The 144179-nt window shown below is 43.9% G+C and overlaps 2 protein-coding genes and 2 long non-coding RNA genes across 8 annotated transcripts; all 4 read right to left on the bottom strand.

Moving 5' to 3' along the window:
• Positions 1–2227: 2227 nt before the first annotated feature.
• Positions 2228–31951, bottom strand: ZNF326 (zinc finger protein 326). 2 transcript variants are annotated; one of them, XM_072867370.1, is made up of 13 exons: positions 31749–31951; positions 31177–31251; positions 24761–24887; positions 22288–22693; positions 19345–19543; positions 17507–17541; positions 16463–16550; positions 13999–14113; positions 12797–12944; positions 12358–12457; positions 10863–10993; positions 9769–9864; positions 2228–2953 (listed from the first exon to the last, which is right to left on the bottom strand). In XM_072867370.1, exons 1-13 carry the CDS (start codon positions 31762–31764, stop codon positions 2789–2791), a joined length of 1701 nt encoding a protein of 566 aa, XP_072723471.1. In that variant the 5' UTR covers positions 31765–31951; the 3' UTR covers positions 2228–2788. The 2 variants fall into 2 exon arrangements, with proteins under 2 accessions (XP_072723471.1, XP_072723472.1); XM_072867371.1 differs by lacking the exon at positions 31177–31251 and having other exon boundaries at positions 31749–31949.
• Positions 31952–52580: 20629 nt separating this feature from the next.
• LRRC8D (leucine rich repeat containing 8 VRAC subunit D) lies at positions 52581–106676 on the bottom strand. 4 transcript variants are annotated; one of them, XM_072867306.1, is made up of 3 exons: positions 106382–106675; positions 94416–94570; positions 52581–57046 (listed from the first exon to the last, which is right to left on the bottom strand). In XM_072867306.1, the coding sequence occupies exon 3, from the start codon at positions 57042–57044 to the stop codon at positions 54474–54476; it is 2571 nt and encodes an 856-aa protein (XP_072723407.1). In that variant the 5' UTR covers positions 57045–57046; positions 94416–94570; positions 106382–106675; the 3' UTR covers positions 52581–54473. The 4 variants fall into 4 exon arrangements, with proteins under 4 accessions (XP_072723407.1, XP_072723406.1, XP_072723408.1 ...); XM_072867305.1 differs by having other exon boundaries at positions 94416–94555; XM_072867307.1 differs by lacking the exon at positions 94416–94570 and having other exon boundaries at positions 106382–106676.
• Positions 72368–75771, bottom strand: LOC140654699 (uncharacterized). Its single transcript, XR_012043497.1, has 3 exons — positions 75748–75771; positions 73933–74008; positions 72368–72430 (listed from the first exon to the last, which is right to left on the bottom strand). It is a non-coding gene; the product is annotated as an uncharacterized lncRNA (long non-coding RNA).
• Positions 106677–110636: 3960 nt separating the features above from the next.
• On the bottom strand, positions 110637–117437 carry LOC140653984 (uncharacterized). The gene is made up of 3 exons (XR_012043310.1): positions 117345–117437; positions 112133–112192; positions 110637–110714 (listed from the first exon to the last, which is right to left on the bottom strand). It is a non-coding gene; the product is annotated as an uncharacterized lncRNA (long non-coding RNA).
• Between the last annotated feature and the right edge of the window lie 26742 nt (positions 117438–144179).

The following is a 144179-nucleotide window of genomic DNA, read 5'->3' as shown; positions in this document are numbered from 1 at the left end:
AACACCATTAGTAACCAGTCATCATCTGGAGTGTGAACCATCAACAACTACATTTCAAGTCCAGTTTTCCCCTGACTTCATTTAGTTAACCTGGTCTTTAGGGATGGGGGCTACAACTATGCTCCCAAATTGTTTGTGGTTTTATAAACTGTATCACCTGGGGTAGCCAACATTCCAAGAAGGTTCTTTAGAAAAAGATCTAGGGAAAGGCATATGTTACTGCAACCAACACTTACAAACAGTTGGGAAGTTGGCAGCAAATAGCTGGTCTTTGGTGAATGCAAAGGAAACTGGAAAGGTCTCTTAGCAGGGATGTGTAAATAAATATACCTGTATATTCCAGGAGGCACCTTCAGCCAGAACTGCCTAAAACTGTGGACTTTATTTCTGAGATTCTGAAACAAACAAATGCAATCTCCACTCAGTTTGGAATAACTAGGGAGGGTGGGGGGCACAGCTTACCAGGAATCTGTGTCATCTGGAATAGGCAGTCATCACTCCCTCTAAAATTATTTCCCTACTTTGTTACTGATGTAAGGAATAAATAAATTTGATGAAACATTAGCTACAAAAGGGACCCAGGGACTCCATTAAAAGTTCCTTGTAAGCCTACAGAAAAGGGTAATTTTGCCCATTATAATCAGCAGTTGCCACCCCCCCAAAAGATCTGTCATCTAAGTTTAAGCTATCGCTTAACACACTTTATAGGTGAGAACTGTCAGTATACAGAAGTCGTCAATTATGTATTTTAGATTACCAGTGAAGTCAAGACTGCTTAGAGTTCAAAGATCCTGAGGTCATACTGGATAAAATGACTACATCAATAGAAATAAAGTACTGAGATCTCAGGTAGAAGGGCTTATCTTAGCTGCTTAGAAGCAACTTAATTCTCTCCAACTAGTAAAGGAGCCATAGACAAAGACAAAAAACCCACCACTTGCAGAAATTTGGGCAGCATCTCAGTTCTCTTAACTAGTGCAAACAAGTTCTCATGCTAAAGCTCTCGCCAGTTTCTAGAACGCTGATACAGTTCCTGTTAAGTTGTCTGGGAAGAGATCTACAAATAGAACACATAAATAGTCGAGTGACCAACTTGTAAGGCACAAGGGGAGCTTACACCTTAAAAGTAATGTGAATATGAATCTTAATCCTCGCCTTAAGATGGAGAACAGGAGAACGAGCATTTAGAGCTCTAGGGAGTACTTTGTTATTTTAAGTTTAGCTATCCAAAAGAGATACTGTTCAACCAGCTGCAGGCTTAACACATCTTTCAACCAACCCATGCTAACTTTTAGTTCCAAGCTAACCCACTTACAGGTACAACAATCAAGTCTACATCATGCTGACTTTTTTTAAAAATATAAAAATATAAGCCATGTAGAAAACAAGAGGTCAAGGCACCAAACTCAAGTTTCTTCTCTCTTTCCTCACAACGGTGTACTTTCTACCCTCCAAGATACACTAAAAGGCAACAGCAAAATGACTACAATACACAGTGCTCTTTGGAGTTGACTGCTACTAGACTTTCTGGTGGCCTAGTATCCAAATCAAGTATTCCCCCATAACACTTGCACACTTTCCCCAATTCTACAATAGATTACTGAAAAAGCAAATTGGTTCACATTTGAGGTTAGAAGTATTTTAATTCTACCTAAGCTCTGTCCGCTCTCTGCTTATACCACCCGTATACAGTGATGGCTACAAATTAACACAAAGGTTCTCCAACAGAAACGTGCACAAATTACATATATGATGAGATTTTGAAAAAAATTCCCCATAATGACCACAAGAGATTGTACAGTTACTTCCGTTAAGTTACCACATTTGGGGAAAAATGATCCAAATTACTTAGCTGTACTTAGAAATAGTTAAATCAGATACTTCCAGTTCTCATTAGTCAAAAGCTAGATTAGAAGGAACTGTGGAAAAAAAAAACAAACAAGGGTACTTATATATAATTTCTAAGATAGACAACAGTGCACAGCGTGTAAATATACTGAAAGCATGCTTCTCCTAGGCACAGTATGAAGGTGAAAGTGCTTATCTGTCCTGGTAGGTGGAGTCTGAATACATCAAAAATCAGCAATAAATAACATGAGTTACTAAGATGCAACTACAAATTTTAAATCATTTCAATCCTAATATCAATCAAGATTTGATTTGAAACCAATTTGGTAGTCAGTATGGGGAAGTACTTGAAATACTTAACTATAGACACTTTAAACAGTAACATTTCTTAAGTGTTTTATTGCTAGAAACTGGTACATCTTATCACAAAAAGCTACAAGGCATATTATAACACATACTCTATTATACAGAGTGCAATGCAATCCCCAAAAAGCCACACTCAACAGCACAATTTTTGAAGTTACTCATTCTGTACTAAGAGGTAAATATGATAAGCTTATGCCATACAGCATTTAATACATTTACCCCACAGACCCGCCTTTCTTTTCAGCTGATTAGACCAAAAATTATTATTATATCCAACTTTCAATACACACATCAAAAAAATAGGATGCTTAAAAAAATATACAACACAATGTTTTAATCAGCTTTAACAGTCAGTTTGCTATAAAAAGCTCAACTAAAATAGTCTTAATTTCATTTTAAACAAAATCAGAAACACAGAGGAATTATATAAACAAGTTCTCCATGGAATGGAATGCATGCATACGGTGGGGAATCTTCAACAACTTCATTTGAGACTATTAAAAAGTCTTAGCCACTTTAGAGCAGAAATAAAAAGCTGTTTTGCCCCCCCTAATATATTTTCATTTTCTTGCACTTAGTTATCTTCAGTGTGGTCTAAAGTGAAGTCAGTTTGTTCTTCAGTTTCTTCTTCCTCTTCTTCCTCCTCTTCTTCCTCACCCTCAACTGGCTCATCAGCTTTGTCCTCTTCTTCCGTCTGCTGCTCCTGAGCTTGATCATTAATTTCAAAAGGATTTTCACCCTGAAGCAGAAGATTGAAAACAAACACTTTGACATTTACTTCAAACATAAAATGAAATAATACTCGTCATTTCAGTGAATAAAAAGGGCAGCCACTAAGAAATGCTATGGTATTTTATACAGCTTTTTAACAGGGTTTTTTTTTATTTGCAAGAAAAATCAAAACGGATTTGATTTAAAATTAGCAACACCTCATTTATACGCACAGTGGAAACTGGGATCCCAATAAGCTGTTTTAATGGAAGTAGAAATGGCATTGAGAAAAAGCCAAAAGTATTCTACACACAAACTTCAGTTTAACTTCAACATTCAGTAAATTAAAATTACATGGTTAATTTTCAACATATTTTTATTAAGAACTACAGCTGCTTCCTTTTTCTCCCCAACTAAAACCAAATCTGAACAGAAGAGTTTCATTCTGCTTATCCTTATTTACAGTTTTTATTCACTCTGAATAATTCTATCAAAAAGGCAAACTCTTCAATAAATGAAAAAGAAATCTAGAATTAATTACATTGACTAGCCTGAAATTCATTCCATTGCTGATCTAGAAAAATTATCAAGCAGATTTCTCAGACAGTATTTTAAATAAGCTGGCATTCTGGTTTCACTTTTTCTCTATTTCATAAAATAATTCAGTACAAGACATACCTCAGCTTTCACTTGTTTCAGATATTTAAGAACCATAAATAATCAATAAACAATAAAGAATAACAACATGAAGTATTAGGAGTTTCTTCGCTAAAGCCCCTTTCGTGTTCAAACATCTGACAGAACAAGTCTGATCTGAACATACGACACCAATCACTAACTACACTATGATTGGGATTTCAAGAATATTATTTAAAAGATGATCCAAAAGAAAAATTGAGTACTAGGCCCCTTGTCCTTTTTTGCTTACTTATAAAAAGAAACATAAATATTTTTACTTCTGTTACATTTTTCAGGTAGGGTCTTCCAGGTGGCCTATAAATCACTGAAAAATTAGAAGTGTATAAAAACATTTAGCAAATGCCACTGAACAAAAACTTGGCTTGTTATTCTAAAATCAAGAAAAGTCATAAAATCAGATTTAAAGAGTAACCCAAAGAAAGCAGAATTCTTTGAGACCATGTTATTCCAAGTCCCAGGATAATTTTATGCACGCACTTTGTAATGGCCAGCCTACAGCACTTAGATGGTAGTGTCTGTTGAGCCCAATCAACTCATAGCCTAATCAAAGACATAGCTGCCACATATAAACCCCATGAATAAGGTAGTATTTAAACTTCTTTAAGATACTAAGTTTAGGTTTTTTAGAAGTAGATTCTCATAGGTAAGGGTCAAGTACATAGAAAGCTGGTATCAAAACTTATCTGAGCCCTATGAAAACAAGAAAACCCCACATCTCAGTTAAAACTCATGCTACTTTTAGATGATCCACTATTACTGTCAAAGTACCATGGGGCTACAGAACACTAAGGAGTATTTCACTGAACAGGTAACAGTGTCCAACATTGAAATACCAAAAATATTTATTAGCTTAGTAAACCATTTCATGAAAAAAAAAAAAAACCCACACAGAAAAGCAAGTGCCCAAACCAATTCAATTCCAACATCAATGGAAAGCATTGTGAAATAAGAAGACTGAGCATCCAAACCTTAATTCAATAAGGATTAGTGCAACTCCCCAGAATTGTGCTTATCTACTTTCCTTTTCAGATAGAAGCGTGAAAGACCTCCTGACTGCAAAGCCTCTAGTGCCATCTTCCTTGGGTTCAGCCAAATATTTTGAATCACATTTGGGTACAGGAACAAGGATTTCCAAAGACAGACAGAAATAAGCTAATTACTGAGTTAAGAATACTCTACCTGGTTAGCTTCAAATAGATGCTCATCAGTATACATTACAGAGGGAAGACAGGTATATTAAAAGTTTTGAATAGCCTAATGGAGGGCATTGTTTCCTAGCAAAAGAAAACAAAAGGTGGCCTTTCTCTGTAAATTATTCACAAGGATATCAGAAGCCCTTTTATAGGTCTGATACAACAGGAAAGATGAAAATCCTCTCATGTCTAGGGTAGGCATAATGATGAACTGTAGCTAAAGAATGGACTTCTAAGAGGACTACTTCCACTCTCCTGCAGACAACTTCTGACTGTCCCTGACTCTTGGGGACAGGCTACAGAAAATTGTTACGCTTCATTCCTGTGGAGACAGGATGTCGCTTCTGGGTAACCTAGCAGAACTGGATTCAGCACACTACTTCTGGCCGAACAGATCTCTGTACAATAATAACAACAAAAAAAATTAAGTTGCTTTCCCCAACTGTTTTTTCAGAGAAAAATGCACTTTTCAAGTTCTCAAACTAAGGAAAAAGTTACTGCCCTCAAGGGGAAGATCCTAACGACTGCACTCTTTGCCAGTGTTGTAGCATCAGAGGCATCCAGCACAGCATGCAGAGCCAATTTTGATGCTAGTTGATTTTGACAGCCACACATCTTCCCAGATGGCTTGGAAAAACAAAACAAAAAAACCACAGAAAACAAGAACATAGGCACACCACTGAACTGCTGCAGAAAGACTTTATGATGCCTACAGAGCATAAAAACACAAGCAGATAAGTAGTTTATTCCCAAGAGATGCATTCTTTGGGTTCCTGGTCTCTAGAATATTTAAATTGCAGAGAAAGCTTAAGACTGTGAACTGGTATTTACAACCAAAGCTTTGGGATTCAAATGTCCCCAGAAACCACTCTCTATATCTATTTATAACAGGCCTCACAAACCTGACCCAAAAAGATACCAAAGTCTGCCTGCCTACCTAGTAAGCTTTACAATGCCTTCACTAATGCACATAATCAAACAGTCCTGGGATATAATGACAGAAAATGTCAACCTCTATGATGCTTCTCTTGAGCAACATCCAAGCAGCTTTTAATCATAGACATCATTCTATCAGGGAAGTTCTAAATGGTCCAAAATTAGAGGCAGTCAAGACTTCATCAAGGGATAACTTTTTGCCTGAGAAACAAGATGGTCTTCTTTTCCTCCTTAGTAGCAAGTCCCTTTCTAAAAGTTCATAAAACTTCTAAGATGATTGTTTCAGATTTGCCTGCAGGTGGGTTGTGGTCGATTTCTCCCCTTCCCCCCCACACCCACCTTTACAATATGGCTATAGGAGAATAAGGAAAAATTAAGAAACTTTTAAAAAAAGCATACAAAGAGTACACTGGAAGCATAAAAGGGTACTGCACAAGACCAACACTGGGGAAACAAGTTAAAAGAACGGCCAAGGTAAGAAAGAATCCTTTCAAGGTTCTTGGATTAAAATACCCATGATGAAGATATGAAACAAGATTAAGAGGAAAGGCTCCTTGCATGCAAAGGACAGAATGCAAACAATATGCTGTTAACTTAAGGACTGAATTGGATTTTCAAATATAGGAATTGAAAAAAATTATGTAAAAGATGGTCACCAGCACCATTAGGATCATAAAGATCACATGCAAGTTTTGACAACTGGAAACCTCAGTTCTGGTACAGCAGTTTTCTGGAAACTGAATTGAGAAATTTCCAACAATGCAGACACCAGCTCCAACGCAGCAGCAGTACAGGAAACAGATGCAACACTTTGTGACAGAAGACATGATATAGAAAATGATAGTCCTAACAGCGAGGTCCAGCAGAAGACTGGAAGAATGGTACACGACAGAGTTATTCCAATACTAATAGATCCAAGGAAGCTGCACTAGTAAATTAAGAAGCCCACCTTTAAGAAATGCTATTCTCCACCATTATGATTCTTGTTGCTCTCATCATCGGCTGTGGCACTACCAACCGCTGTCAAGCCCTATCTGGACCTTTGTTTTTCCTTTTCCGTTTATAACCCTAGTCACTGACCAGAAGCGTAACAAAGATCAGAGCCTTTATACAACACCAGGAGCTCTTCTAAAGCCTCATAATTTAATTTACTGAAGCTGTCTTCCATGGAGCTGGGATATTCACTGCAAATGGCTTGAAACAAAAACCCCACACACAACACATGTTGGAATTATCTTAGGCTAATTCCATATAGATCCTTCCATTTTCAGCGAACAGCACAGGCACCTTTACCATGTTAAAAAAAATTAAAAATTAAAAAAATAGCTTAACTCAGTGAAAATTACCAGAGGCAATTTAACCTTTACATCTTTGCTACAGCTGATGTATCCAAGCTTACAGAACTAGCTGAAAGATTCAAGTTCAAGTACGCATACTTATTTAGCACATACAGGTAAACACTACAAAGTTTGCATTTATTTCTTAAAAAGAAGATTTTGCTGTGAAATTTGAAAATCTAAAACTGACTTCATAATTATATGGTTAAATATTAAAATATTTGAAAATGTTTACAGAAAAAATTATTTCTGCTTTCCTTTTCACAGTGCAAACTAGAAACACTTAGTTAAAGAAAAAATGGAAGTCGAGTATTTGTAGAACAACACATTTGAAGCTGTAAGTTTGTTTAAAATGGATGCATCTATTTGCTTTCTTTCCTTTTGCACATACAGCAAACAACCTATGGAGACAAGATTAAATCAAAGGGCAAAACAGATTTTCCATTAAGCATTGGGTAGAGGAATAAGTTACAGATAGAATGGCATTTTACTCAAAAGAAGTGGCCAAGGTGTCCCAAAGTAAAACAGCAGTTCTTATTGCTTGTCAATTAGCTTACTCCAGACCAGAAGTCATGTTCCACTCCCTCATTTTCAGTCAAACATTAGCCAGAGCCTTCAACCTTGAAAAGTTTTATACAATGCAACACACAGCAAATATCCTCAAAACTGATCACCTGCTGCCAGGTGTCAGCCAGCCAATCAACCCAAATTACATTAAATTGTCATCCTCCAAGCAGTTACTCAGTAGCTCCATGGGGCAATCGAAATGGCTTAAGCAGAATTTTTCACACAAAAAGGAGGAATGGAGGAAGGTGGGTCCCAAATACCGGTTGTGGTAAAGAGGTGGATGACTTCCAGCAGGGTGTGGTTCTAGAAGGCAGTACTGGCCTCAACAGATAAAGAACTTTCCCTAATTCAACTCTATTTGGGATATGCACGTCTTCTAGGCCACCCATTAAAAGAACAAACTTCCCAATATGCACAGAGAAATCCAGCAGTGTAATAGAAAAGAAAATCTTTTATCTTTTTTGCTCATGTCAAACTGTATCAATAGGGATGCACAAAAATCAGGATTTGCTGACCTGCAATTTTATTCTCCTTTTGTCAAAGGCATTTGTGATGTACCTGCCTTTGCAACTTGGTACAAATCTACGCAACAGCCTCGCAGGTCTTCCCTGCTCTGAATTTCCTCTTTCCACGCTGCATATGCAGCATAGACAACACCTTCCAAAACAATGGGAGGGAGGGGGCAGTGTTTGCTTGTTTGAGGGTTTGGGTTTTTTTGGTTGGAGGGTGGGGAGGGGTTTTTCCGCAAGCCAGTCTGCCCTTCATCTCAAAGCAAGCTATTTTTGGCTGTAACAAGGATTTCCCACTCTTCTGGAAGACTGCAGGCACCAAATGCATGCATCCCATGCTCTAATTCATGCACATCCATAAAACTGGACTCTTTCAGTCTGCCTTTGATTGTACCTTTTGATAAGGATGAGAGGGATTTGCATAACCAGAAGCCAGATATATCTCACTCAGCAGGTGCTGCTGAAAGTGTGTTAAGTTCAATCCACTCCAGGAAATACCAGTGCTAGGTATTCTGAAAATGTCAGTGGTCTCCTTGCAAAGACGATCTTGCAAATTTTATCTTCCTCAGTTTTCCAACTAAGGAATGGCAAATTTCCATTCTTTTTACCAGTCCCTCACTAAGGGGCTGTACAGGACAATGCACATGCATACCAGGCCATAAGGAACACCAGAAGAGATGGCTGGAAATATATGCAGATATTCCAGGCTGTGGTATCTGGCCATTTGCTACCTTTTCTTAACAGATACAGAACAGTTGGCTGAAACTGATTCACGCACCCAACCATACATAATTTTGCAGGACATGACTAATTTGACATTTTAAATCACAATTAACTTCTGCATTGGCTCCTACCTTGACATATTTGTGCAACAGAATATTGCTTTTTCTGAAAGAGTCTATTGTTTAGGCACAGGCAAAATTATAAACCAATTAAAAGTTAACTACCAGAAACAGCCAACAATGGTACTACAGAAAAAGTCACTTCACTGGCCCATAAGAAGAAAACCCCACATTTTGCTAAAATGAATTCACCTGTGTTTCTCAGGCCATGTATCTGCAACATAGGCTACCATGCCTTTTAAATTCTCTGATCACAACAACTGCTGTTGTAAGCTTTTATTTTTTGTATGCTGCCATGATCCTAGAAATTCTATGGAATAAAAGTAGCTGAGTAGTACATGCACTGTACTTTAGTACAAAGCCACACGCTGGATCCTTTGCTTCTAAAAACGTAAAGATTAACTCATTTGTGAAGTGTTTTGTGCTCTACAATTAGTATTACGTACAAAGACACTGCTGATGCTTTCCTAAAGCTGGGTTTTTTTTATAAGAGCATAGAATTAAAAATTGACTAAATACACATAAAAATGGTAAACAAAACCCAAAAGATCGTAAATTTGAAGGTGGTGATTTTTTCTGCAAATGAAGTCATCAGAGACAACGATCTGAGACTGGCAAAATACATTAAAAGTATATTCAATCTGTGAGCTACCTAGAAGGCAGAAATAGAAGACAGAGCACTGAGGTTAAACTCCATCAGCATGGAGGAAACAGCGGTATAGCAAACGTTACAGATGACATTTTTCCATTTGCATCTTACCTTCACATACAGCTCGTATCGTGCCTTGACTATAGGATTATTCAAGATACTGGTGGCAGTAAGAACACTCTCCCTTTTTATTTGTTCTCTGTAGGCCTAGGAAACAAATTTTACAGTGAATAATTATCATACACCCAATTGCAATTTGAATTCACAGTCACCTTCTGTAAGGAAAATAATGAATGTATTGCAGCATGAAATGCTCATTATTAGCATTTAAGTCCAAACCACATAATAAGCTCAATTAAGTTTGGTGGTGTTTATAGTTTGTTGCTTTAGCTTGATCAAAAGATATATTCACATCTTGCTTACATAATGAACTACAACAACGGACCTGTCTACAAACACAGTTACCTGTTCTCATCTACAGACAACATGCACGCTTCTCCATCACAGCCTAACATATTGTTGAAGATATCCCTGCTCATTGCAGGGGGTTGAACTAGATGACCTTTAAAGGTCCCTTCCAACCCAAACCATTGTATGATTCTATGATATTCCATAATCACAGAAGCTCATATATAAACAAAACATTACTTTGGCAATCTTGCTTACTATGACAACTGTGATTTTTTCCATTCACACTACTCTTTCAATCCTTCTACCAATCTCAAAAGTGTATCATGATAAATTGTAACAGGGACCAATTCCATACTACTGCAAATTCTAAACTGCTCTCATTTTAATTTGAAGAAAAAAGATAATAGCCAAGCAAAAAAACTCAAAAAAGACACCAGGTTTGTTATCTTGCTGGAAACTTATGTATTATGTTTTGCAATTTGAATAACAAAATCTTTCCAACACTTAATGGCAGTAAAAAAATTCTGATAAAATAAAAAAGTCATTCCTAGTAACCTTCTCAAGACTTACTACTGTCAGCTATTAAGCACACCAACATTTCATTAACTGGGGGTGCTTAAACACTGGCTACTTCATGGGACATTATGTTTACAAAGTGTAACAAGGACATTCTAGCTTTCTAGAGAACATGTAATACCAACAAGAACTTAGAAATTACTTGCACCAAGTACCGTAACACTTCTCACCTACTATTAGATTATGCTTGCTTGCTTTTTTAATATGTCATATCTTACTTGTTTTCCTTTTGTGTGATCAGGAGATTTTAAGTGCTGCTGAACAGAACTGTGTAATGCAGGAACATACACACTGCAAGCACTGCAGTGAACAGTCTCAACTTTCATCATATGGTCATCAGCAGTGACCCCTGCCAAAGAAGATGCAACAAACCTTTAACATAAAATATGTTATTCTAGGGAAGTGGGAGAGGGCATTGGTTGTTTTATACCAGAGAATTAGAGCTGCCAGTTGTTAAACATGTCAAACTGAACCATATGGGAATATTCACCCAAATTCAGGTATCAAAATTAGGCTGTGAAGGTAATGTTGAAGGAGGATGTTTTTAACTTGGATATTCCAACTCCTTCTCTCCACAGACTATGTATGAGACCCAGGCAATTATGTTTGCTGCCTGAGGTTATGATATAAGAACACCTACCTGCTTAAATAGAGAGAAATAAAAATGATACAACAATCAAATTGAACTATTTAATGTACAAAAATGCCATCTATTTATAATCAACAATAACTAATATCCTTAATAATACACGTTTTGATACAAGAAACAAACAAAGCTTCACCAAAGCAGCTGGATTACCTTACCCCTCATAAGAACAACTAATTTATTTCCTTGCTTCCCCTCACCACCAGGAAGAAGCACGTTAATCCAATTCCTCTTGCAAATTTAAGTATTAGACTGCCAACAGAACATTCTGATCATAAAGGCAAACAGGTCCTCCAGTACTTAAGGAAAGTACACACGAAGAATTTGGGAGATTGTTAAGATGTTGGCTATATCTGTTTTTAAGTAGCTTTTAGCATTTAAATTCCAATTAAGGTAATATTCAAATACAATTATTGCCTAAAGTAAAGGTACTCAAGAGATGTCCCTTCTGGCTCTACCACATCTTTTGAAAGTCCTCAAGCAAAAGATAAAGTCAAAGGATATGGCACAGCAAGGCAGGGACGCACAAAATGCTCTAGAAAACTGCCTGTAGGGCAGCCAAAGGGAAAAAAATTCAGGCCAAGATGCATTTTGGGTAGCCAAGAAAGTGCTCAAACTCCTCCTTTTGTCAGCATCCCTCAAAACCACAGCAACTATCCCTTACATTATCCAGATCCTTGCCATCATATTTGACCATTATCACCTTACTGCTTTATTACACGCTCTCTTTCAATCTATCTGCATCCATCTGTTGCCACTCCTCATGCATTATACTGAATAAGACTGTGGCAAAGCCCACATAATTCTGTTTGTCAGGTACCTAGCACAATGTTATCTTACTTTCTGACAAGGCTATCTGGATAGCAAACATAAATAAGATATCTCCCACTTTGCTTACATTCTACATCATATCAGAAATGAAGCAAGGAATCCCAACCAGGTACAGAAAAAGCGTGAAAACTAATAATTTTAATCCAAACATTTTATTAAATTCAAAGAAGTATGAAAGGACAAAAGGACAAGCAGAGCTCCACAGTACACACTTTCACATAAAAAGCATTACTAACCTTCCATTATATCTTTTTCAGCAGCTTGGGCATTTTCTGTTTGGTTACTTGTCTGTTGCTTACGCATAGCTGTCTTCTTGAATTTATTCACCATACACTCCTACAGAGAATGAGAAAAAAAATACCAAACCTGTAAGATGTTTGATGTACGACTGTTTATATTCCAACAGGCACCTATACTTAAAATGTTACTCAGAATAGCTCTATAATAAATAGCAATTAATTGCCGTTACTTCTTAAGGCACTACTTTTAACTGTAAAAGTAACACTATTTTACAGACTCTGAATTTGCTTCAACTTTTAGTAATACATGCTGTGTCAAAAGTCATCTGCAAAAGGAATAATGATGATAAATTAAGCATATTTTGAAGATAAATGGTAAATCGTAACTACATTCTAATGTACAAGTATTATATAAATCAACAACCAGTTGTCTTACATGAAGAAATTCCATCACTACTTTGTCAAATTTGGTTTGCTTCTGGATATGATCCAATGTTTCCTGGTGAGCTGCACTCTCCAGATGTGACTCAATTTCTTTTTCTTCAAATGTTCGAAATTTGCAAAATGAGCAAGTAAATGCCATTCTATCAAGAGAAATACATTAAATAGTATTACCATTAAAGAAACATTCTTCCCTCTGTCCTCAAATCTATGAGGACTTGACAAACCTAATCAAAAAACAAATGGGAAAAGCGTTCTTTAAAGAAGGCTAAGTGAAAAAGAAAAAAACGAAAAAAAATTCCAGTATTTTACCACTATGAAGGGTAACTGCTACAAGAACCAAATATAAATCCGGCCAGTCTCAGAGTAATGAATTATCTATGCAGAAGATGAAAACTGCTGAAATCAGAAGCTAGCCATTTAAAAGCCACATTATCCTGTGATTATATCTATCACAGCTCTCTAGTTTGTGTCACCTTTTGTAGTACTCTTCATAGTCAAGCCAGTCCACGATTTCATAGTTAGAAATAGTCAAAATAATTCATTTAAAGCTCTTTTTCCATACAAAAACTATATAATATTTATAAGGAAATATGACCTCCTCAATACAATGAGGAAAAAGCGCTAATGCTATGATCATATACTGCGCTGACACAGAACAATTTTGAACAGTGCTGGCCATTAACCTGCTTCGCTGTGGCAAGACTAAGAAAAGTTACAGAACTATCTACTTATTTTTGCTATAAAATAGCTCACCATACATATAAAACCAGAATAGTGTCAATTTCTAACAGCTTATTAAGTCAGCATGAATATATATTTAACTGGAATATATACTTCAAAAGCAGTACCATTCTAAGCTGCTTCTCAAGTGTGCATTGATGCACTTGTGGGGGAGAAGGGGTTAGGAAACTGTGTATTTTCTGATACAGCAGAGGTCCAGCGAAACACCCAGTCTTCTAAGCCACAGGATTTGGGTGCTGGGTTTTGGTTTGGTTTGTTTGGGTTAGGGTTTTTTTTGTTTTGGGGTGGGAGGTTTGGGGGTGGCAGGCAGGGGTATGTTTTTAGTTGTTTCTTTGCTGCATTTTATTTTCCTAAAATCAGTCCAAAGGGTCTTTCAGGAAAGAAGACATATTCTTACAAAAGGATAAAGGGGAAGAAAAACACTGCACACAAGACAAAAGTTATAGCACAAACCTGTATCCATCACCATATTTTTCACTGTTTTTTTCCCTTCTACGCCTTTGCTTCTCTCTCCTGGCCTCAATTCGCCGCTTTTCTTCTTCCTCACTTTTAACTTCTCCTTTGCCATCTTAACATACAGTAGAAGGAATTTTAAATGTTATGTTCCATGGGGGAAAAAAAAAAAAAAAACAACAAAACAAACCCAGTAAAAGTATGTCTTCCCTGTCTCCTACACAAACACCTCAAAATGCAAAGAAAGACCCTATACCAAAGCGGTTCAATGGTTTATTTAAATGCCAAAGAAGTTTTGTTTTGTTTTCCTCCTCTAAAGACAACCAATTTAAACATTTGCTTCCAACAATGCAAACTTAGTAGTTTAGGGGTTACACTCTAGATTACACTCATAAAAGTAAGGAAATTCAGAGTTAAAGCAAACCCTACCCTGTTATGCCTAGTTATTAAAGGCCTCTTCAAGTAAGTGACCAGGAAAGGGTACTGGGGGTGCATGGGGAGAAACACGTTATTTAAAATTCTCCATGGTTTTACAACACCATTGCTATAATCCCTTTACATAAAAATAAACTATCTAAAGCCATCCTCTTCCACTGAGAAGGCAGTTTCCAAAACCAAAAGTTCTCATAAAGGAGACAAGGCAGTGTTACATTAAGGTATGGTTCCCAACCTGAACTTCAACAACTTTATTTTTCCCCACTAGACTTCGCTTGATTTCACAGGAAAACATTCCAAAGATTTTCAGCTGAAGAAAAAACCAGTGAAGGAAGAACCAGCTGCGGGGGGGGGGGGTGGGGGGGGGGTGCGGAAACACACACCACAAAAACCCCACCACCAACCACACAACAAAACACCCAACCAAACCTTCAAAGAACTTAATTAAATTATCACCTGGCATGTAAGTAAGAGTGCAAACAAATAAATGACTAGAAATTAGTTTTGCAACATTAAAGACTTCTAAGGACAATGACTTTTTGCATAAGTGTACTTATGCTTGCCTTTCCTATGTCTGCTTTAAAAGCCTATGGACAAAGGGAAACAATTAGAATATTATTCAGAGAGTAGTTTTAGAGCAGGAAAAAGAGGATCACTTAGTTTTCTTTTGCACTTCAACCTTAGAAGAGAGGTCAGCCTCCATGAAATTTGCCTCCATCCAAACAGCATCAGAAAGGAACATACAGCAGCACAATGAGAAAAAAAAAAGAGGACTTGCAAAAAGCTCTGTGGGTCTAGAAGTGTCACTGAGTACTGAAAACATTTCCACCGACTAACAGCTTACACCTCATTCCTGATTACCCCAAGGTTTTTCATTTTGTAGCAGAGTTTCAGAAATTACTCTGATCTGTAGAGGAGAAAAACTCCTATCCAAAAGCTGTTTGTTGTTTTTTTTTTTTTTTTAATTCAATCTGAAAACAAAAAACCAACCACCCACCCACAGAGGCAATTCCCATTATTGATCTCAGGATTTAAATTTCACTTACTGCCTTACCACCAACCCTGGAAACATGAAAAGGATCACTTGTTTTACTGTTGTAAAAATAATCTAGTATGACATTCTGTGGAGTGAAATGGCCTATATCTTACCCCTCAAGCTCACAAATTCAAGTGCCCATCCTGTTACAGGCTGGGAAATGGAAGCCTGAATCTACTTATAAACTGGGACTCCACAGTGGGGCTCCTACTTTCCTTCAGTGCACTTATGCAAACTTTTAAAAATGAAAAAATGACACAATTAAAAAATAAAAAAATTTAAAAGTTTACTACTATTTCAAGAAAAGAAACTCTAATCAGTTGGCTGCAAAGTTCCAGCACTCCTTACCATCAGATTAGACTACATACGCAATAGGGTGGCACACAAGGGAAAGGGGACTAAAAAAAGTTTCAGCCTTAAAACTGGATTTCTTTGTGTATGTGTTTGAAATCACTACAGTTAATATACACTTTAAGTGATTTTATGTAAACTAATAATTAACCTGTTTCATTAAGACTGCACATGAAATAGACCCCATGTTCTTGAGAGCACCTCTCCGAGTTAACTAAATCCACTTTATAAAAGTGACTCACCTAGGATTTAAGGGTGAGGTTGATCAGCTAGTGGGATAAATAATAGGATATGGGTGAGGAACTGGTGGGATAAACAACATTTAAGCAATGGAATGGCAGTAAGTATACAAGACCATTTACATTAATTTCACAAAAATTAAAACAAGTCAAACAACAACAACATACAGAGATGATCAGAAAGCAGAGAGACAATAAGCATGTAAAGAACAAAACAAGTGATGGATGGATGTTACAAACAATCACCTTCTCCATGGCCTAAATTTATAAACTCTTAAAAAAAAAAGTCATGCTACTCAATAACTATTAGAGGTCATACATACAGGCTTACTAAATCTATTCACTCAAAGTCACACAAATACAATACCTACAATACCTTACCTGACCAAGCAAACTGACTTACCTCCAAAAGTCTGATATCCAAGATCATAAGCATCTCTTGTAAAGTCTTCATATATAACTACTGCACCACTTGTGTCCACTTCAATTTCCTAAAGTCAAATCCATACATTTTGTAAGAAAAAAAACTCCAACTAAATAATGCCACTCTAAATCCAGAAAAAGACAGTGCAAATTACTTTATTTCCAATAATCTGTTACTTGCTATTTTTATCAAATATGACAATGGAAGAAAGTGAATTGAGTATCTAGTTAGACTCAGTGTACAAACACTTCAAGCTATGCATTTCTCCTTAATGCCTTGAAGTCTTTGTGAATTAGTTTCACAATCAAAATTCTCACTGTCTTCTACATAAATATTCTGACTTCCAATTCAGACTTTTAAATACTTAGTTGAGAATATGTTAATACCTCCACTCAAAAAGAAGGAAAATATCATTCCAGTCTTTCAACACGGAACCAGGATATATATACACGCTTAGCTTACTAATCACATCCTTACATATTGTTGCAAGTGATCTTTCTGTAGGTGGGAACTAATCTTTGTACCCTATCAGAGAACACCCATTAACACCGGTTTGTTTTTTTATTTACTCTCTTCTCCTTGATGAGTCTTATGTCTCATCCATTCTTCCTCACTGCTGTTTAGTAATCTCCCTGTCATTTTGTACTTAATTTCTAAATCCACCCAAGCAGGTCCCAGGTGTATGAATTCAAGCTGACTACCTATGACAACACGAGAAGTGTTCACATGACAGCTCTCCATGCATTACAACAATACGTAGGGTCTACAAATACACTTTAAAATTCATTTTCCAGGCTATCTACAAAGGCTATATCTTTCATTCAAAATCATTAAGAATTTCAAGACTGCCACCAAAATAAGACAGTTTTAGACAAAGTGAAGAAAAAAAAATAAGTTTAGAAAAACTTATATAGTTAAGTGCTTAATTTTTATAAAACTCTAGCTTAATAATTATTCATCTTGAGGTATACTGTAAAACTTCAGAAAAAATCACAAACATTTTCCAATTCTGCGAATCTTTACCTCTATAGTAGAATCCTGGAAAGACGTCTTCATGTCTATGAACATAAAATGAGGAAGAAATAAATAGTGCAAAAGTGCTGTCACTGTCAATTCATTTTAAGGCAATAAGATATTTAGGAAAAAAATTCAGCTTGATATGCATCTAGGACAGTCTACATATACAATTTATCATAGTTTAGTAATAATACTAAATGTAAAATCAGTTATCCTTAGGAATATAAACAGTCTTTTAGAAGCAATCACCTATATCTAACTCCACAAAACAAGAAAGTCAAGACAGAAAGGACAATATAATTGAGATATATTTTCATACATACATTGCATACACCGATTGCATCCGATTTTCTGTTAGTTGTTACCCACTTTTTAGTTTTCAACTACATGATATTGCTTAGACCATCTTTCAGTTCAAGTCTCAGAAAATTGTATTAAGCCACGCAACAGTTTCTTCCCCCCAGTCTCAGAGCCACAGGACAGGTTGATTAAAAGTGCATTCTAGTAGGCACTATCTACTCCACTTCTCAAACTAACTTCAATACTATGAAGTACATTGGTCCTTGGATGGTGGAAATCAGTGAGGGGGAACAGATATTAAACTAGAAGTGCTCTGTCTGAAGGTAGTTTAGAAAAGGAGAACCTACAAAAGTACTGAAAGAAGAAGAGCTAAGAGGGAGACCTTTGAGATGCAAGTCTTTGACACACATGGATGTGTATTTTACAGATCCATTTCATCACAGCAAGGCTGGCGAGTCCAGCAATAACGTTCCCTATACAAAAGGCAGAGGAAAGTGTTCCAGTGCCTGAAATTTTTACAGTATTCTTGATTTTAAAGTTAAGGGAACAGTTTTGTAATACGCAGTAGTGTAACTGGAATTACAAAATCAAAAATAAAATTTTCATGTGGAAGTTTGTCAAGTCTGTGCATTTACCTTGCAAGCTTTGAGCTAAAGTAATTTTAAATGTTTTTCAGGTGTGATTTGAAGCCAAACTATATAAAACACTGCAGATCCAAATTTCTGAGGAAGTTACAAGCACGAAAAACTAAAGTTTGACTGCTGTACATGCCATTCATAATATTTAATACCCAAGTTTACATTCCCTCAAAGCAAGTAATTTATTCAAACCTTATTACTGGGGTTTTTTTCCTCCAGCTTTGCCTGCAGTATCAAAATTATGAGAGTTGTAGCACATCTTTAGGGAATCTAAACAAACCAAGCACCACTAAAACTGGAAATACAAATTGCAAAGTATATCTATCATATTTCCAGTTCTTCTCTTCATTACGGCATTTCATTTACAAGAAGGAGCAATTTCTCTCTGCCTTTCACAAATTATTCTGTAACAATTTTTGCTGTTTTCTCAGTTTGTCTCCCTTTCCCTCTCCTCCTCACCCACACCTTATGCCTTTATTTTAGCTGCATTGCAGTTGATGCACTACTTTTTATATCCATTTGGACAGCAGTGCGCAGGCTCATGTAAGAGCACATGTTAATATTTGTCAGGCATTGTCACTTAAGGCAACCTGAAATCTGAAATTATTTTCAGTGGTGAAAGTTTGCCTCCAGAAAGTATCATTATAAAGTCTGAATGAAATAGTCTTCAGCAGTATATATTTAAACACATCAAAATACTCAATTTCATTCAGCAAATTATCTTTGCAGTAGAAGAGTTCGAAAGTAAATTCACAAAATCTGTCGTGGAGTACTTCAAAAGGTAGAAAATGAAGAATTACAAAACAGCACATACAGCCCTCTTTCTGAATATTAAAACTAAATAATTCTCAATGAATAAAAAGAATCAGTAATTTTAACTTAAGAATTTTGGCACTTGTTACTTACTAGGTGATTTTTTCTGGCTCAGCTTCAAAATAGGTTTTGTCATTTTGGGTTTCTTGATAAATGTCCCACCAGGTTTGTTATATGGCTGTGGTATCATTTTTCTTTTTATTCCTCTTGCAGCAACTGCTGCAGGACTGGGTTTGTTATGATAGTCAACAACGATTCCAGGTCTGTGCATTCCTCCAAAGTCTCCCATATGCTGAAAATTTGTGAAATTAAGAGAAAGGTATTAGTATATGAAATCAATAGAAATAAAACAATTACTTGGTACAATAAAACTGTGAACTAAGTAAAATCTGCATTCTAGAGCAAAATGCAGGGGAAATTTAAGCTCCCAGTTTGATGTTGTGTTGTGCAATGGCTTTGTGGGCGTTTGTCCAGTAGAATGAATAGGTAGGTATAAACTGTGTTTCTGCTTATTCAGAACCATTGTCCAGACAATGAACATGTCTATCAGAGTTCATATCTCAGCCTAACATCTTGGCTCCTCTCTTCAGATTCTCTAGATGATGAATGACTTCTCCCTCTGGGAAAAAAACAGAGCTAACCAATCCAGTTTTCGACACTGTAGTCAGCAGTCATTAAAAAAAAAAAAAAAAACAAACAAAAAACCCCACCAAACCAACCACCCAAAACTCAAACTTCTTCATGCCAAATGATTAACAGTGATTTGAAAACTGAGTAAAGAAGGTTGTCCAGTATGGAACAGCAATTAATTGAAGGAAGCTCATTCTTTCTTTTACTTATCTTTCCACTGAATTCAATAAATTCAGAATTTAAAAGTTGGGCCTGGAGGGAGTGATACAAAAACATGGCAGCAATAGGAATGAAAATTCAGTTGAAAGACTAAACCTTTTATTATTTCTAAAATGATGTACAGTCATGTGTGGACACTTGTTTATGAAAGCTACCTCTCTGAAGGCATGGAATAAATGAGTAATCTGAAGAGGGAGAATTTAGGTAGCTGCAATATTTTCAAAAGCGCTAACATACTTCTTAATATTAACTCAATTATTTGATTAATAAAGGGCAGAAGAGAGCCCACTGACTGGATGGGTGACTTGGATAAGCAGAAATATTTGTATCGCCATGAGAAGAGAATTAGTATTACACTATCAAGGTTAAAAGAACATAAAAATAACTTTAACATACGTCGTGAAAAGTATGAATTTTTTTTAAGCAAATTTTAAATGACAGACAGAATGTTGCAAAACAGGCACTTTTCTTAATCAGAAGTCCATGCACAAGATCTCCATGTTAATTTATTTAGTTGAGATAGTTATAGAACTACCTAGCATGTACATTTATACTGTACACATATAAAATTGACATGAAGTATGCACTTGGATAATTTCAAGTTGTTTTTTTTTTTAAACAGACAGTCTATCTATTAAAGGTGCAATGCATTTTACATATGGTAAGTAGTTTAGCCTTTACATTCTCCTTTATTACATAAAAGACTAAAAAGATAAATTTCAAAGGCAAAACAAAAAAGAAATAAGGCTACTTGGTTGTAACTCTGCAGAAAACTTTCAGATCTAAATGAATTCTGAAAGGATGGCATCCAAGCTTAAGAACCTACCACTTTCAGCTTCACAAGCAGAGAAACAAAGAATAGAATCTATTTCTCATACCATGCTACATGCCAGCTAGCAGCCATGTGCAAATCTGAGCTAAAATTTGAATATGACAACTATACTACTCAAGAATGCTGCAAAGTAGACTTTCTGGAACAAGACCACCACACAATTAGGCATGTAAAAGACCCAGTAAAAAATAATCTTCCTCTACACTTCAAGCTACAAACAAGTTGTATGGTTTATATTAAATAATTGCTTCCCAAAGAAATATGGCACACTTAAGAATTTTAAAAGATAAGTTACACCTAGATGTGTAGGCAGAAAAGTGTTCACTGAACTCTTCATGCTTAAAAAAAACATAATCAGAATTGGGATATAAAACCAAGATAAAGGGACACCATCAACTTAAAGTTAGTACTTCTGTCAGGATTTTTTTTTATTCTCTTCTGTTGTATTTTTTTCCCCTACTTCATTTAACATCAAGCATTACTTCTCCAAACTGTGATACACTATTTTGCGTACAGTTAATCTTGCTGTTTCTTGGACATACAGTTTTTAGATCCTACACTAGAAAGTAATCCACTGAAAAGGAGTTAGAATATAAGTCTTCAAAACAAAATGAATACAAGTAACAGGACCAGGCACACTATCTGGAAATTAATCTCAATTCTGTGAAAGGACCTGATTTCAAGTTGATGATGCCCCTTTAACCATGCTTTAATTTTGAAAAAGAATCACTGTAACTGCTAACCACCCACTTTTGCCACTTCCTCCCCATCACCCTTCCAATACACAAGTCAGAGTAAGAATTAAGTTTAAAAGAAGACTTGATGTTTGATAAAGCATGTGTTCAACATATTAAAGAATTAGCTAAACTTTTACCTTTACAGGAAACAAAAACTACTCTAGCATTCACAGCCTGGGTTTTATTTTTTGCTTATACATTGCACCTTTAACCTACTCAAAACTTCAAAAGACTTTGAATTAAACTTTTACAATATTCAGGAATTTCCCCACCAGCAGCAAAGATGCTAGTGTTTACAAGGAAAAATGCAAGTCCTTTTAATCCCTTTTAGACCAAACCTATTACTTTTATCTTCACCTTTCAAACAAAAGGAGAGATTTAACAAACCTTATCAACTAGATCAACTAGTCTTCTATTACTCATTACTTTCAACAGAAAGAGGGACTGGGTTCTACTTGAAGACAGCTTCAAGGGGGTAAACAACATTGTCAACCATGATAGTTTGCTTGGACAAAAACCCCACACTGTACTGAACAGTGCATTCATTTTAAAGCAGTGGTCTTGAAAGGGTTTAAAAGAGTGTCTAGTGAAAAGAATCTGAAAAGATTCTGTACTTACTCCTCGGCCTCGGCCTCTGCCTGTTGATGGTCCTCCAAAAGCATCATAGTTTCTGCTTCCAAATCCACTTTCAGGATAAGCAGGCGTTCCTCTCCCCCGAGAGCCTACAGGTGCAGGCTTCATATGGGGTGAAGAAAAACTGCTGTAGGAAGAGTAACTCTCTCTTCCTCTGTCCTCCATAAACCCAGGCCTCAATTTTGAACGGGAGTAAGGTGCTTCCCAGCTAGACCCGCCCTGGTTTCTACCTCCGAAAGAGTCAAGGCTATTCCGGTAGGAGTTGTCAAATCGACCACCATAACTACCTCCGAAGCGGCTTTGTTCGGGTTCATTATAACCATAGCCAGATCTGTACAGATCTCGCCCACCCAGAGAAGACCCGGAGTCGTAAGACTCATAAGGTCCAAACCTGGAAAAGTTGCACAGTGAGGAGAAAAAAAAGTAAGCTTACTAATGTTATACATTTCAAAAGACAAGTTATCAGTTGACATTTATCAACTAAAATCAATTTATTACTATACTGGTCCGTACAGTTGTGTTATTGTTTAATCTTGATTAGGGCTGGGCAAATCACACTATGACCAGATAGAAAGCTATCTGAGCCATTTTTGCTACAAACAATTCTAAAGTTCAGTATACCTGAACTTTGTTTACTTAAAATTTTCAGCAACATTTATTTACTAAAATGTTATTAGAGCCCAGCCCTAGTCTCATGAAAATAATCACCTGCAGACATTCATAAGCTAGTCAAACTCTCCTTTCTTCAAAATCATGCCCTTGTATTCTAACAGTTAAATAACAGTTAAAAGGCGGCTTAGTTCTGAACTGAGGGGAAAAAAAAAAATAAATCTTTTTTTTAGTGGTACAGTTGTGAGTCTTAAGCACCCCACAGTTCTAATTTTAAAGGAAAAATACACGTGCTCTTCCACTCATATTTGTACTTTTTGGAATTTTCATCCCTGTAAAATTCAGTCTTCCAATCAAAGAGTTCATGATCTTCAGTGTATCCATCTTTCACTTGCAGACCATTAAGTCTAGCAACTCAGGATTTTGAAAGTCTACCCAGTGCATGCACAGTGGACACGAAAACAGTCCTTGGAATTTCAGAGTAGAGTAACAAGGAGCTGAAATCTTTAGTTATTTACCAAGAGTTTGCTTTGCCTGGGGGGGAGCAGGGGGAGGGTCAGGCTAGAAATCATCAATATTTGTAACCACTTGGAAGGGAAACACATTAGTGTCCCTGCAGGGTTATAATAGGGTGATTCAACAGGAGTTGGGAAAGACAACCCCTTGGACTGACAAAATACAGACTAGAACAGACTCAAATTACTAGCTGTATCAATAGTAAATTGAATGCCTTCATTTTAAAATATGTTAGTCTCAGAAGACCCAAAGCTCCACAGAAAATGACACTATCTACAGAAAGAGCCCATGCACAGTATTAACGTTACATGGCAAGAGACATTTCGGTGTTCAAGTAGTCATTCAACCTCAATCATATGCAGATTACTATATGGTAGGTACAGCTCATTCCTGAATCTCTGCTCAGACTTTTAAGTCAATCTTAGTGTTCATCATTAAACATATTATACTTAACTAAAATGTTTAACAGAACCGTGCAGCAAAACACAACACTTCTCCAGCCTCCCTACTTAGAACTGTCCTTGCCCAGTGGCACCACAGTGACTACAGACAAGAATCATAGTCTGGCTACAGCCAGACAAGAATTCAAGGGCGCACATAAGAAAACCATCAGATTATCTAAGTTTTCTTCGCATTTTATTTCCTCCAAGATAGAATCACTACTCTGAAAAGCATGCTTCTTTGAATATGATATTAAGACCTAAGTCAAATCAGCTGCTCCCTACTGTTTTTATCTGAAAGAGCAACAGTAATAGTATCCTAGCATTAAATACACAACTTTAAGACCACTGCATCAGAATTTTTATTTTTAGACCAATCCATCTTACAAAGCAGCCCAGAACATGCACACAGTTTTGAGTGTAATCAGTACCTGCCAATGAAATAATCTGGACATGACTTTCAGATTCAATACCAAGATCATTTGAGCACTGCACATTCAAACCAAAGTACACATACCCTAAATGTTCCTTGAAAACGGAATGTTGATAGATTCAGTCTAAGGCACTAAACCAGTTAGGTCTAGTCTGCTATGTCAGAAATGATATGTCAGGCCAATCAGCTACAAATTGCCAGCCATTACTGAAAAATAAAACTTTCTCCATTTTCATTCAAAGACGCATTGTTTCACTGTCAAACTTTTCCACAAAAATGCTGATTATTACAAGAATCTAGCTCTTACAGTTTAGTATTTATTGAACATGAAGACTCAGAACAAAAATGTTCATACAAAATCGTAACAACATGCCTCAGGAACACTTAAGTTAGAAGACAGAATGATTTAAACTTAAATTGGATTTGATCAATTCTTGGGACAACTGAAGGATTATTTTACCTGTTACCACCACCACCACCTCCTCCGCCTCCACCTCCATGACTCTCCATCCCATAGGATTGGTTAAGGTAAGAGTCCATGGATCGTGGGCCACCATAGCCTCCATGCCCATAATCACGGTCCATGTCTAAAAAAAGAGCAGAAAAATGTTTATAAAGAAAGCAAGCAAGAAGTCCTATAAGTCATCTAGTTTAAATTCTTAAGTAAAAAGTTTACTCTTTGCCACAGTGCTTACAAACAAAATACAAAACTGCCAGTTGCAAACCCATTTTGACACTGTGCTTAGGGAAGCCACATGTCATTATCTGAGTACCTCTTAACTGAAATCCAGTTCATATTTTTTTCCCGGTAGTGGATAACTCGGGATTAGTGTTCCATCAGTTGGAATTCAGACGCAAGTTAAATTAAGAGAATTAAATGGAGAAGCCCGATGTAGAATGTCAGAAGTTAGTGGAGAATTAAGACCACTTCCCTCCCTTTAATAAGACACACAGCCCACAGGCATCTGCTTTCTCTACCCAATGCCACAAGAAACCTTCACTCACGTTGACAGAGACCTTGGGTCAAGGTTACGAGCTGTCATGCTGCAGTGCAAACTCTATAGACAGGTTACAGTCAAACACAAGAATTTTCTCCAATCTAGTACAAACAAAAATCCACCCAAAACAGCACTGAGTTGCAGTTCACTAACTGTTGGTATTTCATAGCTGAACTGATGTCACTTCATGATATCTTTGCATCTTGTAATGAAGTCTGGCAAAAGAACCAACTTCTTCCTCAACACTGGAAGTCCTATGTAAAAGTTCTGGTTAAATAACCACTCATAAATTCAAAGCACTAAAACAGTGTGACAGATCTGCATAACGAGTATGATCCACCGTCTTCCTGTAGCATACACAATTTGCACTTCACTGGCATTCTAGTGACCAGAACTGCTTCCAGGTAGCAACCAACACTAACTTTTGGATAATACAAAGAAAGCCTGACAAGTCAAGTCTCATAGAAAAGGTAACACAGAGAAGGAAAACACAGTGAACACAGGAAGGATAAAAATATAACCACACAAAGACTTGTCCACTCTAACAAGAGAGAGTATTTTATACATTTCAAAATCTTCAAGTTTAAGCCACCGACTTTTCCAGATGGTAACAGGACAGTAAGCTTACTTGAAGTCATAAGAAATTCTCCTGTTTAAAGAAACATAGTAATTCTCTGTGCATATAATTTAATGAAAATAACTGTAGTGATGAAAATAAGTATATCTACTATTTCCTGTTTGTACCTGCTTCTTGTTAGCACCAGGCAGCCAGTGTAATTTACTTTCTTACATCTGCCAACAAGAATTCTGTAAAAGGTACTCAGCTGACTGTATCACTTTTACACAGATGTTCTTAGCATGCCTGAATAGACATTCCAACAAATGAAGATCTCCTGCTGATTTTTTTTCTTCTAATGATCATAGGTACTTTCTAAACAATTAAAGATGATATTTCTGAAACAAAAACTTTGAACATGGAAGTCACATGGCACCTTTCCATATTCCAAACATACAATAAAGATTCTGCAGCAAAGCACAAAAAAAGCCATTCAAAATACTAATCATGTAGTACCACACAGCATAAACTTAAACTGCAAAAAGTTACTCTTTAAAGAAATGGCTGAGCCTTCTAATAGAAGCATCTAATATTCCTCTCTGTTGTGACCGAATGATCTATCACCTAATCCAGTGGAATACCCTCAAGACTGCCTACATAAAGATGCAGGCCAGTAAAAAGAGTAAGGTAATCAATAAAATAAACCCAGTTTCACAGAAATTAAGGTTAGATGGTCCCATGGTCAATCTTGGATCCAAGGTTTTTGGTTTTTTTGTTTGTTTGTTGGTTTGTTGTTTTTTTTTAAATACAGTGTATCTAATCAAAAGACACTGACATACTGAAAACTGAAATATCTAACCTGAAAGCACCCAATAATTTACCTTAGTTTCACTTGCTCCCTATTACCTACAGACCCTGAGATGGCACAAAAGTAATTAGGTTAAGAGTTGAAGACGTGAATCAAATCATTCAACAAGGAAGAACACAACATACTGTCAAGATCCCTGCTACTGCAATCCAATTCTATTACAGCATAGTAAGTAGCGACCACTGTTGTCCATATGCCAGAAGTTCGCTAGTGGAAAAAACACAAACACATTCACGCGCAAAAGATCTCTTCCAAAAAATGGTTTGAGGCATAGTTTTGAAATAAATTTTTAGTCTAAAATTTTTAACATGAAAGCAAATACTAAAATACGTTTTACAATCACAGGATAACTTCTGACATCCACTTTTGCTCAACACTCTCCTTACTCGTCCACGAGTTATCTAGTATCAGCAGTCTTGCTGTAGAGCTATGCCAGTCCCTAAATCCTCAAATCACTGGCTTTAGGACATCACCATCTCCTCCTTAACAGTGAACAACTTACTCATCCTTTCCAGACTCATTGCACTGCATTTACCTACATTATAATACACTCACGTTTAAAAAGGTTTAACAAGGGATACAAAAGGTACAAAGAAGTGAACAGGGATGATCACTTCCATGATTTTCTGCTACAAGAAACTGGAGGTAGCAAATGAAACTTAAAAATAACCAGCTAAAAAATTAATTGGATCCTTTTTCACAAAACAGATACTTAAGTCCTAGAACTGCTCTGTGACAAGAAGTTACTAATAATTTACATGGATTTAAGAAAGAAGTTGGATAAATCCACTGACAAGAAATTCAAAGGATGCTGAACACAAAGACTATGTCTCTGGTTCAGAAAGTCCCCAAACTGCAAACCAGTGAAGGCATATAAATATACCAAAGGAGTACTTGTACTACTCCTTCCAGGTCTCCAAACAGACAGTGACATACAGGATATTGGTGAGGTGGGACACCCATCTTTGACCTGACCTAATGAAGGTGATCTTATGATCTCCTTCTGACTATTTCATTAACTGTTCCACATCGCTGAGCAGTTAACCTATCATTCCAACCACTGGCCTCCTGGTTCAGTCATTTTGTCAGCTGCAAACTTTACCGAAGATTTCTAGACTTTACACTTCATGCCCAGAGCTTGCCAAAGATACTGCATTCAAATTACGAAGTGCACTATTTCTTCAGGCATTAAGCTTTTCTTTATTCTGAAAGTCTGTTCTCCAGATAGGCTTTATCCTAAAAAGGGGGAAAACGTACAAGAAGACAGTAAATATTCATTTAGGTGAACCAAAATAAAAAGATTTCCATTTTTGAATGTAGTAGCTGAATAATAATCACTTGTACAGCTTTAATCATTACAGTCTCAAGGCAAATAGCTTATTAGTTGGCAAGCCTCACAACCACGGACATCAATATCCATTTGCGCTGGCCTCTTTCACACTTTTGATTCTTCTTCTACTAACTAAAGCAAGACAGATGGACATGGAGCATTAAAAAAGCTGTAGCTGCACAGAACAATTTTCTCTGCCTGTAGCCTGCTCCCCGTTCACTGTTACATTAGCTCTGGCTGTCACCACTGGTGGAGGTATGCAGAAGTTGCCTGTCTGTGCAAACTATTCAGACCAAATGTGAAATTGTTTCACACGCTAAGAGAACATGTGCTTAAGCACTAGAGAAAAAACACCACGAATTGTATTGCAGTGTCTCAAACTGAAAATTCAAGAGTGTCGTACTTCACTTAAGTTTAAATAGTAACTGTTTATCAAATAAACCTCTGAAGAAATATTATATCTGTGTATCTATGAATACTACAGGGTGAAAAAGAGAAGAAAAAAAAAGTGGTTTATATTTGCTCCTAAAGGTTAAAAATGAAAGAGTAAATCTCTGAACTGATGAAGTCACTGACGAAATATCTGAAACAAAGAGTTTGTTGAAGGAATAAATCAGGTTTTAGTATCTGCAGCCTCTTGCATAAATACGGTGTGGATGAATGAGCTGTTGAACTAAAGTACAGACACAGAATTGCAAAGAACAACCTCACTTTTCATTTCTAGATCATACTTTAAGTCTACTGGGGTAGAGGAGAGGGGAGAAGAGTTACATCAAAGGGGAAAAATAAATGTTACCTCTAAAATAAAAAGGAATGTGACACTAAAAGACAAGTTCAATTTATAAATTAAAATGTTCATGTATATGTATTCCTTCAGATTAAAAAAAAAAAAAAGCCCTATCTGGTGGAGAGATCATCTAATATAGCTGCAAAATAAATCTCAATAGCCAGCAAAGAAAAATCAAATTTTCCTTAGGAAAAGAACTATGAAGTTAAATATGTAGTAGATAAGACTCAGAATCCCTTGGTACAAAGGACTCCATTTAAAAGAAAAAGCTTAAGATCAGATAACATTGAAATCATATTCACAGCACAAAGAAACAAAATAATTTTCAATAGTGTTCTCCATGTGGAGCATATGAAAAGACTAGGAAGATGAGAAAGGAGAAAGATCTTGCAGTAATAAATGATAAATGAAAAAAATAAACTGCAGTAAAATAAAAATAACCTTTAAACAACAAAAAAACAGAAGTACTAGCTTCAAACAAGCTGAATTTCCCTATATTTTAAATTCATAATCCACAATGACTACAACAAGCTCAAGGCTCCATTGTGCAATAGTAAGCAACATTTTTTCCAGACACATTAGATTTTTCATAACACCATGCCTGCTTTAAGATCACAACCTTGTGATTAGATACAGAAGTTTTGTACAGAAGTCTAGATACATTGAGTCCCATGCAAAACAAGGAACCGATCCAACAACATAGATGAATTTTAGGAATAGCAGCAAAAGCCATTTCCCCTTTCAGATTAAAAGGACAATAGCTACAGTAATCAAAATAGTAACATGAACAGTTAGTAATATTTCTGTTAATAATATTAACAGAATTTATTCTACAGGCCATGTCATCTCTGTCTCAAACCAACTCATCAGCAAGGTACAATGGTGGAATTACAGCCGTCATCAGCCATCCAATGAAAAGTGCTTCACACTGGCTAAAAGTTTCCAACAGGAAGAACCTTGCCAAGTACTCAAATGAAAACTGGGCAAAGATGAAAACTCTCAACATCCATCCTCTATTGCCATCTACTGGACCCCTACAAAATAGCCTTTAGCCCTCTGTACAGAATCAGGGTAAGACAAAGCTGTATGCATGCCTTACTAATGTACGTACAATGCATAAACATTCAAGTTAAATGTTTCAAGCTGCATACATCATAATTAAACTTGTTTAATAATTATGAATAATAGAAAGCTTAATTATCACAATGAAAACTATTATTATAGAGGTACCTGAAAGGAACAATCTAATTGTACAACATACATTTGATTGGTTACTTCCCATAGGATGAGCCTGGATTCACTTTCATACTACTGTCATCAGATCTCAGAAAAGCAGGTTCTGGTTAATGGCTACAGTGAATATTCCAATAAGATACTTAAACTGCCACTTAAGAAGAAGCTTTTCTACTAAAAATCTAAAGGACATTTAATTAGGAATCAATACAGAAGATTAAAAAACAGGGCCATATCTTTAATTTATTTATTTTACTATGAAGAAAGATAAATGCAAAATAATATCATTCGCAAAAAAAAGTAAGACTCAAGGAATGTATCATAAAAATGGTCATACTGCAATCAAAGATGCATCTGTAATCCAACGTGTTATTTCCATATAACAGCCAGCAAGAATATCAAGAGATCCAACAGCAAACACTTATTTGATGACATCTGTAAATGAAGCTTGGGTACAGTTTACGGTAAAGTTTTTATATTAACATCCTTTTAGTATTTGCTTGCAAGAGTTGTCAAATCATTTCTTGAGTCTTACTAAACTCATTACCTTAATCATCTTACAAAAACATGTGCATTCCTTTTTGTTGCATCTATGTGGTATTTTTGATAGTGTAAAAACAAGACTTAGCTTTTGCTGTATCACATTTACTTTATATGCTTTCTATATTCCTTCCCAAACTCTTAAAGCAAACTTAAAAAAAAAAATAAAGCAGTTCCAGGTTCTTTTTTTTCCATGTCTGTATAAAAGGGGGAAACATTCTCTTTCTTTTCAATAGAAGTAGTAAGAATCAAATACAGTAGTCCATAAGAAAACAAAATACTGATTTATGCAAAAAGCAGCATTATTAAGAAAAGTCTGTATTCCCCCCCCATCCCCACTCCTTGATCTCACAATTTTGATGTGGAACGTGCAGGAGTTCATGTTGACATGCCCAAGATGAAAATCAAGTCTCACTCCCAGCCAGTTATAACTCCTCCAGAAAACAACATGTGCAGTCAAACCATGTTACGTACTTTTAATAACCCGTTTGTTTTTTGTTTTTGTCAACACTGACTGTTCAGCCCCAACGCTTTTTACAGGTTAGACGTATTTATAGCTCATACCTGAGACTGACCCACTGGGCATGTTCACACCACAATGCATGGGGGTATCTGGGAATCTCCAATCTCTGTCTTCAGCTGGAGAGGATGGGTCAGTGAGAATGACTTAGTGCTTAGCAAGAGCTGGAGGGGAGAGACAGGGAGCCGCAACAAGAGGCGGCTCTCTTTCCTGTCGGATCTCCAGTCTCCTGACACGACCCCCTCACGGAGCTCGCCCCGAGCTCCCCCCGTCTCTGCCCGCGCCGCCCCCGCCCGCCGCCTCCCCCTCGCCCCCCGCTCGCCCCGCGCCCCAGGGCGCCTCGCCCCGCGGAGGGCCGCCCCCGCCCGCGCCGCCCGCCCGCCCGCGCCGCCCCCCGGGAGGGCCCTCCTCCCGCGCAGCCCTCCCGCCGCCGGCCGCCGCCGCAGCTCCCCCGACCCGGGAGGAGCGGCGAGGAGGAGGACGAGGAGGTGGATGAGGGGGACTCCGTCCTGCGCGGAACAAAGCAGCCGCTGCCATTTTGAGACGCGGCCGGGCACCGCGGCGGCAACGGTTGCGGCGGCCGGGCCCTACCCTTGCTCTGGGGGTGCGCCCTCACCTTCCCCGTAGTCCATGGCGGCGGCGGCGGCGGGCCCTGCTCCCCAGACGGCTGGCGGCCGCAGCAACGCGGCGACGGCTCCGGCTTCTCTCAATGGCGCCTTCCACCACAACGACGCGAGGCGGGCCCTGTGCGCGGCAGCGCGCCCACGGCGCGCGGCGATTGGCCCGGGCGCCGCGTCACGTGAGCGGGCCGGCCTGCAAGGAGAAGGGGCCCGGGACCGGCGGCGACGCCGCGTGAAGCGCTGGCGCGGGGCGCCCGGATCGGTGTCACGAGGGAGGCTGCGCGGCGGCCATGTTGGGCCCTGGCAGCCGCCATTTTGCGTTCTGGCGTCGGGCCCTCTAATGCTTGAAGCCGCTCCAGGCTTAGCAGTGGCGAAGCCTCCACACCTTTACCCTCTCCTTCACGCACACCCTTGGGCCCCGGTGAAGTGGCCGCTGCGGAAAACACTCCCCTCGGTGCACGAGTACGCAGAGATGGAAGTCGGGCAGTGCCTGGCGGGAGGGAGCCCTGGGTGGCTTCCCTGCAGCTCCACAGCCCCGGGTGTGGGAGCCCTGTCCCATGGCCCTGCCAGCTCCCGGGGGGGCTGCTGCTGTGTTGTGCAAACCAAACAGTTTTGCAAAATAAACCGCTTATTTAAGCAATGGCACCCCTGTAATGCCCCCCTTCGATGAACCTAACGTATTAACGCCGGTTCATCTGTCAATCCCAAGGCAAAAGTATTTTAGCATCTATAACAGGCTGCATTGACAGTGAAACACCCTAATGGTAAACACAGACGTCCGTTGTAAGATGACACTGTGCTCCTCTATGCAGCCAAAAATTTGAGGAAGAAACAGACTTCGTCCCAGACACATCATCGTGCAAAAAAAATCCCCGAGTGCTGTGTGAAGATCACATGCGGGGAAGTATTTCATTCCTTACAGTTTCTTAATGTGTTATACAACCCTGAAAGAAAGAAAGAAACAAAAAGAGAAAAAAAAGCCGTGAGGGAGATGGCGATGAGAAATGGGAATATGTCTCCGAGGACAAGCTGTGGGTGAACTTTCAGGTGGTAAGGGCGGGCAAAGCCACTATGTCCTGGTGTTTGATTTTGTCGGGGAAACAGGGCTTCTTTCGGGCTTGGGTGGCTGACAGGATGGCATCAAAAGCTTCCAATTTCTCCCCAGCTGGAAAGTAATAAAAGCCCCACTGCAGGAAAGGAAGATTTGACCCACCCAGGTCCGGAGTCCCAGCTTCGCACTGACCTAAAGCCCCCGCCTGCAGCGCGGCCAGACCGGCTCCCTCCCGGCCTCTGGATGGCAGCAGAGGCGGATGCAGGCGAACCGCAGCCCGGCTGCGGCGCGGCCTGGCGAGCTCTCCTCCGGTGGCTCTGAGCTCCCCTCTCTCCCCGGCATCGCAGGACAGATACCTGCAGAGAAAATGGTTCTTCCCCGCCAAAGGGAATCTTTCCTTCGGCTTCACACTGACGTCTCAGCCAAAGATACCTTACGCGTGGGCAGAGCGGTGATTTCCAGGTCCGAACAGCCCTCATACAGACCCGTTTGTGCATCCATCCCTTTGCACATGCACCCTCGCGCAGACCAGGCAAGGTTCTTGCATTGAACGTGAGATTCATACAACAGGCATTTTTCTGTCCGTTCAGGGCCGCATGCCTCATGTTGCAACGCAGCGGCCTCCTCTCGGCAGCCTTTTTTGCAGCGCTGGGTGCGGCGCTGCTCAGCCCGATCCGTAGCCCCGCGCTTGTGAACGGGACCACGGAGCAGCATCACGCTGCCCTGCAGGTGGGAGCAGAGCAGCGTGTGGGCTGTGCAGTCGGAGGGGCTCCTGCTGGACGGCACCCACCGCGAGTGCCGCTGGGCGTCTGCCTCAGCAAGCCAGCCCAGGGCCTGCCCGCCACCTCACCATAGCCTGGCACAGATGTTGTCTCTGCTCAAGAAAAAAACGTATTTGAAGATTTTTCCCGTGCAAGAAAATGCACGGGCACAGCTCTACACGTTTTGCTGTATGCAAAATAAAAAACGTGAGGAATTTAAAAAATAGCATATACATGCACAGGTAACATCCAAAGGCGATCCTAGGTAACAATTCAGTACAAATGTGGTGGGAATAAACTGATTTTCCCAGGTGGTGTGAAACACGCAGCAGTCAAAATTGTGAAGCATCATCTCTGCTTGAGGACTCAATGCGTGCTGCAGGATGAGTTGCTGAGGAATGCACTAAGTGGATTCTCACCCCTTTCCAATGCATCTGGCTGGGCCAAATGAGATGACTAATGAAAATGCTATTGAATAAGCAGCTCTGAAGGGAGGAAATCATGCAGAATAGATAGATTTGTGATCACTGTAACAATATTTGGCTAATGGTTATTCAAAATAAACACAAAGATCCGGAAAACCTGATTCATCTGAATCAGCTGCCCTAAGACTTATCAAAGGTGAGTGTTTTAGCTGTTGCCCTGGTGCAAAACCTACTGAGGGATTCAACAAATGAAACTGTCTGGTAGGCTATGCAACCTGAGGGGACTATTGCATAAAGGAGAACAGGATTTATAATGAGGTGCCTGAGAGGGAAACAGTGGGATTGAACAGGAGACTGTTAAAATTATACAGGATTATTATGAGGAATTTAGGGGAAAGGCCAAAAACAAGGAAGGGAGGAACAAAGGCAGATCAGGGAAGAGCAAAAAAGATTTAAGTGGATTGGAGAAGGGGAATAAAAAGGACCGTTTGCATGTAAGCAGGCTGCTGGTCAGTATGTTTGTGTGGCTGAGCCCTGTGACTGATTGCCACTGTCTATCCTATGTTCTTTTTAAATCCTGGTTTTAACTATTTTACATGTGATTGTGTTCTCTGTTCTGTGTCTGTGCATGTGATCTGCCCATGAACTCCAAGCCAGACTAGTTGGTGAGTTGAATGAGCAGTCTGGGAGACAGGTACTGGGAGACCCTTGAAGGGGGTTTTCCCTGAGCACGCATCCTTAGAACCAGGATCGGGCTATGCACACTGCCTGCGTGTGTGGTGTGGGTCTCTGTGAAGACCCAGACTGAGAATGGGCAGAAGCGGGACTGAGGCACCTAACGCTTCCCATTTGTAGGATAAAGGACTTGATGCCAAAAAAGCATCTTTTTTGTGAATCTCTCCACTATTCTCCTTAAAGCACATTTGTTCTGTGACTAATCCATCAGCATATTTACTCATTAGAGCATGCTAGACTACCAAGAGTCACAGGGTTAAGCCTCTATATTTTGTCATATTAAAAATCTGACTTCAAAAGGTTAGAAGCAGCCTTTGAAGAAACCAATGATCATTGAAATCAGCAGAGAGATTCATACAGACTTCAGGAAGCTCTGAATTGGGCCCATGCACATCATGGCAAGGTTACTTATAATTTGTACGCAACCCCCCAGCATTATTATGAGAATTATTGCTATCCTCTGTGTCATTTCACGATCTGAGGAAGTTACTGACAACAGAGGCGGTTGTTATGGGGACAGCAGTCTGTCAAAAAAAGAGGGTACATGACAAAGAGAACATCTGATTATGAAAAATTTGTTCTCGTACCAACAAGAACTTCAGGCACCAGACAGAAGAGGAGGTGCTTTCACATGCAGCCCTGCAAACACACAGGTATATTTGGACTTTTAAAGTTATTGTCCCAGAACCAGAAGCTCAGGGAGAAGAAACTGGATCTGGGGGCACACCAAGGCTACAGCAGGTATAGCATACAATTTTTTGGATTCAATACAAACAGGTCAGCAAAAGCGTATTATTTTAGACTTAATTATGATCAATGGGCCACTGTTAGTTTCAGGCTTTTTAAAACAAAGGGTCCTTCTTTCCTCCCTGCAGGACTCCAAAAAGGAAAAAATCTAAGCTAAGCAAAGCAAAACAAAATGGAGACATAAGAACAGAAAGGGAACAGACCAGTATTGTACTTCATTTGTTCTCGCTGATCCAAAACATGAATGTTTCAGTTCACTGTAGAATCTCCCTGTGCAATCCCGTTCTGCTCTTGAATTCATGTTCTGCTGCTTCCTTGGGTTTGTTTTCTTGAGTTTTTTGTAAATTCTTCAGAGCAGTACAGGGATAAGAGAACAATCAGTGATTTCTCCAAGCACACACTGTAGCATGGGTATTGTGAAATACAGCTCTTCTGTAGTTCGGTACTGTAACTACCCACACCCTCTCCTCCTCTTTCCAAGTGCTGTGTTTTCTTCTACCCTTTCATTTAAAGCATTGTCAAAAAGATGAAGGAATTCTGTAAAATGACTATCAATTGCTGCTAACAGTGGTTAGCAACCAGGTATTAGCAATTGTGGAGGCCTAACGCTAACAAATTCTCTGTATTTCATTGCAGTGAAGTTGATCTAAATCTCATCAACAATAAGGGGGGGGGAGTGCCTTCTGGCCTTTGATGAAAGCTTTCTGTCTCTTAACTCTGTTTAGAGCAGGTGTGATTGACATGATGTTTAAATCTACAGGAGCACACCTCTTCAACAGCGCCTGTCTCCAGTGCCGTTAAAGCAGCATTCACAGCAGTGGAATATATATAATTTTTTAAATTTTTAACATACATCCCCACTGACACTTGACATTTTCAGGAGGTGGCTTTCTTTGCATTTTAGGACAATGGGTAGTGGAGCAGGGACATGAAAATTGCATTGATTCTTTGTAGAACATGAAATCTAATTCCCTTTGTTTCTTCTTAGATATTAACATAGAAGCAGATCCTTCCATCTGAGCCTCAGAGAAGAACCATGGTAACCATCCAGAGCCACACTGATTTCATTGGGCTCTTATGTTTGTCATCACAGCATAAATCAGAGCCATAATATGGTATTTCCAAAGATGAAATATTATGGCCTCTGTATGTATATATTGTACAACACAAGCATAAAAAATGCCCTAAAATTCAGCAGGAGGGAGTGGAAACATCCCAATACAGAAACATACTAATCATGTTATCCTTTCCTACAGGGAAAAAAACCACTTGGAATATAGATTAGAAGTCAACCAAAGTTAACAAACTTCTTCATATAGCTCCTTTACAGGAAAGACTGGAAGCTTTCAAATGTGCCATAGCACAGACCTGCTGGAGCTCGCATGCTGCCACGGCCCCACTGGAGCCCCATCAGCATCCCACAAGCAGCAGTGGGCGCTCACTGGAGAGAGTAATTGCTATAACTTTTGGATCACAGTGGAACACAAAACTGAGGGTAGCAAAACCCATTTCAGGCTTTGGTTTTGGTTTTGGCATGATTTCCAACTGCTGGTTGGTTGGGAATAGAGAGAGGCTATCAGCTTCATTATTGCACAGCCCTAGAGGAAAAAGGATCTTTGCAGAGCAACTTATTAGTAATTGGCAAATTATCAGTGAAGTGCCTTACTTTTCTTGCATGCAAATACTTATGAGCAATTATGCTTATTGCTTTTTAGATTTGCAACTTACTTTTACTTTACACTCCTTGGAGGCCAGCTCTATTTATTACCTAATCTTGCAGGAAAGTGCCGCTGGAGGTGTGTAGGGCTCTGGCTGGGCTGTTTGCCCTATAGCCTCCACACTGGGCAAGTCAAACCTGCATAGGTGCCCTAAACAAAGACAGAACTGGACTTGTCATTGCTCATTGCCCTTCCACTGTCAGTCAGCCCACTGATGTCCTGGAGCACTTCTTTCAGTTGCCTATTACGTGCCCATTTGCTCCCATGTTAGAGATGTCTGTGCCATACCCCCTGCCTAACCTTCCCTGTCCTTAAAAAAAAAAAGCCAAACAAGACATATAACTAACATAAACACACACATTCATTGCCAATATTTTTCAACCCTTCTGTATAGGTACTTATGTATCAGAAAGGGCACAAATGCAGTTCCCTCACAAGAAACTTTGCATTTAAGTAGATCTTATGCATATGCCCTCTCTCTCACACACAGAGTAGCTGAAATAGTGAATGTGCCATTCACAGCAAGGGTTTATTCACACTGTTTTCCTAGAAAGTTTGGCCAGTGCATATACATTTGAAACACTTTTTAGATAGAAGCAGCATGTATGAGAAACTGTGAGGTGCCAAGATAAGAAACGTGAAGATAAATAACACTTGCAGCACGCAGCAGCAGTCAGACAACTTATCTCAGAGTATAAAGGCATGTTTATATACATGCCCCTTCAAAATAAAAGTCACCATTAACTAGGATGCTGTTACTGTGACTGAAGACAAGAATGCCAAACAGGAGAGATGTGAAAAAGAATGTAATCTTCTAGGGAAAAAATAAATGAGTTATTTTTTTCATACAGCTCAAGTGGCAGGGGACTTCTAAGGCCAAAGATCTTGGTCTCTAGTCCTCCTTGTGACTCTGGTTTGTATAGACAAATCCATGGGCTTGCTACAAAAAGAAAAAGAGAAGCCTGAAGAGGAGATCCCCAGGTGGGAAGGGACCTACTCCAGGCAATCCCCCATGAAGGGGGCTCTTCAGAAACAGAAAACTCACCCCTGCCATAGGAGCAGAAGAGAACACACAGCTGGCTGCCGTGTCCACTCTGACATCTGGCCTTCTCTCTCTGTACAGTTAGTGGGACGTGGTAGCATATATGTCACTGCTTTCATAGGAAAACAGGTAGAAGAGGGAATCTCTCCTTTTCTTCCATTCTGCAGTAAGCTTAGAAGAGTTTAGGATGTGGGCTTCCTACAGGAACTGTTCACAGAGGTAGGAGGCTGCCTGTGCTCCTGTGCCTCTCTCCCCAAAACTGCTGTGAACTCACACAGAGTTTAAAAGTAAGTAAAAACAGAGGGAGGGAAAAAAGGTTGAGGGTATATTTATTTGCACTTGCAGACCACTTTCTAAGCCTTTGCTCTTGGGCTTTATTCTTGAACTTTTCAGTGTGACTCCGAGCAACATTTTTTCTCATTTTTAATTTATTGTTTTTATGGTTATTTAAAACTCAGGTTTCCATGCTCTCTTGAGTCAGACTGCAGAGGTGTACAGCAAACACTAACTGTTACAAGATTTGTGATAGAATCACCAGAATGTTAACATACGGTTCGACATAACATTTCAGATATTTTTTCCTGTGTTTCCAAAGTAGTTCATTCCAGGAACAATTTCCACGTGGCCCAATAACATCCTGCCATGACAGTGCTCAGCATTTTTTTCCTTAAAGTGTGTTACGTTGGTGAGTATTACCAAAGGAGCTGGTCTGCAGAAGGTATTTTCCCATAGTGCAGGAAGGGAAAATTGCCGTCTGATTTTGCTGGATTTATGATATAGTCTGTACACTGTGGCAGACAGTCATACTTTCACGTAACAGTTTATTTCCAGGTTACTGACATTTTATAGGGGAATCGCTGCATAGTTTCGTGAAAACAAGGAACATATGCAGAATCCTTTAAAATGTATAAGAGAAGAAAATAGTTACAGCCTCTTTCTCACACTGCGCGCATGCTACTTCCCATGCACTTCAAGGGTGACAGAAATTTCAGCAAACACTTTACCATTCAAGGCTCATAAAACCTGCATATGCTGCACATGTTTCTGGATCAGGTTTGTGCATGTGCTGTGTGTTTAGTACAATCTGAAAATTTAATGCTGAAAATAATGCTTCTCTGTGCTTTCCATTTGTTGTGTTTTGAATTAATCTGCACTGAGGAGCCTCACATCCAAACATTCTGGTTTCTGTGAAACATCTGATGATTGCACACTCTGTTAGCTCAATAATTGTACTGTTAAACCCACTTTGGAGCCTTAGTCTGGAGATGGGGTAAGTTTATTCACTGCAAAAGGTGGGTGCTGTGCTACCCCCCACCACCCTCCCACACGAGTCAGCAGCCAGGGCAGCAGCTCCCAGGGTGTCAGGGAGATGAGCAGCTTGGCTGAGGTCTGACAGAGGTCTCGCATCCCCCCAGCTCGGGCCTGGGAAGCTTCACTCCAAGGTCTGAAAAATGACTTCTGCCCTGGTAACTCTGCCTGCTCCGCTCTGTAGCACGGCTCTGCCTCGCCAGGAGACAGCTGCTTCTGCTGAGCCCAGAGCAGCTTGTCCAGAAAATGATAGAAAGCATCTGCTCAGTATCAGCTTTTGCTTCCTCCTCCTCCTCCTTCTCTTCCATTGCACTTGTTACTCTGGGTCTCAAGTCCTGGCATGAATGTAGAGATGCTCTCTGCAGCCTGAGCACATTCATCAGTGTGAGGATTGCAGTGTCCGTCAATATTTCCTGCACGATACTTGAGAGCATTTTGAAACCAGCGCTGGCTGCCTCTCAAAAATCCCAGTGAAAAGTGGATTTCACTCAGCTCCGTGCTCCAGGGTCATATACCTCCTGGGCACGCAGTTCCAGCCAGCCTCATTGTCTGTGGTCCCAATCCAGGAGCACTTTAAGTGCAGATAACCTCATCTACCCACAATTATAGATCTCAATACAGATTCACAACATGGGTTTTCAGCACAGGCGCACAACCCCCCCTTTTTGAGGGCTTTTTAAAATCTCGTCCTTTCATCCAGTTTATGTGCAGCCACACAAATAGCTGACTCAGCTCTCCTGAAAGGACATTCTGAGGAAGGGCAGAAGTGAGCATCGGGGGGTGACAGGGGCTTCAAAGGCAGTTTTTTCTCACCTATTTTTGCTACCAAGGGACAAGTAATCTCCCTGCTCAAAGCCCAGAAGTATCTTAGGTAGCTATGGGAGTGAGCTGTGAAGATTTGTATTTTTCCCTTCTAAGTGGTGTATGTTAAGTATTCTGGGACAGAAAGGTCAAATCAGGATTCAAACAAAACAGAAATGCACACATTTCCCCTTCCTGTTGACATTTACCACCCAGCCCAGTCACCTCCAGCCATGGGCACTGGTGAACTGGCTTTGTTACGGGCTCCGACCCAGATCTTCCCTGTGGCTGAGATACGTCTCTCTTCCTTTTTCTCTCTCCTTTCCCAGTTATGGCTCCAGCAACTACAGGCAAGCCAGCAGAGAGCTACTCAGAGTGTGAGGGATATGTGCTTATGTATTTTTACATGAGAGGCTAAAATCCCACGCAAACTTACACGTCTAGCATAACGTTAGGCCCAGATACCCAGGGCCAGCTTCAGAGTGCCAGGATTAGCACCCCACGGAGCAATTGGGTCTGCCTTGCCTCCTGCCGCATTCCTGCATGCAAAATAACGGGGCTTGGAAATGGATACACTGTGGGTAAAGCCTGAAACTGGCCCCAAGCACTCTGGTTGCCCAGCTCACACCCACATACAAAGGCCAGCTCCAGCTCTGGCTAGACCGGCTCTAGCTTTCTCCTCGTATTATGTATAAGGAATTTTTCCTGCGCTGTGCTTGTTCAGTGGAATTTGGATGCGGAGCCAAAGATTGCTCCACAACTGCCTCAGAAAAGCGTGATTCATCAGATGGCATTTGCAAGGGGCCATCCCGGTGCCTGTCCCCTGGAAAACCCCCGGCTACGCCAGCGAAACTCTGGTGGCAGTGCTTGTACAGGTGGGGCTCCCACTCGGGTGGGCGTTCCGAGCAGACACTCATACACTTACATTGTCTTTTCAGTGTATGACTGCAAACAATTTTAATTTACTCATCTAGAACAGGCTTTCAGTACTATAGAAAAAAAAATGGTTTCCATGTTATTTCTGGAAGCTTGTATCATTTTTTTCCACTTTCTCCTTTCCTCTGGGCAACGCCTCCCCCTTGCATAATTTCATTAAGATGTATAAACTCTCCAAGATATATACCAGGGGAAGGAGAGCGAAAGCAGCAATCACAGAACAAAATACCACTTTCCATCCAAGATACACCAAAAAAAGGCAAAAAAAAAGCAAAATTCCTTGGCACCAGAAGCATGGGGAATCAGAGCCACCTACTAGCAAGTGAAGGTGGGGTTCCTGTGTGCGCAGTCAGGGCCGTGCCAGCAACATTAGGAAAGGTATTTTTACAGACACTTGAAGTAGAGAGTCTCAACACCTCTTGCTGACATCCGTGCCACTGCTAGTCAGACCAGCCAAATTAAAGGCAGCACTGGAACATCACCCTGCGCTGTGATCATACCCTCCCTTGGCATACATGTTTACCTCAAGTGAAAAGGTCAGAGATCCCCAGGTATTTATTTAAAACACAGAAACCAGACTGCTGTTAAATGTGGGACACGGTCATGTAGGAAGTCAGTTGTAGGACGTGGGGTTTTGAATCAGAGCTTCACGTCTTCTCACATTATGTTCACCTGAGGATCTGAGTAAGGATAGGGAAAAAGAAAATTAAAGTTGTTTATGAAGTCCTATAGCCCTGTCAGGCCTGATTCCTTCAGCAAATTAAAGAAATTTGTAAACTGACCACAACAACCGAGGTAGTGTCCCAGCTGCCCAGGATCCATCCAGCCTGGCGAGGGCTGTGCCAGAGCAACTGTCTCTCCACGGACCTTCACCATTTCCCTCCTCAAAGACAACACACAAGCTGTCCATTTAAAGCCACTTCTCAGACGCTCTAAGTCACAAGAAAAGCAAAGCTATATATCAGCAACCATGGATATGGCTTTGTCAATTCTAGCTCTCGGATTAAATCGATACTCTCACCATCTAAACGATGCATAGGAAATGAAAATGAATTGATGGTCTTGGATCTTTTCCCAGCAGGCTAGTGTCCGCTTCCCAACGCCACCAGAACGAGTATCACCAGCTGGCTCTCCTCTTGAGGCTTCAGCAAAACACACAGAGCAGATACAAGGAGCGACCTGCCTTCCCAGCCTTACGCCTGCTCCCTGCCGAGGAGCCTGCCGAGTTCTGGATCCAGGCACTGGGGCAGGGCTGACTGGCCAGGCGCTCGCTGCTATTTCCCGGGCTGAACCAGATTGGCAAAGACAGGGACAACATAAAGCTTGGAAATTTTTCAGCCACGAGCACGTTTCTTTGCCTGTTACTCATGTCCTTGTAAACATTTATCCCCAAATGGCATCGGAAGACCCACATTCTATACTGTATTTATATTTGCTCTTGGCATGCCTCGGACAGCGAAAATCAATAAAGGCAGTTTCACTTGCAGGAGTTTGAAGCCGTGGGGTTTGCCCAGTAAACATCCCATACACACAGTCCTTCATTGCTAAAGAGAACTGCACCAAAGTAAACACATCGCAGGTACTTCTCCTGATCTTAGAGCTTGTAAAAGGATATTCTTACGGAAGCTGAAGGGCTGGATTGTGCAACCCTTACAGCACTGAGCACCTACCTGCACAACCAGCCCATTGAGAAGGTCTGGCACAGAAATGTTCCCCACAAGTCTGTGGTTTCAATAAACCAGCAGATTAGTCAATGAAGGACGGCAGCATCTCCAAAATGGCTGAGGTCTCAGCCCTGAATTTTAGAGGGTGCCTTTTTCTGATAAAGTTAGCATAAATGTACAGTAAAATCCTTTCAGGAAGAAAATGGTCCCCACATACTGATAGGGTGCTGCGGTAGTCCTCCAAACGAGTGGAAGTTTTGCACCAGATTTTATTAGGAAGGAAGGATTTAGCAAGACTTTTTACTGTTTTAAATTGGCAGCAAAAAAGAAGAAAAAGCGTTCACCCGGGTGATTCATTTCAGCAGCTCCAGGACAGCCTGTAGTTTCTTACAGGGAAATAATTGGGATTCAGAAACATATAAAAGACCACTCCAAATGCCATATGTCTTTTAATCCAACAATGATGTTGTATGCCACTGTCAGCCTGACTGTGACAAAGAAATTTCTGCCAGAAAAAAAACCCAAACAAACTCAAGCCACAGGGAAGAGAAAATAAAGACTGCAGAGATTGTTGTCAAACTTTTAGCAGGTTGAAATTGGAGCTGCTGTGCACAATGGCTCCAGTGTGCAGTTTTCAAAAGAGGCATCTGGAAAAAACAAGCTTCAAATTGTTTTGGATGTGAAGCCAAAGGAATTGAGAATAAACATTTCGGGAACAGAAAAAAGTCTATTAAGAGGGGTCAGGGCAGAAACAGTTCACCTCTACCCCAGGTAGTGATCAAGCTCTGAGAAGCATCCCAGGTTTTTTGGAGGATGGTTTCACTGGAGCTTATTTAACCCTACCCTTTATATGACAGAGCTTCGGATGCTGAGCAGTGGAGAGGCAGAACAGCCCTGTGAACAGTCAGCGTGTTGAACTGCAGGATTTCTTTGCTTTTTGTGATGTGTTAGGACCAGTTCCAAACTCCTCGTAATCGTCGCATTAATCTCACAAGCTGTGCCTGACTTCAACTCTGCAACATTAGAAACAGATTTCCACCAGCCCGGCCTTTGACAGCCGTTTAGCCACTGCCTTTGTGGGAGAACTCACAGAAGGAAACAAGGGCTGCGTCTCCAAACGTGGCGACTGCTCCGGGAGAGAGTGAGAGCCACCCTGCTCTGCTCAGGCTGGAAACATCTTTGCATTTAAAAGTCAGCTCCAAAGAGCTCCAAAATGCTCGGCTTGCTCTGCCCCAAAGTGCAGCACACCCCCCAGCAACCCCCAGCATGCAGGCGAGGTGGAGGAGCCCCATCTGGGTCCTTTTGTGCAGAGAGCTCTGGAGAGACACAAAATCAGCAAAAGCCAAGCACCAACCGTTTGTCCCTTTCTTTCCTCCGGTGTCAGACCAGAGGCACACGCCTCTCTTTGGCACAAGTGAGGGAGGTCGGGGGGTATCTGGCACTCCTTCATCCACCTGGGCGAGCATGTGTGGGACTCCAGTATCCTCTGCCAGCAGTGTCTGAAGCTCCTTCCCTGTCTCCTGTACAGGAGCCCATGCTGTGGCCAGCCTCTGAAGGCTGTACAAGCTCAGACCGCTCAGGAACTAGCAAACGAGAGAGCATCTTGCATGGGGCAGGAAGCAGAGGGGCTGCTGCCAGCGAGGAGCCCCCCGAACAGGGCAATGGCGAGCAGCTGGGGCACGTACCATGGTCTGGGTGACCTGTTTGCGTGACACAACCAAAGAAGTTATCTACCAAAGGCTGTAGCTTACACCAAGGGGTAACGCCTCTTCCTTTCAAGCAGATGGTGCCTCTGTGCCCAGACAGCACCACAGGCTGGTATGGAAAAAGCAAAAGGGGTATGTGCTGTGGAGGATGGACAAAAGCGAGGCAGAGAAGGACAGAGAAATTAGTTTTTCTATCACAGAAAGCTATCCTAAGCAGCCTGTAATAAAGCTGTCATGATGGGGGAATAGAAGCCATGCCTGTGGCTAGCAGCCACGCTGCCGTGGTCTGGGGTGTGAGCAGATGCTGTAGTTGCGGTGCATCCTGAGAGGAGGAAGGAGGCTTGCACAGCACACAGCGGCTGTTTACTCTCCACCAGGGCATTTTATCAGAGCGCCTCCCGTTCTGACAGCAGCCGAGGAGGTGCTGCAGATAATAGGAAAACCAGGGCAAAAACCAGGGTCATGCCACGGCAGAGGTGGTTTCCATGCATTCACTAATACTCCCTGGAGTTCTCTCCCATGAACTTCCTTTGCGTCCTCTTGAGACTACAAAAACTCATAGCATCGCCAATATCCTGCGGCGAGGCGTTTCACAGCTGCAAACCTCCAAAACAGCACCACACCAAAATACTTTCGTACTAAACCAAGTGTTTAGGGTTGTTTTTCTTTCCCAAGATGTGTAATTCACAGCTACTGACAGGAACAGAGCCAGCCCTGCAGGCAGTGGGGCTGCCAAGGGCCAATGGCCTTGGGGCTCAGGGCATTTTTACCCCAAGTCCTGGTAAACCTGCCCAGCCCCACCGCACATCCCAGCACAGGGAATCCCTCCTGGCCACCCCAGCCCGCTCCACTCGCATACACCAAGGAGCAGTAGCTCACACGGAGGCCCGTTAGCTGCTAAGCACTGGAAGTGCTATGGCCAGCAGGATAACAAGTGGAGAACCAGCGTCTACACACCTTTTTCCACATCACATTGGACTGCCATAGTTTTATAATATGCAGTGCCTAAGTCCAGTCTGTGTCTGTCTGTTCATCCTTTAAGCTTCTTTGAACTTAAGTCTTGCACAGGGCTAATCACACTGCCAACATTTTGCTAATAATAGCTAGCAGCAGCCCTTCAGGCTGTCAGGAGCACTGGTCGCAGCCTAACAAAACTGCAGCAGTGCTGGATCTCTGAGGTCTCCTCCAAGTCAGCCCTTTCTCAGTCTGATGAGGAGAGAGCAGCAGATTGTAAAGCAAAAACGCTCATTTTGGGACCCTCTGAGTCCCACCCAGGCTGTTCATCCGTGTTTCACACCCCACGCTGTCTGCTGCCGAGCTCCTCTGGGCGAGTCAGCAATTAGCAGCCCCGTAATGAACGTTTAAAGCATTTAATTAAACAAATATATTCAGAGTTAAACATGCTGCTAAGGCTGATCAATGTAAGCACAAAGATAAACAAAGCTCCACAGGCACAAGGACCTTGTCTACCTGGGACGGTAACCTGGAATGCCTTCCTCTGAAGATGCACGCACTTTTCACTGTGGGTGTAATTCTTCTGTGGGGTAACTCCTGCAGAGACACACCGGCTGGGAGCGTACCTGCTCTGCCGGGGAAGAGGTGGCTGAGCTTAGCTTGACTGCCTGGTGGGGAGGAGAAAGGCAGGTTTCAAACCGTGGTGCAGCACTGCTGCCTACATGAGCATTGTACCGTGTTTTAATTACTTCAGAAAAATGATTTAATTAAGGCTTCTTCTGTACAGTTCTAGCTCAAAACTGGAGCCTGTCAGCTTTACTAATCCTAAACTGAAAGAACAGTCCCTCACAGAGGACACGCTAAGGCTCCTTACGCGATACCTGCGTGGACTCCTGGAGCTGACCTCTGTCTAGCAGAGATGGCACTGGATTACTGTGGTTTCAGACAACCAGTACCTGGGGAAAATGTCCATGCTCTGTGTGGAGGCTGAAATTTGTGGTGAGAGGGACACGCACTCAGCCATAAATAGCTTTGAAAGTTTGAGGAACTTTCCCAAGTACTAAGCGTGTGAATTATTCATCCACACTAGTGCTGGCTCGCAGGGACAGCACTGCCTCACACCCGTTTAACACACTCTATTTTAAAGCCATTTTATTTAACTAGATTTTAGTACAAAGACAGCTAGAAACGTATCTCATTCTCCTGGGTCAGATCATGCTGGACTTTTCTTAGGTCTCAAATACACATAAACATCGATACTAACAGTGATCAATTTACAACCCAGCTGGCCTTTGCCTTTCGTTAAGCACGTTTCCCAAATTTTAATAGGTTAAAACTTGAGGTCCTGAGAGGCATCTGGTTTGCAGCTCCGTTGTGCATTACAGCCCTACAGACCTGGATATATATCTGGAGTCTCCACTTGCCCAGCATTTTACATCCATAGGACATCCTTGCAGCTACGCTGCAGCAACGGTGTGGGAAGAAATCCACAATAAAACTCTTATGATAGATAAGAGCCCTGAGGGCTTGTAGACCAACCACCACCTTCAGATATATCCCCTGGACCTCGGAGAAGCCAAAGAGCAAATGAGAGCAGCAGAGTCACCTGCCCCTGAGCAGAGGCACTCTGAGGCTGTGCAACACCCTGCCACTCTCCCCTGCTCAGCCATCAGACCAAAGTCACCTCGCAAAACTGCCTCCAAATTCCCTTTCTGTGGACGACGCCGGGAAGTCGGCGTGGCCAGGCTTTCTGCAGGGCCGACAGCTCAGGAGGGATAAGCAGGAGGGTTGGGCAACCCAGATGCACAGCGTGACACTGTTGCTCCTGGGCAGTCTCGTTCTGGCTGTGTGTCCCCAGCGTCAGCGGCTCTACACTGGGAGGCCTCAGCCCAGGTCCCACATCCCATTACAGACACCTCAAATTTTACCAAACTCGATAAACTAAGAGGACTGAGGAGAGAGCAACAGGAATTACAAAACAAACACACCCAAACAACACACAAAGAAAGGCTGAAGGAAAGGGTTCAACCTAGTGCAGAGAAAAAAATCACAGGGGTGATGAAGCAGCACTCACTGCAGAGGGGACCATGACAGTCATCAGGTGTTCTCTGCATCCTTTATGAACAGGATAAGAAACACGCAACCCCATTTCTGACGAAGACAGGGGAGGCTGTTAGGACACACAACAGCAGGAGCCACGGGGATGCCTATGGAAATCGCAACTTAAGGATGTTATGGAAACCCTTTGCTCGGAGGGCTACAGGAAGAGCGCGGTTCCCCCGGGCTGTGAGAGCTGGAGGTGGAGGGGACCCCGCCAGCCCCAGCACCACCCGCTCTGCAGCACTCCATGAAGCAGCCCTGGAGCAGGAGGCTGGGAGCTGGGAGGGAGTTTCAGCCTCCTTGTGCTGGCAGGGCTCTGCCCCACTCGGGTATTGCCTGCCAGCCGGAGGAAGAATCTCTTCATGAGGGGAAGCTGCAGCTCCAAGATCAGACTCTGGCCCTTGACAGCACCCAGGGTTTCCCTGCAGAGCACTGCCGAGCACACAGACTGGGCAGGGGGCAGCCCCGGCTACGACCGCGCTGGGATAAGCATTAACAGTCTGCAGGGACGAGCTTATCGCAGATACTTGCACGGGGGCAGGAGGGGAAGGAGCACACAAGCAGCAGCCGCACAGGCACCCCAAGGCCCTGTCTGAGAGACTTGGGGGACAGAAAGAAAGAAAGAAAAAAAAAAAAAAAAAGGCAAAGAGTCATAGGGTGCCCTGAGGGTTTGAGCCTGGCTCTAGGCAGGAACAGCTGTAACTTGCACTCCAGATTTTACACTGTCTTTCTAAAACTTCTGAAACTTCAAGCTGGGGGTGGGGGCTCTACCTCCTCTCAGGATTATTTATTTCCTTTTTTTTTTTTTCCTTATTCTGCATTTCCTCCTATTATCATGATACCCAGCTTTCAGACACGTCACTTGGCCATAAGTCACATTCAACACCCTTCCCTTTATTTTGTAGCTAAGGACACAATCTCATGTGGCATCTCCCATGGATGACGCCTCAGGAGGAACGAGATAAATCCGGCTGCCCCAGCAGAGGGGAGCCTCCACGGGGTGCTGGCAGCAGCCATGGCACCCAGACCTTCTCCCACCCCAGCTCTGCTAGGGCAGCTCCAGCAACACCCTCTGGGGCAAGCCAGACTGCCTTAGGCCAGCAACGTTGGCTCCAGAGATGCTGCAGGATGGTATTAGGGAAAAGGTCTTAAAATCCACTTTTATGAACCACCTGAAGCAGCAAAACTACCCAGAACTGCTTAGCAGAACAGCAACATGTTCATGCATTTATTCCTAATGGTCTAGGCAACCCAGTCCCAACTCAACATTTTGTTGTTTATGGGCACAACATGTTCATTTTATGGGAACAGACCTGCTCTGTGCTGGAAGACTTCCTGCAAGCAACTATGGTGTTAATTTAGAAGATGGCATTCTTCCCAAACCATCATTATTAAACCAATAACCCTATGTTACCTCCAGCATCAAGGGGCAACGTGCTGTTGGAGGCAAGACAGAACAAAGGTCCTGGCAGTAGTAATTGCAAAAGGGCTTAGGGGCTGTTCTCTTCAGGGAAGGGAGAGAGATGCAGCCTGGCCAAACTCCAGTGCGTGTGGTTTTAAAGATCCTCACTTGAGTTGTATTGTGTTGATGTGCAGCGTTAAAGAGCTGCCACTTCTGCACCCATGCCTGGCTGAGTTACAGGAACTATTTTCAGCATCTCTCTGCCAGAAATGACATCTCTCATGACTTTTATCGTGGAATGGGTGTGTGTTTGTAATCAGCTTGGAAAATCTGTTTCTGAGGTTAATTCTAAAGCCTCATCTTTGCTACAGAAACAACTGTACTCAGTAACACAGCTTTCCCTCCCTTTAGCAGCATGGGGAATGATTTGCTGTCCTGGGAAACTGGTCACAGCATAAGCCTGCAGGGTTTTGCAACATCAATATTTGATGCCTTCGGTTTAAGTGCTGAACACACTGTGCAAGCACAAGTTGACAGCCTGAACTGGGAACTCTTCTGTAGTGCTAAAATTGCCAGTCATTTGGGGAACCCTGTAAGCTAATCAGTAGTTCGTGCAGCAATTTTATCAATTCACGGTGGGAGGCAAGGGGTTAATGCCAAGGTTAAACACACTACACAGAATTTGTCTCAATTCTTTCAATTGTGGTAATCCTAAGGATCACCTTGCATGTTCCTACAGCAAACTTGCTCGAGAAACATTTTATTTAAATGCCTTCACAAAATGTCTTTCTGAACAAACAGACCACCCAGGCTTTGCAAGAGCAAGGACATCAACCACCAGCCTAAGATGGAGCAGACCAGCCATAAATGCATTGCACCATGGTTGCGGATGGCCTTGCCGTCATTGGAGAATGCAACTTTTTGCACTGTATCTGTAACCAAACTGATGCTAGCTGTCCCTGAGAGTTCTTTTCAAAGGAATCCCAAACTTCAGTCCTTCCAAGCTGCTTGGGACTTAACACATCCACACAGAAGTCTGTCTCAGTCTGTACTTCTGCAAGCAAATAGATTAATACATTTCTAATCATTCGGTTTGGCCTAAACGGAGCATCAGCAGTTGCTGTCTGGCTAAGGTTCTAGCTGTGTTTCTTCAACGGGGAAGGTGATTAAGGAAACATCTTGCCTAGAGAGGCTGGAATCTCCATCACTGTCTAACCCGTTCCTACTTCTTGCCAAACATCTGGCAGGAATGAGTTGGGGAACCTTATTTCTGCATGAGGCAGGGTGGTAGGCTTAAAGACATCTTGAGATATCTTCTAGTCCTGCCTATGATAGTTTGCTGTCTACATCAAATTGTTCTGGGATCACACATTAGAAACGCATTGATAGGGCTCTGCCATGCAGCTAATGATGAGACTGCCTGTGCCTCTTGAATCTTTCTACATGACCTCATTTCTACAGGATTTGTGTTTCTTACAATCATTCATGCATTTTACCTCCATTAAAGAATCTCTAGCTTATAGACAGGAAATTTAAATCTTTTTAATGTCCTTTTCCCCAGGTGAGGAGAAGGTTGTGCCAAAACCAAGTCACAGGTTTAGCCTCCCTCCTTGCTGTGGACTGAAGAGCAGTGCTGTGCTCCATGTTATCTTCAAGGCCAGTTGTTGCACAGGCAATAATCTGATCACACTGGGTGACAGCAGCCCAGATAAGCTACCCTCAGTCCACTGCCACTGTGCCCTATGGCTCTACCATCAACACTGCGATGCCTCAGCAAATTCGAGGCTTTTGTTCTCGTCTTTAGCACCCTCACAGGTTCACATCCTACAGACGCAACAGAAGCCTCATTTTTCATGTTCACAATGAGCTGCAGAAGAGTTACACTCGGGACTGTCAGGTTCCTGCACAGCTTCCTGTCTTGGGAACTGAGAAGTGTGAAAGCCAAAATCTGCTCCTGCAAGAAATCAGAATGACGGTCAACACCACAGCTGTAGGAGCATCTCATTTGTTTAACCTGACTTTAAGTAAAGGAATCGCAGTCTACCCCATTGCCTTCACATAACCGTACACCACTAACTTCTGTGCGCATCCATGGAAACACAACATACAGAACAGCTATTTCTGTAAGAGTTTTATCAAAAATACAGTCCACAAAGCGGATCACCCATAACCAGACATGACTTACAGTGTCTGGGCTTCTCCCTTTGCTACCAGAGAGGGCAGTTCAGGACTGCAGAGCCATTTATTTAGCAGCAGAGAGCCTTTCAGGAGTGTCAGCATCCTCCTGTACACCAAGAGGCCCGATGCCTGCTCAGGACAGCCATACCTCTCTTTGCATCACTTGAAGCATCTTGCAAAAGGACAATCGATTGGAAAACTAAAGGATCTTCACAGAAATGCATTACAGTGGCAGGAGCAAACAGGATGGGCAATTTCCTACTTCCTCTCATTTGAACGAACACAGTAATTTTTCTTCCGGGGCCATACATATATTCTGCAAAGCTCCATTAGCCAATAAAAACAGCGGTAGGTCATTTAGATTATGTATGTGAAATAAAAGAAAAAAACTATCCTAAAGTACTGCATTCCAGTTAGAAACCATACCTACAGGATTTACTAGGAGCAGCAACTCATACCTCTTCCTTCTTAGATTATAGGCACCACAGAACAAGTTCAGCATAAGATACTTGAAATCGGAGATTTTGCTACACAAACACACTTTTCCCCCATTAAAAAAAATAGATTAGAGGAAGATATAAACATCTTATTTATTAAATCAAATAGAAATGCAAAATATATTTCACATGCCTTACATGGAAAAGAGATGAACTTCCAAGACGTTAAAGCAAGACTGTGTCAGTTGACACACAGGAAATAGGAACATTATAAACAGTCACAAAGAGGAGGAAGGACTGGGGGGAGGCAACATGGGGATGACGGGCAGTTCCTCCCCACTCTGAGAAAGCTCTCCTAAAAACAAGAATGGAGTTTATGCTGAGCAAGCATCACAAGCCTGAAATCAAGTTTAACATATACTTATTTTGGAGGAAGTTGTCTAAAGAAGTACAATTGGCTAATAACTAGTCAAAACAGTGGTCTAAATTATGTATACCATACTCATATGAAGTGGACATGGGTTTATTTTCTGAACATTGGTAGGGACAGTAGGAGAAGCGGAAACACCAAAAAAAGCTTTTAAAATCTGGATCAATCCATGGCCGCATTCTGTGCGACTCCGCTATGAAAACAAGAAAAAAAGATGAAAAATAGAACTATTTTTCTAAATATTTTAATTCCTTTGTCATCCTCCAACTCTTCCTCCCTCCTACACACAATTTCTTGGAAGCTGAAATGACACTCAACAGCAAATACAAAGCATACACCAATAGTATATTCCACAGTTTTTCTAAAGAGTCAATAGTCCAGCAATTTTAAAGTGATCTATGTGCAAAAAATAAACACATGAAAGAGTTTCTTAAAAAAAAAAATCCACTGCAGCCTTAACTTCTACTTAAAAAAAATTCTGAGGATTAGCACTAAATTTCCCAGTGGAGGAGAGATCAGTAACTGCAAGTATTCTGCCAAACCTGTGACTCGGTGTTGCAGAACTGTCAACATCCCAAGTTTACTGCCTGCTGGCAAGTGGTGAACAGACTGTATCCCCAAAAGAAGTGGGAAAACCACTATTCATAAACTGGTCTTCTGATATACATAAACATACGGTGCAGGTATGTATTCAGAGACTGCTACCTACAGCTGAGAACAGTCGTCCTAGCATGACTAACAGTAAATGATTAACAATAAAATGTGCAAGATTCGTACGAGCAGTATTTGAAATGTTCCTGACTGCTCAATGTCCCTAGACCTAAACTATCCCCTCGTTAATAGTGGTATAAGTCAGGGCAGCTCTGGTGAAGTGACAGTAGAAATCGCTGTGCATGAGGATTTCTGTGTGAGAACAGTCCCTCGAACTACAGACTAGTTCAGTCCTGACCGCACTACAATAGGGAATTGTGTTTAAGCCATGAGTAATCATGTAATCATCTCCCAGCATAGTACTTCTTTTCTGCACACATGGAATGTAAATGGCCAAGATTTACAACTGATGATTTTGCAGATTTAATGGATTATATTTCTTTAATGGTTCTGGCAATACAAACTCAGTTAAAAAAAACACCACCAAAAAACCAACCAAACAAACAAAAAATCCCACGCTCACTGCTGTCTGCTTTTTTCTTTATTTGATGACTTACCTGGCACACAGTTAGGGTTTTCTAACAGTGCGTAAGTGTTCGGAAACATTACATTACTTGGGCTGGGGTGGGGGAGAAGGGTGGTCCTATGGTTAAAGTCCAGGTGTGGAAGACACACCACAATAAGTGATAAAGCTAAACCATGTTTGGGTAAATCATAACTCTTATGTCTCTGTCATTAGTCTAGTAAATGGAGCAGACACCCCAGTTCCTAAGCAAGGGCTGTGAAACAAAACAATCACCAACTCATAAAATGCCTTGAGTTTCCCACATGAAAACTCAGAAGAGGAGCAAAACATGAGCAGTAAAGTCACTTGGTGTTTAATGGCTTTCAAAGTCACCCTGCAAAACAGTTCAAATATCAAAACTATCCCCAACTTGAAAGCCAAGTGGCAGTATTCTCCCTTTTACCACCCACTGCTGCGTGGGACAGAGAAGCATTATGGAAGCTGAGGGAGAGACCAGCTGCGGGAATGTGACCAGTCTTCGCCGGTGTGAAGGAATAGCACACTGGACCACAGAAGAAATCTCACCCAACAACGTGAGGCCTTGAGGATGAAGAATGAAGGCAAATACACTTGGCCTGATGCAAACCACATACCTTAATGCAGGAAAATGGTGGTTCTGGTGCAGTTCAAAGCCAAACTAGTTTCGATTGCTGAGGATGGCTAAACACTAACAACGCACATCAACATGTGTTTCAAGTGCTATTAGAACCATACCGTATACAATATTTATCCTTGTTTTTCCCCCCATAATGCACTAAAGTAAATCCAGACCTTAAGGAATAACTTGCATAGTAAGAAAAGGTCATCAATTTAATCATTTACTTTAAGCAGGCAAGCAAATTTGTAAACATTCAAAAGCGGCAGCATCCAAGTTACAAACAATTTAAGGAAAAAAGAATTGAGATTGTTAAGGTTCTTTATCCTCTGAAAAATTTTGGAATATTCTTTTAAAACACTGCAAACATTGAACACTCAGTTACACCTCTTCTAATCCTGCTAGTAGTCCTGCTTTCCAAGGAATTCTGCTTTCTAAAACGCATGGTCTCACAATTGCCATACTTTTTAGCATTTGCCGTTTGGAAGTCAGCTACTGGAACATTTCACCTCAGCCTAAATCCCGTTAGCAAAGGGAATGCTTGTGTCTTGATTCAACACCTCTTTAACTTCCGAGGGCAAAGCGTCAAAGAGGTGATCTTCCACCACGAGCCCGCTTTTCCTGAGAAGCTGACACTGCCCCAGCGTGGCTGGCAGACGGTCCAAGCAGTTTCCCTTCAGTTCCAGATGAGTCAGCTGTAACAGTTGACTAACTTTATCTGGGATTGAGGTAATACAGTTTTGTCCCAGACTCAAAGTCCTCAATTTAACACATTTAAACAACTGTTTTGGCAAAACGTCGACTTTGTTTCCTGTGATGTGAAAATGCTGCAGATTTTGGAGCAAACCTATTTCCACTGGAATCAATGCAATTGAGTTGTAGCTTACATCTAAACACCTAAGTTTCTGTAAACTAAACACCGCGGCTGGTAAGGATTCGAGTTTGTTATTGGAGAGATAAAGAGACTCCAAATTCTTTATGTGGGTAATGGAGGAAGGAATGTTGACTATTTTATTGTGCCACAGCTTTAAACAAGTCAATCTTTTTAAGTGCTGGAAACTGATGATTTCTTCAATTGTGCGTATGCTATTTGACTTTAAATCGAGTTCTTGCAAGTTAGAGAGGCTGAAGATGGCATGGGGAATTCTCTCCAGTTCACAGTTCTGCAGTTCCAACTCCGCAACGTTAGTCATTTTCTTAAGGCTATTGAGTACCACAAGCTTAGTGCCGTCATTATGAATGACTAGTTTTGTCAGATGTGGTGCCACATCTGTGATATTGGGGGGAATTTTGGTCAAATTGCTCTTCACATGGAGAATTTTAAGGTGTCTCAACTCTCTGAGAGATTCAAGCCCTATCATTTTATTGTTTTCAGAGTTCAAGTTGCCTATCAAGTACAATTCACGGAGGTTTTTGAGCAAATACACCCACGCAGGAATTTCTGCGACATCTGTGAATTTCACATGAAGGCATCTCAAGTGGTCCCGGAGGAAGCTGAAGGCAGTCTGCTCAACCTTTGCAGGGCAGTGGCACAGATGAAGCTCCTGAAGATTCGTCATCTGGGAAATTTTCGCTGGGATTTTCGCTTCAGGAATCAGCTCCAGTTTCAACACATCCAGATCTGTCAGATCAAACACTGCATTGGGGACCCCTGACAGCATGAAGAGATGCAACTCTTGCTTGTCCTGGGCATTGCGGGAAACGTGTTGCCGCAGCTTTTCAAAAGTCCATTCATGGTTTAAACTAATTTCCCGTAGTTTGTTCTCACTTACCTCAGACAAAAAGACACCAAATCGCTTAGAATACAGCTGGTCATACTGATCTACCATATGCAAGAGAAATGCAAAATCATTTTTGACATCAGGGATATCACTGAAGCTACTCTCTTCTCTGACCTTTTCAAAAGAATATTCTTTTAAAGGTATTCGGAACAGCCAGAAAAGTGTGTAGAGGCAGATAAAACCATAGACACAAATGAGGGAAATATAGCTGATAAGCAGCTTCTTCAACATGTAAGCCATGTTGTGTGTACATTCAAACTGTGTGTAGCCAATCAGGTGTTCCACTTTCGGGTTGCAGATGTGTTCAAAACTAATGGTGTTGACAAAGTTTGCAGTATAGCAGAGAATAAATATGAACTTAACAGTCTTGATGACAGTCTGGCCAACATAGAGCTTGTAAATCAGATCACTGTCCTCCACATGAGCCCGGAACTTACGGACTTTCTCAAACAGCGCTTTGGCTTGTTCTCCGTCTTTCTTATCTAAAATAGTGACGCTGGGAACCTCGATCATCGGCTTGTCAGCTGAAAATTTGAAGCCAGACTTCGTTATCATGGGAGTGCTGGCACTTGGGCTTCCTTCGTCACTGCTAGTGGAAACATACTTGGGCAGGGACTGGGCACCAGTTAACCTCTGTTTGTTCTCCTCAGAGTCCTCACATGCCGTTTCAGACAATGCTTTTGTAGTCCAAGGGGACTCAAAGCACTTCCCTAATATAGACACAAAATGCTCAATTTTTGAGCAAGTCTTGGGATACTTGAACCAAAAATTGCTACTGACTATTAAAATGATAGTATGGATGAGAACAAGATAGGGAAAATACTTTGAATACCAAGGAAGAGCCAAATGATAGCACATCTGGTTAATAAATACGTATTGCTGAAAATCCAAATTTGTTTTACGGCCTGAAGAATCTTTCTGCTCTTTCTTCAGCTCCTGGCCTGATTCAGTGGGTTGATACTGAGAAGAGGTAGCTCTGCTCAGGGGTACATCAGGTGTTCCAGTAGGGGCACTTCCAAAGGAAACTGTTCTCATTGATGCTTCTTCTCCTTGACTAGTGGTTGTTTCAACAGTGGTAAAGTCAGCCTTCCCTGATGTGCCGGGTTGTGCTTTTGAATTTACAGTAGGCTGCAAAACTGGCAAGCAGACCACCTGGTCTTTGGTCAGCTGCATTGTTCCAGCAAAAATGGCAACCATTAACATCACAACAGCTAGATAATCCATGAATACATCCCACCATGGTTTCAAGATACGGTAAGTTGGCTGGATGTCATTGAGCGATGCAACTTCTGCAAGGGTAAACATTCCTACAAGAGAATAAAAACAAAATTAGTATTGTTGACTGGTGAGCAGGTTATTTTACCATTTAATAACAATCACACCATGACATACAGATCCTCAGAAGGTTCCAGTTTTCATTATGATTTGTTGCGTGTCACACATTGTCCATCATTCCACTCTACACTGTTTTCTCAAAGGATATGTACTGATATGATGCATTACTTTAGCATCAAAACAGAAGTCTCCTCACTGCAGACCAGATGATATTTACCTATCTTTGCCACTTCCCAGTACAAGCACCAAGGCCTGCTCTGTGCAACTGAAATATCTGAAAGGTAAAGTGCTGTAGCTGATATGTATTAATAACATGAATAGCAACAATTGATTACACTGCACAAAATCTCATTCTGTAAAAGTGACTGCGTGAGTCTGAACACGTGAAATCCAGCACTAACATTTTGTAGTACCTTGCATTTAAACAAAATAGCATTTGTTAAATGCTTTACACCTTGCTCATGACTTGCACAGCACATTTTAGGTTTCTTGTTACATTATGAGCAAGGTCTCTCATTTCTTTTCATCTAACACAATAATAGTCGATGTCTCCCACTCCTTACTATTGAGCATCCACACTGCTTACCAGACTGATTGGCTTCTTTCCCTTAAGTACCACTGCACAGCAAAAGTCTTGCAGTTACTCCATGAATATTTGGCACAATTTTTTTAATGTGTTTGGATGTTTTAGTGAGAAACAGTTATCACCTATTCATTGGACCAAATGATACTGTATGAATTTTTTATCCCCAATTAATGAAGAAATAATCCTTCCTCAGAAAGATTGAACCCAGATAACCAAGAAAAAAACCCCCACAACTCTTTCTTACCATAATGGGGAAAATACTGTTTTCAGATTATCATCACAGCCTGGTGATTATAGGAAGCTGGTTAGTCCAGGTAGCACAGGAGCAGGCTGCAAGGCTTTCACTTTAAATTAAACATACGCACTGTGAGATAAAGTGGCAAACTGATTGTGTGAGAACCCAAACCTCTTTGCAGCTTTAAATTGCTTGCTTTGCTTTTTGTTTTGACAAAATCTAGAGGACTCAACTTATCAGCTTTTTCAAAAATAAGCTTCCTGTGCAAGCAGGATGTGGTAAAATCATCATTTTAGCTACTGAACTTGTGACCCAAATTTGCCATTTCTAAAGTCAAATACGCAGCTTGTATGCACACATGGAGTGGGGAAGGAGACAGGATGTACTTTATCACAGAGTCTGGCTCCCTTTGGTTGGGAGAACGGCCTAGCAGAGCACAAGGAGATCAAAGCAGGCAGTATAAAGATGCATCAGATTTATTATTTTTAACTTGTAGCATACCAATTTGTACAGACCTGCACCTTACAAACCCTAAAGGGCAGTGTCACATGCAATGGATATAGAACATGATCGTTTTATTATTTCTAGCCTATGTTTCTCTGAAGAAGATAACAGACATTTCTATATGCAGAACTCAAATATCAGCTACTGCCTATATGGTCAAAGGCATGCGTTAGCCCCTCTCCTTCCCCGCACCAGCACAAGCAGCTCCCATGATCTCAGTCTGCAGGAAAGGCCAGCGGTCGCCGTTACAGAGCCCGGCATGGAGCTCACGATGAATGCGTCTCCTTCGCCACAGGAAGGGATCCGGCCCCTGGCCTCCCATGCTCTCATCCCAGGAGCTTTTACCAGTTTTGCATACCTATCCTGGGATTTGGTGAAGGCAGCCAGACAGGAGAGGGTTTTATCTCACTGCAGCACTCATCTCAGTTGGTGCTCTTGGCACAGTTGCCAAAATGTAAAAGTTAAGGCTCAGTTCCTCAGAGAATGGGCAGAAGGAACTTCCAGCTCTTTCTTTATTTTCCAGTGGGCAAATTAATGTCAAATAATCCTCCTTCATCAGCAACACAAGTTGGCAGGGTCTTACAGTTCTCCCAGCTCCACAAAAGCCTCCTCCCTGCAGCGTGGTTCCTGAGCCTTTCCCCATGCACCTCCCCAGGGCTGTAGTTGCTATAGGAAGTGCTGAAGGACACAGACCAGTAACACACCCCAAAGCTATCAAAGCCTCACAGTGCTTTACTTGAAGTTAGCTACAAACTCCCACTTTCTTTAACGTCTCCCAGCGCTTACCTAGACTGAGTCACAGCATGACTGCTTGCCCTAGAATTGCTACCTTCGACATTTTAAAAACAACCATGTGCAAGAGAATGAGTCATTTGTACTAATGTGAACAGATAGACATAAAAGGACCCTCCTTACTCTTAAGGGACAACTGCCACCTGCCCAGGACAGGAGAGCCACAAAACAGCAGCAGAGGTTTTGGTTTTGTTTTTTTTTTTTTTTTCTGCCTGGATTTTTTTTTTTTTTCCTTTCTTGGAAGCTGTCTGGAAGGGATGCTCTTGCGGATCTCCAGGCTGTTTTCACTGTGGTCTCACCAACCTTGGCAGCCACAAGAACTTCTCATCCACTAGGTTACTAGTGCAATAGTTCAACAGGAGAGCACAGAGGCAAATGCTTAGCAAGGGCAAGTCATGCATGCTTACTACAGCCGTGCCTCTGCACAGAGTGCTATGCAATGCGCAGGGAGGAAGCAGCAAGCAGGATGGGAAGGAGGAATGAGATGACTGCTGTAACAAACGTAGGTAGCTGCTACTGCTTGTTCCTCTGGGGCTAGCCTTTCCCTCAACTTTGCACTAGCTAATTATGTGGGAAGTTACTTCATTGCAGTTTGGGGCATAACCTGCAGAATTCCTTTCGCAGAATGAAGGTGATTTTTTTGCTTCTGCCATGAGAACACGTGGATAAAGCACTGAAACCCAAGCACTGCAGACGTGGCTGCACTAAGCAACTGAAATAATGGAAAAGAAAGAGAGCACAAAGTGGTTCCAGCTAGAGAGTTAGAAAAAACAGTAAAAGAAGCTCAAGCTAAAAAACACCTCTACCAGACCTCTGTCTTGCACACTCACAAAATGATTTCCAAAAAGGTTAGGAGACACAACAGAGCCTGTGTAATCCTCTTTGTGAGGCTGTAGGCAGCGTGGTGTAACAGGAGCTTTACACAGAGAAGTACCACATTCAATGCTCTGAACATGTCTTTTCTTTCAAGTTACTGATACTCACAGAAGAGCTGCTGTTTTGTCAGAGATTAGCAGTTATAAAACACAAAAAACCCCTCTGTGGCATTACTGTCTAACACTGTCTCACAGAAGAGAGGCAGACCTTTTTCCAGCTAGCAAAAATCAATTCCAGGAGCTGAAAACAGGTTTCTGTCCTCACATGTCTAAAATATTTAAATGCTACGAGTCTTAAAAACAAAAATGAAAAACTATAAACCTACACACAGTATAAGACACATTCTGACTGACAGGCTGCAAACAAATTTCATATTTTCTCTCTTAAATCCATCATTACATGTACTGGTGTTTGATTTTATTAAACTAATAACCATAGAAGTTAACTTTTATTTTATTTTTGCTGATGCTTAGAAATCAAACTATTAAGATGTGCTCAGAACAACAGGTCTCTACCGTATTGTAATGTTTTGGGGTTTTCTTTATTCCACGGTTAAATTTAAACTATTTAAAGCTTTTAAAACCTGCTTTTAAAGCCTACTGTCCAGAATATTCTTTGGAGTTAAGACAGTATTTTCTTTGCTAATTTTCACCTCCTTTTAAGGGTGCCGGATTAGGGTTGGGGTTTCATGATAAGCTGCAGTGATGACACAGTAGTGAGGAAAGGAAGAGGAAAGGAAGAGGAAAGGAAGAGGAAAGGAAGAGGAAAGGAAGAGGAAAGGAAGAGGAAAGGAAGAGGAAAGGAAGAGGAAAGGAAGAGGAAAGGAAGAGGAAAGGAAGAGGAAAGGAAGAGGAAAGGAAGAGGAAAGGAAGAGGAAAGGAAGAGGAAAGGAAGAGGAAAGGAAGAGGAAAGGAAGAGGAAAGGAAGAGGAAAGGAAGAGGAAAGGAAGAGGAAAGGAAGAAAAAGAGATGTAAATGCCAGTTTGTGTCTGGCAGGCAGAGCCCGCAACTCCCTGCCATAGGTGGTCTCCCCTCAAGACCGGTGCGTGCTCTATTCACAACCCCGATATAAAAAAGTCTGTAAGCAGGTAGCTTAAACTGAAGAACAAAGTACTATGCAGCTAAAAAGCCAAAATGTCTGATTTCTCATAGTGAAAACATGCATTTCTTTCAGCCCTTTCAAGGGCTTGCAAGGCACCAAATGGACCTTGAGGGTCAGCAGAACATGGGGTTTTGACACAGCGAGATCTAGACCCAAACTAGAAAACTGTGGTTCTTAAAGAGAAATAATTTTTAATTCCCAATATGGAATTTCAGGACAGTCTCCTTTTTAAAATAGCATATTTCAGTTTAGTTTTAATAAGCGCAGATTTTAATTCAAGCCTATGGCAGTATGATCTTTAGGGCTGTACAGCTACACAAAATAAGGAAGACCTTTAATTTTAGCAAATAATCCTTTTTCCTCCCAAACCCTTTTTCTCCAGTTCTGTAACCTGGATGATGCTCTAGGATAACAATAACCTCTCCCAGCTCCATCCATTACCTCCAGCTATCTACTGGGTGCATTCTCGCTCCTGGGGGAAAAAAAAATTATTTAACCTAAACAAATGCAACTGTTCTAAGCACAGCTGTTTCTTGCTACCTTCTAAGATTTTAGGTGGAAAAACTTAAAGTTCTGAAAGCAGCATAGTACTACCTCCCTTTTCATTGCTAATGTGAAATGGAGCTCTAGAACTAAAGCCGCTTTGTTTATTTTGCAGTTATATAAGTTACAGTGAAAACAGAATATAAAAATTGACAATGACAATACAATTGTTCTAAGTTACAAGCCCACGTTAAATCAGCAAGGGTAAGAACTAATTTCATAAATCATACTTCTTACCCAATTATAATCCTTTCATTAGTCTTAAAGAAAAACTATTATAGAAAGAACTCAGAATGCGATTAACCTGGTGAATTTTTCTGACATATTTCAGACTGTAAATGCTGAAATACAAAGTGGACACACTGGGGTTGTTTCCTAAGAAACTGTTCTAGCTTAAATACAGAAGTTAGAGGAAAAGGAAGCAGCAGATTGGTATGTCACTAATGTTTATTTACATCCTACTTCTTCCTGTACTTACTGATAAAAACTTCATCTGTCTGCCCCTGTAATTCACTGGCCCTCCTGTTTTAAAAGCATATTTAAAGTTAAAGCAAATTCAAAGTTAGAACAAACAAATAAAAAGAGAATTGTAGCACATGAACCTCTCATTTTACTTTCAGGTTCCCAAGACTCCAAACAAGCCCACTTTGTTTCAGGAAACAAAAAGATTCTTGAATTAGCCTTGTCACCACAACTGGTCAAGAATTTCCTAAAACAAAACAAAAAAACCCCAAAACCTGACTAACCACCCCATTTCTAGTTGAAAAGAAAGAGTGCTATCATGAACAAAATTGTTTTCTCCCTTCCCACAGGAAATTAAGGAGAATAAAAGTTTTCCCATAACTAAAAGGCTTTGCTAGCTTGCTTTTGATCAAATGACCATAGGTTTAAATTTATTTCCACTGTATATTTTACTCTCTCTTTCCACCAACCATTTCTACTTCCTTTGTTTTTCTACTTCTGCAATATCCTATTAAGGCAGGCCATTAGACCTTAATGTGATAAGAATGGATTATGAGATTCCTCTTAGCCAGGACGCTGCGAATATCAATTGTTCCACAGACAATCTGCAAAGATCAAAAAGATGGCACCGTCCTTTTTTTTTTCCTTCCTCACAGAACCAAGTGTAAGGAACCCCAGAGCCCTTGTAAAATTACGCATAAAGACACTGAGAAAAGAATGAATGCATGCATTCCGACATACAGACACATTCATCGCCTGCATGGGTTATTCAGTTTCTGAGATTAAGAGAAGTTTAAAACAAACTGAAGGAGGTTTAACCAAAACACCAGTAGGCTTTGCGATCTAGTAATGGAGGGAAATTGTCCCTGCTACTGTAGCTGGGAATATTACAACTATTCCTAGCCCAGTTTGCAGCTCCTGGTATGGTGGCTGAGGCACTGCCTCTGGATAGCTGTAGAGAAGCAGCAGCCCATTTGAAAAAGAGGAGTTAACAGAGTTAGAGGAGTTCTTAAGAACTTAACTCTGCTGCTTTATTCCACAGGGGATTATTGTGCTTTGCTCTACCTGACCCGACTGAAGTTACAAACCCAGTTTTAGGTACAACTATGACTACCGCTTCTCTTCTCAAGCATCCTACAAATCAAACCCTCAAATGCAGCTAAGAATGGATTTGCGTGTTGAGTGCCCCTATTGCCTGAAAAGCCCAGGAAACATTCCACAATAAAATACAACACATGTATTCTTAAATAGGTATTTTTATAGTGTTTCTCTACTATATGAAATGCTTTGCTACTTCTTCAGCAACAGAAGGTATTGCAGAACATTAACTAACACCAGAACGCAAGGACTACAGTGCAGCTTATGGTATCAGATATTTCCTGATTAGTGCTTTTGTCTCAGGAACATCAGAAACATTTAACTTAAGAACCTGCATGGAAAACGTTTTCCATTTTTTTCCCCCACCAAATTAGAATGACAAGAATTCCCACTCCCTATTTCTTCCCTAAACATCTGACAGCAACGAAATCTACCAGTTTTAGATCAATCCGCAAGATCTGGGTTGGTTTGTTTTTGTTTGGCCATCCCTTGACTGAGCAAATTGTTATTTGTTTGGCCTGTTTGATATTCCAGGCTAAGCAGATTTCTATGGGATGGGATATTTATCTGATTTGACTTTCTTAAAGTTAATTGCATGTCACCCTGAAGGTAGTATTTTAGAGATGGTGTACCACAAGATGCTCTGTGGGCGTAATGGATGATAACTGAATAAGGAGAAAGCAATGAACACAAAGCTGAAAGGAGATTTCCTATAGAGAAAAACATTCCAACTAAGGAACAAGAGTTCCACAATAGCTTTTAATTATAACTAAATCTCATTATATAAATATATATGGTAAAATATGATGCTATAACATACTTACATGATTAAGGAGGATAATTAGCACCACTCATACGTTATTTGAGAAACAAAAAAACCAAACAAAACCCCCCACAACTAACCCATCTCCCCAACTCCCCCATCCCACTGCCCAAATTGCACAGCTGTAATTTTGGACTTTCCCTTGAAGGGAATATATACTCTCTGATATAGACTGTAAATAAATTCCCCAACTAGGGAATCATCATCTTCATGAACAACATTAACCTGACTGACAGTAATTCGGTAAACAAAAAATTATCAAAATCTAATTTCTCTCAGACTGCATACAGAAATATTAGGCTTCAGTAAGTTGGAGACAAAAATAAGATTCTTGCTTTATATAATGAATATCATATTAGTACCCATTTACAAAAATTAAATCTATAAAAAGCTTTTTTCTTTTTTTTAATCTTCAAAAATTCTGCCCTTCAAAGCTGGGCTTTTTCAGGTTGTATAACACTCTAACCTACTTTTGGATCCTGCTATTTAAGTGTTTACACTGAATCTTCCTTGTTTACCAGCTCTTTGAAGGTCTAGTGCTATACACCACTCCTACAGAGATGGTTTTGTAATCAATGTGATATTTAAAAAGCAGTATTAGCAGCCATCATTTCCCTAACAATAAACTCTCGAATCATACCTCATTCTTGCCTTGCTGTGAATGACCGGAGAGGTCTGTTTAAGGATGACTTTCAAAACAGGAGCCCACTGTTGTACTTCTGACTAGCTCCCCAAAGCACTCAAAGATTATTAACACAATTAACTCTGCGTTGGCCACACGCAAATCCACAGAGCACAGAAAATGAGCAACTTCCCACTTTGCCAACTGCAGTACTCCCGAGTCATGCCTTTATGAGGGGGCTGTTTTGACCAAAAGTACAAGCTTCAGTTTTTATTCACATTTATCCCCAGGCTTCAGAGTGTGGTGCAGGTGCTCAGTATCTCTCAGAATATGACTTGTCAGTTTTTAACCTTGAAAAGCTCAGAGAGATCCTAAGCTGAATGTTCAGCAACACTTCTCCATCCTCTCTTTGTGCAAGTTAGTAGCATCAGAGACCATAAAGGGTGTGAGAGAAGAGATGGGAGAAGGAAACAAGAGTGGAGAGGAAAGTGGTCCTTGAGCATCCCTCTGCATGGGTGTCTGTAGCTGGTACAGAGCTCAGTATTGTAACTATATGCGTTACAGTTCAAGTCAGTTAACCACGTGATTTTACAGTTATAAAACAAACCACCTAGCAAGGCAACACGCAAGACACCAAGAGAGATGACTAATGAGACCAGACCCCAGCAGGGGTAAATACTGAACTTATGTTTTTCATATCTGTAAGTAACAGTCCATGAATGCACAGGCATTTCACAGCCCATTCCTCTCAGGAAAAACATGAATCTTGCCTAGCACAACTGCCTGAACAGAAATCCTACAGCAGAGTAACAAGGACCTTGCAGATGAAGGGAAAGAACATGGAATCATAGAATCATTAAGGTTGGAAAAGACCTTTAAGATCATAGAGTCCAACCCTTAACCTAGCACTGCCAAGTCCACCACTACACCATGTCCCTAAGCACCACATCTGCACGTCTTTTGAATACCTCCAGGGATGGTGACTCCGCCACTTCCCTGGGCAGCCTGTTCCAATGCTTGACAAACCTTTCGGTGAAGAAATTTTTCCTAATATCCAATCTAAACCTCCCCTGGCACAACCTGAGGTCATTTCCTCTTGTCCTATTGCTTGTTACCTGGGAGAAGAGACCGACCCCCACCTCGCTACAGCCTCCTTTCAGGCAGTTGTAGAGAGTGATAAGGTCTCCCCTCAGCCTCCTTTTCTCCAGGCTAAACAACCTCAGTTCCCTCAGCCGCTCCTCATCAGACTTGTGCTCTACACCCTTCACCAGCTTCGTTGCCCTTCTCTGGACACGCTCCAGCACCTCAATGCCTCTCTTGTAGCAAGGGGCCCAAAACTGAACACTGTATTCAAGGTGCAGCCTCACCAGCGCTGAGTACAGGGGCACAATCGCTTCCCTAGTCCTGCTGGACACACTGTTTGATACAAGCCAGGATGCTACTGGCCTTCTTGGCCACCTGGGCACATATTCATTCAGCTGGCTGTTGACCAATATCCCCAGGTCCGTCTCTGCTGGGCAGCTTTCCAGCCACTCTTCCCCAAGCCTGTAGCGTTGCATGGGGTTGCACATCTCTGTGTACCCCAGCACATGCACTCCAAACCTTACTTACTGTTACAACCGCTGTTATTTACACAATACCAATTCACCCTTCTTTTATGTAAGGCAGCACATCACCAGTGATCGAAGTAGCGACGCTAAGGCTGAGTGATCAGATTTCCAACAGCATTTTCTGTTTTACCTAGCCAGACTCAAGCAAAAACTGTGAGCAGACACTTTGTATCTCATTTCACAGAATTCCTAAAACATACCCAAACCAGTAATCTTGAAAAGACGGCCTAACCAGTGTGTGCAAGACCCCCAGTTTAACACTAAGCACTTTTACTCAAGTACAGACACAACTGAAAGTTACTGCAGTTGATTCAACCTGTGCTGACATGGACGTATAATGCAATTAAAAGTTACACCATCCAATAAACTCTAACAGCTGCTTGTGCTCAAGTGTTAAACATTTAATCCCTTTGCCATTTCGAAATCTGCTGTTCCCCTGTCTTTTAGCCAGTGATGTTTCTGCAGTGTTTTCACGACTGCTATCAGAAGTACACAAACACACAGTAAACATCTGGCACTTCTACTGACCAGAGCACTTTGGGAATTTATCAAGATGCAAAAGCAAGCTGCACCAAAATAAAAGCACATCTGGTAACTCTAGTCCCTAGAGGCCGCTTTTTACCACTAAAAAAACCCCAGTGATACAATTTCTAAAAAAATTAAAAGGATTGGAAGAGAAAAAGGAAAAAAATATAACAAAATTATATTTCCTTTTTAGTTTATAAATCTGAAAAACAGAACAGTTAAAAATGGTTTAGATCCCAACATGTTATTTATGTAAAAGCAAATTTAAATAAGTCCACATGGCTACAAAGACTGTTATATGAGATAGCTTGATCTCAGGTAGAGATGGCACTCGGCGACTCATGCAATTCCTCTGAAAAATACTCCTTTCTGATCCACAGCCACACACGCTGCCAGTCTCTGTCTCATCTTGTTCTGGATTCACTTGGAACTGGGGCAACTTCAAAAGCAGTAAGAAATTGAACTTGGCATAGAGCTGCTAGTTCAGTGATTTTAAGCCACAGAATGTAAACATACAAATCTTATTACAGGATATATTAGTACCTTTAACTACACACCCTAAACATACCTAAAGAATAGGAAGGAGTGCCTACCAAAGAAAAGAAGAAATGTGTCGCTGAAGTTCACATTGCTGTAGGTTTTCATAGCCCCTCTTAAGGGCAAAATGACCTCTCCACCCTAACTCATGGTACTAAAGTCTAGGATTACTTAATTTCTAAACTGTACTCCCATCAGAATGGAAGCAGGTTTACTGAGTAACTAAAGTAACTTGTTTTCAGTGAATACTTTCCTTCTTTTTATTTTTAATGGACATGTCAGCAACCTTGCACTGGAACATTTACAGCATCCTCACGGAGATCTAGAGCCAAGAGCAGACAAAAAGTTCCTTTAACTAAAGAACAGGCTCCATTGTTCCCTACCTGAGCTGGTTCATCTCTTCAGACAGAACAGCAAACACAGTCACTCTCACTGGGTTACACATTAAACAGAAGTTTCATATAGAAGATTTGCACACATATGAGCTACTGTATTTTCAAGTACATGCAGTGACAATTCCATTACACCCATTAGCTAAAAGTCGTCTAGGAAAGGTCACACAAATTAAAAAATTAAAACAACAAAAGCAAATTAAACACACACACACAAAACCCACCAAAAAGTACCAGCAACACAAGAAGCTACATGTAAACACTAGCCTCCTACTCGCACATCAGATTTCCTCTATTTCTGCCAAGATCTTTTCCGTGACAAGAGCAGTAGGAAGGTGCATCAAGCGCAGCTGAGAATCAGGATACAATAAAGCACACTTTAATTCCACCTTTCCTTTTACCCACTATGCCAACATAGAGCTACCTTGATAAAAAAAAAAAAGGCAAGTTTACAGCTCAATAAATAGGCTGCACCCTCAGTTTTCAAATACACAGTCTCTCCAACTCTTTATGGGACAATAATCAAACTATGTTCCTACTTAAATGTCACACAGCTTCTTTCCTCCCCAGGAGGAGGGGAGACTTCCTCACTCAAGCCAAGGACTAGCTGTCACAGAAACTACTCAAGATAACTGCTGAGCAGCCTCCGACACCTCTCCCACCATCCTGTCTCCCCCCACCCTGGGTAGACACCGCACAACAGATAGCCTGCTCCCAACCCTACCTGCTCTTTATCAAGCAAAGAGATCTTCTATGCTTCAGACATCCTGCCAGATGGGTAACAACGATGACTTCTCTCGTAAAACTCTGATCAACAGATGAAGGATGACTTATTAATGTTACCACATTCCTGCCAAGCTTCCAATAGCTGAATCTCCAGTGGTTTCATGCCAGGAAAAATGCCTGCAGCTGAAGCATTTATCCTCAAAGGGATTTATTTAAGTTTACTATATTTCTTTTTCCTCTTCTAAACTTAAGCTGCTTTCTATAAGAGGTAAGCTATTTACTTTGTCCATCTAGTCCCATAATTGTTTGGTTCAGGGTGTGTACTTCAATCTCAGTACTTAAGCATAAAAAGGAATTACGCTACAACACATATTTTGGAGGGTGTTTTGAAATTTTGCTGATGAGTTCAGATCACCTCCTTCCTTTTTATGCTGTATTTTCTCAAAACCCCTTTCAAAAGATTGCCTTAAGAATAGAATGTTCCAAAAGACTTGCTGTCTTCCCTGAGACTGCAGCATTCCTGCTCTAACAAGCAAGCTTCCAGCTCTGCAAAAAGGTTCAGTAAGGCTCAGTTGTGTTGCTTGCTGCCATTCATCAGCACCAACAGATCCATACAGCCTCCAATTTAAATATTTACTATTGCTAAATTTGTATTATGATTTGACCCAAATGCTCCAGCTGGAATTGTAACCTCTGCACTGAGGGCTCTCCAGCAGGGAGTGGGCAGACAACCCTTGCCCCTGAAGGCTTACAATCTAAAAGTGATTATTTGTTAGGCAATGACAAGCATGTCTGTGGCCGTAAAATTCAAAGCAAAAAAACAAAACCCATCAGCCTTTCAGAAAAAGATTTAAAAAGTGTGATAGCAGCGTGATTAAAAGTATAATCAAACTTAACATTTTAATGTGCTGCTATCTTTGAAAAGGCTTAACATTATGTCCAGATAAATCCATTTACAGTCACAGCATTCCTATATACTTAGCTGTACTCCTACCCACTGGTTTGAGGATGATGCTATCTCAAAAGTAAGGCACTAAACATAACAGCTCTTGAAACCCACCTTTCCAGTAAAACAGACAATGAAGCTTTCCTTCCCAGTCAAATCTGTTTTAAAACAGACAATGAAGCTTTCCGAGCATATACTTCACTTCAACTCAAATAAACAAAATAAAAATATAGAAAGGAGACATTTTATTCAATCTCATCTACGGACAGATGCCACTCCTGCTCCAGCACTTATCACCTTGCCATGATTACTACAGCCTTCCCCATGCACTCACAACAACATTTTTGGCAGCCACCTTCACAGACACTCAGTCATGTACCATGTCACTGTCTGTCTGACTTTTACAGCCAGCGTGCTATCTGCTTGGATGGCCAAATGGGGAAATGAGTCCAGAGGCAGTTTTTCTTATTCTGCAGGCAGCTTCCCCTTACCCCAGGTGCTCACCATTTGAACTTGTTTTGGCAAGTTACTCATCACTTAAAGCAGCACAATAGCCACTCCCCAGCTGCTACAGAAATAAAAGGAGAGTTGCCCTCTAACTGGAGGAAAACAAAAGTCAGATTTCCTTGTTGCCATTTTTTCAACACACAGCCAAACGAGGTAATTTTCACATCCTCCAGCAGGCCCTAGTCAGGTCCCCAGGAGGTTCTGTGCAAGCGCTGGTAACCAGCAAGGCAAGTTCAGGACACAGCACTAGCATCATACTGACCGGGGAGAAGGGTCCTCTCCTTCTAAATCATCTTCTAGCCCTTCCACCAGCATGCCAAGATTTCAAAAAACAGAGGAAACGGAAAGTCTGAGCTTGTGCAAGTACATCACCACTGATTTCAGAGTCCTGGCTCTCATTGGGCCTTCCACTGAGCATAATGCAAGGCTTTGAGAAAGAGGTGCAGTCCAGCCCCCCTTGCTGCCCTGGTGTCCTGAGCAGAACAAGGCGGAGACTCAGGACTTGTCCTAAGGCAAATTGTTCTCTAACGTAATTTCCAGCAGTATTTCTATAGGCATGTGTGATGGACAGGGCATCACCTACTCACATACATGAAGCAGGATCAATGCAGCAAATGTTGCTTTTATCTTGTAACAGTGCCAGAAAACACCAGTTCCAGTGCAGCAGTGGTGGTGGGAGACAGGACAACTACAGCGTTCCTCTCCCACAGGCATGCAGAGACCTCCTCGTGCTCCCGAGCAATCAGGTGGCACAGCCCTAAGGGCCTGCAAACACCCCGCTCTGGGAACAGGGTAGCCTGGAGGCAACCTGCAACTATCAGGAGATAGCAGGGATTACTCAAACTCTCGGTTTGCATTTCAAATTGTTGACTCAACACAAAACAAAAACACAAAATGGCCACAAATTGCCCACACAGTGACCTGTATCGCGTCACAGACGAATGCGAGTAATCTTCGATACACCAGATCTATTCATAAGTTTGACTAGCACTATTTTAACAAGAAACTACTCAAGAACGTTAGGACAACTAGCCAACCGCTTTATTTATACATTCCTGTTATCTCATCTGCACACTTGGACTACTGCCTTTGCATGTGGGTGTACAGCAATAATATACATATGACTACATTCCCATAAACCGTCAGTTAAGAGTTTAGGATTTGTCATGGCCAGACCGAAACATGAACCATCCATTTAATTTATTATACAGTTTTGTAACAACCTGTCTTTGACCAAGAATTTTGCCTGCCGAATTATGCCTCAAGTACATTTTTTTTACATAAGACAAATGTTACCAAGGCCCAGAACTCTACGATGGTTTTTGTTCCCTTTTACACTAAACAGCGATTCTAATCTCGGTTTCAAGTTCCTCAAAGGCTAACAATAAAAACCCTTTCTCTTCAACATAAAACCACCAAGCGACTTTGGATTAACAAAGCTTAATTAAATTATTCCTTTAATGCTTCACTGGTTTCAGTTTCCCAAGAACAGACTTGCTTTAGGAAGCCAAAGTGAAGGACCATTCTCTACCCCCATCACAAAGCTTGGGACATCCACACACAGCACCAATTGACCTTGCAGGACAGACCTGAAATGGTGACTTTAAGAAGGCAGGTGATGTGCTACTGCTGTAAGTTCTTGCACACAGACACAGCCATGCTCATGTTCACAGTGAAGCGGCCCTGGATCACAAGGCCTTTGCAGAAATATCGAAGGTGGATCCTTGCTCACCACACATAAGCAGGCACGAGATGGCTGTTATTTTGGGTTTGAAGCCAAGAAAGGGAAGAGCCAGTACAACAGCTGGCTGGCAGTCAGACAGACATCGTTCTTTAGGCTTGCTGGAAAGTTGCAGCCTTGTCCCAAAATAGGGCTAATGGTTTATTGTGCTGCTTGCTCTGTTACAAGTGGCAGAGCTACCGTTGGGTTAAAACATTCTTTATATGACAGACCATTATGGCAATCCTGCTCCTGACTCATTAGGGGCGTCCTCTCTCTGTCTCATCATGCCATGCATCAGATGCCACTACCTTTCACAATACTTGCATTGTATGCTCTATGCTCCTGATGTAGTGCTCAGCTCCTGGGTCTTGGTCAGAGTTCCTTTGTATTCAAACAAACAACAACAAAAAAAGTGATTTTTGGACAAAGAGCTAGACTGTGCTAGCACTTGATATTTATATTGCATAAAAGGTTCAATTTCCTACTCTATATCAAAGCCTTACCACATTATGCATTGTGCAATCCCGTCTCAAAAAGATAACAGCCCAAAAATTCAGTTGAATTGCATCAGATGTCATACTGTATAACACGGCAGAGTGTTTGAGGAAGGCAAAGTTTCAAGCTTGACCAGTTATAAAAGGAAGAACCTTTACATCTATGCTGTGGGCTATAAACAGGAACAAATCTCCTTTTATCTTCTACATTAGCAACGCTTTGACGACAGGAAAAGTCACAAAGTGAAGACATCCTAAAAAAGTTTGCAAGTATTAGCAGTGTGTTGGAATTATTCGTTGTGAATTATTCAAATGGAATTATTCGAATGTAACTATTCTGAAAAGTGATTTAACAAAGATATCATTGAAGGATATAAGTTAGCAGGAAATTTTGCTATTTCCATGTGGGTGTACAATTCACAAATAAAACTATTTCTCTCCAGTTATTGGAACTCTTCCTCAGGGAGCGTAGTGGAGGTTTCCACATACAGTTAATGTGGGGATAACACTTCTTAGTGCTCTCAGACTTATTTGCTGAAGCTGGCCATGTTCACTGATACTTGCTTTGTTAAATTAAGAGAAGCGAATTGTAATAAAGCTTTACTTCCACCCCTAAAGGGAGAAGATGCAACTGGCTGTATATGTACAAGAAACAAACAAAATGAGTAATCATGAAGTGGCTTTAAAACAAAAACAAAACCCCCTTCAAAAATTAACACACTCATGGAGGTAAAGGCCAACAGGCTTAGACTACAAGATCTCAAGTTATATAAATAAGAGCAATAATGCTATTGTGACTCATTTATTAGGGAATCTTTACTGCCTTCAGTTAACAAAAAAAAATAATTGTGTGATGATGGCACATTTGAAATTATCCAGTTACATAAAATGATTTCTTGCTTCTGAGTTGCTGTTTGTGAATAGCTGCAATTTGAATAGAGATCTGAATAAAGATCCTTCTACCCCCTCACTGTAACACAGATTCAAAATGAAAGTTTATTAGCAATGAGCAAAAGCATAAGCAGATTAACATGAAATATTCAAACTTTCCAGGTTCACTTGCATTTAAGCTTTTTAAGTAGGAGCTCTACACCTCTATACTCCAAGGCAAACGTCAGCAAGGAACAATCAATCAGGTTATGTCACCACAGCTACTAACAGTCTTGTCTAGTCCTTCTCTGAGGCAGCTGTCACTGTCAAAGCTACAACAGACTACAGGTCTGATGCTCCAACTCCCTAGGCAAGGTCCCCCTGCCAACTGTAACACCATCTCACCAACCACCACAGGACAAACTATTTCTTCTTAGTAATTTAAGTCACTGAAAACCCACAGGATATAAAACTATAAATTACCACAACCATGTCAAAAACCAACACGACCAAAACATAGCAGCAAAGTGCAGTTAGTTGTCTATAGATGAAAGCCAAGGGATTTCTAGTGTTTTCTTTCCTCTAATGCACAAAACCAAAATGCCAGCAGCACGTTCCTTGGTAGAAACCCAAAGACCACTTAAAAGTCCCCATTTTCAAGATGTCTTAAACTACATAACTTATTTCATTACTTCCCCCCCCCTCAAACAAAGTACAAAAGCAGCTTCAGTTTCCTCTACGATCCCCTTTGACTCTTGGAACTCCTGTGAGCAGACAAGAACACCAAGAGCTATGAACACAGCTTGTAGTTGGCATTAACTGAACATCTTCAATTTATGATTTACAATTGCATTACAAAATGCACATATACACAAATGTGTCTTACGGATCAAGCCATCTTTCCACAGTTAGCAAATGATGCAATTTATTCAGTCATCACAGTCCAGATGAGACCAGTGACACTGTAAGACATAACGCAAGCAATACAATAGCATGTAGTGAAGAACTACTGAAAACTCATTTAACAAATAAAATCCATCTCGTAAAAAAATCCCACGGGAGTCTTTTGCCGCAGTATATCATCTGTGTTTCAGGCTCAGCATTCCAAAATATTTAGCTTTTTCTACAACAAAGAATTTAACTTGTGTTGGAATGACTGCACACAGGGAGAAATATGGCATTCATACAAGAGCCACAAAATACCACACTTACCAACTGTGCTTCTTGATACAGCTCTTAAGAGCTAATTCATAGCATCTATGACTTTAACATTGTATTTTCCTCTGTTCAAAGGTCCAGTATCCCTACTTGATGCTTTGCCAGATTAGTGCTATATTAAGCTAAACAGGCAGCCCAGGGAGGTAGAACTGAGCTGTTACTGTTATCCTTGCACAGAGCTTCAAAGGAAGTCCACTTACTAGTCCCATCTTTGGACCATGAATGGCATGACCACAAAATAACCATTCCCACCTACAAGGACAGAGAGGTTAAAATGCTTGATCTTTTGCATTTGCTCAAAAAACTTTTATTGCAATACCATTCTTCTGATATTCTTGTTTTAAGACTTCCCTCCCTCTCTTTGCAATTCTGCAGATTCCTTTCCACCAAGACCCCTGGACAATGCAAAGATGTGGATCACAAGACACATCCAGGAGCTGACTGGTTTTCTTTGAGCATGTGCATGTGTTTCCCTGTGGACCCAAACAGTGACAAACACAGAAGAACTCTCTGCTCTTCAAGTGACATCTCAGGAGCATACTGAGGTAAACATTGCCAACAAGGCTGAGCAGCTACTCCCAGTGCTTGGGGACAGTGAAAAGGAAGAAGCACTGAAACATCCCTCACAGCCTGTACCTATACCTCCCCGTCAACGATTTTTGCCCATTAGTATCTACCAGATGCAATTGTCATATGAAAATAAAGTCATGGGTGTGCCTGTCTGTGCCTCCATGTAAGGGGGGGGGGGGGGGGGGGGGGAAGGGAGAAGGTAATGAAGATTGAAACATTTGTAGCTCAATTTAAGAACAGAGAGAAGCTTTCTCCAGAACAAGTGTCCAGAGGTAGTTAATAAAGGAAATTGGAGACTTCTGCTTGACAAAAAACACACAGCTAGGCCTTCTTCCTTCCACATCTTAAATCTCTTTGCTCCATTCCATTCCTCTCTCCACTTCTGAAAACATCAATCCTCAAAAATAAAGATGCATTTTCTCTGAAGATCAATTACTTTAAATACAATGGAGGGACACTGTACAAGTATGATCACTGAAAAGCTGAATGCTCAAAACCAGTTTGTTACTCTGATCCGTGTATATTCTGTTTGTAGATCAGCAAGTATGTCCGGCAATCAGAGGCACAATGACACATTTTAGCATGTAGGGTGCGTTCTCCCTTTATCACCACCTCCCCTTTGGATACACACCCTCAGTGTTCCTTCAGCCAGCACTATGCTGCTCCTCATATTAAATTTAGAAACAGACCTCTGAATCACCAGTTCCTGTTGTTGAAAGTAGCTAGAAACAGATGTTACAGCAAAAGAAGTTTCCTAGCAAACAGTTATAGAATAATCTGCCTACTACGTTAGATGCCATTGTTACAAAATCTTTTTAAACCCTAGAACAAGAGGTTTTATAGATTTATATGAAACTAAGTAATTTCATTCCCTGAGGTGTCTAATCCTTCCTAGAATCATATTAATTCTTACCCGTAACGGTTTCATGCAGCAGCGAGTTCCAGAGGTTAATTGTCCACTATAAAAAGAAAAAAAAATCCCACCAAAAGAACCCTCAAAAATGTTGCTTATAAACTCCCTGCTTGTGAGCCCTCTCACTGCACTTACTCCACTCCATTCTACTTTTCCTTGTTACTTCGTCAGATGCACCTTCAAGAAGAGGAACAGAAAAGATCTGAGCTACTACTTTGCAAGAGCAGCACAAAGCTTCCAAAACTGGTCATATGCAAGAAAGATCAGTTCCAGAGAGAGAAGAGCAGAGTTCAGACAGTGCTACACACAAGCTAATCCACCCTGCAGCGAGGAATTACTTCCTAGCATAAGCAGAGTGGAAATGCACCCAAGTTTCCCGGTCTGAGTCCATGAGGAACCATATGCATGGTGAGGAAACTCTTGGCAACCACTTGTGGACTCCAATTTCTTCTGTTGCTCTCAAAATATGTAACAGAGGAACTACGTATCTCAGGCCTAGAGGCACCATCCATGTATATGCCTCACATATATGTATGTATATACATACACACACACACAATATATACTTTCCATCAGAAAGGCCAGCTCATGCTCAATTATTCAGCATGTGAGGAACATTTTGTTTTGCAGGTTTGTATAGTCCCATGTATGAATTACTGAAGCCAGAGGGATACCGCAGACCACTATACTCAATTATTCCTGTATTTAGCCCAGAGGACTACATGTAACTGTAAGCCAAACCTTTGTTTGCCTAACATAACACTTCCAGAAAAGCTTTCAGCCCTGGGAACATTTTGGGTGGAATCCACCACTTTCCTTTGTCATTTATTTGTTCCAGCGCTTATGCTCTCTCACTGTTACAAATGCATGTCTTATTTCCAATTCCCTGATTTCAGCTCCCAGCCATCAGTTCTGTGTTACGCCTGTTTCTGCTAGCCTTTTAGCCTCCAGCGTGCTCTCCTCAGAAGGTGCTTCCCACCAATTATCAAGTCACCCCATTTATCTATCAAGAAACAACAGATCCAGCAACAGAATGAGCTTTTCAGGCTCTCCTTGTGGTACCTGAACACCACCCAGCCTTCAAATACCTCCTCTGACTCTTTTCTGAACTCACTCCCGTTTTCAAGAGCCTGCTCACAACCCCAGAATCATACACAATTCACCTTCTTTTGCCCACTGCCCCTCCTACTTATACACCCAAATTGATACACCTTTTCTGCCCTGCAAGAGGGCAGTCATGTCCAGTTGTTTACTCACTACTGTACCCCCAGGTAGTCTTCTCCCCAAGCTCCTATCCTGTCACTACGTTGAAGTACAACACCTGCAGGCCCCATGATCTTGCATCAGACTATATTAAAATGCACTTTTGATTGATACAGCTCACCAGGATACCCAGATTACTCTGTACAAGCTGCCTTGTCCTCACCTACCATGCTGCCTAGCATGATAGGGCCTGCCAACTGTATCGGTACAGACCCTGGCCTTGTCTCCAGGTACTTGATGAAAAGGTTCAATGGAATCTGGCCTCACCTCAATCCTTAAAACAGATTTCTAGAAGCATTCCCATTTGATAATGATTCACCACCAATGACTAACTTTTAAACATCAGTTAGTCAGTTCTTAATTCGTTTACTTTTGCAATACCACATAGCACTAAAGTGTCAGGACAGGAGTCCCAAAGGGGTATGTCAAAGTCCTAACTGACTACCTCTGCTGTTGCCGAGAAAGGGAACTATAGGTAGCACTTGGAAGGAGCTAGGGAGTAGTAGGGGACCGCAAGGGTTGGACTGTCTCTCTGCCCCTGCATCAGATGCCTGTTGAAGACATAACTTTACTACACCTCATGCAGGTCCCCCCCTCAAGTGAAACTATGTTCGGAAACTATGTTTCCAGCATATCACAATTTTTGCTAAGACACATTTCCCTTTAAGTGATACAGGCCAAAATTACTCTGTCTAATGTTTCATCAATTGAATATTGCATTAACTTCTCCAATATTTTGATGAGGATTAATGTCAAGCTAGCTGGAATATGGTTAAATTGGTCACCCACCCTTCCCTTGTCTACTCTGGCACAGTTAATTTTAAGACTCTCAATACCAAGAGTTATTAAAAATTGTCTGCAGGCCTGCAGACTTTTCAGCAAGCTCTTTAAAACAACGAAGTCATAGCACTGCTGATCTACATATGTCTATCCCTAGAAGGTAATAAACCTTTATTCATTAAGTTGGATTTAATTCTCTGTTGGAATGGCATTCATGGTATCACATTCTGGACCTTGCCAAATACAGAACAGCATTAACAAATATTTCTACTTTTCTTGCATGAGCTACTTATTATCTCCATCTAGTAAGTAGAATTATTTGTTTCCTAACATACTTCAGCTGTAGAAAATATGCAGAGTTAATTCTCTGATTTACTTCCTAACTCCTAATGTGCGCTAATTCTCATGTATCCATTGTCCCCTTAATTACTGTACTTTGTTTTGAAATTTGTAGATGTGTCCTGAAGCCAGAGGGCTATTAGTGTAGTTGTTGTCTTTTTTCTTTAAACCAGAATTTCAGCTTTTGGGCGATTTAGTATCTTCTTAGAGAGATCTGTTTTCCATTCACATTTTTCTTCCTACAGTAACATCAAGTTCTCCGTGATGACAAATATGCTCTTTTGAAACATTAAGTATAATTTCTTTGGGGCTGCTCTCTGTTTGTCCATCCTGTACGTAACTGGGTCACACTCGATGGTCCCATGGCAACCACCAACTTCCAGTTGTGTGATATCAAAGTCCACAGTAGCTGTCTCAGCTGAAGAGCTGAAACAAGAGCTGACCTGCAATGGGCTGAATTTCCAAGGCACTGAACACCTTCCCATGATGCCAACAGGATGTTCAGCATCTCAGAAGCAACAAAATGAAACAGAGTGCATAAAGGGAAACAAGCCTGTGTGTTTGCTGATTAGCCATTTAAGGCATCTCCAAAAAGCATTTAAAAAAAGATCTATATTAATTTATCCTATTCCTTGACTGTAAAGGTAAGGCATTTACCAAGTCACCAATTTGGTGAGTCAACGAGACTGGACAACGAACACATTCAGGCTCCTCCTCATCAGCCTGATCCTCACCCAGGCTGATAGTTTCTGCATACTACCAGCCATCTGCTGCTTGTTTGATGAACAAGGCAAAATGAACTGACCTCAGTCCTATCCCAGTGTGGCACTACCACAGAAACTGCAGTGCTCCTCAGCAGTCTCAACAGAGAAGAAAGGCAGCACAAAGCACACACACTCTGAGCGTAGATACAACATTCCTTATCTGCCTAAGGTGGAACCATCTACGCTCTACCTGGATTTGCACATGCAGTTGATTAAACTTTAGTACAGAATCAGTCCTTAGCTTCTAGGACTAAGTCTTTCACAGCGCAATAAAACTTAATGCATTCAGCAAGAAAACCACAACATTTGGTTTTGTAATTGCCACAATAGTAGGAAAAACATTCAGAACCTTCCAGTTTCACAACTTTATTTAAATAAATATGCTAACTATTCATACACAGTGATCTGTTAAGTATCCTAGAAGCATGGTGGTAGCAGTCTACAGATGTAATTCTGCAGTTCAACATATGATGGACTTTCCCACATAATCAGGAGTCCCACATGGCTCTTGAAGCACATACTTGCATGCATTTAGTTAGAGTAGAAATTCCTTATGACGTTTAGCAAGAGTCTAAATTCAGTAGCTGAAAAGGAAATAACTTGGGTTCTTGCTGTACATCTGCCACTGCAAATTATTTTGCACAACTGAAAATGACTAAGGAAAAATACATAGTTTGGTCATTCCTCCTCTTATTAGAACAGCAAAATGGGAAGGAAAGTGAAGCGGGGGGGAAGACTGCAGCAGTACATGAAAAAGCAAAATGGAGAGCCCTACCCATACCTTCTGCAACAAATTCCCCCTAAATTAGGCAGCAAATATTCAAAACCACCGGTCTGCACAGACAGTTCAGTCTGAAGTGTACACTCCGTGTGCTGGATTCCTCTATCCCCTCCTCTCAGGCTTGAGGTAAACATAACTATGCAGGTTGCCAAAAGCCTCAGATACTAAAACATTCAGCCTTTTTCTACTACCCAGATTTTGCCAAAGTCCTCTGCTTCATAGAAATATCTAAAAAAGCTTTGTATGGGATGGGAAGAATCTCAGTTTGGGCTGGAATTCCAAGATCTGCTGGGAGGCCTCGTACTCCTCTTTAACTTCCTTCATCCTCCTCCCCATCAACTTTGAAAAATCTCACGAGAAATCAGCACCTTTACCGACCTAAGAAGTGCATTCGATTCACTATAAAAGATTAAATATGTGAACTAGAAGTTTCTACTGAAACTCTCAGTCATCACACAGTTAATGACAGCTTTAAGATGCCATAACAGTGTTACAAAGGTCTATTGCAAAGACTAAAGTCAGTTCACATTCCTCTCATAATTTCTGCTTAAGGTTAGCAGAGTCTGAAGGAGTTGCTTGAATATTAAATTCAGATTAAAGTGCAGAGTGACTTTAAAATACAAGTGCTATTCCTGACTAGTAATATTATCTGCATCCACATAAACCCTCCCAAATCCTTAAGAACAGCCTTCCTATATAACATAATCCACTTTGAGGCTTTGTCTGCGTAAGGCACTTTGGATTACTTCTTAAGAGACAAAAACCATACAAATTAAAAAATTGATTGATTAAACTGCTCGAGACCCTCTTCAGACACTCTTTTCCAGAATCAGAGTGACTCTCAATTATTCTGCCTCAGAGATGTAGGGCAGTTAAAGCAATTCACTTTAAATTCACACCTTCAGCTGACTCGAATAATTTCTCAATGGCATGTGAAGACAAGCCCTTAACTCCAGAACCACAGACAGGATTTACTCAGGAGTAACTGTCCAAAATATCTCCCTCGGGAGACAGGCCCAGACAACACAACACATCAGGATGCTGGTTCAACAACAAACCATTCTAAGAAGAATGCCACACAATTACAAAAGCTTGAATTCTGCTAAATAAATTCATGACTGTGTATTTGCCAGGTTTGTTTTAGAGAAGCATTTCCAACAGGCACCTAGCCTTACTTTGAAAAGCCTCTTATTCTGACACAATTTTCCAAGACCCCTCTCCATTCCCTCCCTCCCTCCCTCCCTCCCCATTCCTACCCTTTCTCCACAAGCTGCATCCCCCAGCTGCTCTTTCCCCAAACCCAGCCTGCCGCCCCGACAGCTGACACACGGGGCACAATCTAACACAGAACGTGACAGCCCCTTGTTGTAAGATTTCAAGCATCACCTGAATACAATGCAAAGCAGCCTGGAACAGGAATTGCAGGTTCAGATCCAGCAGAGAGGTGCCTTGACTTCGGAGGCTCCCTCCCCTGCAGCTAGGCTCTCATTGTTTTTTCCTGGGGATACATTTTCAGATCAGAGCCATGGCCTGCTGCAGATACAGATCAGCTCTGCTCATCCCACAGTTCTCTGTCACTGACAAAAAATAGCTCTGGAGGGAGAGGAGGAGGTTTTCAGCTGTTTTCTTCTCCAGTCCTCTCTAGCCATTTCCTCTGTCTTTGTCCTCTCCTTCCAGCTTTTATACCTTGCAATAAGGGAGAAGCCATTTTCTCATGTTCATGGCTTGATGTCAGTGTAACTGTTTTCTTACTGTATGGAGCCAGTAAACCCCCAGATCTGCCTTTAAAACAAATTTAATAGTAGCCACAACGTTCCAACAGCACCTTCAACAACATGATCACCAGCCTTTTCCCTAAGAGCTGAAAGAAGCTGGCATCTTACTTGTTTCCTTACCACAGACAGCCCAGAGAAGCAGCTGGAGCCACACAGGAGTGGTCCGGACAGATGCTTCTACTAGGCACCACTGATACTCTACAGGGTTCAAAAGAACCCCAGGAGAGGGACATTTTCCTAGACATGATCAAAAATAGATGGCTTTAAGATGGCTGGAAAGCATGTAATATTCTAGTCTTCAATTTTCTCATAAACAGTAACTTTATTCTTCCTGAAACATTGATCGACATTTGATCCTGTTACGAACAATTCTGAGGCCTCCCCCACAGAGCATCTAAGCTGCATCACATTAAAGCTGTTCCTTTCTCCTTGCCTCTAGCATATTCCTAACATGTAAACAACTCTGCTGTGCACACAAGCAAAGGCACAGCTAGCTAGCGAAAGCTGCAGCACTAAGGGCACCATAGGAACCCATCCAATCCTAACAACCCATTATTTTCACAGGGCACTGTATTTATTAACTAGAAGCCGACTGCTACTAATGCAAATGTACACGTGAAAAATGATCCCATTAGAAAAGCCGAGAGTATTATTTTTCATGGATATCCATGTTTCACAGGCTTTGTTACCCGCCATAACCCAAACATACAAGAGAAGTCAGTCTGAATGACTGAAGAATTGTGACAAGACTAGGAGACAGGCAAGTGTCAGAAAATCCAAGCAGGCTTACTGTCTGAGGATTTCTCAGTTGATGTGACACCACATGACAAGTAATGTTCTTGTGGCCAAGCCTGAAAACCTATAGGGACTACTTCCAGTTCAGCTTAAAAAAAAAAAAGGGGGGGGGGGGGAGAGAAAAACAAATCTGACTTCTCACCTATTCAGCAGTGAAGTAATTAACAGGAGATACACTGTTACAAAAGTTACCAAAGTTTAATGCAAAGCATTGCCTAGCCACATATTTTGTGTATGTTAACTCTTGCTTTACAGGCTGTGGACCAAGCATACCAGGCGAGCTGCCCTGGCGAACTCTGCTCCTTGGGGCAAGTTTCAACAGCCAGATCCACCCGCTCTGCCACGGAATCCCCTTTCAGCACCATTGCTCAACGCACAATCTCTCTCCTCAGGCGAGTCTGCGAGTAGGAAAAACTAAGGTCTGGAGGAAACACAGGTCATCTCTGACCCCTATCTCATCCGTCCAGAGGTTCTGCAGTGATCCCACAGGAAAAGCAAATGTAACTGCAACTACTTCTGTTTAGGGCCTTCTCTGCATTAGGAGGTTTCCAATGGCAGGAATCCAGAGCGAAGCAGCTCTGGAGTTGTGAACTGAATACAGCTCCACTGCCAGGCTCAAACACCAGGACCTACAGCAGGCCAGGGTGCCTTGGGACATTTCCTTCTGACCAGTGCAGTTGCACAATTTTTTGCCTCTTGGTTAAAAAACAGAGCCCAGTGATTTCTAGCTGTCCTTCTGTCCACACCTACTCTACAAACTGGAGCAAATCAGTCATGTCCCAACACCCACTAGCTTCCTTTGGCTTACTTCACACATTCAAAAATGTCAGACTACAAATTCCAGACCCTGCTTCTTCCTTCCATGACGCAAAGTATCACCCTAGTCACACATATCCTTCTCCCCTCCCACTTCTTGTCAAATTCCACTGCCCATATTGCCACCAAAGCAAGTTTTATCTACTTGAAGCCATGAAATCATCCACTTATTCCCAGCACCCCTCAAGAGCAAACTGTTTTCCTGTCCTCCTCTCTCTACAACCCAGCAGGTGAACATCCACTCAGTCCTGCATATGACATTTACCCAAGGAGGTTTTACTGGAGTAAAACGAGCATTCAAGGAGGTCTAGTTTTATAAATAAAATTGCATATCTTTCCCTGCAGCTAAAATTTCTTCATCATCCCCACATTTCCCACTTTCGATCCTTTTAACACAAATTAAAGAAAAAAAGCCTTCCCCATCCATATTTTGTGCCAAGGCAAATGGTTGTTTTATTACAAAAGGCCAAACAACCTCTTTTTACAAAACTAACTGGAGTCTAACTCCAATGCTATCCTTGCAAAGCAGTCCTGCACGCTCTCTTTTTCCACTCTAAAAACCCTACTCACAGTAACTCTGCACCACATGATAAATGTTATGAAGAATTTATACAGCAGTGCAACTAAATCTTAACTTCCGAGTAAGGTAAATTAAAGTTCATGGTTAAAGTAGGCCAAAGTGTATCGCTATCTGCAAGCTCGAAAATGTAGACAAGTCTTCACAGACTCAGGCCTTGAAAAGTGCAAGGTTCAGCTGCTGCACCCTATGTATCTGACGTATCTACGTATCTGAAAATGCAATGTCACCAACACCAGAAAGTTGTAGCTACACCTCAGTGCCAAATATCTGACAGCCATCTCCTTTTTAGAGAAGCCTGATCAGAAGACTATAGCCTAGCCATAATTCAGGATTTAATGACTAAGGGGACCACTGAACTGAAAACGCGAAGCATTTCAGGTTTAAATTATGAATGATAGTGACAGCTCAAGTTAAAATTATTGCACATTTTCATTCACCTTTCACACTTATAAATAAATAAAAATGAAAGAAAAGCTGGAGAGTGGCTTTTTGTACAGTCAGCAAACAAATGCCTTGACATATATTCACCATGCACTAAACGTTCAAGATTCAGTACCAAAAATGCCCAGAACTGCACACAGCATGGTTTTAATTAGTAAAAAGACAAAACCCAGTTTATTACCTCTTCTAGGATCAGAGCCACAAGACCTACCTTGTATCAAAGATATGCCCCAGACAGGAGCACTCAGAAGGTATCAATTTACATCTTAAAGGATTTCAAAAGGTTGCTGAAGCTTCCATGCCTTTCATGAATTGTTTTGATTGACCCCTTGTCTTTGGCCTACTGCAGTTGAAAAACTCCTCAAATAGAGATTATTTATGCTAATTTAACTGTATTCAAAGGGTCAGTTTTGAGTCATCCCTTCAGGGTCACACTGCAGTCTGAAGCATTCAATTCTACCACTATCCCAGCATAACGGCAAAAAGGCACCATGGAGCTAGGGTTTCCTGTTAGACACCCAGCTCAAACACAAACCTGTAGAAATACAAGGCCTTGGCTGACAGACACCTATTGAGGAAAAGCAAATGAACCTGTATGCAAGATCATACAAACACTGAAAAACTGGAATACCTTTACCCATGAAGCAACTGGTATACCAGTGCAACTCAAAAAAGTTATGAAGCAAGTATAATGAACCCTAACACTCACACCAAAATAATGGGAACATTTGGCTCTTTTCAAAGTGCTGTAACCTCATCAAAACACTCGAACCAAATTTGACATTTATATCTCTATAAATAATGTGTAAGTGAAAGCAAAGAAAAAGCAACATTTGCAGTTCAGGGAAAGACATCAAAACAAACATGTCCATAGTACTCAAATGCTAAACTACATGTGGGAATCTGATGATCTTTTGAACGGCTGAAAGCTGGGACACAGAGGAAAGGGCTTCTTGGTTTTAAATTAATTATTAATCAATCTTTTCAGCCATCAAACCCCTGCAATGACTCATCCACTTTCTTTACCAAAGTCTAAATTGTTATAAGACGACTGCAATTTCACTGGAACATTACCCTCCTGAGTGTAATACTTAACCCTGCATATGAGAAAGGATTTTAGCAGGTTCATTCCTCTCTCCCACAAAAAGATCATATTCTTATTGAACCTGAAAAGAAAATCACAAGAAAACCGTAAGGCAAAACAGTATTTAGAATTTTTACATTGAGAGAAACGAGAAGATAAAAGTCCACCTCAGTTATTCATAGCAAAGCCAGTATTCCTCCAGTGACGGTATGCACTGCAAGCAATGAAAGAATTCACATCATCAGAAATCCTCAATAATCATGCCATTAAATGATCCAATTCTCTTACACTCACACAGACAGTTCCTACTGTCTGTAAAGGAATTTAGTTTTATGGAAGCATGGCTTGATAGGAGTTGCTTTTTAAGCTTACAAAATTAAGAACTCGATCCTATACCCCACATCCATGTAAACCGCTTTTCAGAGTTAACAGCTCTATTAAATAAACTAAGCTGCAAGACTGGAGCTCATTTGGCGATACCTATGTACAGAGCTTGCTCTTTTCCTGTGCTAAATTTATATCTGAACATTACAACACATTTGCATATCTCCCACACATGCAACTTTTTGCCAGCAGTAACAAGACGACAACATCAAGGCTTAGAAACCGTACCAGACAGAGATAGAACAAGAGGGTGGAATTTCCTGCAGGAACACCCAGACTGAAGTCCAGCAGCTCCCAGGGAAGGTGCTGCCTTTCCACCAGCCCGATGCTTTCTTCGTATCAGGCTCCCACTTATCAGTGTCAAATGTGAAACTCCACCCAGGAAACGAAAAGCTTCCTATTGTTTCTCCCCTCTCCACAGGCTCCTGGATACTATCAGGAAGAGTGGTATCACTCCACCCTTCTTCAATGAGAATGGTTTCCATTTTTCCCTTTTACTATGTTCAGCCTTGGAGCTACCGTGGAATAGGAGAAAAAGAAGTCTCTGCTGAGTAATGTCTCCCCTAGTCTCTCCCGTATGGTTTTCCCGGGAATATTTCTAGTGGCAGCCCACGCTGCTGCCCTCGATTTTAATCATGCAGAATTAACATGAAATTCGCATGACACTCTTCAGTTTTCCAGCCACACAAGTTTTGCAAAAACATCAATTAAAACAATCAGACCTTCCAAATTTAATGTAGCAAAGCTATTAAAAAAATACAGGTAGCAGACCTCTGGGAAGAGTTTGATTTACCCATCGGTGCAGTTATTTTCAGAAGAGCTTTTAGTTAAAAAATAAAAATTACAACAGTGCTGAACATTTCTGGCACCTTACCGCCTCCTAAGCTGCTAGTAAAAAAAAAAAATTGATCCAAGTAACAGGAAGTAATAAAAAGTTACTATCAATCACAGAAAAATACCTGACCTGCCATGAATAAAGTGTTACTAAGGTGTGAGAGTAAGTTTAAGTGATTTTGAAAGTCAATAGTGGAATCCAGTGTCGTAATTCAAGGTGTGCTACATACTAGAAATTGTAAATTGAATGCTCAAGTTGTACAGAGCAATGGCCTTCCCTCTGATTCTTTCCAGTGGCCCATTTTTCCCAGTTGCACCCTACCATGGCATCCCAATAGCGAAGCTCAGTTAAAATGCAAGTAGAACAAGTCAATTAATCTGAAAATCAGGAAAGTGTCAAATATTGTGTAGGAAAAATTGAACACAAGCCCACACAAGTGAGACAGTATAACAATAACAGACTAAATACAATACCCCCAGAATGATTAATAATTGTTTATTAATGATCATGTTAGCTGCAGGGAAAGTGCCTTTGTACCATAATTTGATGAAGACCCAACTTGAAAGAAATGAAACCATCAAAAATTACCATGGCTAGTATCAAATCAGGCTGACTACAAGTCACGCACATGGGGATAAGATACCACTCTAGGAAGCAGGCTTTCTGACACCAGCACACTTAAGATCTAAACTACCATGGACTAGGGAACGGAAAAATGCAGAACCGCATGAAAGGAAGGCAAACCCTGCTTACAAAATAGCAGTGAGTCAGCTCCTGAGGACTGGGCTATGACTGCTCTGAAAACAAGATGCACATTCTTTATGTGCCCTCCGGTTGTACAGAATGAAAACAAGTCCACCCCCTAAATACACTTTTAATATGGTAGATGATATTCCAAAAGAGGTGTCAAGAAACATCAGTAACACTATTTAACCCATTCAAACTTCAGAAAACATTTTCAACCAGTGCTGATTCACATAGCCTTTTAACCCTATACACATCTATCCACGTTCGGTGCATTTAATAAGCAAGAAACACTCATATCCCTGGCCTCAGATCAATCAGAAACAGCTTATCTTGGGGATACCTCCAACTCTAAAAGGTCGAGTTATTTTTAAGAGAATCTCCTTCTAAAATGCCATGACCCTTTAGCCTGCCTAGTTCCATCATCTGTGATCAGACTATTCAGAACACCAAGAATAAGCTCCAAGGCCTTTTGTGACAAGCTGTGAAACTCAGACATTTAATATTATAAGGAACACTAAGTAACATGGCTACTCCAAGCATTTATTTGGAGAACACAACTACATTTGTCCTCATTCAAAAATCAAAGATAGCTGTCGAGTTTTCATAACGCGTCTTGCCCTTAGCAAGTGCCCTTGGCTGCAAGCAGCTCTCTCCTTGACCATGTTATAGCTCATTTTGTTGTGGTTTAGGGACTATCTGGGGGCTTTCTGGTCTTCTGCTCTTTTTTGTTGTTTTCAGATGTTATTAGTGCCTGGGGCTTCTCCTGGTATATTGACTATTTCTGAAAACAAACAAACAAAATATATATACACACACTCAAAGAATTACTGCAGCACACATGCAGGAAAAAAAATAGGTCAAATAAGTCAGCTCTATCAAATACTACTTTGCTGACAAGTATTAAAACAAGGTGCTGACCACTGAATATCATGCCAGCATACACTGAATGGAAGCACCCTGTCCAACCCCTCCCAAAAGAACTGAAACCTTGAAACTGGCTCATTTCAGGGAAAGGATTAAAGGTTGTTTTTTCAGGTGTCATTCTTGCACACTGAATCCCTCTGCCAGACATTGCAGTTTATCATTGCTAAACACTTATATTGCAGAAGTACCTAGAGGCCTCAAGTAGGTCAGGGCCTCAGCATGCAAGGTACAGAATATATGCATAACACTTGACAGCCCTTGCCTCATCATATTTTTCTTATTTCAAGTGTTTGTCTTCCCACTAACACAGCTATGTGAGCAACCCGCGCAAGCAAAAGAAACTCAATTACACTGCAAAAAAACCCACCCAAGTTCTACCAACAATGTGTCTAAGTGCTATCCAACATACAAGGAAAACAGAAGTAACTCTACCTCTCATTAGGATATTACTTGTAAGGATCTAGCTAAATGTCAAAGCAAAGCAGGTTTGAGGCTTTTTAGGTCGCCATAGCTCCAGCTATTATAACAAAGACAGAAGTGGCTGTTGAAATAAGCTTTGGTAAATGTTTATGGATGAAACATCCAATTCTCATTTTCCCATCCCCTACAACCTAGACATACCCTTTTAGTGAAAGAAAGAGTTTCACCGCTGTTGCCTTCAGGTTGAACCCTGCCTGAGACAGAGCGGAGGTGCAAAACCAAAACAAACAAATTTACATGAGCTGTAGGGAAAGAAACTACAGACAGAGTGCTAAAAAACATGTTTGCATATCTTGAATTAGCTGCATTAGAGATGGACAAGTATGCCATGAATCTGAAATGATGCCTAACAAGATAATGGAGTTCTGGGCAACCTGATTATTTTACCAAGCTGACAGCCAGTTATCCCAGATTGTCTCAGTCTAAATGCACATACCAGGACAGCACAATCCAGAGGAGGAGTGGACCAGTACAGTCCCATAACATTACCCCTGTTTTTTGCTCCACACTGCTGTCCCTTCTGTTACCTCCGTGCTCCACCACCACCCACCTCTGCCTTCCCAAACACTCATCCAAGGGTAGCAAATTCAGTTTCTGAGCAGAAAAATCACTTTTTTTTTTGCCCATCTCCTGCAGAACATAAGAGTTAAGGGAATGGGAAAGAGACTGATTGATCAAATCAATTCTAACCATGCATAGAAAACTTTTCCACAGCTTCCAATAATACACTGAGCAAGAGCTACTTCATGAAATGCAAAGTCGGATAAGTGGAAAGTTTGGGAGTTTATTGCTCAGCAACAAAGGCCAGGATTTTATATATCAAATCACCGGAGGCAGCAGAATGTTATAATTGCAAGCAAACTCTAGCACTTGAAATGATAAATAAAACTAGAGAAATGTATTATTTATTTAAATTTAAAATTTTTCCAAAAGAGGCCCATAAAAAGCTGTGGACAGAGTAACGCAATATTATAGCTAAACCACAGCAGCACTAAAATAATTGGGCAAAGCGCTGTTTGTTTGTTTTTTCCCTTGCAAATCTCTCTCTCTGCCCCCACCTTTACTGTCTAGGGCACCAGGCAATAATGTCACTAACTTTTTATGGTATGTCCTTTTCACCATCAAGAGGTGCAAATATAGCATTACTAGACAACATGTTAGGCCCATCTACACAAGGAAAACCAGGTCTTGGAAAGGCCAACTTTTCCCCATCCCAGCCCAATCCCTTCCATGGTTTCTCAACTGTTGGAAGTGTTTCACCTCCCTGTGAAACTAAATCAAGTTTGGACAAGGATGAGCATCCCTTACCCTTTGATACTGAACCTCACTATGCTGATTTGGTGCTCCAGTTTTCACAGCCAGCCTCTAAGAGAACAAGCACACTGCGATGGTGCTTATTCAAGGGAGCACCACCTACCAAAGACAAGGGACGAAGCTTGACGGGGCAACCACATGTTGAGAATCTCTTCCCATCTATCCAAAACACACCTCCTGAGATTCTAGTCGAGGACCGAGAACAGGTAAATATTTCAAAACAACATCATATTGTGTCAAAACACATAGCTAAGGTTACTGCAGCCTACTGAATTTGGTACATATCCAGTAGGAAACAGGTCTATACACATGAAAACATGCAACACAACATTACTCCACTGAAGGTTTAAAAGGAGCACTGCTGTGTTTTGACCCTGCTCAGATTTTTCTCTGCTACAGCAACTTTGCTGACAAACACCCACGAGCACCGTCTCCTTCCTCCCGCCGTGCTGCAGTCGGTACCACCGCCCACGGCCGGGCCAGGTTCAGGCTTGCAGGAGGACAAGCGGGCTGGAAGCAGCTCAGCTCACAGATGCGTGGCTGTGGGGACTGGCTTTTGCTATCAGTAATGGACAAATCTCCCACCTAGGCAAAGAAATATGGGAGCAAAAACAGTGGAAAAACGACCCAAGCACGGCTATTTTCCAGTTTCTGTATCTAACGTTAACATTGAAAATTCTGCTGGGAGGACAGGAAGAAAGAAAAGATAACCTGACACAAAAATTGTGACGTTGGAGCGAGGTACACAGAAGTCCTTTTCGTGGCAAAGAAGTAGTCAAAATGACATCTATGTCTACACCTAAGGAAAAATTTACTTCTGCCTTGAGGCAGCCTTGGCAATAACATTGTTGCAAGCAAAAAACAGTTTATGGGTTTGGAGGGGGAATTTAAATCAATTTATTTGTCAATTAATAAACTTCTGATTACTGCTTGTGGTATCGAAACACACACAACATGCGGGGAACAGCCCTTGCCCTCCAATCCCCTCGCCGTACCTGGTCCCGGCAGGGAGGCGACGGGGCCGGCACGTGGCGCTTCCTCCGCCGCCACGGTCCCCGCAGGGTCTGCTGGCTGCCCTGTGGCACACGGCGCGTCCCTCGCGTCAGCTGGGCAGCTGCCTGGAACCAGCCGTGACCGGCGCGGGGCGGCCCTGCCCTCCTCCCTCAGCCCTCGCTGCCAACACCCGGCCGACCAGGGCCGATACCAACATCGATATAGCTCCACAGGTGAGCAGGCAGACCTGCAGGGAGCCCCTACAACATGGCGGGAGCATACCTCAGTATTAAGTTAGAAGTCGAACTGTAGGTGAACATCCAGGAAAGTGTGCCATTTGCAACACGCCTGGAACCAGCCCACCCTCCCCCAGAGGCTGAGGGACAACTTGGAAACACACAGCTCTTCAGGACATCCATCTTTTGTCTGCCCTTTGGCAGCTGTCGTCAAAAATGTATATTGATTTTGTCAAAATTTGATTTTATTCTCACAAGCGAGCTACTCCCTGTCTCACCCTCCGCCTCTGCCACAAGCGCACACAGCTCAAACGCATGAAACACAAAGGACCATCGGCACAAGCTACACCTGGCACTCACTCCACGAACAAATCAGAGCAAGCTGACAGGTTACCTCCTAACATTAAATTTGGTATCAATCCATTTTTAATTAAATATTAACTCACAGAGGGAGCTGATGCACAGCAAGTAAATTCATCAGATTTGTGTACCTCTGGAGAATGAACGCTGTCTTACACCGCACAGAGGAGCTACATGCCGAAACACCAGTGAAGCAGGACACAAGAAATGAAAGAAATGAAGCAAGCAAATCCACCCTTCCTTGGGTCCCTTCATTCCTACTTCCAGAAGAAGGTCGGCATTGCCGCTTATTATGTGCATATGGTAAACAAATAGCTTATACAGACAAGTTGTTCTTAAAACAAATCAGAAGCACATCAGTGAAACATGATCTAAAATAAACCAGCTATGTTTGAGGATATCACTATTTCCTCTGGTGCTTCAGGATTCTGCAGCTGCAACAATTCTTCTAAAAAAAATTTCAAAAAAAGCTTAAAGCTTATGCTCCCACGAAAGAGGTTTCCAGACACAAATATATTTCATATACATACATACACACTCCATCATAGTAACCAGACCAGAACACTTGCACAGGAAAGCCCCTAGCCACGCTTTAACATTTAGCTGTGTCGGCCAAGATTTTTTTTTTCTTGCTTCCCAACTATGCCAGCAAAAACCTTACTGCAGAAACCTTTCTAGCGGCTGTGAAATTTTTCTGCCTGCATAAACTGTTCCTTTCACAGGACCCAGGTTAAGGAGCACCAGCAAAAAAAACTCCTCTCGTAGCCGTAAGGGCACCTCAGGAGGAAGTGGCAAAACGGGGTAACGAAAGCATGCACGAGGGAGGGGTGAAGGCAAAGGAGAGCATTGCATCAGTCTAGCTTACGTCCACAGAAAAAGGGAGGAAGCAGTAACTGCCATCACACTGGGCTTGTGCCAGCAGAAACTAAACTGCAAAGTCACAATCCTACTACAAGAAGTAACAGCAGTAAAATTCTGCACACAGGTCAGACTGACCAACTTTACTTTGACAGATGTGGCATTTCGTTTTCTATTTGGAGTTTTGTGTCATGTTTTGTGTGTAATGTATAATCTTGAGAAACAAACAGACTGCCTGAAAACATAAGTGCAAGCCATTCCATTTATGTCAAGCAGATACTAATCCTATTCCCCCCCAAGAGATGATTAAGTGTCAGTTGGGTTAACTGTTTCACTACTGATAAGATACATATCTCCATTTCTTTGCTAAAACCTATCTCTCAACTCCAAACCATCTTATGGGTAAAACCATCCATGTATTTCCCCATCCAGCAGTAAACAACCTCTCCACTCTTCCTAATGAGCATCCTTATAATGCCACCTCATCCTGGCTACATGAAGTACTCAGTATTAAGAACAGAGAAGTGTGGGTTAGAAAACAACAAAAAAGTTTAAGATAGATTCACTACAGTTATAAAGACTGCCCTGTCTTTCTACTCAAATATAAATCTTCTCTGCCCCCCTTTTTTTTAAACCCAGCTCTGCTGCAGGTTATCCAGCCTGCCACATCACATCAACGCAGAAACCAGTAAGGCCTGGCTGCAGAATTTAGGTCAGCTTGTCTGTGGAGTACATAAGGTCTTGCACACAGCCATGAATTTTCTAGTAATGCTTCAATAATCCCTCTTCATCCTGCTATGCAGCTATTTTACTAGTAGCTGCTAGCTTTCTTTCAACTCCCCAACAAATACTCTCCACAGGAGGGATGTTTGCAGGCGAATGAGCCACTATCTTTTCCTTGGGAAGCAGGAAGCTGGTTGTTGAATCAAATAAATGCTGATTCTTATTTCCCAAGACAAAAAAAGTGAAGGATTCCCAATACATGCTAGAAAAGGACTTCCCTTTTTTAACCACACAAGGAAAGATATAATCAGACAGAGCTGGAAATTACCCCGAGAACATTAGGAATAATTTTCTTAACAGACCATCCAAACAAAACCCCACTGTTTCCACCTGGGTCAGTAAATAAAAAGTAACATCAAAATGTGACTAATAAATTCAGACAGTCAAAGGGACAGATGCTGGTATTTCTGGAGAGAAAGCACCACTTGAGGTGAAAAACACTGTGCCTCTTCAAAGAATGCTTCCCTCTAGAAATGAATTGCGGTCCTCTGCCATCCCAAGCATTGTATGAGCACACATAAGTAGTAGCCCTGTTCTTAAGGAATCTCTACAGGTGCATAACATGCAAAGTCTTTTCAGAACATGGTCCTTGAAGCAGGAGTTCCACATAAACTGGAAAGTACAGTTATGTAAGAAAAAAAAATAAATTGACTACAAGAAGCCAAAACCTTGAACTTCTCTGACTGTCTTCATACAATAGGATGAACCTAACTGAGTCTTCTTAAGTATGACAACTTGAAAGATGCAAATGCAAGAATAAATACCAGTTTCCAGGAATGGTTATGGGAATCCCAGCAAATAAAAACACAGCTAGCAAGCTGACAGTTGGTTTTGTCTTAAAACCCATCAGTCTGCTACCTTTCTGTGCCCTGTGGTTGCCACATACCATTGTGCTCCTCGAAAGCTGGCACTTATAACTCCCTATTAGAACAAAGAATAAAACTGAGGAAAAACTCTTTCCTCAAGACATCAAATTGCTCTCCAACATTCAAACATTTGTTAAGAGTATTCCTAATCCATTCTTTCCAACTCACATGGAGCCTGGATACAGGGATTGGCAAACACGTACTGAGCTGTACTGCACATTAGATGTGTAAATCAAATACCCCAGAAAACGCAAAGTTGCACTACCTCAGATCTATCACAGAACTCAAACATATAACATGCACCCATGCCAGGCACAAAGATGATATGGTTGTCATTACTGGGCTGCCGTCGTATCACACATGTTAGCAAGACTTTTTAAGGAACAGAACTGTATTTTTATAACTAATCATCATCCACAACTGCACTTCAGCTCAACATCAGACAACTTTTCCCATTCCCGACTCAGTACCTGATCAGGCTGTGCTTCTCCTCCTTCCTCCTCCGGCTTCAGCTGGGCTGAGCACTGGCTCCAGGAGGTTCTGGTGATAGGAATACCAAGCCGGGCGCTGACAGTCACTTTCTCATTTTGACAAGCGCTATGGACTCTTCCTGTATAAAAACAAACTGCTGTGAATCAAAGTGGCCGAATAAAGTGTTGATGCTAGCGGGGTGTCAGAGAAATGCTGCTCTGCGACACAGAAGCAGAACGTTAGTCATCCTTTTGCCACCAGTGCCTCATCTCTGGGGAGGGCTGAGCACACTCTTATTTTAATAATTTCAGAAATACTCTAAATTAGTTGTCCTATTCTCAAAGATCGGAGATCCCTCAAACTAGCACCTTGCCATTTCCCACATACTTTCTTAAACATATTGGCTCATCCAAACTTAACCAAGAGCCCTGCTATTTTGCTATTTCTACGCCACCGCTTCCCTACACCACCATAAAAGCCAGACCAGACCCCAATGACGTGGTAGGTGCACACTGCGTATGCTCCACACAGCCGCTTTGATCACACTTGAACTGCTGCATTAAAGCAGTATGCCAGGCAAGCAGCTCACCTTGAGTCAATGAGCTGCCTGAAAAACCTCTGGAAAACACCTCTATCCCCAGGACAAACAAAATGGAGAAGAAACGGGATTCTCCCCCCTCCTCCTTTATCCCAACACTTCCACCAGCCAAGACCCCAGCATGGCTGCGTTCACATCCAGCAACCCAAAGGCTCCAGGGCAGAGCAGAGCCCACAGATGGAAAGTAACGACTCAGCAAAACGAACAGCCAGACTCCAGCAGGTAATTCATGAGTATTTATTTTAGTTTGCTGCTTATTAAGTATGCCTCATTATAAATCAAGTATTTTACAGTAATTGCCTCCAATCAACAAACTCCAAGAAAGCCGCTATGTAGACCGATGCTGCTTCATAACCAAAACGAGACCCCTAGCACCAGGCACGACTCTACACGACTCTGTGAGCAGCAGGCTGGCAACCACTGCCTCGCTGACCTTCTTGTGCCTCTCCTGCCCTGGCTGCACCCCAAGGAGCACTGCTGCGTGCCCAAGCCCTTCCCCAGCACTGCTGACCGCTGCACGCTGCTGCCAGGGTGCAAATGTCAGCACAGCAGGGCGCTCACTGCAAGGCTGGCAAGCCCCAACCCGGCTGGCAGCAGCACCTTGCCAGGAACGGGAGCAGCCCCGCAGCACAGGGAATGCCCTGCATCCAGGGCTCAAAGGCAAGGACAACCAGCTGCATCCCCTGCTTCAGCCACCAACCCATTGCTTCCACATCGGCAGCGGCTGCGGAGGAGAGCTGCTCTGCCATAAGGGTCTGTGCCCAGTGCCGAGCACAGCGCACTCACCCACCTGAGCTGCTCCCAAGCCACTATAGAAAAAACCAAAACCAAAACCAAAACCAAACCAACACACACACACACACATCCCTCTTAATTTATTTTCTGAGGCCTTTTCAGGGTTAGCACCCACTGGCACTCCGAAGCCCACAGGAACAAGCCCTGTGTCATGCTTTCCACTGAGAGCATTTTAAAGGTCAGCAGGAACCTGCTGTTCCAGGTTTCTTCTTAGCGGTAGAGACCCAGGATAAGGAGAAGGGGAAGACACTGCCAAAAATGCAAATAAAATACGCATCTTAAATAATTTCCTCCTTCAAAGGGTTCGGGGTGCTCAAGTGGTCTCAGAACTAAATCCCTTTGCAGCATACATCACCAGAATTGGAGATTTCAGAGACAGTTTTTTAAATACACAGAGAAAAAAAGCTCTGACAAAGGTTTATTGCAAGCAGGTTTCAGAACAGACCTTTGGATTGTACTTGAGCTCTGACAGAAAACGCTCTCATAGCCACAGGGCCGTTCACCCTGGCTGTTTCTGTAACCTTTTTTCACCAGGTCAGAGACCCACATAAGAAGGGCCTAAGCAGAGCTCGCCATGCCCTCCAACCCCTCCTCGGCAGCCATCCCAAAGGCAACAAACAGTTTTTGGAAGCAGAAGGCAAAGGCAGTTCCCATGTCCAAAGTAGGCTGGCTGTGTTTTTTGAAAATGCATCAGCCTTTAAGGAAGGGTGTCTAGAGAGGCTGAACACCACTACCACCACACTTGGTAAGGCATGGAAGAACAGGACAGCTTGTCTTCAAGAGCTCCATCACAATCTGAAAGACTGCTGAGGTCCATCACCACCACCCTCCCCTTCCCAGGACAGACTGAGCACAGGAGGTGGAACATACCTAGAGGAGAGGTGGAGGAAAACAAATGAAAAAACACACTCCTAAGATTTATTTTTATTTCTTCTTTTTTTAAAAAAAAAGATACTAAAGCAGAAATTCTCACATAAATCATATCAGTACATAAGCAGATGCTTGGGCAGAGCCAAGACCAGTGAAAGAATCTTCCCCACAGTTTTTGCCACAGAAATCCTCCTGGATTTTGTTCCAAATCCCGTTTGAAGAATTCTCTTTATGCTTCTTCCCTCAGCTCCCCCCTCCCACTTTTGAAATGACAACCTCAATTTATTAAAACAAAGCAATGTCTTACTTACAGAAACATCTGCTCTGATACAAGAATACACACCTCCTCTGTTATAGATTCAGTATGTGACACAGTGGGTACGAAGGAGATTAAATAAGGAGCACATGTACCACTTCTCTTATAACCTAGTCCCCTCTGGCACTCATTCCCTTTAATCCTTTTCTTTCAGGCCCCTTCAGCATAGGGAAAGACTTACACCCCATTTACACTAGGGTGTTGGCATTACCCAGTGCCAATTTCATCTGAATCACAGCCAGGCACTTGGCACTTCAGACGTAACACATGCAACCTCCAAATGCCACATCCTATATACTGTAGCCTAGGTGTGGCTGCCTTCATTTCTACAGTCACTTAATCAAACATCTTTTCCACTAAGGAAAACATTATTTCTGTTGCGCTTAACAGGGGTTGCATTTAACAGGGAAACAATTGTGCTAACAGAGTGAAAAAAATCAGATTATGCACTTACAGAGCAAATTATTATGAATTCTGTAAAGAAAGGAGGAGAGAAATCACAGTATTTGGGGGAAGAAGTAGAGATCTTGGAAAAAAACCTCAGCTAATAAAGTAAGTGAAGCAGTTCCAGTCACTAGAGGTTTAATTTCAGCACAACTGAATAATTCTCAGTTCTACACATATCTCCAAGCACCTAGCCACCAGCATACATTTGACAATCACTTTGGTTAAACGCCATCTTCCTCCCTCGTCACTGCATAAGAAAAACAACAAACCACCACGCGGGAAAAATGTCATGCCATCAAGAGAGAAGAAAAACCCTAAACTAGCACAGAAACCTACTGTAGAAGTATTGTCGAAAGCAGCATGTAACCTAACCAGATAAATACCAGATTTTGTTGCTATCTCTGAGCGAGGTTTCACAACCAGCTTAAGCTGATTTGTGGCCACCCTGCTGCTTAAGAGAGCACTCGCCCCTGGACGCACTCCCACCCTCTGCCCTGGCGTGTGCCTGGGAGAAGCGTCCTGCCCGACCAAGGCAGAGGTGGGTGGGCAGGAAGGCAGGACCTCCCCTTTCAACAGCAGTGTGAGCTCAAACGTGCTCCAGCTGGTCTTGAAACCACACTCCCTTTCCAGCACCTTAGGCATTGCTCCTACTCCATGGGAGCCTACAGGATCCCGCTGCCGCTCCCTGCAAGTTCACTGTCCATACTAGGGCCTCGCTGCAGCTTTTCACATGCCACCCAACACCCCCTTTATTTTGGGAGCTCCCTGTAATGCTTTCCTTCTCTTTGCTGCCACCTCCTCTTCACCTCTGCATGAGCCAGGGGCTGTGTGCACACTTCTCCCTGCTTCCTCTCTTCTGTTGCAGAAGGCAGGAATATAACCAAGACATTAGCAAACCAAACCTTACTGGGCAAGCAGGCAAAATTTTGCAGTGCTATAGGTAACCCGTTGTTTGACCCACAGGCAATAAGAGAGGGGGTGCTGCTGGTGGCTCTGGTATTACATTCTTTAGCAGATAGCAAGCCAGATCTAAGATCTTACCAGTTCAGACAGCAAGCAGGTAAATAATCAGACACTGAAGAAGCCTTAACATGGCTGGGGTGACAGAGAGCAGCAGCTATCAGAGCACGGAGGGCCACCATCCTCTCTTCGTTCACAAAAGGAACAGCAGAGGAGGAGCACTCTGTGCTTCTCGCACTGACCAGCTGCATACTGGTTGTGACCAGGCTGCTCTGGGCTGCCGTGCACATGGACAGACTGCAATTTTACAACACAAATTAGGCAGGTGCAAAACTATTCAGCCAAAACCAGGCTTGTACCAATTCAACCTGCAAGTTTACAGGTGCCCATTAAATTTGCTGTAATGAATACATATGTCCACACAGGGGTCTGTATTACTTTGCAACATGCTTTCGAGCTGATTGCAAACTGGGACAACTTGGCCATTCAGCTGTGAGCATGAAACCCCAGTTTCTGGAGATGAGACTCCCTCAGTCAAACAAACAATTCATACGCTTTCCACATGCAGAACAGTACATACAACTTCACGCTTTAAGATTTTCTTTTATATTTACTCACACTTATCTCAACAATTTTGTTATCTCCTTTCCTCTGCCACACTGTTACTATTTTCTTTTGTATTTTTGCATGCCTCTCATGTTTTTATTTTCTGGCTTTACTACATGCTTTACTATTTTTGTTCTCCTGTAACTCTGGCCCCAGCAGTTTGTTTCTTTAAAATCTGTTTTGGTTAAACTTATTGATGCTAATAAGGACACTCTTAAATTCACCTTTCAGTCTAGGTACATCCTAAATCAAATTACACTAAAAATAAACAAAGAGTAACCACAAATTTTAACCACTGCAAACAAAGTCTTGTCCAAACCACTGCATTTTTCATTTTCCTCATTTATTATTAGTACAATTCTGTCTCATTCTCAGTCCACTCCTTTTTCCAGGAACCACTCTTCTCCCATTATTCTCTTGTTAGACACTTTCCTACCCACTTTCCATCAGGGCACTAGCCCTGACCAAACTCAATTTCTGCAGCACCAACGAGCATTTGTGTACCTGCATTCCTCCACTTCCTTGTTTCAAGAGCCAACAGATTTGTTGTGAGGGGGATAGGAAAGGAGAGGAGCAAAACTATCAAGCCAGTCTTCCCTTTCTGTCTGCTAACAATGCCAACGAGGTAAAACAGTGAAGAAATTTAGTAAGCGTTATAAAACAGCAAACGTTACTTTAAAAAACTCAAGTGCATGAAAAGTTTCATTTCCTTTTTGTTAGTTCCTCTTCTAAGCCAGGTAGTTTAGGCTTTATTTCTTAATTTAATTAGACAGAAAGCAAGTACATGAAAGTTTCTGGATGGCAGCCATTGAGAGGAACCCTGTATGTAGACTTCTCAGTTTATATTTTTAAACACCAGTCAGATTAAGCATGAAGTCTGGTTCCTCCGTGCATCTTTGATGAAGGCAATTGCTAATGCATGTGGAAAGTGTTTGTAACCATAGTGGTGCTTGAAAACAAAGCAACCTAGTGTGCTACCTTTCACACTTCTCACTCAAGTTTTAATGCAGACTGTCAGACCAAAATAATTCCTATCCTCCCTTTCCACGATCCGTACACAAAGCACTATGTACAAATATGCAAGATGGACTTTTTTTAATCATTCACTGACATTTGCATTGGTTTAGTGGACAAATTTATACTGAACAATCCAAATGACATCAGCTTAACAATGTGTTCCTCTGTGCAGCACAGCAAAGGCGACAAAACATCTATTACATAATACTTCTGTATAAAATATTAATATTCAGAGGAAGCTTTTTAACTGAAAGGTTATTTTCAATGATTACTAAATCAGTGTTGTATAAGCTTGGTTTTTTAATCAGTGTATTTGAGACAGACAACAAAAACTATACTTGTTGACAAAATATGACAAAATCAACTTTGTATATGCAGACATCAAGGTATAGGAACAATCTCCCTGGGGTTACCAGCTTTTCTTTTGACCTTAAGGTACTGCAAGATTATAGGACTGCCTCCATCTCTAGCACACACAGCTTCAGCAAGCCTGCACTAGGGTTATTCCAAGTATGGGTGTTCTTTATACAAGTTCTCACACCAGCTGAAAGCTTGTAAGTTTCCTTCCTATCCTGCAATGGCTGAAGAACAGATAGATGTTCAGACGTCATATTCATATATACATCCTATGCACTTGTTTTTTTCCTTAGAGCTATAATCCCAACTTGGAAAATCACTGCAGTAAGAATAAAGTGCTTCAAACAAGGTCCACCAAAAAAAACAATGTTGCTTTTAGCAGGCATGTTGGTATCTGTGGCTTTGGCCAGACTTGAAAACACTAGAGGTGCAGCAGCCCTGGCTTCTGTAGAACCCAAGGGCAATCAGAAACGCCTTTTACAGAGAAACTTATCTCAGTGCTGACTTGTAAAGAATGAAGTCCAAGGAGAAAAAAAGAACCCTGCATCTTGGCTGTGGCTTTGTAGCCATTAGGTTGCATGGGGGCGGGTAGGAGCCTGCCTCGCTGCTTCATTGCAAGGGCTATAAAGAGCCTTCGTGTTTGCTTTTTTCCTTTCTGTGTGTATCTTTACATAATGAATCTAAGGAAGGGGACCATCTAGGGCATCACTGGTCTCCAGCAGATGCTCCAGGACACTGTTTGCTGTAGGTCTCATTGTATTTACCAGCTCCACGTGAGTGTCACAGATAAGACATCTAAAACAGCAGTAGACACCTGTATCTAGGCAGCCCCACCCATGGTCTCAACATACAGGGGAAATCATCAGGAGATGTGACTTTGAATAATCCTGAGCAAGTGAATAGAGAGGGATTTTAAAACTCCAGTTTGGGAACTGTGCAATTTTTTCAAATTTAAATGCACAGCAAACAGTGTGCAGAGATGTTTGATAGGAAAAGACAGCAACAGCATTTAATGATCTGTTATGCTCGCCCCTTGGGTCCGAGAAATCTTCCATTGCATTTTCCTGGTCTTCAATGGAGACCTTCATAAGATAGAAAACCTGAGATGCCCAACTTTTAACAAAAAGACCATATACAGAGAGGGTTCTTTTTTAATGCTAACAAGGAGCAAGGCAGCTCACAAGAACCAGACCATTTCTTTTTCTATTGATCACACAATACAAAATGCAGGACCACGGTGAATAAAGGTGATTGCTATCCTCACCCAGTGCTGGCTGCCACATGCTTTCAGCGTGGTTATTTTTTCTGCTTCTTCATCAGTTACCTTCAGCAAGAAAAGGGTCTCTGAAAAGAAAATATCTGAGCAACAAATAACTTTCCTCTTCCCCTAAGGGTGGCTGTATTTTACACCATGATTTTTTCTGAAGTCTTGAATATCACAACTACTTCAGTCTTAGAACAAATCACTTATGAGGAAAGAGCTCAAGTGGAAAGAAGGAAAAATATAGGTAGCAACAGTTTTGAGACTACAAGAACAATGTGTTTTCATATCCTGATTTATACTTCAAGAGGCAGAAGAAGAAAAGGGAAGGTAGTTCTTTTAAAACAGTGCCAACAAACAGGTCCTTGGTGCAGCCATACTCTTTTCCCATACTACTGACTGCCTCCAAGTGTTGGGAAAAAAGTGGCATTTTGCTGGCTTGATTCCAAGAAAACAAGCTTCCTCCTTCCAAGGATATCTCCCTGAACACTCTGGCAGCTGCTACATGAAGGTCTTTGAGCTTCTCTTCCTACCCATTTCCTGAAGGGGGACAGGAACCTGTTCTTGCAAGGCTGGAAGAATACAGCTGAAGAGAATATAGAAATAAATGAAAGGAGCTTCAATTGCTTTAATTAAAGAAATTTGTGGTGAGAGAAAGATTGAAGCAGTGTCAGTCAAAATTAATGATGTGGAAATGAGTATTACTGATGGTATTAGAAAGTGCCAACTTGACTTGTGACGGACTTTTCTTTTTAACATGCCAAAACCCAAGATGATTCTCAAGAAGTTAAACACTAGAAATACTGGCTTTGTTCTTTCCTAAACTTGTTTGGAATCTCTGAGGGGAAAAACTGTTTGGCAAGCAATCAGTACCTATTCTTCGTTATATGGTTAAAAGAAAATTGCACTCAATTTGCTTAGACCAAAAGATCTTCAGCCAAACCCATCCCAAACACAAGCAAGTCAAACTTTGAAAATAACAGAGCTCAAAGCGTTCTCAAGGTAAGAGGTACAGAATAGCTTTGAAACATTAATTACAATCGCTTTTACAAATATAATGCTGGTAGCTGCTAGAAAACTGTAATTCACAAACATCCTTCTCCATATTTCAGCCCTTGTCTGGCAAATACTTACAAGTGTAGGCCCACAGCACCTCAACCTCACAGCCAAGAATAAACACTTTCAAGATCAAGCACCTTTACTGTGACCCCAGAGAGCCTTATGCATGTACTCATGAGACTATACATGTGTGGAAAATTAGTCATGTGCACAAGTCTTTGCATGGTGAAGTCCACAGATTTTTCACTGCTTGTTATAAAAAGATGTTTAAAATGTCAGTTATGCAAAAGCACAGACAAGTCTTTATCTAAATGTAAGGTTTCTGGGGCGAATTATTTCCATTTTTCTTAATACATCAATAGCTTTTTTTTCCTAGGATATAATCTTCCCACTGCCAAGAGACAATAAATGAATAAATAAAACAAAACAGAAATAAAGGGGGAAAAAAACGAAAGGAGAACTGTGTAGTCTCATTTCAATGCTAGCAAGAAATGGAGACATTTAAACAGCAGAAACTGAAATAACATGTTTTGTTCTTTCCACTTTATATAGTAACATTGGAGTATAACGTAAATACTAATTGTGTTTTATGAATATTTAGGGATCTACAGCAATTTTATTAATTAATTGGAAGATACAGATTGCTTTTTTGAAAAGAAATTAAAAACCTTCACAGTTCATTATTTGGTAAAATACTACCTCTGGAACTCCCTTTTGTTTGCATCCAGTTGAGAAACTAGTTTACTGGGTTCCCCCATGACATCATTTGTGACTCAAGCTACTCCTCAGTAAAACAGCCATCACCAGCCCCACACTGATTAAGTGCTTTAAGCCTCAGGACACTAATTCATCCTCAGTGATCACAGTGTCCATGTACCTGTATCAAAACTGCCCTCTGGCTCTTAGAGGTGTAGGAGAAAGCAAAGGGAGACCCTGAGCTGAGGCACTGAGTCAGCACTCTGCCTGCAAGACATCCCAAGCCAGCCCACTGGCACGCAGCAAAAGGTGGAACTGACACAGCAGCTGGTGCTATCAGAGAACACAAGGGGGAAAAGAAACTCAGGCAGTGGTGCAGGACCTGATTCAAAATCCACTTACTCCCACTGGCTTCAACAGACTTTGAATGGGACCTCAATACACAGAAGGAATGGGAAGACCTGGAGAAATCAAAAGAACTAACTTCAAGGCAGGAAATTTCAGCACAGTCACTTCTTATAAAACTGCACTTCTTATAAAAAGCCACAACACACATGGTCACAAGCGCTTTTGACCACAGGGATGTACATACCCTTTTCTCCACTAGCCTTTACTATCCTCCTGTCACCGGCAGGACCTATTGCAAGCATATCACCAACAGCATTAGCTTTTTTCTCACTCTCCAGGCATGCAGTCAAGACAGCTGTCCATACACAGGATGTACAGTCGTGATATATCCGTACCACCACCTACCTACTGCTACAGAAGAGAAAGAGGCTCGTCTGAGGCAACAGGAACACACGGCTAAGAACTGGAATACAAGAACTATATTTCACGTGTGCAGCTATGTGTTAGTGCAACGTACACTAGTTAATATTTCCACAGCAAGCACCTAAGTGCTTTCACTCTCTTTGCATTGTTACCATACAGGTTTGTTCCTATTAATAATTACCTTCCTGCGACAGCAGCACGCAGACTTTCTCCGTTGCCGATGCTGCTGCTTCAGAATTCCTCCTCCAGGTCTGAACATGCTGGACAGATTACTGTCCCCCCAGGGATGTCAGCACTGGTACAGATATCTGTTATGCATATCTGGATCTTACAAAATAAATTACTGCTTAATGCTGCTCCCTTCCCCACGTTACCTCATGTAGCCTTTGTAAACTTTGGATCTTTATCAAAGTAAACTTGATTGCAAATAACAGTATCTATTTAAATATTCCTCGCTTATTATGTGCAAGAAAACAGATATAGCAGACATAACAGACAAGTGTTTTTCACACTAAGCAACATACAGGAAAAGCACCAAATGAGTTTACTTATAAAGGCAATGCTTGCTCAGAAACAGGAGAAAATGGTGTACAGCACAGAAAATATAGCCACAGTAGCATATTCCTAGATCAGGACCTCATAAATCAATTTCAACAATAAAAGGTTTATAGGGGATTTGTAAATCACAAAGAATGAATAGGCTCCTGGCCTCCAAGCAAGGCTTGGTGAATTAATTTAAGATGGCAATCAAGTGCAAATAACATAACACTAACCTTCTATACTACCAATCCTTACCTGAAGTTTGAAGAAAGGGGATTTCCTCTGCCACCAGGAAGGGGGGGGGGGGAGGGGAAGACACAGAGGCAGGGACTTAGCCACCCCACCTGCGATGAGAGTGCTTTTTTTGATAGCTCAGAGCTGTGGGATCGAAATCTCTGTGCTGTTCCTGCAAATTTCTCACATCCTAAAGCCCTCTCTCACAAATAAGGGGGCATAGCCATTCCCCACCTTCAGTTTTAGAGGCAGAAAAGATGATCCTTTCCTATCACGGCTGACAAGCATAATGCTGTAAAAAACAAAATGCTTCTCTACACTATTTTTTTTTAAAAAGCTGTAACTGACAATGCTTATGAGTAGCAGGTATCCCAACGCTAGTACTGAAGATGTTTTGCTCTCTGCACCAGCAGCCAAGCCAAGTAAAACATCACTTTCAGCATCACCATTCCAGGAAGTACTGCTGAGACTTATTCCACCAAACAACAGGCTGGTTACCACTACCATCCTCCATTTTCAAGTCTGAGTAACCTACCTCATGGCTCTTACACACTGGGAGCGTCCAGAGGAGAAACTGCCACAGGCTGCTGGCGTGCTGTAAATGCACAGCCTGCATCCCCCCACTGACCGCAGACCAGCTTCCCCAAAGGATGCTGGGCAAGTCACAAGCTTTCTGTGCCTGAATTCGTGTTTGTTTAACAGCAGCGGGAGCACTTGTAACGGGGACAGGGGGGAAATGGAGGTTGCAAGACAGAGGAGCTGCTGTGCCAGGCTCAGGGATCCTCAAGGAGCAGCAGTCGATATTGCCACGTACTGGGGAGCAGGGGGAAGGGAGGAGACGTGCCTCCTCCCCTCAGAACACAGATGATTCTCTGACAAGGGCTATTTTTGTCCTGAAGATGTGTTTCATTGACCGGTTTAGGCCCCTTTAATCTGCGTGTGGTGCAACACCAAGAACAGTTGACCCCATACAAAAGACACACAGCTGGCGGTCCCCACATGGATTCAATACCACCAACCTCGGAAGGGGGCTCGCTTTTTTCAGCCGCATTCCCCAGTAGCACGTTGTGCTGCCAGCCCCGCAGCCGGGGCTGGCCCCGCTACCGCCGCCGCTCGCCCCCCGCACACGCGGGCGCGTCCTGCGTGGATGTGCAGCCCGAGGCGAAAACACCGCGTCGAGTCACGGCCGCTCCTCGGGGTCCCGCCAGCAGCTGTGCCAAGGGTTTGCGGTTCCCCGAGGCACACCGGCGCTGGCAGCAGTGCAAGCGAGCCCATCCAGGCCGCTTTGAAGGCAGAGAAGAGAAAAGAAGGCAGGCAAGCGCGACGGAAAGCGCGGGGAGGGAGAGGCGGGAGGCGCCGGTGCCGATGCCGCCCCCTCCCCCGCGGCCGCTCCGCCGCCTCGCCCGACCGCCTCCCGCCGGCCCCGCGCTCGCCTCACCTCAGGGAGGGCCCCGCGGGCTGGGGGACCCCGAGAGCCGCCCGGCCGTGCCGGGCCGGGCCGCGCGTGCCGCGGGGACGCAGACCTTCTCCGGGGCGGTCACTCCCGCGGCGCTGCCATGCGGCCGGCGACGGACGGGGAAGGGGAGGCGGAGGCCGAGGCCGGGCCGGGCGGGCTCGGCTCCTAGCGGCGCCCTGCAGCGCGCTCTCCGCATGCGGCGCGCACCCGCATGGCTCGGCGCACGGACGGCACCGGCTGCCGGCGGCGGCGAGGGCCGGCCCCGCGGCCGAGAGCGCCGCCCGCGGCCCGGCGGCGGCCAATGGCTCCCGCGGCGCCGCGCATGTGAGGGCCGGGCCGGGCCGGCCCCGCCCGCTCGCCCCCCGCGCAGCCGCCGCGCTCAGGTGCCTGCGGGCCGCCGCGCACCGCGCCGCCCCTGGCCTCGCCTGGCCTCGGCGGCCGCCGCCTGATCCGGCGCTCCGGCTTCGGGCTTCGAGGCGCAGCGGCCCGGCCGGGAGCAGCGGGGCTGCTACGCGTGACCTGAGGGAATCCCCGTGCGGGGCGTTGTGCTGGGGCGCCGAGCGGGGTCCGCAGGAGGCAGCAAACCCTGCAGCAGGGCGCTCGTTTGGGCGGCCGCACCAGAAGCGAAACGGCTGGTAGCAAAGCCAATGGCTTGTTCTCGTTGCGCAGGTAAATGAAGTGTGGTACGTGAGGTAAATAAAACAGCGTCAAGTTCAAATAACGTGTTTTAATTATTAAAATGTTACCTGGGGAAGAAGTTTTCTTGCATCTGTCTTGAGCCCTTGAGGGAAACAGGAAGTCAAAGGCAGGTTTAGCTTGGGTGGGGGGCGGCAGCCGTTTGCATCGCAGGGACTGATCCCTGCACCGCAGCTCCGGAGGCTGAACACGCTGCGGAAAGAGCCGCACTGAACCTGACCCTCACCCCAAAATCCATTAGAAACTTTTTTTTCTCCGTTAACTGGAAGGGCACCAATGTCCTGAAGTCTTTGGTGAACACCGACCTGACAAGTGACCAGACTTGTGGGTTTTTTAACTAGAACTGGATGTAACCTGTTGCTTTTAGAACTATATTGAACTTGACCAAGAATAGAATTTAAAATAAATATTGGCTCATCTTCTTCCAAATTTTGCTTCATCCCCATGATTTCTAGGAACTGGAGAAGATGGGAAATGATCATTAGGTGCTTGTTCAGAATAGCTTTATGGCCCTTTAAAGACTGAGAATATCCCCTCTATATTTTTAGGTGCGTTTTTAATCAGACCTTCTGGTCTAAATGACAGTAAGATGTATCTAAGATTACAAATGAAAGCACTTCTTAGCCGCAATTCCACTTCTGAGACCAGAGAAAATCAGGCCAGCTTGTCCTGCTCTCAGCTGTTCAGCACTATTTTCATACCAGAGTTTTCATCTGGTGGAGAATTTTAGCAGAGTTCCGATTTAGTCTAATGAGCTGTCGATTATTTTAAGCTTTGATTTTTAATACCTTCATTTGGCCTTTTAGTTATTTTCTTCCCTGAGATCATCAACACTTGTGTTATTTTTGGCCAGCATTTTAGACCTTACTGTTTCCTTAGTAAGGCAAATTTATTATCTCTTTATTTTGTGCTCTGACCCAGTGGCCAAGCCATGTAGGGTGTGTAATACTGGGGCTCCGCAGTGATGTAGGGTTAATAGAGATAAAAGCAGTCCAATCTGGTAAACATCAAGGCAAGTGAAAACAGATAATAACAAGAGCTGCTGGCTGGGAAATCCTGACTCGCTGGCAGCTGGCAGAGAAATTCAAGCGGAAGAAAAAGGATTTTTTCAAATGCCAGAGCTGGTCAGAGCTAGCTGAATCCACATTCACTTGGCAATCAAGACACCTTGCCAAGCTGAGGCACACCAGCAAAACAAATGAATAGCTCTGGGGACCCGAGGCAGAAGACGCCTGGAACTGGGTAGATCCAGATCCAATTAGAGTCCCTTTCTGATGGGGCAGACACAAGTGTGAAAGACTTACCTCCTACAGAACGTATGCTGGGTTGCTTGGTTTGGGTTTTTTCCCCTTGTTGTGATATGTATTTAAAGGTAACTCAAATTTTCTTTAAAACTCTTTACGTTCTGTCCTTTCAAGCTCCTCTAGCAGAGACCTCTCCCACTGTCTCAGGTTTGGTCTTCTCTGGGCTCAACTCAGTGCTTTTGGGCAGCTCTTTCTAGATTGCTGTTTCTGGCTCTGGCCACCTGGGACATGCTGAGATGGGATAGAAGAGAGAGGAGGGGAGTTAAACACCTGAAAGAGCTCGACTGGGGGCAAAAAATGTCCCAGCTGTTCTGTTATCCTGCTGTAGTCTAAAGGGTTGTTTCAGCAGAAGTATACAAGTCAGCCAGCTCCAAGTTACTCCATGTGATAAAAGAGATGCCAGAAAAACAGAGACAGTGGAGGAAAAATGGCTTCTTTCTGCTTACACAGTTTTGACGTTGGTCCTTTACAATTAAAATAAAATAATATTGTTATTTTGATCTGTGGCTCAGAGGACTGAATTAGTAATTACGTTAACAAGCAGTAGCGATGTAGCCATATGCCTCACAGGATAAATTCATCCTGTTTGTTTTTACAACTGCATTTTCATTTAAATTTTTCAAATTCCCTAACCTTGACTAGCCAAAAGATACCAGATTTTTCCACCTTAGCATTATCCCCGTTCTCGTATCATTAAAAAGTTTTAGAAAATATCGGTCCTCCAATAGAGTTATGGTTTTGGCCAGGTTGAAAAGCTGACAATTTATTCTGAGATGTTTTCCAGTTCTTCCTTTCTTTCACTCAAACGGCCATCCTGTGCATGTCAGCCATGCCTGCTTGACATTGTCCAGCGGGTGTCCAAGCTCAGTCCGAGGGAGCCAGGTGCAGGAGGGACACCAGCAGAAGGTGAACATAAGGAAGAGATGGTGCCAAAAATAGTGAGTGCCAGCGGTTCCTCAGAAAACAGCGAGGAAAATCCATACTCGGAAATATTTCAGTCCTGGCTTTGTGTGGGCTGACACATTTTTCTCCCAAGCAAATTTAAGATGAAAGGGAATATTAAGAGGTAGATGAGGTAGTTACTTGGGAAGAAGTGCAGATGGCAGCATGGAAGAGAGATACGGGCACGGAACTGGCTTTCCCCTCACCAGAAACATGGCAGTTTGGCTTCACGGAATGGGCAAAGCTTGAAGGGGAAGACTCCAGTTTAAATAAGGAGGAGGATTCATATGAGTCACTTCACTTGGATACTGGCCACCAGTTCCCAAGAAAAAGGTTTTCTGAGTGCTGAACAGTTCAGCCCGTGGTGCTCATCCAGGACACATGGGCAGGAAGATGGGGTTGGGGATGGAGTCATGCTTATCAGCCCCGATCTGCCACTTGCCACCCACCCAGCCATTAGTGCCACCTCTGCGCCCCATGCCCTCCCGCAGCGGCGGTGAGGCTGACTTTCCAGGCAAAATTAGGCAATGTGTTGGCAGCTGTTTTATTGCCCTGCAGTCAGATGATGTTGGCAAGGGCCTGCTTTGCTTGTGCCCGCAGCTGGCCGTGGAGAAGCTGCTGCGTGGAGAGCCAGCCCAGGGGTGAGGGGCTCAGGGGCTCCGCTCTTCCAGAGAGGAGAGGGAAACCTGTCACCTGAGGGCTGTGCTCCTGCACTGCAAGGCTGCTGCAGCTCAGTGTGCCCTGTCACCAGAACACAATGCCAAAGCTTTCGGAAAGTCTAACGAAATTATGTCAGACAATTCTCCTTTAGCTACACTTTTAATGACAATCCTAAAGATATCTAAGAAAACCAAAGCAGCATGTTATTCCACTATAAAAAGCATTGCAAAAGTTTGTCCCTACCATGCTAGGTTCATTTATAATTCCATCAATTTATTTTTTTTTAATTCCTGCCAACCAACTTTCTTTGCTACTTTATAAGTCCATCTTAAATAATTATCCAGACCCATGTTACCACTTTTTCTGAAGCCACTTCACTATTATGCTTGCCTTCAAACACCTGGCACAGCAGCCTCTATGTTAAAAGCACAGTGACCTTTGGAGGCCTTGCAAGCCAGCCCATTCTGCTCCAGAGCCGTGACTCTTTCCCAGCTTCTGAACTTCCTGGTTGGAAAAAGTCACTCTCTCCTTACCTTGTCTTTGTGCTGAAAAAAGGAGTGTCTCTATCTTGCAAGGTCAGAATGACTGCTTTAGATAAAAAGCAGTTTCTTCCCGTTTCTAATTAACATCCAGAACTCCACAATGTGCTCACCAGTTCTTCCAGTTCGTTTGCGATAATACGAAGTCAGTCACTCAATGTGCAATACGGCCATCTAAAAATGGAATGGAGATTTGGGGGATGAGGCCTCATTCTTAACAAGTACCTTTGTATTTTGAAACAACAAGAGGAGCAGCCATGATGGTGTGCACGGTAAGCAACGTGTGTTGTCACACTGCAGCTCAGCAAAGTTTTTCAAGCGACAGCAGGAACGACATAACAACTTCTGCTGGCTGCTTCTGATTACACAGAAGATCTAGTTTTCATGAGTTTTCACTTTTCATTCAGTGGATATACCAACAGATAGCCAGTCTGTTTCATTCCGTACTTATCAATAAAGGACTATAAATTCACAAAGCACACAGCATCATCTGAGATGGAAGGGAGGCACGGCAGGAAGGCAGGAAGCTGCGCTGCAGGCAAACACCATCACCTGCCCTTCACCCTGGCTGCTTGCCTGAGCAGGGCTTTAATTTGGCAGAAGCAGGAATAAGGTTGTGCGTTGCTTGGTCAACCCGAGATAGAGCCTGTGTCAGTCAAATGTAGTGCCTGATAACACGGCATCTTCATACTCAGATCCCAACCCAGCAGCACGCCAGGTTCCACTGCTGAGTTGTTGAGTACCTTCAGATCTTTAGAGCCAGAGAGCTGGAAGGGGGGGTTAGTCTGTGTCTGAATTAGTCCATTTCATCTACTTAGCTCTTCCTATTTTCTTAATTTTGAACTTTACTAATTCTATGATCTGTACCTCTTCTGCTCACCCTGGTTTCCACAAATACTAAACGCTAAGCATGGAGGCTGAACAGGAAATAAAAATTAAAAACCTGTCATAAACAGAATTAGCAGGGTAAGACCAAAAGAAGCTTTCAGCTGTCACGGCTTGTCCAGCCCAGCTCGCTGGAATGATTTCCCTGCCTCCCCCTGAGACATTTCAGTCTATTATTTCTTTCTTCAAATCATGCCTGAAAACCCTTCTTCCCTCTTCAGATCTCGATTGGCTTTCTCAGTGAAATGGCTGTGGCTCTGTGTGCAAAAGGCGTGACACAAAGCCTAAGTGCCCCACCTGGATCTAGGAAAACGGTGGTCTTTAAAGAAATGGCAAGCCAGTTATCTTCAGAGTGCTTAGCTATACCTGTCCTAGCACTTAACCTTTACTTCCCCAGTCCCACAGTTACAATAGTTAGAGCTGGCTGATTTTGTTATTCCTTTAGAAGTTTTCTTAAAATAGCCTAGCCACAAGGGCATAATGAGGTGCACAGCTGGGCAGAGCTTTCTGAGCAGCAGGAGGAAAAAGAAAGAACATATGTGGGACCAAAATGCTCAGAGCCTGCGAATGACTGATCTCCAGTCATTCAAATGGCTGAAGATTAAGGACTTGCCCAGCTGGACCATTAAAAAAAAAGTTAAGGAAGACCAGGCAAAAACAACAGAAAAAAAAAGAGGTAAGAGAATAATATATAATTTATTTCTTACATGCTGCATCTTCTCTCTGTCTTCCTATTTTCCCATGGAGCAAAGAAACCACCAGTCATTCTGTAGAAGGAGAGTAGAGAAAGCTTATTTAAAAATGGGGATCCTTAATCAGGGATCGAGAGGGACTTGGAGCTCTTTTCCCACCTCAACAACTGCAACAGGGCTGCTATGTTTGTGCCTGGGAGCCTGCAGAACCCAGGCTTGCCAACACAGCACTAAGAGAAGTTGATTTTGCTTGAAAAGGCTAGATTAATCTTTTCACTTTAACTGCAGGAGCTTTTGCTAGTTACATGTACATATTATAGATCAAACAAAATAAATCGCTCGATTCTAGAGACTCTATCCAAGAGAAAACATAGCAACAACATGATATAACTCCACCTCTGAAATCCTCTTCCCAATACTTTTTCAAATACAATGACAATAAACCGAAGTATTCCAGTCCCTAAAGCTTCTACAATTAGATATCCACTGTCAGTTTAGCATCATGCTATCCACTCTACTTGAACATGACACACCTTAAAGATCCCAAGTATTCCTGTGATTCCTATCCACAGCTGCTGTGGCAGTCAGCATGCTCATTTAAAACCTGCTTCATCTCCTGCTCCAAAGACATATACAAGGGAGGAGTATTGCACATAAGTGCAGTGGCAGGGAAGCAGGTTATTGCAATCTCCAAGTCATTCTGTCTTCTCTGTGTTTACTTTGAATGTAAATTAATGGAGAAAGCACTGGTGATATTTTTATGTATTACACAGCAATGATTTCACTGCCAACACTGTATAGCCACCACAAAACAACTAAACATGTACCTCCCCCAGCCCCAAATGCCTCCAACTTATTTTATCACCATACAGAAAAAGGTAGCGGGAGAAGGAAGGTCTGATCATGCCTTAACCCAAAATAACATTTTGCTTTGTCAGGTTAATTATACGTTCTGACATCAGAAACTGAAATTAGCAGGCAGTTTTCCCTTGGGTTGCCCAGAGACTGTAGAATGAATCATGCCTGCTCTTGTGCTGCACCCAGGACCACGGGGAAGGAAGGATGGAAAGACGAGGATATTTATTTTCCTGCTCAGATCTCTGTGGCTAGAGAGTCATATCCACGCACTGGCTTTGTAGGCGCTGTGATGTGGCTGGCTGGTATTGCTGTCATCCCATGTGTGGCAGAAATGGCCATCATCTTCCAATGGATGCATTTACACAGCCACAAAGGCATATTCACTGCTTTGCTTCGTTCCTGGTGTGAATTCATGGCACTAGCATTTCACAAAATGTCACTGAAACTTTCTGGAATGAATTTGACTTGAGAACAGTGCTCAACATGGAGCATTCTCGTCAGAAAAAAAATGTAGCCAGACCGTTTTAACATTTAAATACACAGAAAACACTCCCCGAGTAACTAAGATACCCTCCTCCCCCTCAGAGCTATTTAGCACCAGCCATGCTGAAGTTAGTCTGAGTCTTAAATCTTACAAGAGAAAGAGCACCCAGACACTTCTTTTGCTTGCCTCTTTCATGTCTTTTTATACCTAAAGTTCTGCTGGCATTTCGTTGCCATGGTGGTTGCTTTTCAACCACTTTTCCCTCTCTCAGGCCCCTTTTTTCCTCATCCCTTTATGCTGTTTAAAAGCTCCCTACCTGGTGCAGCAGAGCTGCCTGCAGCTACCTCTGCCAAACCCCTGCCAGCCTCCCTCCTTCCCCAGGGCTGCTCCTGCCAGGCTTCCTCTGCTCTTCTTCCTCTCCCAGAGCTCCCTCTGCTGTTGGATGCAGCTGCACGTCGAAATACGGCTGTAAACCCGCCGAAACCCCGAGCACTGCTTTGGAGGGCTGATGCAACTCATGCAGGAGCAAGCCTGCTCTAGGGTGGTGGGGAGCAGCCTGGACAACATGGCCTGGCTGAGCTGGCCTCCTCCTGCCAGCCATCCCCTCTGCCAGGGTGCCTCCTGAAGGCAAAAGGAGCGGCATCCTTGCGCAGCACCTCGCAGGGATGTCCGTTCTCTTGGGAGTGTCAGTGCTTCAGGAAACACTGCTTCTTTGGACAGAAAAATTGGCCTTTGTGCTCTGTCTCCAGCTGTTTAGCGTAGGACATTAGCATAACACTGCAGAGTAGCTGCACACCCAAAGTGCTGGTTAATTACAGGAGATACAATAGGAGAGGAAGGGAAAATTCTGCCCAAAATTACAGAGGAGAGAAGAATAAGGCCCCAGCCTGTGAAAAACGTGTGCTATTTCTGCCTGCTGTAAGCAGACTGGCCCCGCGCTATGGCAGCCTCATTGGAAGGCACCTACACACCGTAGGTGCCCGGAGGTACGGGCTGGCTGCCGCAGGCCATGCTGAGCCAGGGCACTGGAGAGTTAAGCCGCCAGCCCGGTGGTGCATGGGCATGAGGGACCGGAGGGAGGGGTGCTCGCTCTCCCATCGCCCTCTCCAGAGGCCACGCGCTGCAGAGCTGCCTCCGCGCCATGCGGCACCCAGGCACCTCGCTGCTGACAAGATGCTCAGCAGCTCTCGTTCTGCTGGGCTTCGGGATGCCTAGGATCAAGGAGAAAGCACAAGAAATCCATTTCTCAGCAGCGAGGGGGCCCAGCCTCAAAATGTGCCAGTAACTTGTGCTGGTTTCTGCAGGGGCAGTACCCTGCCACCTGGTACCCAGGGATGGTGCATGGCTCTGCTCCCACCCTGAGGAGCGCGACAGGGAAACGCACCGAGCTGTCCCCTGCTCACGCCACCACGTTTGCACACTTGTTGCATTCGCCTGCCTATGTTGCCATAGGAACTGCGGCCCCAGCATCTGCTGCCTGCTGCTCCCTGCCACGCTGCCTCTGTGCCCAGGCGGGCTCGGCCCACCTCTGCTCCTCTGCCTGCCTGATCATGCCTCCCCCTCGCTCACAAACTGCCTGCCTCATCCTCCGTTTTTGGGTGACACTCAGATTACTGCTGTAGCAGCTAATTATTGCATTGTCTATAATTTGCCTATTCATTTGTCTCTTCCCCCTCCCTCCCACCTTGGAACATTTCCATCTCTCCATCCTTTCCACCTTCACACTAGCTGACCTCTCTGACTCCCATCCCCTTTTCTCTTGCACTCCTCAGTCACACAAAGCCTTGTGGCACTGCTGTACCCTTTCCTTCCTCTTTGCCTCCCTGCTACTCACATCTTCTGTGCCCTTCCATAGCACCTCTTGCTCCAGCCTCCCTCCCACTCCTTCTCCTCCAGTTTCCTCCCCTTAGATGCCCTGCCCACCACCTCAGGATACTCCTTCACACAGTCCTTCTCTTTCTTCTACCCCTGTGCAGGGCACTGCCAGCTTCTCCCAGGACTGAGCCAGGCTTGCTCCTCTCCTGCACTCTCCCTGGCTCTTATACAGTCACCAGCATGTCTCATTTGCTGCTCTTGTCTATGAAATACCCCAGAAACTGCATCTCCTCCCACCTCCTAATAGCTTGTACCTCTAGCCTTACTCCATCCTTTACCTCTCTGAATCCTCACTTTCCTCCACGCTCCTTCATCAAGCCCTCCAAGGTAAGCACGTTGTAATCTCTCACTGTCCCCAAATCCCACCCTGACCCACCTTTCTTCTTCCTTGTCCTCTGAATGGGAAATTCCAGCCAGCACCACAGCCAACTCCATCCTCAGCCTAACAGCCCTGGTCTATGCCTTTATTCCAGTGCTTGCACCATCATCTTTCACAGCCTCTCACTCCTCCATCCCCATGCCCCTGGCTGTCTTGCTGCTTTTGCTGCCAATGACTGCAAATTCCCTTTGAAGTCATATTCTGTCCTGTCTCTCAGAATCGCTTTTTCTCTCTGACACCTTCTCCCTTTCCACACAACCCCTTGGACCAGGTCCCCCAGTGTCCTCCCTCCATCCCCACCCGAGGCAAATTATTCATCCTTCCTTGCTACCATCTGTGCCCTGCTCTCTCTACCTGGGAGTCTCTGGCACCCCTGCCCTCTCCTTCCTCCCACGTAAAGGACACAGATGTCTCCCGGGGCACCTTCTGGAGACCATCTCATCTGCCTAGAGGGCTTCAGCTAGCACCTACACCTGTGCTGGCCCCCCCTCCTGATGGGTGTCTCTCCATCTTGCATCTCAGCCAACCTCTACCCTCTCCTAGATAAACCGAGTGCTGCTAACACCACCTTCACTAATCCCCTCGCCTTTCCTTGCAAGTCCCTTGCGTTTCCACACTCTTATTTTCCTACTGGGAACATCACTCTTTCTTGCTATGTTTCTTCTGCTTCTGCTTCTCCAGCCTCATCTCACCACCTCAAAACTGCCAGTGGTCATGAAGTCGTTACATTTAGACTGTTGCTGCAGGACATGTAGAAGGCATGCACGTGACAGAGCACATAAGGATGCTGTAAGGTTAGACAAGGAATTTTCCACTTGTATTATATTTTCATACATACTTCAGACCATCTGTGGAAAGCTGTCAAATGACTAGTTGGAAACATATTATAAAATGTTGTTATTTTACTTAAAACATTAATTTAGCAGGCTCAGATCTGAGAACTCAGGAAAATGCTAACAGTTTTCTTGTGCTTCCCAGTTTTGCTCATCTTTTTACAACAAGAAGGTCTCATAGCTTATTGTGCGCTGGAGTCTTCCCGCACCCCCTGCGACTCTTGAGCCCACATTTGGCTGCTAGCTTGGCATGTGTTACGCATTGCTGTAGACCCAGGTCCACACATGCTTGTTAATATAGCCTGGAATAATTTGCATGTGTGTTCTCGAGTCAGCAAAAGTGCGACAGCACTTCATTATTTCGTAGTGACACCTCTGGACCTCAAGATCAGTACATTACCACGTCTTTTTTAAGCCTGTTTGCAGTGTTCTTTTAGGTGCTTTTTGCACACTGCGTTGTCCTGTTATCCATATATTTGCACTGCAGATTTCCAGCTCTGTATCCTCACTGTCCATTTGAACAGCATCCTGGATACATTTGAAATTAGCGTTGTGACCATCTCTGTCCTGATTCACAGTAGCTGAGAAAGCTTCTGGTATCTGTCTAGTCTCCAAATGCCATTTTGTGTCGATGCTGGCCTGGAGGAGACTGACAGCTCTATATCCATGGGTTTTCCTATCTCAAATTTCTCTCCTTTAGTTCCAAATCTCTGGAATAAAACCTGTCTCTTTCTGTGCTGTTACTCTCAACTCCCATTTTTTTCTTAGATTTTCCCTATATAGAACAACTTGTCTTACCTGTGCTTACTGCAGAATTTCTTCACATCTGAATATCTGTTGTTGAACCCATCTTTAAATTCTCCTTGCACACCCTTTCTAGTTTGTTTGTGCCTCTGTCCTTGTGCTATCAACAAATTCTTCTCTCCTTCCTCTTCAAAACCAGCCATGCAGACCTTTCCTGTATGTGCTCCTCTGCAAAACAAATCCAAGTTAGTGCAAGAGAGTGAGAGACAGGTACCTACACTTCCAAATTACGTAACCCTGTGCTTGGCGCTGCTGTGACGTGAGTTCTGCTGGTACTCACATACATTGTCCTCCTGATCTGCAGTTGCTTCCATTGCAAACCCCTTTGCTTGGATGACTAATCAGTAAATCTGAATATATATATAAAATAAAAATGAAATGTTACTAAATCTACAGTAAATCCACTGAAGACAGTCTGATGCAGTGTTTTGTAGGTTTCCTGCACTGACAGTGGTCCATCACAATACTTCCCAGAGATGCAACCTTCACATACACTGAGTCTCAACGCATTAGTTGTAGCGGGAGGAGCTGGCTCCAGCAGGCAACATTTCCCACTCAGAGCTTGTTTGCAGAACCAGAAATTAATCTCCCAGGGTTCAAGACAGTCCCACAGCCTCATCCCCGACCCCAGGGAATCCCCATTTTTCTCTTCTTTTATAACTAGGTTTCATTTCACGCATAGACAGGATCTCTTTTGATACGAAAGGATCTGACACGATAACAACCAGCAGCGGCACAGTTGCTGCAGAACAGTTGCGGCTTGTGTCTGAACTAGGGTGATTCTGGTGCAAGAGGGAAGAGCCAAAATGCACCAAAGGAAGAACTCCAGGAAGGGTTTGGATTGGATAGTCGGTGTCTTGGGTTTAAATCGTACTCCACATCAGGACTAGTCAGATGGGAACAGCTGTCCCTTTTTGGAAATCTGGATGACACGATGGGATTGGGAATAGAAAACAGGGAATGACTCAGGGAGCTGCTGTGACTAGTACCCTGCCCTACCCGAGCCCAAAAGCCTTTCAGCTTTAGGGGTGGGAGTTTGCTGAGGAAGGCTGAATCTAGCCAGAATTGGAGCATGCATCAGGGAGGTCCTTAGAAGTGCAGGTCTTATCCCTGCAATTTTCCCATGAAATTTTCCATCATAAGTCCAATAATTCTAAGTGCACTGGCCAGCCCTTTGCGGTAACATCAGACATCGGGCAAATGTTTCCTTCTATTGTCTTTGCATCTCCCAAAGGACCTTTGGCTTCAGTACCTTTGCCAACAAATAAGAAGCAGTAAAAGCAGTTGACAGATCAAGATCAGTGATGATGGTAGAAAAGAGCTGGCCATGATGCTGGTTGCTGTTTATTCTTCTGAACAAAGTACAACCAGTTTGCCTGGAGCTGCATGAACAGGAAGGAAGAGCTGATCCCTGCTATGCCTGGCTAAGCATGTCATGATCTGGGATGAAGTCCCAACTTGAGAAACTGGGGCGGGGAGGGGGGAGGGGAGCTGAGGATCCCTTAAATTCAGCCCCGCTACACTCTTTTTGTGTTATCTGTTCCTGTGCGGAGTTCCTAAATCTGTGTGAGCAGAATGTGTCTCAGAAATATTGGCTGGTTTGCTGGGTTTGGGGAGGGGGAAGGACAAGGTGAGCTCCACACTGCTGGTGCCAGGGCCATGGGAGACACAAGCAAGAGAGAGTGCACTCCTCCCCTTTTCACTTGCCTTCACACAAGAGGTGGGCTGTGCTCTCACCTCCTTTTGGGCCTGGAGAGAGCAGGAGGAGCAGAAGCAGAGGGGAGATGGTCTTTCTACTCAACTCAATTAGCAGAGCCATTAAGTACAGCAAAATCCCCAAATCAATGAGCTCACGTCAGTGCGAGACCCTTACATTTTCCTTTCCCAGAGCTGGATCCTTTGGAAAAGAGCTACAAGTCACCATACCCATGGACAAGCTTGTTGTGTTCACGCGAGCAAGTCCGTAGCTAGATTATAGTTTGCAGTTTGTCTCAAAGCTAACCCAAATCTGCCACTGAAATGCAACGCGCATCGCAGTGGATTGGTACATGTACCTCTGGGAGGCCAACCTGCCAGATCTCACCTGGTTTGGACACAACAGCCATGTCTTTGCTCAATGTGGTGCAAACATTTTTAGAACTACTCCAAGACGGTGTCAGTAGTGTGTGGAAAAGCCAGAATGGATCAGACGCACACATTTACTGGATCTCCACTTTGCTCTTTCGAGATTTTTTCTCCAGCCCATTCACTTGAGTTTTATGGATGTTTTTCTTCCTGTTCCAATTCAAGTGTGTACAGGCTTCAAAAATGCTGATGCAGGACTTTGAAAACCCTGAATGCAGCCGATGGAAAGGACTGAGCTCTCCCACCTGGACAGGCAGGTTTGTGTGTTGACACCTGCAGACCAAAGCTTATGAATTAATTTTCTGTCTTTAGGAATTTTAAGGTAAGATGCAGCATTTTACTGCATCTCTGATAAATCAGTGCCTGGCACAGCTTCACAAAGGACATGGGTCAACAGCCAGAAGGGCCTGCAGATGTAAGGTGGACCACGAGAGACCTCTCTTCTGCTGGAATAACAACTGGAGGTGAAGCAGGATATTGTCAACAGCAAGATATGAGTCAACAGCAAGACTTTCACAATCTCTGTGGAAGTGGAGCAGACCTCGAGTTGCTCTGAAAACATCCCATGATGCCATTGTTTATGAGCTGCACTTGCAGAAGCTCTACCTTTAAGAAACACAATGATACTTTTATTACTAACCTGGAAAACCCTATGCTTTGAAAGCATAGCTCCTTTTATGTTATGTCAAGAAAGCAGGGAGACTCTTACTTCGCTCAGTGGGTAGCTGTATGCAAAAGAACCACAGAAAACTGCATGGGTACACGATCCAGATAGATCACATGGGGAGCACTGAAGGGAAATGTAGGCCTCCTTTTCTTCCCATCATTGTGTTTGGAATATGTTTCCAATTGCACTAGTCACAAAGCAATCAAAGAAACTTGTCTACAGTGGCAAACTGAAGATGTCCTATCAGACCACATTACAGGGCGCTACACACTATTGAATCCTTAGTTACATCAGAAAAACCAACATCCACATGGCTTCAGGACACAATGCAGTCAATTTCCATATGCATTAACGTGCATATGTTAATGCATAGAAAAGAGAGAACAGATCTTCAAAGCAAATGCAATCTGTCTTTGGAAGATGCCCACTAACATGTTCTTTCCCCCCTTCTTACATCCCTACCCAGCATCCCACCTTCCCTCCAGCACCCGAGAGGCATCCAGTGAACTCATCCAGCCAGGGACGCTCAGCCCTTTCCGGGCTCCCCAGCAAGCTCCAGGCCCTGCACCCCCTCCTCTCCATCCATCAGCTGTGCCAGTGGGCTGTTCCCAGGGTGCAGGGGGAAAGCAAGTGCCTTGCTGCTTTGCTCATTTGGTTTGGAGTGCACCACATTTAGCATTCCCAGCCTTGTTCTGCTGCCTGACACTGTCTGCTGGTTTTAACAGCCCTGCGAAGGAAGACAAAAGCAAAATTATTAAACAACCCAGTCATGGCCGCATGGTAATACAAAAGCTGGGGCTGGCCACTGCCACAGGGAGCGGCCTGACCTGCCGTGCATGGTGGGAGCCCTGCTTATAAATAACTTGCTGGTTCCCTTTGTTCTTCCAGATAACAGCCTTTCTGCTGTGCTCCAAAATGGATCAGAGATGACTGCAGCCTTGGACCAGTATCTTCCAATAATTGTTATAAAATGACTACTTCATTCTAGCCCTAGGAAAGCATTCTTTTTTTATCAGTCCACTCTTGCAGCACAACTGGAATAAGGAAAAATTGCAAAGGAGAAATGTTTACTTTATCTAGTACTGCAAAGATACTTTAAAGATGATTGGGCTTTGAAAGTAAATTCTTCGCAGGCTACAACTGTTCTCTGATCTGGGTCAGGGCTCCACGCAAATCACCCCGATGAGTTGTTGCACAGCCGTCCACCGAGCCTATGTGGGATGGGATTTCTACAGTCATTTGACCCTTCCATTAATGGGTCAGACTCTCGGGCAGGCAGAACTCCCACTGAAACGAAGGAATTAGGTTCGCAACCCAGCCTAAATCCTACCGACCTCTGCCGGGCCGAGCGAGAGAAACTGTCCCTGCCCGCCGGCGAAGGGCGTTAGAGCAAGCCAGGGCTGTTGCCGAGCAGCGGGGCGGCGGCCCTGCCCGGCCCCGACAGCAGGTGCCACTGCGGACCGCGGCGGGGCCGTGCGGGCCCGGCGGGCAGCCCCGCGCCCCCCGCCGGCCCAGCCCCGCGGGGAGCGGGCCCGGGTCCCCTTGCAGCCCCGCCGGCCAGGCCGGGCGCGGCGCGGCGCGGGCTGGGGTGCAGCGGGGGAGGCGGGGTCGTGCTGGGAGGCCACGGGCACCAGCTCACGCGTGGGGAGGGACCCCACGGAAACGGTGACTGAAGGGGGGCCGGGGCGGTCCATCGATAGGAAGGGCCCAGCCGCTGTGCGAGGTGGACATCACGGGGGAAAAGGCGGGTGCTGGCGCTCAGCAAAGCCCCCACCGCAATATGCGCCCGGCTTGCCTTGTTCACAGCCTGCCCTGCCTGCGGCGGCCCCCCGGGCCGTTTTGCCCTCGCGGCTTGCTCCAGCGCAGGTAGCAACATCAGAGCACGCAGCGGGGCTGTGCTTTAAACTTCGGGCAGTTCAGCACACAGGAAACTCGAGCTTAGGCTTTGTCTCGGGGTTAGTCCCTGCTTTTGCCACAGGTGCCAGTCAGAGTGCGGCAGTGAGCCTCCTTTCCTCACGGGCGGGCGAGGCTTCGGACCTCCGAAGGTCACCCTGGCACTGCGCTCCAGGCCTGTCATTGCTACTCCAAGGATTCATGATAATGCCCTGGAAAAAGGCAACATTTTCCTGTTTCCATTACCGATAAGAGAGGCAGCCTCAGGAGAAAATGTGCTTGGTTGTTAAAGCTGTGTCTGGTCCATACCCACACCATGAATGAGCTTCAGAGTGACATCAGGTTTTTAACTTCTGTTTTCTTTATGATTGACTGTTGTGGTCAGGAAAGCATTACATACCTAAATATTTAAAGAGACTAGCAGGGACAGAAGGGAGAAGGAAAGGCACAGAAAAAAAACCCAAAACAACAAAAAAACCCAAACCTCCATACAGATAATGGATTTATCCTAAAATTTATCCTAAAATGAGGGATGAAGGAAGTTGCAAGGACTTCTCAGCTCATGCAAGTCCTTCCCTCATGGGAGATCCTCCACTGGACCTGTCCCATTTAGACCCTGCCCTCAGTCACCTGGGGGGGCTGGATAACCAGTGGAAACAGAGAAGAGACACCGTGTCGGGCCCTTACCTGCCAGTGCTAACAAATATTGCTTGTGCTGGGCAGCCGAATCCACAACCAAACAAAATTCTTTCTTCTGTGAACACACTTTTCTAGTTGATAATTTTCCTTCCAGCTCTTTCCTTTCGAGTAGAGGGAGGAGATGCTCTCTCAGTGTCACAGTGAGCTATGCAGTGCTCAGACCCGGCATCACCAGCCCTCTCCGCTTGCTTCACTGCTGCGGTAGCTGTGGCTTTAATGTGGATACTGCCCGCAGCCACAACTCTAGCAAAATGCTTGAGATTTTGGAGATCATTTGCAACTTCTTGGTATGCCACCGAGGCCTGGATGGAAGCCAAGGAATCACAGAATCATTTAGGTTGGAAAAGACCTTTAAGATCATAAAGTCCAACCCTTAACCTAGCACTGCCAAGTCCACCACTACACCATGTCCCTAAGCACCACATCTGCACGTCTTTTGAATACCTCCAGGGATGGTGACTCCACCACTTCCCTGGGCAGCCTGTTCCAATGCTTGACAACCCTTTCGGTGAAGAAATTTTTCCTAATATCCAATTTAAACCTCCCCTGCTGCAACTTGAGGCCATTTACTCTCATCCTATCGCTTGTTACTTGGGAGAAGAGTCCAACACCCACCTCACTACAGCCTCCTTTCAGGCTGTTGTAGAGAGCGATAAGGTCTCCCCTCAGCCTCCTTTTCTCCAGGCTAAACCACCCCAGTTCCCTCAGCCGCTCCTCATCAGACTTGTGCTCTACACCCTTCACCAGCTTCATTGCCCTTCTCTGGACACGCTCCAGCACCTCAATGCCTCTCTTGTAGCAAGGGGCCCAAAACTGAACACTGTATTCGAGGTGCAGCCTCACCAGTGCTGAGTACAGGGGCATGATCACTTCCCTAGTCCTGCTGGCCACACTGTTTCTGATACAAGCCAGGATGCTACTGACCTTCTTGGCCACCTGGGCACATATTCAGCTGGCTGTTGACCAACACCCCCAGGTCCTTTTCCGCTGGGCAGCTTTCCAGCCACTCTTCCCCAAGCCTGTAGCATTGCATGGGGTTGCTGTGACCCAAGTGCAGGACCCAGCACTTAGCCTTGTTGAACCCCATACAATTGACCTCGGCCCATCGATCCAGCCTGTCCACATCCCTCTGCAGAGCCTTCCTCCCCTCAAGCAGGTCAACACTCCCGCCCGACTTGGTGTTGTCTGCCAGCTTACTGAGGGTGCACTCAATCCCCCCGTCCAGATCACTGATAAAGATATTAAACAGAACTGGCCCCAATATTGAGCCCTGGGGAACACCACTTGTGACCTGCCGTCGACTGGATTTAACTCCATTCACCACCACTCTTTGGGCCCGGCCATCCAGACAGTTCTTTACCCAGTGAAGAGTATGCGTGTCCAAGCCGTGAGCAGCCAATTTCTCCAGGAGAATGCTGTGGGAAACAGTGTCAAAGGCTTTACTAAAGTCCAGGTAGACAACTTCCATAGCCTTTCCCTCATCCACTAAGCGGGTCACCTTGTCATAGAAGGAGATCAGGTTAGTCAAGCAGGACCTGCCTTTCATAAACCCATGCTGACTGGGCCTGATCACCTGGTTGTCCTGTATGTGCCATGTGATGGCACTCAGGATGATCTGCTCCATCAGCTTCCCTGGCACTGAGGTCAGACTGACAGGCCTGTAGTTCCTCAGTTCCTCCTTCTGGCCCTTCTTGTAGATGGGTGTCACATTTGCTAACCTTCAGTCAACTGGAACCTCCCCGGTTAGCCAGGACTGCTGATAAAGGATTGAAAGTGGCTTCATGAGCAGTTCTGCCAGCTCCCTCAGTACCCTTGGGTGGATCCCATCCAGCCCCATAGACTTGTGTGTGTCTAAGTGGTGTAGCAGGTTGCTAAGCATTTCCCCCTGGATTATGGAGGCTTCATTCTGCTCCCCGTCCCTGTTTTGCAGCTCAGGGGGCTGGGTACCCAGAGAACAACCGGTCTTACTATTAAAGACTGAGGCAAAGAAGGCATTAAGTATCTCAGCCTTTTCCACATCCTTTGTCATTATGTTTCCCCCCGTATCCAGTAAAGGATGGAGATTCTCCTTAGCCCTTCATTTGTTGCTAATGTATTTATAGAAAAAATTTTTATTGTCTTTTACGGCAGTAGCCAGATTAAGTTCTAGTTGGGCTTTGGCCCTTCTGATTTTCTCCCTGCATAACCTCATGACATCCTTGTAGTCCTCCTGAGTTGCCTGCCCCTTCTTCCAAAGGTCATAAACTCTCCTTTTTTTCCTGAGTTCCAGCCAAAGCTCTCTGTTCAGCCAGGCCTGTGTTCTTCCCCACCAGCTCATCTTTCGGCACATGAGGATGGCCTGCTCCTGCGCCTTTCAGATTTCCTTCTCGAAGAATGTCCAGCCTTCCTGGACTCCTTTGCCCTTCAGGACTGCCTCCCAAGGAACTCTGTCAACCAGTCTCCTAAACAGGCCAAAGTCTGCCTCTGGAAGTCCAAGGTAGCAGTTCTGTTGACCCCTCTCCTAACTTCTCCAAGAATCAAAAATGCTATCATTTCATGATCGCTATGCCCAAGACAGCCTCCAACAATCACACCGCTCACAAGTCCTTCTCTGTTTGTGAACAGCAGGTCCAGCGGGGCACCTTCCCTAGTTGGCTCACTCACCAGCCATGTCAGGAAGTTATCTGCCACACACTCCAGGAACCTTAGGAGGACCGTTTCCTCTCTGCTGTATTGTATTTCCAGCAGACATCTGGTAAGTTGAAGTCCCCCACGAGAAAAAGGGCTAGCAATTGTGAGACTTATCCTAGCTGCTTATAGAATATTTTGTCTGCCTCTTCATCCTGGTTGGGTGGGCTATAACAGACTCCCACCATGATACCTGCCTTGTTGGCCTTCCCCCTGATTCTTACCCATAAACACTCAACCATCTTCACCATCATTAAGCTCCAGACAATCAGAACACTGCCTACCATACAGGGCTACCCCACTGCCTCTCCTTCCTTGCCTATCCTTTCTGAAGAGTTTATAGCCATCTAGAAGAAGACAGGAAGGGCCCACAAGAAATGGAGGAGGGGCTGGCAGTATGTCTGCAGATAAGCACAGCACAATTTGCCTACCCACCACCCCAAGGCTTCTGAGACTGCACAGAGCTGCCAGACACAGTGTAGGGCCTCAGGAGACCAGTCCATGCAGCAGCAGCTGGAGAGCAGAGAGGACACCTAAGGATGTACTGAGACCTGCAATCCTAGAGGTGGGAGTGGACAACAAGAGATGGTTAATTCGGAGAGCCAGCAGGGAGGAGAATCACAAGCAAGTGTTGTGATTATCTTCTAGTGAGCTATAGCTCCTAGATCCTCTGTTTTCTGTCTTTAGGATCGCTCCATACTGATGCCTTCCAAAGTGACAGGTGAAAACTGGGTGCTACTCCATGCTATCAAAGGCAGGTTTGCTGTGACTGAACAGAGCAGTGTTACCCTCTCTGGTGCTGCGTGAGGGATCTGAGAGACAGCACTCACCTCCTTAGCAAGAGTATTACGTGATGAAGTGCTACCTCCCTACGGCTTTTTACTATGGTGTTTTGTTAATAGCACTCTCTCCTGCTGGCCAGGTCTCCCCAAGTGCATTACTCTGTGCTGGTCACCCACCTCAGCTGTCTGTCTCTCAGTGACAGCTGGTGGATCACTCAGTACTTCTGGACACCCTACTTGGGGTTGTACAAGACTCCAGCTTCAGCATTTCCAGGTGCTTTCTGTAGAGGGAGCAGCATGAGCAGCCTCCACTGGACATGCGTAACCAGGAGCCCCTTCCACCTTCCCCCCAGCACTGCCACCTGATGCTCTGGCACCCAGCCTGGGGAAACAAACCCCAGGTCCCCTCAAATTCCCATGGGCTTGTTAGCATGGGCACCTAGGCAGGTATGGAGAGGACCATGCTGAGCAGGGATGGAGCAGGAAGGTGCCCACCACACACAGCAGGTGCTGGGCAGGCTGCAGTGGTTTGAAAGCATGGCCTGCCCTGGCCACAGGATGGGGTAAAAGGAATTACCTCCCTGCAAGAAATGTGGGTGGTACAAAGAAGGCAGCTTGCAGGTTAACCCACCAAGGGGCCCGTGGCAGCACAACTATATTGAAGGCCTTTGCTCTGAGCTAGCATCCTGCTAGCAAAAGATGCAAGAAATCTGGCCTTGGGTTACTGCTTTAAACCAGCTGACTCTGTACCTGATGTGTATTGAATCCAATGTGAACTGGGTTTAACTTGCTCTTTACATCCATGAAGACAAGCTAAACAGATAGAAATCTCTCTAGTCGAAGCAAGTGCATCCACATGAGGGTTTGCACCAGTTAAACTGTAGGGCTCTGAAGGTGTGCTGCAGCATGAACGTCTCCTGTGGATCTTCCAGTCATTCAGACATCTTGTCTCAAAGCCTTTCTGGGCAACACACTCACCCTCAAGAGCAGAAAGGTTTTTTCCTTTGTAGAGCTCTATTCAGATTTCCATGCATTGCTGCTAGAAATCCATATAACTCCCTGTATTAATGGCTTCATCTCACACTACTTCCTTTTTAGCAGAAATGAAAGTCAACAAAAGATGCCCATATGATATGATTACATGTAATAATGATATATAATTACTGAATGACCAAGTTCCCACTTACTGAGGCTGCACAGCCTTAGTAATGTAGGAGGAGTGTCCACAGAGTTAGAGGACAATTGCTTTGTCCCTTGCATTGCCAGGGGCAGTGTAACTGTCCCTGCCTGCCTTGGCCACGTGTTGAGGTTTGCCTCCTGGATCTGCTCCTGTATGTTGTCCAACTGAGAAGCTTTTTGCTGGCTCAACCAGATTCCTTTCCCAGTGCTTTGGAAAGGCTCTGCTGTTGTCCGGCTTGACCTCAAAGTTGTTTTCTCAGACAGTGCCATCCTTTTTCTCCTTCCAGAAAGCTTTGCTGCTGCGTGAAGGACTTCCAGTTTCTCATCAGGCTCCAATTTGAGTTTCTACTTTTTTTTGCTGGCTGCTCATTCAGACTCCAAGTCTTCCTGCAATTCAGTGATCTGAGAATCCAGGTCACAGTTTCCGTCAGAGCCGCTTCCTCCTCCACCTTCGCTGAGCTGCTTGCAGCTCTTCTTCCTTCCTGGGCAGACCTCCGTGCTCCTCAGGCTGTGCCTGCAGATGCGGTACCTCCCTCCTGCTCTGTACACCCTATCTCCAGCTCCTGTCACAGTTTTCCTCCCTGAATTACAGACAACAGTCATGACCTGAGGTTCAGTCATACAATTCCTGCCAGAAATTTTTCCTTGCTGCCTGCAGTTCATGAGACTGTCTTGCCCTCCAGGTCACTGGGGCCAGGGGCTGCCTGGGAGGTGGGAGCCATGGGGGCTCCCTGGGGCAGCAGGGTAGGACCTGGCAAGCAAGACCCATCCCACCACCCCAGCCAGGGAGCAGGGCAGGCCAGGAGGCACCGGGGGCAGCCCCAGCCCCAGGCATCGGGCACCTTCTTGGGGATGGGGCTGGGCCAGGACATCAGCCCTCAGGTGGGCTATCACTGCGACCATAAGTGGAGGCTTTGTAGACCCGTGGGACCACCTCCCATCCTGCATCCTCCACCATGGCAGGAGGTCTTCAGCAATTTTGACACCCTTCCTGGATCCCTAAAGTAACAGCAGCTGCCGACAAGCTCTGTGCGTGGATGGGAAAAACCATCCAACACAACTCATTTGTTCACACACATTCCACATGACAGACCAATACTTTACATCCTCCCTCCTCACGCTTGTGTCAAGATCAATGGTGCACCTGGAGGCCTCGCTGCCCCATCACCCTCCCCAAGACCTGCACCCCTGCCTGTGGCCCAGCAGCCCCATTTTGGGGAGCCCCCAGGCCTGGCATGACCCCGCTGCAGGTGGGGTTGTGTCCAGGCTTGTCCCATACTGGTCCTGGCTCGCTGGCCTGGAGGGAGGACCGACTGCCCAGGGTGCGCAGAGCGTGCTGCTGCCACCAGCCCTGCCCACTGCCAGCCTGGCTCTACCCTGCCAGCGTCATGGCACCTGCAGCCCCACTGCCCTCCTGCCTGTGGCTCCCCAACTGCTCGCAAGGCCCACATCTTTCAGCCCCATAGACCTCCCCGACTCAGGGCCGCTGTGACGGCCCATCCCGGCGCATCCTTTCTCCAGCTACAGGCAGTAGCCCGGACGCGTGGCACGGAGGAAGTGCTGGAGGGGCTGCCTGCTCCCAAACCTGCAGCTTTTGGGTGCTTTGCTGGTCCCCAACACGCTGTTCCTCAGGGTCAGGTGCCCCCCACCCCACGACAGCTTCAAGGATTTCTAGCAGTCCTCCTTTTGGTGTTGCTCATGGGAGACAGAGCCTTGCAAGCCATGGCTTCTGCCAGCACAGCAGCAGCATCCCATCGCAGCATCTATACTGCACCGGGGCAGCTGCTGGCTGTCATAGATGAGCCTTCACATTTTTAACCTCCCCACATTTCCAAGGGAAGGAAGAACCTTACCTCTTGCAATTCATCTGTTGACGGCTGTGTGGTAAAAGCCGATTCCTAGAGGAGTCTGCTCCACATGCCTATCCATGCTGAGATTCCCATTAATAATTACTCAGTCTGTCAGTCAGGTTTGTGGGGTGGTTTTTTTTACCTACAGGATGTTTCTGTGTCTTTCTTACTTCTCTCTGGTTTTAATGTGATAGCACACACAGGCTGTGCTGTGAACAAGTGAAATTGCATGTTCAGACTTCGATAGAAACCACTGACAGGCTCTATATTTTATGATTCAGAGGTATTTATAATTTAGCAGGAGGCTTTCAAAGTGCATTCATATGTACATACATTCTCCTTTTTCTTTGATTTATTATTTTGCCTGCTTTTCAGAGAACGTAGCTGCTCATCACACACCTGAACCATCATATTTTTTAAAGAACTGGAAACCTGGAAATATTTGCATTTCTGTTTCAATTTTTCCTACTTGCCTGTTTTTCAAGTTACATTCCAAGGAGTCTGTTTTAAATTCCTTTTTATATTCTTTAAAGACTCCTGGACATCTCTCTTTTGCTCCTGCTGCGTTATCTGTATCCCCTTATTGATGCCTGGACTCCAAGTCTCTCTCTCTCTCTCTGGATAGTCCAAAGTCACTGTAAAACAGGTCTGACCTCTGTTCTTTAATCACATTGAAGGCATTTGACCTTTTTTTATAGATGTAGATAACTGGACAGTGCTGCCAATCCTAGAAACCCCTTTTTCCCATGCTTTGTCTGCTAAAGATTTGCAGTAGTGCACCTGAAAAAGAACACTTTCCACTAAACCTTATTCCCTGGCATTTACAGACAATTCCTATTAGCCTCTTTTTTCCTCTTACATAAGAGCATGCTGCTTCTTGGTCATTTTCTGCAAGCAAAAATAAATTAATCTTTTAGTATCCTGGAAAATTTCATTATAAGGACTTTTCTGTGCTTGCTCTCCTTACAGCTGGGCATCTCAACAGGTCTGAACAAAGTAATCCCCAGAGGCAATGTCCAACAGCAACAGGGAAAAGGAAAAAAACCAAACCCACATTTGACATTCATAAAGCAAAATGAACCCATAAATAGAGCAACTCACTGAAATAAATTGATCTGGCTCTTGTCACCAAACCTATTTCACTCCTGCCTGCAGGAGTCCAGCCCCTTAAGCCAGGTCATTCCTGATGATCTTTGCTTCCCCAATGAGTGCCCAAAGCCTATGATCTCCTGTGACTTTCTCATTCCAAAAGCTCCTGCCCAGAGCCCGGGGCCAGCCTGTTGCTCTGGAGTTGCACGTTGTCCCTGAGCAGCCCTAAGCCAGCCCTGATGCTGCAGCACCTGGCCACTGCAGGGCTGTGGCGAGGGGGTTCCTGGGCAGCCTTCGCTGTACTGTGAGCAAATCCAGTACATGGCGGGAGAGGAAGGGTGAGGATGGCAATATAGGTCGAAAAATCTCTGAAGCTTGCTTTATTCTGGTTCCCAGTATGAGACAGAGCAGCTGGTATGGTCTGGGATTGCCCGGGACACTTGGGTCAATAAAACAGCCCCTGGCTCAGCCCTGGCTGCCTCTGCGCTTGCCATTGTCGCAAGGCACTCACCACAAATCTGCAGGGAGAGGAGGGAACTGCAGGGCTGTCCTGGACCACATCTGCACCACAGGTATGCCCTGTGGGCCGTGGGGCTGGTGGTTTTACACCCCAGCTCTGGAGGCCAGCTGATTTCCAGAAGCTGTAATCCTCATGCCATGATAGCTTCCATGTCAGGACTCCTGTTTCAGTATGGCAGTCAGGAAGAGTTGCTCAGGAAAGAAGCTTCCCCATGCTCAGCCCTCACTGCGTCACCTACCAGCAAGTCTAACGCATGGTACTGGAGCTCATCATGCTGAGCCTCACCAGCTGGGCTGGGCAAATGCCCAGGAAAAGGGACCAGAAAGAAAACAGAAGAGATTTCATTCTGTGGCCAAGGACATCCGCTTATCTCCACAGTGCCTGCAGAGCACTGGTCCATCTTTTTTCTTCTAAGAAAAAAACGCAAACACAACACACTAAGAAAAAACCCTGCTGTTGCTTTTATAATCAGCAAGATAAAACGAACAATTCGCAATGGCATTGCAGGGCAGGGCTACTGTAAGAATTGCTGATCTAGGGCTACTTTTCAGCCAAATTATTTAAAGAGTCTCTTTACCTCATGCTGCCAGTGCTTTGTACGGTGGTTCTGGGCAGTGTAACCATATTGCGACAGCCTTCGGGTACCTGATTTTTCCATTTTGGCCAAACACAAACCTCAGGGGAAGAGAGCAGCATTTCTCCTGGCTGAAGCACTCTCCCCATTTTGTGCAGAGCTGCAGCACAGAAGCTGTAACCTTGAGCAGCTTGATAAAGCTGTGGGCTTTCTGTGTGCTGGCTGGTGTCACTCAGGCTGTGCCTGGCATCCCCCTCCCTGGCATCCCTCTGTGGGATGTCCCCGGTCCGTCCCCTGGCTTGAGGGCAGCCTGGGAGTCCCAGCTGGTAGCACCAGCTACCAGCAAGAGGCGAGAGGTCTGTGTAAGCATTGCTTGCTTCGGAAACTGCCCTAAGCATTTAGGTAAGAGATGTCTAGTCTTAAAAAACAGATGTGGCTCCCCAGTGCGAGGGAATATTTGTCACTTGTCTCAAAAACAAAAAAAAAGGAAAAAGAAAAAAACAAAAAACACAAAACAAGAAAAGAAGAAGAAAGGCTGTGACACGATGTGTGCAGTACCCCCAACGCTCCGGTGCCCCAGGGCTGGGGTGGACTCTTACAAACTGTGGGAGGCATCGCAGCCGCGTCACAGATCTTCCAGGGGAGGCGGCTGTGGTTTTAATCCTGACATCAACCACCCAAATCTGCAATTAGGCAGAGTGCTCTTTTGGAGCTGTCTCTATATCTGTAGTAAGGCTGCTCAAAGTGTGTAATTACTTGGACCCGACTGTCCCGCAGGAGCCAAGCGGAGGATGGCCATGGCAAGCTCCTCACAGCCATATCCCTGCTCCACAGCACAGGCAGGTGGTCCTGGGGAGTGCAGGGACCCGGGATGCAGCCCCGGGCGCTCCTGGGGATCGAGGACATTGCTGGCACCATGGCCTGGGTCCTGGTAGCAGCTCCCATGCCACGGTGAGCAAGTCTGATGTGCTTTGCCATTGCATTACTCAGTGTTGCAACTGCTGTGTCTTCCTGCCAGTGTCTGCTCTGCAAGATGCCTTACCTGCTCTGAGTCTACCTATAGCCTTGAGAGGAGCAAGGAAAATGCCACTTGACAGTCAGATATTTTTCTCCTGACTCCTTTCCAGTTTCTTGGATCTGTTTTCAGACTCACATGTGCTGAAGTAATTTGCAGTCATGTCTAGGTTTTGCATTGCCACTTACTCCATTAGTTCATGGATTTCTTCTCCCATGGAGTTCCTGCAGCTGCTGATGTCTTGCCAGTTAATTTCTCTTATATTTCCTTTCAAATCTGAATTGAATTAGCAAGCATACATAATGAGGCACAGTAGGAAGAAAAAAGGCAGATAAAAGCTGACACAGAGCAGATGCCTCTTTCAGCCACTGCAACACCAATAGAGAGTGTGGGTAAATGTCAGGTGAATGAAAGAAACCAGGACATAGACAAACAACTTGCCAGGATTTGATCATCAGCTGATTACATAGGGGTTTTGAAAATTCCCTGCCCTCGGGGCATCAACATTTCTCTGAGCTTCCCAAGTATTGTGCAGTTCAAGGCAGACATTGAGAAGGAGCTCATTTGCATTAGAAAAATGTTGAATAGTGTGGGAACCAATGGTTGAAGGAAGACCAGCGGAAAAGACCCTCCTAAGGGAGAGCAGCACATGAACAACAACAACAAAAAACAACCAAAAAAACCACACGCACAATCAGTCTCCCTTCACCTCCTCAGCAGGATACTCTGTCCATCTTTGAGACTGCTCATTCTCAGTTATATGCACCTTCATTAATTAGTGCCTATGAGCACTGCAGCACATACACACAGACAGCATTCAGTGCCCAGGAGACATTAACTCTCCCCATCAACAGCACCACAAGCTTGTAACTGTATCCTCCATCTTCTGCTCTGGCTTCCTATAGAACATCAAATGAAGCTCAAAGCCCTTGTATTCAATGCAGCCAGTGGCAGGGACTCAGGAGCTGCAGGGAGCGATGCAAGGCTGCGGGAAGGAGCCTGCGAGTGGGAGGTGGTCTCCACACACAGGGGAAGAGGGTGTCCCGCAGCAGGGATACCCTACTCCAGGGCAGGATGGAGACCCAGAGCTCATCCTGAGAGCACAGCAACCATCTCCACAAAGACACTCACGAGGCACAAAGGGTCCCTTTTGCATGGACTGCACCCTGCTGTGCAGGACAGAGAGCTTGGTACCCAGCTGCAGTGAACCCATTTGAGCAGAGCACTGATCCTATGCCAATGCCCTACACCTGCCACTTTGGCTTTCTTATTTAACCTGCACCAACAGAGCTGGTCCTGTGGCTCACTCCAGTGCAGAGTAAGCGATACCATAGCCCTCAGCACCTTTGGTGCAAAGTCCCTCATTCTTTATAGGCCTTATTGTACAGTATATGGGAAGGAAAAGGCATGCACAACTCACATGCATGGTAGAAACACAGCTCTTCAAATCCTTCTCATCCTCCTTCTTGCTTCTAAGGCTTGAAGTCCTGCATACATTTCAAATACAGGTAAATATGCAAATAAATAAATGCATGTCTTTTTCTCCCAGGTCCCATTTTCCCTTAGCTGTGTACGGCAGCAAGCGCGCGGGTGGGCACAGCTCCCTCAGTGCTGCCCTTGCACTGCCCAGAGGGGGACCCAGGGCTGCCGAAGGACAAGCGAGCAGTGGCAGCCATCCCGCTGCCCACCCGCTGCCTGTGAAGCAAGCCCCTGTCCTTTGGGTCTTGCACTGCTAGACCACCAGCCTGGCTGGACCTCTCAGATACCCTCAGCTATGTTTTTAAAATAGTACAGAAGGCCTTGGAGAACAAATGTTGAGAGGAACATACTGCCCCCCGCCACATTCTCTGCATCCTCCTCTTCCCAGCCTTGTTCAAAGACACTGTGAAATGGTTCATAGGCTTCTGTGAATGTAGATGTTCATCGAAAATGTCTCCTTCCCCAAGCGGAGTTTCAGCATATTTCAGAGCTTCCTCATAGAAACTCCCCCAGTGAACGGCTCCGCTGGCACTGGCTCAGCTGACTGAAGTGGAAGGGGATTTGCACTTTTTAAAGAACTCTCCCTTTCTTTTTTTCTTTGAATCTTTGGTAAAGTGATGTGAAATTATCTTGGAAGAACTGGGGATGTTGCCTTTTGTTGACAAAAAATAAGGCAGGAAAGATTTGTTCACAGAGTTTTTGTTTGTGTGTTTATTTTTCAACTCTCCAAATTTCCAGTCTCCCTTGATGGTCTCCCAGGGTGAGCAGAGCCTTCACTTAAAGGATTGTTGAAGAAGTGAAAACACAAAATTTTTAACATAAGTGGTTTTCTCGCTTCTGTTTGCCAGATATTTTATTAAGTGCTAGGAAAATAAGCAAATTAAATCTCCCACTGATTTTATTATAAATAGATCGGGCACTTGAAGCCCTCCAGTTATTTGCAATTTGTTTCACAAAAAGTAAGCTGCCTTTCAATTCTGATGTTCTTCCCGCACAGTAAAGGAGGAGGAAGGTACAACCCTTTAGTCCTGATTTGTAGTTTGCTTTTTAGATCCACCTTCTTCCTTCTACGTGAGTCACTTCTGGCAGCTGATAGAGATTTCCCCCTCCCTGTGCACAAAGGGGGAGAGTGGCATGAGATGTCTCCAGCATCTTTTGGAGGAGAAGCCTCCCCCTGGCCAACCCCTCCTCCGGCAGCCACCTGTGTCCCTGGTCCCTCTGTGCTATCCCCAGCCTCAGCTATTTCACCCCTGTGCTATCCCCAGCCTCAGCTATTTCACCCCTGTGCTATCCCCAGCCTCAGCTGAGCCGAGTTTCCTACAAGCCCTGTGTCCCGCGGGCTTTGCAGGAGGCTTTTCTTTCAGCTCAATGGCGGAGGAAAGATGATGCTTTCAATTCCCTTTGCCCGCAGGTCTCTCATAGTCCCACAGGGAGCTAAAAGGAAGTGACTGTTTATTAACAGAGGATCCAAATGCGAAAGAGCTGCAGAAAGCAAATCGGATGAGGCATTCACTGACTGAGCCACGATAACCCTGCCTAAAAAACTGTTTTTGCAGGAAAAAGATGCCAAAAGCAGGAAAAAGAACCATGTAGGCAAGCACTGAGAAACAGTCAGAGAAAGACAGTATTTCCTCATCCCACTTGATAGTTGCTCACTTTTATGTTACCAGCCTGTGAATCCAGCACACCTATTAAGGTGATGTGATCATAGGGCTGCAAAATATGGCATAGTTGTTGGGGTACTCTGATTTGGTGAGCATTTGAGCTACTGCTTATGTACCCTGCTTGTACGAGAATTTCCTGGCTAGTTAAGGTACTTGTTCACTTTTTAACAGCAGCAAGAATATCCCGTTCCCCATTCCCTTGGGGAAGTACCTGGAAGACCAGCTGAGGAGGTAGCGAGGTTAGCGTGCCCGGGAGGTCCCGGCAGGCCCCCACTCTACACCCCTCCAGCTTCGCCTGTGAACGCACCCAAGCCCAGAATGAATGGCAGAAGACACTGGGCATTGAAGGAGCCAGAAATAAACTTAGGGAGAGGAAGTTCAAAAATAGCTGAGCTTTTCCTGTAAGTCTGTGTTATTTATTTAATTCGTTGTTGTTGTTGTTGTTGTTTTTGGTTTAGGGACTTTTTTTTTCCCGTCAATGATAGAGGAACAAGGAAAGGGAGAAACTTTGGGAAACAGGCAAGGGAATAAAAAAAAACCTTTCAAAGCAAACGGAGGGGAAAAAGAGAAGGATTTAAGAGGAACGTTACCAAGGATAAGAGCTTCCCCTAGATACCTATCAGATTTTAATTATGAAGAAAGAACAGAAACAGCGAACAGCAGGAAAACCTCCTTCCTCTTCCACCCAGGCTTTCAGCACTGCCATTTGCAGCTGGGTCCCTGTAGCCCTCCCTGGCCCACACCCCGGGGCTAGGGTTGCTGTGCTCCCCACAGCCAGCCAGGGATACCCTAAGGGGTGGGAGCCTGGGCTCCCTGCCCCCAGAAAACCACACAGCCCTGCCCCCCTGGACCCCATTCTATGCCCTGCTCTAGTTTCCATGACCCCGCCGGCTGCTGCCCTCCCACCCATGGGACCCAGACACAACCCCACAGTTCTGTAGGGCAGGGCAGAGCCGGGCACAGCAAATCTGGGGCATGGGCACAGCTGGGATTTCAACAGCAGAAGCTGAGGGAAGAGGAGGCGAGCCCGAAAGCGAGCCAACTGAACCGGTGTGTTGCTGACACAGGGTGCATCTACGCTGCCAAGGGCTCCTGCGGTGCTGTGTCACCTACTGCCTTTACTCAGCCTCTGCCAGCCCCTTTTGCAGCCCGGCTGCTCGGGAACTTCACTCAGCCGCAAACCCTCCTGGAGGGACTGGGAGAGTGAACCCAGCCCCTGCCCAGCCTGGGGAGCTGGGGGGAGCGTGTCTCACAGCACTGAGATAGGCCACCACAGCGTGGACACATCTGGGGATGTGTGCTGGGGGTAATGTATAAAGCAGTAGAGAAGGAGCAGAGATTATCTTTACACCAGGGATGGAACTACATTTCCTACCATGGCACATCAGATTAGTTACTATCTGGTGTATATGCAGCTGTCACCTGGATCAAATCAGGATCTGTTACACATGGAAAGTGGAAAGACCCCTCACCAACACTGCTGGCTGCATACACCCCTCCATCACTGCACATGGAGTTGTGAGAGAGATTTTCAGGGAAGTCTGCTGGGATGCAGAGCTATAACAGGTTATTTTATCAGTGGATTTCACCTGAGGATCTCAGAGTATTTTACATCACCTCTTGTCAGCTTCACAAACTCCTTTAAATGCTCCCCCATGCCAAGGGTGGGGATGGCCATGGCAGAGAGTCACAGGGTGGCTGTTTGCAGGGCAGCGAGTGAGATGCTGGGTACGAGGCTCTGACTTCCACTCGAGTGTAGCTCGAGTCCTGGCAGGGGCTGTCCCGGGGAGACCTCCTGGCACGGGTGTCCCACACGTGGGACCAGACATAATGCCCCTCCTGGGGCAATGGTCAGCATCATGCTCAGTGTGTGCCCAGTGAGTTAATTAGCAAGGGAAGGAGAGAGGCTTCTCCAACCCTGCCCCCAGCAGCATCTTCAGTGAATTCTGCTTTTTTCACCCCAGAAAGGGTCATAATCCGGAGAGGGACCATCACCTGTTCCCTGCCGCACAAGCCAGCGCCGTGCGAGAGCTGAGGCCTCTTGGCTCCTGCTGTCTCCGACGGCAGCACTGCTCAGCATTCTCCTCACCGCAGCCCCTGCCCTTTACCCTTATAAGATGTTGCTTGGAGTGTCCCCGGTTTCCCTCGGCCTCCGTAATGTCTGCTGCCCGTCAGTGACACTGGAAGAGCCCCACACCCTGAGGTCTCACCTCTCTTTTCCACAGCCATAAAAGGGAAAGCAAAATGGTTAAATTTGAATGCTTTGAAGTTTTGCAGAATAAACAAACTTCTTCATGCGGACTGCAATGGGGAAAAAATTCACAGAATGCTCCATAAGGCGTAATAAATCTGGCATCCATTGCATTATCTGTGCACCCATGGCAAATAATACGTTAAAGACCTGAAAACAAAGTGCTCAGGGACACCATGTTATTAAAAAGCAGGGAATCAGTCTCGCTATCTTGGAAGGCAACCAAAGCATCCAAGGCACACGTAAAGATGGGATCAAAATCCAGTAAGAGAGCTGCAGGACTAGTAGAAGCGCAACATTAATGGAATTCACTTTAAAAGCTCCTAAAACTGGAAACATTTCTTCTATAATGAGAGATGGTTTAATGCAGGATGCCCTTGGAGGCCTGAAGCAACTGTAAACGTGTACTTATGGAGTGTTATGAGCCTTCTACACTGTGGAGAAAAAGGGCGTGAAAAATGGAAATAAGCTTGGGGTGGAGGCAGCTTTGGGCCATCTGTTTGTACTCTGTCTGAATTCCTTGCTGGCCTTGTTTCTAAATCATCATTATCACAGATCCCCAACAGCTGAGTGATCTCCAATGGAAAAATGTCAAGGCAGGCAATGTATAAGGAAAACACGCTCATACGTGAGGCAGATCTCTGAGGCATAACTTCTAAAAAAATACTGGATGAAATTACAGCTCAAATGGATGGATTTCAATGCAGTTTCCAGTCACTTTTTAAAACTTTCTTGGAAAGCTGGTTCAATGAGATTTAGATAAGGCTAAGGCTCGACTGTGCTGTTGTCAAGGGAAAGCACCTGCACACGCATTATTAATGATTGACTCGGGGGGACATTGCTCACTTTTGTTTGGATAGTGTCTCAGCCCATACCAAAATCCTAGCTACAATTTTTCAGCTGGGCTGTGCTGTGTAGAGGGTTAGGCCCAACCACTGGGATCAAGCACCCTTGAACACCCAGGGACGGTGGTATCCAACTGTAAGCTGTTTGGGTAGGGCTCTTCTCACCTCCTTTTGGCTGCTTGGGATTGAGCATCCCATGGTAGTTACTGTTCACCTTCCACCTCCAGCCAAAGGACCCAGAAGAGAGCCGAAGGAGGGGGAAGCAGCCTGTGCCACCTGAGGGGTCTGAGGCAGAGGGACCCAGTTGTACCACTGAACATCCTACCCCTGGAGCCTACTGATTAGTTCAGTCCCCAGTTATTCCTCATCCTCTGATCCCTGTTTAAAATATCCTGGGCTAAAGACCAAGACAGACAGGACCGGTTCCTGGCAGGACTGAGCACACCTGCAGCAGTGGAGGAGAGCTATCAGTGACACTGGGAGCACCTCAACTGGCCTCGCCTGCCCTCTGCCACACGGCCCACATTCCTCCTGTTTTAAGGCTTGTTACCCTCTCCGGTGAGATGACGCACGGGGACTCCCGGTGTCCTGTGCTCCAGCCTTGGGGTGCCAGGAGCACGAGGGGGAGACCAGCTTTGGGAAAATCACCACTTCGGTCATCTACTGGCCCGCTCAAGGAACCGTTTTTTTTCTGGGGAAAAAAAACCCCAAACCAATAAATATTTCGCAAGATCTAGGACACAGAAACAATCAGGTCTGAAATCTGCAAGTTTTGGGCAGCCACGTTTTTCATATTTAGGTGTAACTTCTCTCAGAAAGCATGACTTAGTCTCCTGTGCCCTTATGAATGAGGACTCTTGAAGCCTACCTAATGGGAATCAGAGCTGCAAAGCTGGAAAAAAAGGAAGTTTAAGTAAACACAGGCTTTTTTTTTTTTTTTTAATGTGTCCTAGTGGCAAACCTGGTGCTGGGGGGTGGCAGTGGGAGCCCCGTACCACAGTCTGGCCATTGGTGTGGGTGCTGCAGTCAGCCCGTCCCACCACCTCGCTCAGGGTGCATGGTGCCCGCCTGGCCCTGGGTGGCCGTGGGCCTTCCAGGGCACCCGAGGCAGACAGCCCTGGACGCTGGCTCTCAGCACGGGCTGAAAAGAGGCAGAAAAGGAGGCTTGTGCCGATGGTGGCTGCTCCCTGCCTTGCCATGGCAACACATCTGCTTCCTCCATTTCCCCGCTCCCTGCCAAGGGAGAGTCCAGCCCCGCCAGCGTCAACACAAGCCCAGGAGAAGTCCAAGTCCCAACAAAACACCTTTTCACCAGTCCATCATTCCTCAGGCCGCAGCCCTCTCTTCAATGACTGCAAAATCCTTTACTCTCCTACAAAGTTTGCCTTGCTGCTGCTGCCCTGTTCATGAAAAAGCCACATAACCCCGGAGCACACAGGTGCCCTTGCAGCATCAGGGCCAGCAGCACCCTTCCCCGCCATGGGTATCGTCACACCCCATGGGACACAACAATCCCCTGCCTCATTACCTCACTTTTTTTCCAGGCCTGCAAGCTTATATTTGCTCCCCTCAGAGGCTTGATGAGTGCTGACTTTTCCTTTCAGGTCGTTTTCATTAGTTTCCCACGAAAGATCTTTTGCTTTGGGAGATTTATGGCAAACCTCCACCGATGAGTAGGTGCAAGCTCAAGTTCCTGTTGATGCACCAGTTGCTCACCCACCAAGTCCCAGACTCACTTCCCCGAAGAAAACACCCACAAGTACTTGGGTGCTCACAGGAGAGCGTGGGCTAAGGTGCTAAGAAAGGGCTCCTACAGCTCTGGAGGGGTTGTGAACGGCATGGCTCCTGCGGCAGAGCTGGACCATTGATGCCTGAGGTGCCCAGACGCTGGCGCCGGCCAGGGCGAGACCCTTGCGCAGCTGGTTTCTGACATTGGGCACAATCAGCAGTTTGGAAGCAGTTCCTCTCCGCTTTCACAACTTCTGCAGAAATAATTGCTGGCGAAGGCAAAATGTATGCTCGATGGTTCCTCCAGCAGCTTATTAGGGTGTCCACGCTGAGCTCCTGGGAAGGGCTGCTCGGGCAGGAGCTGCCACCGCCTGCTTGGCTGATCCAGCCCTGAACCGGCAGGACCGCTTGATTGCTCTTCCACTGGCCAAGTGCCAGGCTTTGCAAAGCCATTTCCACCAGCTCAGAAAGTTACTTTTCTCTGCTATTCAACCAATTCATGCCCCTGATAAGCTGTCTGGTTTGTAAAAAAACCCCAAAATCGCCTGGGTCCTTGGCTTCATAGAGCTTTTCAGCTCATTGAAGCAACGGGGGTAAAATCCCCCAAAGGTTAGGCTGTGGTTTCAAGGAGCATTTTAGCCACCAGCTGGGAGCACAGCTGTAATGGTGTTTATTTACATGTCTTACCCCACCCAGAGTCCACTGATGTGCTGGTGGCAACAGTGAGAAAGGTCAGTGTTCCCAAAATGTCACAGGTTACACACTGAAACCTTGCAGTGAGGATGTAGCAATGGATCTCTTATATTGAAAGACAGTAATAAATTCTGTCCCTTTGAGCCTGGCAGTCACCTCCTGCTCAGTACACCCAGCCCAGAGATGCTGCAGCCAAGCGGGCAAAGAAACTGCCTCATGGGTGGCATCACCTTCAAAACACAGGAGAGAGGTGCAGCTCTGCTCCTTCCAGCTGTCCTGCACCCCACCCCAGCGAGCCCATCCCTCTCACCCTCCACCCCTCCACCGCAGAGCATTGCGTGCCTCGGGAGAGGGACGAACAGGGGTAAATGAGGTTGCAAATCTCACCAGCACTGATCCTGCCTGCATTCGCTCCTGGCATTTCAGCTTCCAAAAGTTACTCTTTGCCAAGGGGATTACTTTGCTCTGTGGTTTTGTTTGCAACTTGTTCTGGACTTGTAAAAATCTCATCTAGCTTAGTAGCCAGCAACTTGTTCCTAAGGGTAACCTTGTGACTGTACTGAAGTTCTGTGCTTCTTTAACTACTTCTCTCTGCTCACAGCAAGGAAACAGGATGTCACAGCTTTGCCAAAATATTTTACTAAATAAATAGAACTGCAGGCAGTCTCCACAAGCCAGTCTAACAGTGCCACATGACCCCAACTGGCAAGAGACAAGGGTTACATTTAAATTCAATTTTAATTCAGCAAAACATCAACACTTATTTACCACAGTCCATAAAATTCATGTGACAAAATACCTCCGACAGACAGATTAGTAGCCCTCTTACTCCAGCAATGTAAAAGCACAACAAATCAAGTCAGCACATGTTCTGCAGTATCACACCAGGCTGGCAGCAACACACGCACTAGCAAGGGACTCCTCGCTGAAATCTCTGCGTGCTCTCAGGCTCTCAGTGCATCTGGCAGTCCTGAATAACCTTGCCACCTCTGTCTTGTTCCCGGGGGGCCTTCCAGTTGTCTGAAGTAGCTAAGGGTCCACCTTTAGTGTAAGCTGTACACTGCAGCACTGTAAAGGGACACGGTCACACATGTCCCATTTAGCCTGTTGACACTGGTTTTGAAGGAAGCACCATCTTGCCGTTACTGTTCCTAACGTCCATGCCACTGCCACCATGCCACATCAAGGATGTTGCTGGATGTGCTACCCAGGCCCCCCAGTTTAGGTACAGCTTCATAAGCCTTGGCAGCAGAGGAGAGGACAGGCAGATAAAATCATGCTTGATAGCAGAACGGTTCAAGCTTGCCTGCAATGTAGGTGTTTTACTCCACACCCTGGGATCGTGCACCTTGCCAGTGCTGCCCATGGTAGTACTTGGGAATTTGGCCCTGGCCAAGAGCCACCAAACCCCACTGGCCGTGACGGTCACACTCCTTGAGGTTATTGCATTTGTTTTCTCACTGGAAGCACAACCTCTGGGCACACTTGGGTCCTCCCTGGCCCAGAACAGGTGGAGGAAGCCCTGCTCTGAAAGCCAGTTCCATTTCAGGCCTGTCCACCTGCAGACAGCCCACGTGGGAGAACCCAGCATGGCCCCACCAACCACCATGAGCAGCCTCACCGTTTACTTGCCAGAGGCAAAGCTGTCAGCCCAGTCACAGCATGGCCTATTTAGTATTGAGACAGGGATAAAAACGCAAGCTCTCTGCCAGGACAAGCTCCTTCAAACATGTGCCTGGAGCCAGAGGACTGGAGCGAGGTCCTCACGCTGGTCTGGGCTTCCTTATGTGGAAGCTCTGGGGCCACTGCCATCCATCGCATGTCTGCCAAACCTCACATCTCCCTGGGGCACACCAGCCCTCTCTGATCCCAGTGGGGACAGGGCAGGTCCAGCCCGGATTTGTCCTCTGCACCCAGTGCTACAGACAAGAGTACAACAAAGGGCAGGACGCGTGACGGGAAATCAGGAGCTGAGCCTGGGGTGCGCAAGCACCCACGGGTGGAGGTGGACCTGCAGAGACCTGCCGCGACGAGCCGCCCTGCCAGCGGGACACGGTCTGCTCAGCCCTGCCCTGGCGCTGCCCCAGTGGGGAGGAGGCCGAGGGGCTTGTCCTCGCCCTCCTGACCACCCCGCTCCTGCCTCTGCGCTCCTGCAGCGGCCCCGGCCTTTGCCGGTGAGCCATTGCTCCCATGCGCCCGCTGCTCACGGGGATGGAGGCAGCAACGGGGAAAACTTGCACCCTTGGCTTGAGAGGTATTTCTGAGGCAACCACAGATTAAAAAAAAGAGAAATGGAAACCTCTTCTTCTTCATCTGAATCTTCAGGGCTTCATGTATGCTCCAAAGGAGAAAAGAGGACAGACATACAATTTTCTTACCATTGCCCATGCTATTGAATGCAATATACGCAGTCATACAAGCAAACCATCACGGTTATTGGGAATTCCCAGTAACTATTTGGCATGAAGTGAAGGACAAACTGGCCCTAGCATTGCTGCTTGCTGGTGAGCAGATGACAAAGCTGCTGGCGGGCTGTGACCCCGGGAGCCTGCTGGCTGCAGCGCGGGCGCTTCTCAGGGCACGGTGTCTGCTCTGGTTAACTCCCGCTCCCCAGCACGCATCTTCATTCCCGTCCCACTGGCTGTGGCTCTGAGATGGTATCTCCTGCGGGCGGGCGGGAAGGGGCAGAGCTGTGAGGAGCGGACCAGCTTTCCCAGCCCTCTGCATCTTCACAGGGAAGAGCCCAGAGGTTAGGAGCAGGCACCGTCAGCAAGGCTTCCTCTTCCTCCTCCGTGAGATCTGCCGTGTCCCAGGGGCGGCGTGTCCCCGGTGCCAGCTCCCCGCCGGGGTTCATCCAGAGGCAAGGCCGACTCGGGGTGCTGTGCTTGCCGCTCCCCTCCTCTCCCTGGGACCACAAGGACCAGAGCAGAACATTTCTTCCTCCATCTCGGCTGGACAGCAGTGTCTCAGTATGAAAAAACAAACCAGAAACACATTATTGCTTCCAAGTTAAAGATCCACGGAAACGAGGAAGATGTCCCATGCCAAATGCAAGCAGCACGAGCCCATCGCCTTTGGTTGGGAGATTTCTAGGGGGTTAGGTCAGACAC

Source organism: Ciconia boyciana, chromosome 7 (genome assembly GCF_034638445.1).
Source record: "Ciconia boyciana chromosome 7, ASM3463844v1, whole genome shotgun sequence".
NCBI lineage: Eukaryota > Metazoa > Chordata > Aves > Ciconiiformes > Ciconiidae > Ciconia > Ciconia boyciana.
This window is presented reverse-complemented; position numbering and strand designations above follow the sequence as displayed.

What these genes read in the sequence shown, in the direction of transcription:
- ZNF326 (XM_072867370.1), bottom strand. An exon ending in TCCAGGATTCTACTATAGAG is followed by an intron (nt 16,551 to 17,506) that starts GTAAAGATTCGC and finishes ATTTGACTTTAG; the next exon opens with GAAATTGAAGTGGACACAAG. An exon ending in AAATATGGTGATGGATACAG is followed by an intron (nt 12,945 to 13,998) that starts GTTTGTGCTATA and finishes TTCTCTTGATAG; the next exon opens with AATGGCATTTACTTGCTCAT.
- LRRC8D (XM_072867307.1), bottom strand. Translation starts at nt 57,044, where the DNA reads ATGTTTACCCTTGCAGAAGTTGCATCGCTCAATGACATCCAGCCAACT.